This window comes from Astatotilapia calliptera, chromosome 11 (genome assembly GCF_900246225.1).
Source record: "Astatotilapia calliptera chromosome 11, fAstCal1.2, whole genome shotgun sequence".
Lineage (NCBI taxonomy): Eukaryota > Metazoa > Chordata > Actinopteri > Cichliformes > Cichlidae > Astatotilapia > Astatotilapia calliptera.
The window spans coordinates 7,379,638-7,495,185 of record NC_039312.1 but is presented as its reverse complement, the minus strand read 5'-3'; the positions used below and the strand labels follow the sequence as shown (position 1 = coordinate 7,495,185).

Sequence of the window (115,548 nt, the reverse complement as noted above, 5' to 3'; positions counted from 1 at the left end):
ATGACACGCAGTGGAATATAATCTCCAGAGCCTCAGTTGCCTCCTAACAGTTGCACGATTTTCTGGTGAAAAGGGAAGTTTTGAGCAGTGTTTTAGGGTAAAGGAAAAGGTGGATAATCCTATAAACATTTATAAGACAACTGCATATTATCCAGAGATGATTCTTTTATGACAAAGACTGAAATGGTTCAATAAAGCCCTTAAGTAAGGCATCATAAGTAGTTGAGTCCTTGTATATATGGATCTGCTGTTTCACCAGCAGATGGCACATGTGCTCGCAAATGCTTCTCCCTGATCCACAAAAGTCTGCTCCAAGTCTTTCAACCAGCCAGAGCCGAAAAAATTAAGTCAGGCGGGGAGAGGAAGCCACATTAAATCTGTGTTTCTGCACAACTGGCCCTGTGTCTGGTCTCTAGGATGGAAGATCCTCTTGTCTTTCGAAATACAACTAAAACTTCTCCCTATTGACTGCCCCTGACTTTACTGTCCTACTCCCAGTTCACTCTCCCCAGCTCAACATCCCACATTAAAAAAAAAATAAAAATCGTAACCCTGCCAACTTAAAAAGGAGCCCATAGACGCTGGTTTTAACACGGGGGGCCTCGGTGTGCCAGCGCTTTCGTGCAAAGTTGGAAGTCAGACTGAAATAAAGCGTGATCCACTTTGAGAGCTCGCGCTGGTGTGGGAAATCGCATTAACCCTGTGTGGTGTGACGTGGCTATGAAATTATATGTGTACAGTCCTTCCTTGCAAAGCTCTGTGTCTAAGTGTACGTGTGTGTGCATTAGGGGGTGTGTCAGGCAGAATGTTAAATTGTGTTTCGATGTTTGTACATGTGATCAAGTATGCCGTCTCAGTGGTACTTCCTGTGCCCCCCCCTCTCTAAGCCCCCTAGAGGTAGATGCGTGTGTGTTTGTGTGAAAGAGAGAGAGAGAGCAAGAGACAGTTTGCGTGTGTGTCGAGAGTGAGAACAGAAACCGAAAGGCAATGTCGTCCCATTTACAGCACGATTCTGAACTGTAATCAATACACAGTCCGAACTATTAAATGCCTCGTAAACCGTCTAATAAATTCGCATTTAATTATTACTACCAAAAAAAAAAACAAAAAAACAAAAAAAACCCCCAAAACCACAAAAACTCCCTCAGCCTCGCACACACTCTTTTCATTACCATCCTACCCCTGCTCAACACTGTGCGCAAACACCCTGTGTGTGCCAAAAAAAACATGTCTGCTTCATTTGACTGAGCAGAGGACGAACGTTTTTCTAACGCTCGTTTTTCTAACTGTTTGGGAGACTTTGAAACTGTCCATGCATCCTCTTTCTGATAGATAAGGTCTGCCTGATTTTTTCCCCCTTCCTCCCTCCTCTGAACGGTGTAGTTCAATGTTAGTGGGGTGAGAGAGGGAAGCTGGAGCCTGCGCGCCCATCCCCCCACACTCGGCAGAGAGTGTTTCTGCTGGAGTGAGAGACAGACAGAGAGGAGAGAGGGGGTGGTAGAAGAGAGCAGAGCAAAGCAGGCAGGGGAGGGAATAAGGGAATGTGCATTGGTAGTCTCGTTTGCTGCAAGGCTTCCTCCTTCTGCTGTGGAAAAACCTGTGCGTGCGTTGCCTTTCTCGCCTAAATACCACTCAGAAACACTGTTCGGGGGGAACACAATAACGCCAAGAGCACAAAGGCGCATTTAAACGAGCTGAATGTTACAGCTTTTTGCTTTTAAAGTCTAAAAATATAACTGGGTGTGTGGAAGGCAGGCTAAATGAATGCAGTGCAAAGTTTGCAGCATTTATGTATCCTGCTGTGCGTAATAACGACCTTTACGCGCGCAGCTGTGGCACCCACATATATGCAAATACTTTGAAAAATTATATATATATTTTTTACGCATTAATTAGTTTTCCCGGGTACTGATGAGTCCACAAAACCCTCAAACGTATTCACCAAGCCTACAGCCCGTGATCTATATACAGCCTCTTGATTGGCGGCTGGTTTAAAGTGCATTGTTTATGAGTTTGGGCGACTCTCGTCGTGTGCAGAAAATATTCCACCTATGGTGGGGAGAAGGGAAAAAAGATAGAGAGACAACGTGAGGTTTTCTGAAGACAAAAAAATCCAGTCCGCGCTGTGACAGCTCCACTCCGCGTTTTGCGGCCATCTGTGCGGCTCAGTAAAATGGCTGTATCTAGCGGAGCCTCGTGTTGGTTGGGTTCGCTCCCTGCCTCTACCCGGGCTCAGTAACACAACTCCCACAACAATTTCTGTCGCTTTTTTTACGCATTGTATGGAGCCTCCATCATTTCTCTAACCCATTTACGGAACCGGAACCGGGAGGATGGAGGCCGGATTCGGTCCGGTATGAGGGGCGGGAATGCATCGGCAAAAGGATAAATGGTTCTAAACAATTATTTATATTCAATGCTAGCTTTTGATTGTGACTGACTCGCCGAGAGAGGGAGAGAGAGGTGGGGGGTATATCATGGCCGCTCAGGTCGCCAGCGCCGCCACTCTTAACACTAGTCCGCCGTCCGAACTCAAAAAGCCGGATCGAGACGCCAAGGACGAGTCGGGTCCGGGAGAGAAGCAGCCAGACAAAAAGCAACCGGGCTTGGACGGCGGATCGCCGGGAAGGGGGGATCTGCAGGACGGGGCCGACGGTGGAAATGTAGGGGGAGGAGGAGAACCTGAGATGAAGAACGGGAATGGGAACCCGCCCAGGGCTAACAATAATACCCAGAATGACTCTGCCGGACCGGAGGGAAATAACCACCCCGGTTTGGTGCATCACCACGGCGCGGCTTTTCCTCCACCTTCGTACGGATACAGTCAGCACTACGGTCGGGCCCCTTTTCATCAACATGGCGGACAACAAAGCCCTGGCATGGCAGCTGCTGCGGGTCCGGTCGTGCAGTCGAGCAACATGATGGACCCTTATCAACATAATTCACACGACCATGGCTTTTCAAACCACCAGTTCAACAATTATAACCCATTCCCGAACAGGACTCCGTATCCCAGCCAAGCGTACGCCATGAACTCCCCTCGCAGCGCCCAGGCGCCGACAGCTGGGGGGCAACCAGCTAAGCAGCAGCCACCAGCGGGAGGACCCACGGCAATGGCTGGATCTTACAGTAATCAGAGATATAACATTGGAAACCCTCAACCTACATCCACACCGACACTCAACAAGCTCCTAACCTCCCCCAGCTCAACGCGGGGATATCCAAACTATCCGTCTAGCGACTATAGTAGCCAAGAAGGAGCTAGCAAGGGACCAGCAGACATGGGCAGTAGCGGTCAGTATGGAGGGAGCAATCCGGCTTGGCAACAAAGGAGCCATCATCCATCGCCTATGAGCCCTGGAAGTGCTGGGCAGCCGTTAGCAAGAACCCAGGTAAAAGCCATTTTAACAGGAACAAGGCACGAGCTTTAGCACGTCTCCTTCCCTTCTCCTAGCTAGTTCACAACGTAGCAGGCCAGCCATTGTCTGATACTAGTTCGCAAAGACTCTAAAATGGCTGCCTCTTGTGTGTAATTTTTTTCTTTTCACCACACCATTAAATAAGAGTTGTTTTAACGTATTTATAAAGCTGGCTAGCAACAAAGAAGCGTCGCTCGAGGCGGATATAAGTTGTTGAAACGTTGTAAAGGACGGTTCAGGGGAAGCCAAGAAGGCCCGACTTTGAAAAGGGGGCGAAAATAGTCGCTGAAGAGCAACGGTTCGTTTTTTCTCTCATAGCTTTGCTTCTCCTTTTACGTGCTGAATTTACAATGAATTTTTGCTGCGAACACATCCGTGTGATGGTGCACAGCTACAGTAACGTGTTCTTATACGTGTGAGTTTGTGGCGGTTGCTCATACCTTCGTGTTTGTGTTGTTTTCTTGTGCGATAAACTGTATTTCGGTGGCCATGACGGAAGGAATGCGTTTCGTGTCGAGCGAGTCTCGCACAGTTGGTTAAAATGGCTCATGTTGGTCTTGTTTAAATTGCGTAAATATCACAGTTTGCTCGCTGGGGAAAGGTTAAACTGTTAGTTTGGGTCATATATTGATTAAAAAAGAATTTCCCCGTGCTGAAAAGCCGCTCGGCTTCCCCGCATGCACGCCGCCTGTAAACAATCATCCCTGCTTTTTATGAGTGACTTGAATGCAGTCAGCAGATTGCAGTTTGCACTGGGATTTGAATTGTGGAGGTAAAATCCTACTGTCAAAGCCAGGAGATAGTTGGTCTTGGGTTGACATGCTAGCTGAAATCTGATTGGCTCCTCATCCGCTGCTCATGGCCATTTATAATTACATGTGATGCAAGGCAACAGTTGCTGATAAGAGCACATAGCATTAACTCATCACAGGGTCACCAGAGATTTTATTTTTTTGCTGCTTCTCTCCTCCTCTAAGCTCCACTTCTTACTTGCAAAATAAATCCACGGTTGGAGCAGCTCGCACCTGAATGATGTGTGGATTTGTAGTTTTGCTCCCATCATTTGCTAATATTGACCAAAAATGCGAAATGTGTTGCTGTGGGCTCTGGGTGCAGCTTGTTACACCAAAAAGGGGTGTAAGTAGTTTGTTTTAGTGTTTGAATATACACCAGACACTATTAACACAGTAAAGTTCACATCATGGGTAAATGGGCTCTTATTTACTGATATACCATATTTTTTAAAATTCTCGAGCTAATGCAATAAACACATGGCTGTTTTTTGGTTGTTTTTTTAATACACACACAGTAGAATAAAAGACAAATTTGAGCTTTCCCCACGAGGGTGTGTGTGTGCGCATGTGTGTATGCGCTCTTTGCTGCTGTGTCTGGCGTGCCACACAAGTTTAACTGCAGAAAATTTCCCCCCAATCCTCCCCCGAAGCCAATCAGAAGGCAGTCCAGCATCTCTCACCCGCCAAGGGAGTTTCCTCTCTGTCTTATGCAGATTAGCCATGTGCTACTCTTATTCACTTGATTATCTTAGATGTGCAAAGGGTCGAGCTTTTTATTTTTGTTTATTATTTGGACAGAGGAGTTACCATTGAGTTGAGGATGCTCTTGTCGGCAAGGTGCGCTTGTGGGGATTCACCCAAAGTAGCTCATGGGTCTACATGTATTTGTTTAAGCAGATCATCTTGGGGTGCCTAATTTTTATCATGTGACACAGTTTTGATGGAGCGTGAGTAAAGATCCAGAATGTGACCTTTATTTCCAGCTTTTTTTTAAAAACTGAATGTGCCAGGTTATAGACTATGTACAGCTATACACAGTTTTTACTCTCCACAGCTGTTGTGAAGTTACTTCCTTCATTTCTTGTGTCATTCATCCAGAGCCAAACTGCCTTCAATGAAGGGTGGAAGGGGGGGCTACTTGGAACAGACTCAAAACAGCAGCACAGCTGGGATATGTTTAAGATTGGGCAGACTGCCCTCCATTCGAAAGTGTATATATATTCTGTTGACTTCCGAAACTATGGCAAAGCGAGGTGAAAAAAAATCAGGGTAATGACCGTGGGAAATAAGGTGGGGGGAAAAACACAGCTTGCCTGTTTGCTGGAGTTTCTTTTTCTTTTCTTTTTTCTTTTCAGGTATGGAAATGTAAGACTCTGCAGTCAAGTATTTTACAGCTGTAATAGTACAATTATCTGTGTGAGGACACTTGCTTGAAACTTGTAGGATTTGATGACTTGATTTCCTGTGTTGTGCTGTTATCATCTGATTTATTTTTTTATTTTTTTTATTTTGCTCTCTGTTCTTGCCATGTCCAGCCTCCTGGTTCCATGGACCCGATGGGAAAAATGAGGGGTCAGCCATATGGAACAAGCGGCCCATACAGTCAGCAGTCACAGCAAGGGCCTTCAGCCGGTCCACAACCAGGGCCTGGTTACCCTGGACAGGGTTATGCCCCGCCAGGTCCCCAGAGATATCCAGTGGGAATGCAAGGCCGGACCTCTGGAGGCATGGGGGCCATGCCGTATGGTCCACAGGTATTATCTTTCATTCTGGATCTTCAGTTCAGATCTCTCATTACTGTTGGTGTGTTTGAGGCCTTAGTGTGTTTGTATATTCTGTTTAGATGGGATCTTATGGCCAGCAGGGAGCAGGAGGCTATGGCTCTCAGGGCCAGGCACCCTATTATGGCCAACCAAGCCAGGCTCCTCACCCAAGTCAGCAACAAACCTCATATTCACAGCCTCCACCTGGACAACCCGGCGGCCAGTCACCATACCCAGGTCAACCCCATCCTCCTCAGACTTCTACTCCACACACCCAGGGAGGGCCACCTTATCAGCAGCCCCACATGCCCCCACAGTCCCAGGGGCCACTGCCAGGCCCATCCCAAGGGCCCCCACAGTCACAGCCCCCTTATTCTCAAGCTTCAGCCCCACAGTCTGGCCAGTCTCCCTACGCCCAGCAGCAGGGTCCTCCCAGTCAGGCCCAGCAGCAGCCCAACTCCCAGTCTAACCCTGGATCGCAAGGCCAGTCCAGCTACCCAGGATCAATACAGGGGCCCCAGCAGCCACCCTCACAGCAACAGCAATCACAGTCTCATCCACAGCAGCCACCAGGACACAGCCAGCACCCACAAGGGCAGCCTGCAGGTTACCCCCAGAACCCTCAACAGCAGCAAGCACAACAGTCACCTTATCAGCGCTTTCCTCCTCCTCCTCCGCAGGTACCAATCTCAGTCTTGGCTCATATTCATCTTGGTTAATGAGTTTTCTCTATGTGGTTCTGTATCTCTGGCAGTATACTTAAGCGCACGTTCTTTTGTTTATCAGGAGGTATCCCAGGACTCATTTCAGTCCAATGCGCCTCCATCCACTCAGCCTAAATCTGGTCCAGAGGACGGTCAAGGCCGCCCCTCCAGCCTTCCGGTCAGTTATGCTTCTTATAACACCGCCGGGGCATTGCTTTTTCACAGTTTTCCATCAGATATTTTTTCCTTGCCGCTTTATTATATTTATCATGCTAGTTTTCAAAAACACGGCAGTTTATGGCACATTGCATTTAAAATTCATTTCGTATTATTGATGATAATGTAAAAATTTTCCTTTGCTCTGGCTGCTGCGCGTGCTGCTGTTCTTCAGTTGTTGAGACACAGCTCCATGGCTGATGCTTTTTGGAAAAGGGTGCTGTGCAAATGAGACGAGAAATCTGACAATCGAGCACTTGCACAGATGAAATGGCTGAACCGAGACAATTCGAAAACATGTTTTCAGTCTGCTTCCATGCGTATTCTGTTTTTGTTTGGGCTGTGAAGGCAAATGGACCAAACCCACTGGTTTTTTTTTTTTTTGTTTGTTTTTTTAGTGCGAATTCAAAAGTTATGTAAAAAAAACACCTGTGATGGTTCTTGAACTGTTAAGACCGCTTTCTAATCGATGCATTTCCATCTAAAACTGAAAACATTTCAGTACTGGACCTTTTTTTGCGTGCAGTCCTCTTCTTTGCACACGATCGATTTCCAGCCTATAGTAACAACCTCTGGATGGTATTCCCGTTATTTCTTTTGAGCTCTTTTGTGCAACCAGAGAGCATTAAAGTGCACACTGACCTGCTGCCATTCAGCAGAATTTGATTTACCTTTGCGAGCCCTGATGATGCAGGATGACGTCACCTAAACGATGCAGTGAGTGAGTTACCAGTCTGAAAGACTTGATGTTATGCAGACTTGTCCTGTGTTAAAAAACAAAAACAAAAAAACTGTGAATACGAACCTGACTGTAACTAAAATGCAGCTCTCCGGTCATCCGTCCGGATCAAACTTCCAGGTTTGTAAATGCCCTTCATCTGAACTGAATCTTGGCTGTTTGTTTGTATATTGAAATCACATGGCAGAGCTGGCGCTGCACGCTGACTCGGCTTGCATCCTACAAACCTTGGTAACCATGACAACCCCCGGCACTAATGCGCACTCACTTTTTCTTTGAAAAAGATAAATAAGGACAAAGGCCTCCGGGTGTGTGTGTGTGTATTTGTATCTCTGCCACTCATGTCTTAACAGCAGAAGGATGAAATTGCAGCGTACTGATACTACAGCTAATGTACAAAGTAAACATTACAATACTGTAAACCAGAGGCTCCGTTGACTTGGCTTAAATAAGCATAGGGACACACATTGGATAACAATTAAACATGCTTGCAGGACGCAATGAAAATATTAGCGTAAAGAGAAATCACTTCAGTTCTTTATCAGCATTTAATCTAGTCTAAGCTTGCAGAGTGTCTGATATGTGCCTATATATGTGCCATACGTCACTGACTGAAAACACATTGCGCTGGAATCGATTTAAATAGCAGCACAGACCCATTACAGTCATTCGCCTCTAGATTCCTTAGTGCTCTTATTAAATTTTTGTGGGTTGTTTTGATTCTTTTTAGGACGCTGTAGGCCGGATGTGGCGGTATTTTGCCCAAAAGTTGAGAGGAATCAAGAGAAAGGAGCATCTGTGTCAAAATGCACAAACTGTCATATTTTTTTATTTTTGCCCTGCTAAATTTTCCTGTCTCTCTGCAGTGCAGTTCTTTTACTCCTTGTTCTTTCTTTTCTCCCTGTATGTGTTCTCAGGACCTGTCGGGGTCCATCGATGACCTGCCTACCGGTACAGAGGGCGCCCTGAGTCCCGGCGTGAGCACGTCAGGGGTGTCGAGTAGCCAGGGCGAGCAGAGCAACCCTGCTCAGTCGCCCTTCTCTCCTCACACATCTCCACACCTGCCAGGCATCCGAGGGCCTTCACCTTCCCCGGCCGGTTCCCCTGCCAGCGCCAGCACATCCCGCACAGGACCGCTGTCACCTGCCAACATGCCAGGTGGGCCTTCACAGTGAAATTGGGCATATGATTATTAGCGGGCTTCTTACATGTCTGATCGTGACAGCGATGCCAGATTACTGACCAGTGCTGCTTAAATTATTAGAGAAGCTGTTGGTTTTTGCATATTTTTGGGAGATTACATTTACCTTTTTGGTGAATTTTGTTTGAAACCCTCTTTGCCATTTTTGGAAATGTTTTCCAAGCCTCGCTGAAGCTATATGTCCTATATTTGGACCCGACAGTAAATGGAAACATTATCGATGGCCCGCAATTGCACATTTCCTCAAAACTCAGCCTGCTGTGTTTAGTTTCCTCGGACACCTCAGGATCTTTGCTGCACACTAAAATATTATTTTTGTTTGGTTGTTCACGAAGCATAAATGTGTGTGTGTGTGTGTGTGTGTGTGTGTGTGTGTGTGTGTGTGTGTGTGTGTGTGTGTGTGTGTTTGGCATGGTCTGCATATTTAGAATTGTGCACCTTCTAAAGTTTAGCCTGTAAATATGCTCTCTGCTGTTCTGTGAGGGCTGATTTTTGTCTCAGAGTTTGACAAATTTTTTGCTGAAAGTGTAAAGTCCCCCCCCCCCCCCCCCCCACCCCCCCCCCGTTAAGAGGTTGAATGGATTTATAACCTCAGAACTAGATCAGAAGGCTTTTCTGGGCCCATAATGGGCAACAAGCAGTGTAGAATCTTGAAGCAGTGGGAGACGTTTTTGTATTCTGTGGTTCGACCCAAATACATCAATGTTATTTTCTCTTACGATCCAGCTCTGAATCTCTGTGGTGGAAGAGGTGTTAATGCCATTTTTAAGAATGTCTAGTAGTGCAAAAGAGTTTTATAGTTTTATGCATCTTTAAGAATGGATATCACCCTTTGTCCTCAAATTGGAATAAACTTAGCAACTACTCGTTGCTCCTTCCCTGAGCTCTCACCAATTTAACTTAATTATTACTGTTTAGGGACCCAAATGCCTCCCAGACCGTCAAGTGTGCAGTCAGATGGGAGCCTACACCCTACAATGAGCCAGTCTCCTATGGCCCAGGACAGAGGTATGTTGCCATCTGAAGTCTGCTTTGAGATTAACATGTTGAGTGTTTGCCGTGGCATCTGAGCCTTTGTCTTTGTCTCTTTTAGGGTTTATGCAGAGAAACCCTCAGATGCCCCCTTATGGCTCCCCCCAGTCAGCCTCTGCACTGTCACCACGCCAGTCCTCTGGGGGACAGATGCACCCTGGGATGGGCCCATATCAGCAGAACAACTCTATGGGAGGCTACGGGCAGCAGGGAGGACAATATGGCCCTCAAGGTTTAAACTTTTGGATTGGGTTATCTTTAAGAGAGGCTTTTTTTTTTTTTTTTATTCTTTGAAATACTGCTAAGACAACTGTCTTCTAAAAATTGATTATATTAAGCCTAAATATTGCTTAATAAAGGCTTTCCACTCCATTTACAACCTGTCTAAAAAGTTTGCTGTTTACAATGTATCAGAAAATCCTTAGGAATATATCTCCCTGCCTCATGAATACCATGCTATCGCTGGTCCCTCCCTCTGACTGTGTTGCAGCTATTTATAGCTGTGAAGCAGAGAGTCAGCTGACGTAGCAGAGCCTCCTGTCAGTAGAGCTGAAACTGTGACAAAGGCTTGTTGCTCAGGCTGCATAGTGCACTCTCTCTCTCTCTGTACTAGCAGTCTGTAAGGAAAAGTCTGCCTCACGCACTCTTTAACAAAAGACTACTTTGAATTATAAAAACCAAGAAACTTCTGGGTGCTGCAGTGAGATTTTTGTTTTTTCAGAGTTCTGTTCAGTTGCAACCATGTGATTTACTTGAGCCTTTTTTTTTCCCCATCTTATCATTCCCATCTTAGGTTATCCTCGGCAACCTAGCTATGGCAACATGCCTAATGCCAGCTACCCTGGGACTGGCATGGGCTCAATAAATCCCATGGCAAGCCAGGGTGGAGGTCCTCCATATGCTGGCATGCCTCCAGGAAGGATGCCTCCTAATCAAATGGGGGCACGGCCCTATGGCCCCAACATGGGTCCCAATATGGGGCCTAGCATGGGTCCAAACATGCCTCCCAACATGGGCAATATGCCGCCCCAGGTGAGCTCAGGAATGTGTCCTCCACCAGGAATGAACAGAAAGCCCCCGGATCCCTCAGCCATGCAACACCCTGCCACAAACTCCATGCACAACAGGTTGGTTACCAGTGGATCCTCAACTACCTGCATTTATTCACCAGGCACAAGTCTGCTGGTTATCACTCATGTCTAAATATGAAGTAGCTGCACAGTGCCTCATCCCACTTGCACATAAGATGACATATTTCTCTCTCTCCAGGATGTCTGGGTACCCCAACATGTCTCCAGGCATGATGGGCTCTGGCCCGCCTTACGGCCCTCCAATGAACAGTATGCCTGGAATGATGAACACTCCAGGTGGATCACCCTACCCTATGGGGCCAAACATGGCCAATAACACAAGTGGTAAGTTGTACTGGCATAACCTCATAACTTAATGTTGTTCTTTTTTTTTCTGTTTGTTTTCTCTTACGTGGATGCTTCATAGCGAATTCATTCCCCACCATTGTTTCTAGGCATGGCCTCTAGTCCAGAAATGAACAATAAGATGAATAACAAGGTAGATGGGAGTGTGACGCCCAAGCCAGAATCCAAATCGAAGGTAACCCCTCTATTAAATATAATTACTATTTTTACAAGTCTTTTAAAATCTGTGCACCTCACCTCATGTCCTTTGTCATTTTGAAAATTGGTTTCTTCCTCCTCTCACACTAAACAGAAGTCCAACTCTTCCACCACAACCAGTGAAAAGATAACGCATCTGTACGACTTAGGACCAGAGCCAGAGAGGAAGATGTGGGTGGACCGTTATTTGGCCTTTATTGAAGAGAAGGCTATGGGCATGACCAACCTGCCTGCTGTAGGACGCAAACCTCTCGACCTCTTTCGGCTGTACATGTCTGTTAAAGAGATCGGAGGCATGATGCAGGTTAATATGGAAGTTTTAAACAACATGAATCCCAGAGTAAATGTTTTGCTTTGTCTTTGTTGAATCCTTTCCTAATATCCCTGTATTTTGTGTATGTGTGTGTATCTCAGGTGAATAAGAATAAGAAATGGCGTGATCTGGCCACTTCCTTGAATGTGGGTACATCCAGCAGTGCTGCTAGTTCTTTAAAGAAACAGTACATCCAGTGTCTGTATGCCTTTGAGTGCAAAATTGAGCGTGGTGAAGACCCCCCACCTGAGATCTTTACAGACAACAAAAAGAACCAAGCTGCTAAGGTCCAGCCCCCCTCTCCAGGTGAGAGCTGTGCTCATGTAACCTTTTCTGATGAGCGTACCTTTTCAATAATCAACCCCTTTGAACTTTAAAACTGACAAAAATGCCCGACTTGCTCTTTTGCAGTGTTATTAAAGCCATGTACCATATCTATCTGTTCCTCTCTTATTTCAAACTGAAGCGTCCCTCTGCTCCACAGCTGGGTCAGGCTCTCTGCAGGGTCCTCAGACTCCTCAGTCTACCAGCAGCTCCATGGCTGAGGGGGGAGACTTAAAACCCCCTACTCCGGCCTCTACTCCTCATGCCCAAATGCCGCCCGGGTCCAGGTGACTCTTGTTTAAGATTTTAACTGAAGAATCTTTGCTTTCAAGAGTCATTAACATTAGTTATACTAATCCTTCTTCCTTTTGCCTCTTTCCTAGGAGCAGCGTTAACCTGCAGGACCCCTTCTCTGACGGAAGCGATCCTGCATTTCCCCGGAAGAACATGACGCCCAACTCCAACTATCAGTCTGGCATGAACACGCCTGACATGCAAGGTCGAATGGGCCCGTACGAACCAAACAAAGACCCCTTTAGTAACATGCGGAAAGGTGGGCACACTGAATAGTGTTGTTAGTCTCAGCTAATTAACCAGTTACACATTTCTAAATGCTTTGTAACTCTAAATATATTTCCAGTTGGGGAGCAGTTTCTACCTGCTAACCAGGGTCCCAACAGTGGGATGGGTGATCAATCACAGCAGCCGCCACAACAACAACAACCACCACCACAACAACCGCAACAGCAGCAGCAGCAACCTCCATTCAACAGGGGACCGCCTGGGGCCATGGGCACAATGCCAATGGGGCCCAGACAGCAGTATCCTTATGGACCAGGCTACGACAGGAGGTAAGGCAGAATTTTAATGGTCCTTCAACACAGCTGGTAAAACCAAGTACTTTCATGATTAATCAAACCACAAATGTCCCCATTCACCTCAAAGAAATTGTCTAATGACTGAGTTGAATACATTTGATATTTAAGAAACTGGCTAGCTTCTTACACACTTAATTAAGCTCTTAGGTTATTTTAATGCTGCCGTTGATTCACATGTTCATATGGTGACAAGAATGAAATGTATCCCTAAAACAAGTGTAATACGAGTAAACACGAGACGTTGTAGTCTCCACGGGCAATCCTTTCCCCCCACGATTGTATTAGATTTTGAATTTTTTATTTTAAATTAGTGATACTGCACACTTGCATGGTGGGACCAATATTTTTTATTTATGCAGTAGCTACTTTGACAGTGACGGTAGTAGTTCATCTTCTGCCTGGAGAAACATTTTAGCGCTAATGTGGGTATACAGGTGTCATAACCTATTGTAGTAACAGCAAAACACTTTCCACCAGCAGTGTCTCACTTTCCTTCCCTGGGAATTTTCCTGGTTTGTTAGTTCTTGTATGTGGAGTACTGGCATTTTTGGATTACAGTGTTCCGTCTGAGCCTTTTTTAGTTGCTGTTGTCACTTTTGTTACCATTTTCCTATCAAACTGGATGTTTAAAGTAGGCTATTCAAGATATACTTCCTCACTGTTAGCAGTCATACACTGAGAGCCACTTATAAAATGTCTTGACCTTGTGCTTTGTAACATTTCCTATGAGTTTTTTCTTTTCTTTTTTGGATGATCTAGCATAATCTCTACGTGTATTGTTCCACTTTTCCCAGGTCGGAGCAAGGAATGGGCCCAGAAGGCAACATGGGATCTGGTGTTCCTCAGCCAAACCCGATGATGCCTGCCAACGCCGACACGGGGATGTATTCGCCAAATCGCTTCCCACCACAGCAGCCACGGTCAGTTCACAAAGCACTTCGTGGCTGGCAGCCTTTTAGATTTTCAAACTACTGTCAATTGGAAGTCATTCTTCATATATAACAAATCTACGGTTTTAGTAAAACTTGAATAACCTTCAACTCTTCAGTCTCGTTACAAAGCCAGTCCACAGCGTCATGAGACACTGTATTTTGATGTAACTTCTATATTTGTCATTTTGACAGCGGTATTGCTTCATTAATGTAAATTTTTTTTTCCATCTTTGAGTAAATATTCACTTGGCATTTACTGCTCTTTAGTTTAAGCTTTATCTTGTGTGAATATGAATGTTATACAGTTGCATTGATTTAAATGTATTTTGTCTTAATCCAACACAAATTCTCTGCTGGCTGGTATTTTTCACCAAGTAGTGAGCCATGCAGTTAACAAACACATGCTTGACATAATAATACAGTAAATGTTTTATAGAAAAATGGATCACGTTGAAGCACCAAAGAGGAGTATAAAGGATATTAAGTATAATGTAATTCACTGTGACACGATTAGAGGAATCTACAGCTAAATGCCCTTTGGGTGTGCATTCATCGACGTATGCTGACACATATCAGTGGGGCTTGTTGTAACTTGGTGAGAGATGCATAAGATTTTCATGGTCAAACTGAACAGGCACTTGTTTTTTTTTATTTTTTATTTTTGCAGGCATGATTCCTATGGTAATCAGTATCCTGGACAGGGAACGCCCCCTACTGGCTCTTACCCAAATCAGCAGCCTGGAATGTACACACAGCAACCGGTAAATGATCCATCTGCACTACACCAACTCCCAGTGTTCTTAGTGTGTATAGGTCAAACAATGTGAAGGTTATAACTTTTACTTGTGTATTTTTTTTTTTTTTTGTCCTTGATGGCGCTCCTGTCATTTTTTTACATTTTTGTGAATGACTTTATTCTTTTTGCAGTTTGCTTTAAATGGTAAATGATAAATGTGTCTGTCTGCACTTTTGTATTTTCTGTAGAGTTACAAGCGTCCAGGGGAAGGCGGTTACCCACCATCAAAACGTCACGAGACTGACTACAGTGGACCCTTCCCTGGCGGACAGCAGCCACCGCAGCAACCGCAACAGCAAGGAGGCGCCTCTGCACCCTCTTCAGGACAGCAGGAGCCATACAATCAGTACAGCAGCAGCGGGCCCTACCCTGGCGCCGATCGCCGTCCACCCGGCCCCAGCAGTCAGTTCCCGTTTCCCTTTGGTCGTGAACGGATGCAGGGGACAACTGGGCCCAATTCGCAACCTAACATGCCCCCTCAGATGATGCAGTCAGGCCCTCCTGAGGGTCCTCAGGGAGGCATGTGGCAGGGACCTCGAGATATGAACTATCAGAACTACCCCAGCCGACAGGGTGGCCCTGGGGGTCCTCCCCAGGGACCTGGTTACCCCGGCATGAACCGGGCAGAGGAGATGATGCCGTCAGAACAACGCATGAATCACGATGGCCAGTGGGGGGGTCAGATGGGCCCTCGGCAGCCTCCTTACGGTCCAGCCGGGCCTGGCACACCTATGCCTCGCTCGGTACAGTCCAACTACCAGCCCCCTCAGGGGGTGCAGAACCACATTCCACAGGTGCCGAGCCCAGCATCCATGCCCCGCCCCATAGAGAGCAGGACATCGCCTAGCAAGTCTCCCTTTATGCATGGAATGAAGATGCAGAAGGCTGGTCCCCCAGTGCCTGCATCCCACATAGTGCCCCCTCCAGTGCAGTCACCTCTAATAAGGCGAGACATGCCTTTTCCGCCAGGCTCTGTAGAAGCTACCCTTCCTGTCCTGAAGCCACGTCGAAAACTCACCATGAAAGATATTGGTATGAAAAGAAATTCTAGAACTTAAAAGCAGCTTATTACCCTTTATTGTTCACAGTACTGTTTAATACTGCAGCTGTCCTCAGTTGTAAGTTATTGATCAGAGAGTAGTGGTATTCATTAATTTCTCTATTTTTTTTTTCTTCTTGATTTTTCTCTTTTAGGAACCCCAGAGGCCTGGAGAGTTATGATGTCATTAAAGTCCGGTTTATTGGCTGAAAGCACGTGGGCCTTAGATACTATCAATATACTTCTCTATGACGACAATAGTATTTCCACCTTCGATCTCAACACGGTGAGATTCAGTATTGAGCCCTAATAATGTTTGTAGCAGTTTGCATGGTGATCATTTCTAATATTTTCCTTTATATTGTTTCTTCAGTTGCCTGGTCTATTAGAGTTGGTGGTTGAGTATTTCCGACGCTGCCTCATTGAAATCTTTGGCATCCTGCGGGAGTATGAGGTCGGCGACCCTGGCCAGAGAACACTACTTGATCCTGAGACCTTGAAACGAGACTGGAATGGCACAGAGGAAGAGGAACCACGGGTGGATGATATGGAACAAGAGGATGAAGATGACGATGAAGAGGAAGAACGAGAAACGGAGGGGTCATCTCATGTCAAAGAGGAGGAAGATCAAAAGCAGTGCTCTCAAGGTCAGGACGAGAAGAGCAAGGGTTCATCATCTGAGCAGACGGGCTCGTTGCACACCCCAACTGCCCACGAGAGACCCAAGCAGGCGAGCAAGTTTGACAAGTTTCCCCTGAAGTTGGTACGAAAGAAAGACCCATTTGCTGCAGCCCAGGCAAATAATCATGGCAAAATTCAAGAGTTTGACAGTGGCTTACTTCACTGGAGCGCAGGAGGGGGAGACTCAACAGAACACATCCAGACCCACTTTGAGCCACGAAAAGACTTCTTGGAACCACGCGAACGAATACCTGTGCCACCGGTTTTACTAAGGCGGAGAGTCCTAGAAGAAGAGATACGGGAAAATGGTTTGCCTGCCGAGGAGGAGAGAAGGAAGCCTCAAGACGAAGAAGAAATGCCAAAAGAGACCTCCTCTTCAGAAAGATCAGCAGTCTCAGAGAAGTCCAGCTCCTTGCTTGGCAGCGAGGAGGAGAGGAAGACAGATTGTGACTCCAAGACGGTTGAGAAAGGCTCGAAAAGTCACCTAGAGAATAATAGACCCATTCCCTCCTCTGGCAGTTTCTTTACCCAGCAGGCACAGCAGAACGGCACCATCCTGGAGGACGAGCCTCACAGTAAGGATGAGGGGCCGCTCGTTGCACTGACTAACTGGCAGGATTCTTTAGCCCGGCGCTGCATTTGCGTCTCAAATATTGTCCGCAGCCTCTCCTTCGTTCCAGGCAATGACCACGAGATGTCCAAGCATTCGGGGCTGCTGCTTATACTGGGTCGACTAATCCTGCTCCACCACCGGCACCCGGAGCGCAAACAGGCCCCGCTCACCTACGAAAAGGACGAGGATTCGGATGAGGGCATGGGCCAAAGGGACGAATGGTGGTGGGACTGCTTGGAGCTGCTGAGGGAGAACACACTGGTCACTTTGGCAAATATTTCAGGCCAGCTGGACCTCTCCATCTACTCCGAAAGCATCTGCTTGCCTCTGTTGGACGGCCTCCTTCACTGGGCTGTGTGCCCCTCAGCAGAAGCCCAGGACCCTTTCCCCACTCTGGGACCCCACGGTTCTTTGTCACCTCAGAGACTTGTCCTGGAAACGCTCAGTAAACTAAGCATCCAAGACAACAATGTGGACCTCATCTTGGCCACTCCACCATTCAGTCGGTTGGAGAAGCTTTATGGGAACCTGGTGCGGCTAATTGGAGACAGGAAGGTTGCGGTCTGTAGGGAGATGGCCGTAGTTCTACTAGCCAACCTGGCCCAGGGTGACACTCTGGCAGCCCGAGCAATCGCTGTTCAGAAGGGCAGCGTGGGCAACCTGCTGGGCTTTCTGGAGGACAGTCTGGCTGCCACACAGCTGCAACAGAGCCAGAGCTCTCTGCTACACCTACAAGGGATGCCCTTTGAACCCACAAGCCCGGACATGATGCGGCGAGCAGCCCGGGCCCTGCACGCCTTAGCTAAGGTGGAGGAGAACCACTCAGAGTTCACACTACACGAGTCCCGACTCCTCGACCTTTCAGTGTCTCCCCTCATGAACTCGCTGGTTTCTCATGTTATCTGTGATGTACTCTTTCTGATCGGCCAGTCATGACAGCTGGAGGGAGCCGTGGCTCCACTTCTTGGGGGTTTTGTCCCCAGTCCCCCTCCTTCCTGGTAACCTTGGCTTATGTGTGTGTAACAGGGCAAAGAAAGTTCAAGTGACTGTCTGTATTTTAATTTATGAAAATCCTTCAGATTCCATTTTCCGTGCCTCCCCATCCTGGGCCAGCCTCACTCGAGGAGACGGAGGGGCAGGGCGGGGGTTAATCACGGAGCGGTGGTGGATCTACAAAGCGGAGAGATGCCGACAAAGTGACACTACTTGCAAAGCAAATGCCCACTGGATGACACAGAGCAAAGCACCACGGTTGGGAGACTGTGCTGCACTCGGGTGGGGCGGGCAGGGGGGGAAAGTACTTTTTAATAAATAATAAATAGCTGAAAAAACAAAAACTGTAACCAAAGTTGCTGTCTCGTTTACAGTGAGTTTGGGAGACACAGTGTGCCCTAGCTCTCCCCTCGAGGGCACAATGAGTCTGTGACTGGTTGATGTTCAGAGGTGAAGCAGACTGATTAAGTGGCCTACTGGTTATAGTTGCTGTAGTTGGATTCTCACCAGTCAGCCCGACAGTAGACAAAGTGCTGTCAATAGACACCTTCACCGGGGAGGCCTGTGCAGTGTGCAGTAGATTGTAGGACATTTTCTGTACCGTACTGCTCTTGAGTGTAAGCATTCTGTAACACACGTTTCCACACAGAAGCTGGCGATGCAGCTCCTCAAGAGTTTCGAGGTCAATTTAGTTTGGTGTTAAAACAGAAAATGGCTTTCTTCCCCAAAGTATCAAGAACCTACAACACCCTTACCTCCTCTTATCCCTTGATTGTATGAATACCCTTATGAAAAGAAATCACCTCTTAGGACTGGTTTTCAACTTCAGATACAGCTTTGCTGTGGTGTATATATAATGTTGTACATTATACTTCCTTTCTGTGTCTGTCTCTCTCGCTCTCTCTCTGTGTCACTATTCTCACACTTGTTTATTGGCGCGGGACGGAGGCTGACGTGAGTTTGGTCCGTGACCTTCGGTCCTCTCCGATAAGACCCACATCTCTGGTCTCTTCACAGCTCCGTAGTATGGCAGACATGGCTCAGACCTGTTATCTCCTGGTACAATGAAAATAAACTAGATGAAGAACACGTTTGACAAATTTTCTCCAGTCATGGATTCTGCATATTTGTATTTCAGACTATGTAGCTAAGACATCGTGTAAATTCCTCCCTTTCCCTTTTTTGGCTCAATGAATATCATTTATTCAGTATGAAATCTTTATACTATATGTTCCACGTGGTAAGAATAAATGTACATTAAATCTTCGTAAGCTGTTTGATGGTTTTGTTCTTTTGCAATAACGACCTTCTTTTGGGGGGGGGGGGGATGAATGAATTCACACAGCACTGTTTAGAGATGTTCTTTAAACCACATGTTCAAGATTACCTGCTCAATAAATGCTTCACTTATATTTAAAGACTCCTAAAACTCCTTAAAAAGGTGTTACACTATGAATGTCAAACTCACTTTACATACACACAGCTCACTTTTATCTGAAGTGGGGAAGATGAGTTAAACATTTTGTCAGAAAGATTTTTACTAAACATTTAGTCTCTGGGATATCTTAATATGAGATTAAGACGTCACATCTCAGTTTTTCTACATGATGAATTTATACAATTACAAAAAGTTCTGGTAGCTCACTGTCCTGTATTCAGTTTTTGTTTAATCACAGAAAACTTTTTTTGTTTTTAAACTGAAATTTCTATAGTAGAGAGTGAAAAACAAGAACTTTTTGTTATCTAGTAACTATTTTCGTATAATACAAATGGCTGTGAGGGAGGTCTTTATCAGCAGGAAAAGCTGTAAAACATGAAAATACAGCTGAAGGTCACAAGATGCATTCCTTTATATTTTTTCTATTTTATAGTCTTTTGGTGGGCCGGATTAGATTCTTTGCAGGCCACCTTTGGCTCCCAGGCCTTCTGTTTGACACCCCTGTGTTACTAGATTGTCTCATTGTACTTTATGAGGCTGCAAAACACAAAGGGCTTTCTTTTACATGAACTTAATCAAAATAGTTTCAGGCCATCAAACCCAAATATCAGTGCAGTAAAACAAAATATTCAGGAATGTGTATATCAATAAAAATCTTCTAAATCCTTATAATTCTATTTATGAAATGAAATGAAAGGGGGGGTGGGAACTGCGTTTGTGGGCATAAACCAGTCCATGGGGCAGTATCGAGCGCCGCCTGCTGGAGCGGACATGTATGGCGTGTTAGCGATATTACCGCAACGATGCGAACTTTTATTTTGAAATAACGTTTGCCCTTACGCCGGAAGAGAAAAGTGCCATTCGAAAAGAACCTGCAGGATGAGGATATGAGGACAAAGAGTTCAGCCGAGCGACAAACAAACGCCGCTCGAAGACCATAAAATATCATTTGTGTTTACTCTTTTCGTTTCCTAACTTCAACGCCAAACTTCTAAAAACTAATTCACCGACTACTTATTTTTCCGTTGTAGCTATGTTTTATAGAAAATATGCCGACTCCAGCAGTGAGAGTGTCGTATTGGCGGCAGAGCTGATGCCTGTCGTAACCGGCTTTCTCGGCTTTTGTGTGTCGCATCAGTGACTATGGATGTGAGAGCAGTTTTGGAGTTTGCCACAGTAACCAGGGGCCTCTCTCTGGTTCTGCAGGTAAGTTTGGCATCCTTAAAAGTCTCGAATGAACGAGTCATATTTTACAACAGGACGTTTCTACCTACAGGCTGTAGTGAAAGTCACTGTATACTTTAAAAGCATACAGCTGACATGTGTATCACGAATGTGTATTTTAATAATGATAAATGTTTCTTTTCAGGCTGTCTTGAACGCTGCTATCCCTGACCATGACGCCGATGCGTTCAGGCCCCCTCGGACAGAGGACTACCTGTACTTGGACTCGATGGTGGAGTGGTTGTTTGGCGGCCTCTCTCACTGGGATGCTGAGCACTTCCTCTTCATTGCCGAGAGAGGATATCTTTACGAGCACAACTTTGCGTTTTTCCCCCTCTTCCCCGTCATCCTCCGGGGCCTGGCAGAGACGCTGCTGTGGCCCCTGAGCAGCTGGCTGAGTGTGCGGGGGCGGCTGCTGATTGCTGTGGCCCTGGGAAACAGCGCCCTCTTCCTGTTGAGCGCCGTCGCCTTGCATGCCCTCAGTAGAATAGTTCTCCAGGACAGGCGTCTTGCTCTGCTCTCCAGCCTGCTCTACTGCATCACACCCGCCAATGTTTTCATGACTGCTGGGTACTCGGAGAGCCTGTTTGCTGCTCTCACTTTCGGTGGTCTTTATCTCTTGGAGAAAGGATTCATCTTCCGAGCCTGCCTTGCCCTCAGCATAGCTACCGCAGCACGATCAAATGGCCTTGTCAACATAGGGTTTCTGCTGTATCTTCCATCACTGCATGCCATCTCCCAGATTCGTTTGTATCGCGCCACAACAAAAGGCCACAGTAAAGTCTTCCACTACATCTGGGTCATCATCTGTCTGCTGCTGACCTCTGTCTTGGGAACTGCAATTATTGCCCTACCCTTCTGTGCTTTCCAATACTATGGTTATAGGACGTTTTGCACACCATCCACCTCCTTGGAGAGCATTCCTCCTGCTCTCCTGTCAATAGCTGAACGGAAGGGCTACCGGGTTCCGGATGAAAACGGTCCACCACCCCTCTGGTGTATGAGACCCCTGCCCCTGCTTTATTCTCACATCCAGGATGTATATTGGGATGTGGGCTTCCTCCGTTATTTTGAGCTGAAGCAGATACCCAACTTTCTTCTGGCTCTTCCTATGGCCACCCTTGGAATAATTGCCTGTTATGCATACTTTCAAGCTAATCCAGAGCTGTGTGTGAGACTCGGCCTTTGGGACACAAGTGCAAACAAAGGGCTTGACAAACCCACGCCTGGATTCTTCAACCCTCGAGTGTTCGTGTATGTGGTGCATTCTGCAGTGCTGCTGGTTTTCGGGACATTGTGCATGCATGTGCAGGTAAGGAAGTTGTATAATGAGTGTCTTGCAAAATGTCTTGTTTGAAGCTATTCAAAGCTTCACCCCTCCTCTCTTAATCTGCCTTTGTAGGTACTAACCCGATTCATGGCCTCCTCGTCTCCTGTACCATTCTGGATAAGTGCTCACCTGCTCCTCCTCAATGAGCCACTCCTTCATCGAAGGAAAACATCAAACCCCAACGTGCAGCTGCATTCTAGAAATAGCTGCAAGCACACACCTCAGAATCCTATTGTTGCGCTCCTGCCACACTTAAAAGCCTGTTCTTCTACCACACAGAGCATCCTGGGATACTTCCTCTCTTACTGGCTACTGGGCCTTGCACTGCATTGCAATTTCTTGCCGTGGACTTGACTTAAGACATTGTTTCAAGCTCTTAATGCTAAAGTTCTGTGCAGGACTAGGCTGTAAAGTCAGTGCTTCAGCAGGGATCCTTTGGTATTTCAATAATAACCATTAATTGCAATAAAAGGACAGTGATTTTGTCAAAGAGATAATTGTACATATAATGCTACATTTTACATAATTAAACTCACACTTGACAAAAAACACAAAGCCAGCACAAAGTCCAAAAAGTTGTGTCTTACTGGAGTGACCTTGCCCGGTCCTGCACAGAGCTTTCTGTGACAAGATTACATTTTTAATGCCAGTTCTTGATCATGATACAGTTGCCAGGTTTCATTTGCACATTTTAGTCAAATGTGTTTTTGTGTTCTTTGAGAACAAATGTAGAAAATAACTGAAATCTTAATGGACTCTAGTTGGGTGTAAATATTGGGAGACTACGGTTGTACGTGGGAGGGGAACACTTTTTATTTCATGTCCAGTTCTTCCTGAAGTCACTGCTCTTTGAATCCTCCAGCTTGTGTCTCGGGACTTGAGTGAGAATAAAAACAAAACAAAACAGGAACCTTAATTTTTTTTCTTCATCTTCTATGTATTTATTTATTGTGGTAATGGTTCTTTCACGAGGCATTGATGTAAAATGTCCATAATGTGCAATTTTATTTTAAAGAACATTGTTGCCAAAGTTGTGTTAACATGTCAGATAACACGCGATAAATCTAAAGAAGGATGACATTTGTGCTGAAGACCTTTTCTTTCATGTAAAAGTTTTAAATTCTTTACTGTCGTGCAAAGTAAACTCATGAAACGACTTGGTGCAGAACTGCTACACTTATTTTTATGGAAAAATCTTTACTAACACCACCAACTCAACTGAACCCTGACAGTTCTCTTTATATAGTTTCCAAACTAGTGTCCATTCAGTGCAGCTTGACGGCTATTATTCAGCATATGCCACAAGTGAACAATGGATTTGTTATTTTAGGCCACTGATACTGTGATACACACCTAGAATCACTGTCTAGCTGTGGTGTAAAGAGACTAATTCAAAAGTAAAGGAAATATAAGTGCACAGGTGAGAGTCTTGCCAGATTACATTACCCCACTACTGTAGTAAAGCTAAAGGACGTGGATGAGGAACATCAGTTTTCATGTAATGCTGTAGAGCTGTAGCGAGTGGAGCTACGATTTCTTGTTGTTTAAACAGAATTGAATACGAGCTATAAATGTGACTGATCATGCTGACCTCTTTCTGAGGAAAGATGACAGAATATGACATGAGAGCTAAAAGAAGACGAAAAAATGGAAACACTCTGAATGACATCACAGCTGAAATGACAGAGCAGGTGTACAACTATTTGAAGCAATATGTTTTTTAATCTGTCAACTATCACAACATCCTGTTGACAACTGCAATCAGGTGAGATACTAAAATAGGCTATAACCTATTTTCTCCAGAAAATATGAGGTCAGGCAGAAGTGTTCATGGACTATGATCACAGATGACATTGTGACCTGTAGTGAGAGTAGGGAGCAAGTGGAGGAGAGCCTGGAGAGGTAGAGGTATGCTCTGGAGAGGGGAGAAATTAAAGTCAGTAGAAGCAAGACAGAATATGTGTGTGTGAATGAGAAGGAGAGATATAAAGAGTAGAGATAACGAAAGCAGTTAGAGAAAGTTAGAGAGGCAGGGCAGAGAAAGGATAGTAGGGGTGGTGGATATACTGGACAAAGGATGTTGAAGATGGAGCTGCTAGGCAGAAGGGCATGAGGAAGACCACAGAGAAGATTTGTGGATCTAGAAGGGCATAATGAGGTGATTAGAGGGTGTTAAGGATAAGACAGGGTGAAATGGAGGCACTAAAGGAAGATGATTTGCTTTTTTTTATTAAATACAATTTTTCTTTCATTAACCTAATCACAAACACACTGAAACAAAAATGTCATATTTTAAACAAATGTTTGTTTAAACAAATTATGCAACATTTTTTAATGTTATTTTCGGCACGGGTATAAATTAGTATAGAGAAAACACAGCCTGTGTCAATAAAAACAGATTATCATCGCGCCTGCCACTGATCTTCCTGTCATCTCCGTGCAGAGTAGACGCGTTTTCCCCATTATGGATCATCAGGACGTACGTGATGACGTTACGATGACGCCATGACGTACGGTAGCTGACTGTGAAAGAAAAAGGAACTCCCGTGAAGACGTTGGAGTGGAAGCTCCTCTGTGAGGGTTGAATTTTTAATTGAGGCTAGTTAATTTGACAGCATGGGCAGTCATATTTCTGTTTGGCTTTAATTTAACTACCAAACATGGTAGTTAACCCCGCGCCAACCTGGGGGTTGATTCAGACTGTGAACTACGGAGAAGAATGCCTTTGTTGGTACGCTAGCTAGTGTTAGCTTTCATGATGGGAAAGTAAGAAGCAAAATATAAAGTTACACTGACTGACCCTTGAGAGGACTGTCGTTTTTTAAAAGAAGAAACACGACGAGAAAAGAGAGGTCTATCTGTGTGTGCCTTTAGCTACCTCCGAACCGCTTACACGATGAAGAACTGCGAGTACCAGCAGATAGATCCACAGGCACTGTCGGTGACCCCGCTGTCGGCGCAGAATCTCGGGGAGAAGAAGGCACAGTCGCCCCGGAGGAAATGGGAAGTGTTCCCCGGGAAGAACAGGTTTTTCTGCGACGGGCGACTCATTCTTTCCCGACAGAGCGGTATCCTTCCTCTGACAATGGGCCTTATTGTTGTCACCTGTGGCCTTTTCTTTGCATTTGAGTGAGTCGAAATGTACGTGTTTATTTTCGAGGGTGTCTTGTGACGTCTGAGTTTATACCCCCCTTTTTATGTGAATATACATTTATAGTTGCCCGTTCCTGGTGAAGCACCTGACCATCTTCATACCTGTGATCGGCGGGGTGCTTTTTGTGTTTGTGGCCATCTCCCTGTTGAGAACCAGCTTTACCGATCCAGGCATTTTACCCAGAGCCACTCCAGATGAAGCTGCAGACATAGAGCGGCAGATAGGTGAGGCATATGTAGTTCCAGCTTACTCACTGTGGGACAGATGGAATGAAAGAGCTTTTCCATCTGTGTGTGTGTGTGTGGGGTGTGTGTGGGGTGTCTGAGGGACATGTTGCTGAGCTGCAAACCTAAGCTGATTACTCTGGGTCATGGTTGAAGAGCACAAAGGCCTGGTATAGTCTGATTTCTACTGACTTCCCCATTTTTATGAAGTTACTTGGTTGAGCTGTTTTGCTGAAATGCAAACACCTTAAAGAAGTGTCTCCCCCTTGTACATGTCTATTTTAAGATACCTCAGGATCCTCTACATACCGCCCTCCTCCGCGGACAAAGGAGATCCTCATCAACCAGCAGGTGGTAAAGCTCAAATACTGCTTCACCTGTAAGATGTTCCGCCCTCCTCGCACCTCCCACTGCAGCCTGTGCGACAACTGTGTAGGTGAGAATAAACTTACACATGGAATCCCAAATCCATCTACCTTAAGTGCAAAGTGCAATATTGCTATTATATCCAGTGCCTACCTATGTCATTCTTAAAGCTGCTTTTATTAGGATTATTACTCATTTATTTATGATTGAATAGAACATTATTTTTTTTTATGACTGTTTCATTCTAATAGTATGACTGTTTATGTTTGCCTCTATGCTTGTGCTTACAATGATAATGAAGCTTATCTTAGTGGGGAACACTAATGTTTAAATATCAGAATGATAATACATTTCCTTGAGCATGTTCCAACATTATACTTACAATAGCCTGAAACCTCAAATTTACCAAGAGCCTACAAAAAAAAGAAGTGAAACCCATAAACACATGACCTGACATTTGTTTTTTAAAGTAGCCAAATCAGTTTAGCCATATATGCAGGATCTGTGTAGTTGAAAGTGGGTGGTTAGCATTTGGTCATTATTTTAGTAAAATAAAGAGTTTGATAGTAACAACTGTTACTTCTCCATGTATGCCATAAAGAAAAGCTCATAAATCTGCCTCATGAGCTGTAGGTTTTTGGCAGGCAGTGGTTTTAAATCAGAATTTATTCCTAACAAACTCTCAGGGAGTACATAATTAAATAATAATTTTTGTTTCTACAAAGGTTACTGTATTTTCAGTCCTAAATTTCAGTACCTTCCCCTCACATTGCTCCCTGTGAAGGGATTGTACCACTACGATGGCGCTTTATTGTGAAAGGTTGGAAAGATTATTAGTTTGATTGGGTTTTCTACAATTTTACTTAAACTTTTGAAATCACTTATGCACACATTGAGGAAGTTGGGAGTTTTGTTCCTCATTTCTTAGGATACAACCTAAATGAATGACTTTTTCTGTGTTATGCCTTCTATGTTTCCGTACAGATCTGCTGGGAAACACTGCTGACACCACTTTTCTTGGAAAACCCTTTTTTTTTTCTTTTTTTTTCTTTTAGTTTGAAAATGATAAAGCTCAGACAGCCAAGATTGCTGCCTGATTAAGTTTTATCAGTCATTAAATTAGGGTAAATGTAACACTTAGGCTCATACAGCTTTTATCACTTTACTGTTCTTTTCCATAATGCTCCTGGTTTGCTCTTATGTTGCTGTATTTGCTCTGAGATGAGTCCAGGTTTGTGTTTTCTGCTGCTGTGAATGCTTCGTGGTGACGTTTTACCTTTAGTAACAAGTCCACCCTTTTCTCTGTCCCAGCTAAGAAACCTCTGGTGTTACTTTTTGCCACTGTGTTGATCATTTTGTAGTTTTTTTTCTTTTTTGTTTTTTTTTTTTTTTAACCAGCCCTCTCGCTCTCTGCTTCCACTTTACATGAATGGGCGTGTGATGTGTCAATGCAGATAGAAATTTTGTAAAAGATCCACTAGATTGATCCACAGAGATTTGTAGTTTGTCACTGAAATTAATGACTGTAACTTTATGTTTTCTTTGCTTTCTTTTCCCCTCCAGAACGATTTGATCACCACTGTCCATGGGTGGGAAACTGTGTGGGAAAACGCAATTACCGCTTTTTCTACAGCTTCATCATCTCCCTGTCTTTTCTCACGTCTTTTATATTTGGCTGTGTCATCACACACATCACCCTGCGTAAGTACTTAAACACATTTAGTATCTGTCACGTTACCAGCAAAGACTTTAACATGCCTCTGTCTCTGATGTTGATGTTTCTCTCCAGTTTCTCAAGAAGGTAAAAGCCTCGTTCAAGCCATTGAAGAGAGCCCTGCAAGATATCCTTTGTCTGTCACTCTGCTGTGTTAGACAGTCGAAGCACTTCCCGCTGCTCCTCAGCTTATGCCCACCCTTAATAGGATAAGAGTGTTAGAGGTGCTTTTAGTGTGATTGCTGTCTATTAGTAAGTTTGCTGCCTCATGTCTCGTGAGACAATTATAGCCGTAACCATTAGTCACAGTCACAGATGACTGTGGATTGATTTCCACATGCTGTGTATTACATATAAGACATTATGTTATTGCCCGAAACATTTCTGTGTCTAAATAAGAGACATACCTAGCATGTTTTTTTTTTTTTCTGTAAAGACTGACTTATATACTTATAGTAGCTAAGGTATTTGGGATATTTAGATTATTTTGAAGGGAAAAATGCTCAACACAGATTTGAATGTAGCAGTGGGGAGATATTTTCAATTTACAGACATGCATGAATGACAGTTGTTTATCTTTAAACATCATGGATCTTTGGTTACCATTTCAACAACTGATATTATACCTTGACTTTCTTTGTGCACTGTGGTGGAGTTGGTGATTTGTTTCTTCTCCATCTGGTCTATTTTGGGCCTCTCAGGCTTTCACACCTACTTAGTAGCTTCTAATCTCACCACAAATGAAGATGTGAGTAGTGCTATTCTGACGTGGCAAAGCTGAATTCACGATTGTTTGATTTTTGTTAAAATACACATAAAATGCTGAAAACGGTGGAGCTCACAGCTTACTTGTCATGCAGATAAAGGGATCCTGGTCAAGTAAAAGGGGTGCAGAGGAGTCTGAAAACCCATACACTTATAACAGCATTATAACTAACTGCTGCGTAACGTTATGCGGCCCCATGCCTCCGAGGTGAGTAAAGACGTCCTCCTCATCACTTCACACATTTTCATCAAGTTCACGCTTGTGTCTCACTAATCACCTTAACAACTCGCAGTCTAGAAACACAAAGCGGCCTCTGAGCTTTTTGATGCTTTAGGTCATATTAAGATTTGGTACCCCGCCGTTGGCTGCATGGATAACCCTCCAAACTTGCCCTCTGATTAGCAGATGTCTTGTTGTATTCCAGGGAACATGTTCATTCACATCTCGTTTAATATCTGTATGTGCTGATTTAGAGCAGCTTCTGCTACTATAAAATGTGTTTTCATCTTGACATGACTACCTCTTGCTGTGTTTTGGTAGATGGAGAGTTCACCGGACACACTGTTTGTTTAGCCTGTTGATGCAAATGTCTAACAGTCTGTATGGTTTACAGAGAATGGTCCCAAAAAAGAGAAAATATACAGTGAGCGGCAGTCTTGTGGGTGAAAATGCCTCGGTGATGCTAGCGGAGAATAGCCAGACTGCTTAAAGCTAGGAAAGCAATAGTAACTCAAATAGTCACGGAGTTTAAGCAGAAGGGCGTCTCTGAACACATAAAACGTTGAACCTGACACAGCAGCAAAAAACCACACGGGTTGCTGCTTCTGTCAGCTAAAAACAGGAAGCTGAAGTTCACAGAAGTTCAATATTGAACAATAAAAGACTGGAAAAATGTAATCTGCTCCGATGAGTCTTGAATTCTGTTGCAACATTTAGATGGGAGGGTCAGAATTTGGTGTAAACAGCACGAATGCATGGATCCATCCTGCCAACCATTACACCAGTGGCATCGAGGCTTCATCCTGCCAATGGTGTAATGGTTTAAAGCAGATTCAGCAGTGACTCTATGACTGAGTGTTCCAAGTCACTGTAAAGATTGGGATTCACTCTTAGGTTCTGACCATAAGTCATTGTATTAGTTCAGGCCATTTTTGTATACAGTGGCAGCATGGTGTCATGTAGTTGTGCATTGTTGCAGCTGTATCATTGCAGAGACTTGAATGGTGTTAAAGTACACATGCAGTTTACACCCTGGTGGATCATAACAATCTTGTGTTCTGGTTTCCAGTCTGATCGACAGAAGAGGTTTCCTTCCTCCTGATGAGCCGATCCCTGCTGCGTCTGCCTCAGATATAGAGCTGCCCCCCTTCAGGGCCAAGAATGATGCAAACATGGTAGGGATTAAAAACCTTGTGATCCCTCCCAAATACTGACTGTCCCATAGTTCCCAATGTGTTGCTCCTCCATCTTTTAAACTTCCAGCTATGGTTCCTCAAATGCAAAGTGGCCAGAGCTGCGCTTTTTATTGTTGCCAGAGAGAAGCTGTATCTATTTAGTTTTTTTTTATTTGAACCGTTACAGGGCTTTTAACGGCAGCTTCACTAGAGCTGAGTTTTAATGGTTCAGAACTGACCCACAACACAGAGCCAGACAGTCACTGCAGAACTGATTAAGGAAACTAAGAAGAAACTAAATCGAAAACTCACCAGTGAAGTTTCTTTTAACTGTTTGGCATCATGACCAGTTAACTATGCGTTAAAATCACCACTGAGTCCTGCAGATGTACATAACGGTTAATTTGTGCTGTTTACACTAAACACCTTAATATGTGGTTATTTTTGCCAGAGAATTCAACATGTTGTTTTGTCTGCTGCAAGTCTGGTTTTATGCTGTAATGACAGTTGATGGACAGAATTGCTGCTTTCCTTTAGTGTGTTTGGTAAATCATGCCTTGAATATATTTGTGTATTATTTTATCAAATGCAGGTTATTAGCCATAATCTTAAAAGAATTTCTATTTTTTGCACTCGTACAATAACAGTTTTGTTTTTTGTGTATTTAAATAAACAGTATTTTTGTATTTTGAGATTTGTTTACTTTTTATTTTGTGCCTGTCTGAGTTTTTTTTTCTTTGGGAATGAGGGGGTTGTGTTGTCCTTCTGAATGAACACGTGTGTGTATATACGCCTGTAACTTTGCTGTCTATATAAAAGCGTTAACACTCAGTGTTGTACTGTATCCACCCTGCCAGGAGGAGAACTGTCAGGACTTTTCTTTGTCCTGCACAGCCTGAAGGTCACTGCTGCATATAGATGGTCGATGGTAAGACTAGGGTTGAACCTTAAACCACTCCCATCATCTCTTCACTTGCCTCCGCTGTGTGCCTCCGTCCTTCACATTACAGTTGCAGTTCTGTTTGCTGTAGCTGCCATCTCTGTGGTTTTGAATATAAAGCTAAACAGGAGCAGATATTGTTACTGGTTTGTGGTGATGGTGTGAATAATATTTGTGAATATGCATGCTTCACTACCATTCATTAACATTTGCTTGACTCACCCACCTCTTAACAGTTGATTTTCTTTCCTCTTTGCCATGAGATGCACGGAGACGCAGTCGAATACAAGTCTGCATAATCTTTACCCTCCTTTTTGCTCCCAATTCAAGCCAGAAGAAAAGACAGGAAGCAGCTTCTCCGTGCACATCTGTAAACCTTTTGCCATATTTGGCTGCCTTCTAATTGCATTTTCTGCATCGAACTCACGTCCTCCAAGCTTCTCCATCTTATCACAGCGCTGCCATCAGAGCTCCCATTGCTTTCACTTTTCTTATGACTTCCAAACTAATTCCTTAAATCAGATTGCAGAATTTTGTGTACACGCCTGTCCTGTTTTTACTCTCATGCCATTCGCAGCTTGGCTTCTTTTTTTAACACATTTTGCTCCTGCCTTTCCTGATTTTGCTCTTTTTTTTCTTCTTCTTCTTCACGCAGTGCACTCAGAGCACAAAGGATGTGCTGGAGAGGGTGGTCCACTCCTCAGACTTTCCTGTCCTTTGCTCCCCCGGGACCCCAAAGACTACCCCTCAGGTCCTGAATGTTTCTAGCCGCGCAGCCCCAACCTCAGAGCCTTCGCCGTCTGTTGGCTGCACACAGCAGCAAGCTCGCCAGTCAGCGGCCACTGCATGCCCCCCGTTCAGCCGAAGCAACAAGAGGGACTCACTGCACTCGATCAATCCAGCCTTCCGTCTGGCTTCTCCTTCACCCACGCTTAGCCACACCACACTGATATTAGGGGATGCACCCGACACTGGCTTTAATCCACTGCACTGAGCGGACTTGTCCGGCTGCGCTGCTCATCGCTGGTCTGGCTATAACCTCTTTCATTGTGGAGGTCATGCATGTTGCGATTTGTTTCGTCAAGACGTCATTGTGAGGAGTTGTGGATTAAGTTGCACCACCAGTGTCACACTGTATGTGTCCTTCAGAATTTAAGTAACACTTGGAAGCACAATATAGAGATATTTTTTTAAACACCTTTTTTTAAGACGCCCAGAACATGCCTCCAGAACCTCAGCAGAACCTCAGTGTTTAAGTTCCTGCTATTATCTTATGCAAACGGGTATGAAAATCTGGGTTTACATACATTTCAACTGTGGATGCAAGAAGTTTGGACTTGCCGACCTGGTATGCTCTGGATAGCGAGCCATTTCAGGATTATTTATTAACTATATCAGGATTATCAACTCAAGAGTTGGCCTTATGTCTGATTCGGTTATGTCCTGTCATTTCCTGTTTAGATGTACATGATCGCAGTGTAATCAGGCGGTTTAGCAGTTTGGAGATACATTAATAATCCGAGCGTGAAGGATGGGCAAGGTACAATTTAGTTTTTTGGTTTTTTTTTAATGTCTTTATTTCAGGGGTTTTGTTGTATTTATTATTTACTTCTGCATGTCTTGCATATCAGAAATGACATTTTTCTGGAAGTTTGTCATGTTTATATGGACAGCTAAATTCAACCTGGGCAAGGTGGGGTAGGTTTGTTTGGGTTTTACCAGGAAATAGCTTCCACATATTATTTTTTTATTCTTCAGTCTGTTACTCATACTTTAGACATCAAAGTATTTAAATCAAATTTGCTGCTTCCTACCAGGATATGGATAGTGCTATTTATCACTCTTTTTAGTGTTACTGTGATCTGCTGGGCTGCTTTAGGGACGGGTGAGCATCTGTTCAGTCTTTGCCTAAGAGCAGGAAGACTGTGTATTACTGCAGGCACTATTTTAGCAGAACGATGTATGGGTGGATGAGACCTCTTTCGTGTCTGACCTTCGTCCACATTGACAGCATGAAACCTGCTCCCCTTTCTGTGACGGTGGAGAACAATTTATTTAAAAGAAGGCGGCAGGAGCTTTGTGCCACTAGAGGGCACCACATGAGTACAACAGTTTGAGTGAAACGGTTAGGGAGGGGAAAGGCTTTTCTGTGTGTTATTTAATCATTTTGTAACTGAGTAGGTTGTGAGTTTGTGAAGAACTACATCGCCATAGTGGGTCATTCATTTATCAAATATCAGTATCAAGACTCATAGGTAGAGTAGACGACTACAAGCAGCGCTTGTATGAACAAACGTTTGTATTTTGTATGGTGTAGCAGTGAAACTGTAACATTTGATCAATAAATATCATCAGACTTAGTGATTGGGACTCTTTTCTTTCTTCTTTTTCTTTTTCTTTTTCCCGTCTTCAGTTAAAAAGAAAACCTTCTACACAATGACATTACAATAGCTTTAAACAAGCTAATGTCAAAATCTAATCTAAAAGCAGGTTCATTCTTTCATTCACTCTGTTAGTGTGATCAGACAGCCAGATATGCAGTAATAAAAAGCATGTGTGAGGTGTGTTTATCAGAAACACAGCATGTACAACAGCTGACACAGTTCTGCAGTGAAAGACGGATTGGGGTTGTTTTTTTTTTGCGTTGGTTTATTTTTTTATTGCTCGTATGATAACAGAGTTATAGAGATGTGATAACACAAAGGTTAATGTACTGGTTAAATGAGGAGAAAAATCAGACACGCATAACATACTACACTGTCTGGGGAAACAAACATGATGTCTGTACTCAGTCTATCTGAGCTAAAACTCACTCCCACCAAATCTATATCAAATATTTAAACTGCAGCCACGAAGTGGACTGTCATAAAATCCCCCAAGTGCTAAGAAGAAAGTTTTTGTTTGTTTCAGTTTTTCATGCATTTAAAGAAACTATTTTGTCTGCAATTATTAAAACCGAAATATAAAAGTTAAGAAAAATTTCTTGATGGCTATAAATGTATTCACAATGGATTGACAGTGACAGCCGAGGCCAGAGACTGACAGCACTCAGCTGCCACTGCTGTGCAGATGAGTGCAAATGTTGCTCTGTATACACATGCACATATATTTATATACATACGTATGTGTGTGTGTATAAATATATGTATATACAGTGTGTGTGACAATTAGTGTTTTCCTGTTTAACCCTTTATGTAGCAAGGAACTGCACGCGCTAAGTTGACTTAGAGACTAATGAGACTTTTTGTCACAAAGTAAAAAACAAAAGCTTGTAATATTTGCTGGTAACATCCTCAGGCAGAAAATTTGAATTTCCAATCAGCGATCGCCCTGCAAAGACTTTGGGGTGAAGTAGAAGTGACGAGTTTTAAAAAAGTAATTTCATTTAGGTTTGGGTAAAATTTCAGTGTTTAACAAAGAGAAAAGCATGAAATAATGGGGAGAAATAACAGACTCAATGCATAAAATCATGCTAAAGCACTTGCTGGATCGAGATAAAGGATTTTATACAAATTACAGACTGTTCCAAAACTGAACAACATATTTGGGGTGAAATATGATAGTTTATATGGATTTCTTGGGTTGTTTATATACAGTTGAAATATTACCTCATTTGACTTGAAGGGAATTTGGCATTGCAGTACAACAACCTGTATCTTAAGTGGACTTAAAGCAGATGGTCAGACTTGTGGCTCAGTGTCATGCGGATGGAGAAAGTTAAGGAATCACAGCCTCAGCAGCTGGGTTGCATTTTGACCACAGACCTCGTGGCGTAGAGGACTGAAAATTGTTTGCAGAAGATGAAAAAATTAAATCAGCATTTGGAAATAATGTTTAACAAATCTAATGAGGGTACCAGGTCATCAAAGTGTAGCTGGTTTATGTGAGTCCTTGCTGGCTGCAGGTGATTATTCGCTTGCTGGGGTTTATCACGCTCTTTAACCCCAGCTGGTGTGGCACAGAGGCAGGCCACCCAGTTAGCAGGGGTGAATTCCCGATTTTCAGAATAAGAGCATGTGTTTTATTATTTTGTTTTTAAAAATTGTGCTTTTTGTTTTACTTTATAGAGATATTAAACTTGTCCTTTTACAACAGTGAGCTGAGATCTGAAGGCTCGACTTTTTCTTAGTTTCCATGAGCAACACCAGGGAAAGTTCGCTCCTTCACTTAAAACTAATAAATTCCAGTTTTTTTTAAAAAGAATTTGTCCACCATGATTTATCTCTGGATGTCCTCCACTACATGATTCACTGTGCCTTGTTCCTCTTCCCCGAGCCAACTTTGGTCCTGTTGTCATGTGCACAGCTGTGTGTCACCCTCTCACAAGCCTTTTTCTCATCGCTCACCGACCTGACCGAAGCAGAAGTGAAGTACCTCTGTGAACACAACAGGTGATTCACAGTCAGGACTGCTGTCAGCATCACCGCTGAGCTAAAAGTGCATCTCCGCGCTGGGCAGTGAAGCTGGATATAATTAACCCTGCGCTGAGCAGAATAAACCAGGAACGTGCAGCTGCCAGCGAGAATAGTTTGTTGCCACTGCAAGTGAAACATGAAACAACCGTATCCAGAGAGTAACAGGCACACGGTGGTTAACATTTCTGAATGCTGGATGTATGCTGTGAAAATGTCTCAAGAAAACTAGGAGCTGTACTACATCCTAACACATGTTCCAACCATGTGAAGATTTTCCAACTCATGTGTCCTGGCTGACACTAAGTGCTTCGCACATACCTTACATGAGCAGTTTGTTCAGTACTTATTTGTTTACTGGGACTTCCTTTGGGTGTAACAGTGGTGTGTTTGATAATCTGAAGCTTTAGTCTGCTTCACTTAGAAGCTATGCTCACAGAGTGGAGATGGGTCAAATGGTCAGTACAGGGCTACAGGTATGAATGTACAGTTAGGAGGAGGCCTTTATGTCCACTTCACGCTGACCAATGCTTGTTATAGACTGGGCCACATATACAAAAAACAAAGTGTCATTGTCCCAAAACCAATGTTAATTTTTCTCAAATGAAATGATTGGGACGTGATTTTAGTGCAGACTTGGACAGACCTCATGCACATCGCCAAACGCTGTGTTTTCTCCCTTAAGTTGCTCTGCCAGGCCTTTTCTTCCACCGCTCACAGATAGTGCTTGTTTGTGGGTCTCTCTGCCTTCAGCTTTGACCTCAATAATTGGAAACCTGCTCTGCCGGCTCGAGATCAGGCATGTGACTGAAGAATATAACACTTTTTTGCCTCGAGAAACTCTGATCAGTCTGATCAGTTTTGCAGCATTTGGATGAACCTGAGCAGAGTGCATAGCTCCGCATACTTAAAAATTCACCCTGCTTCTTCTAACAGCAGTTAAATCATCAATAAACACAGGCAGCTCATGACATAACACCGCCTCCACCATGTTTGACAGATGTGATATGCATCGGATCATGAGTTGTTTCTCTCCGTCCCCAAACTTTCCTCTTTTCAACATTCTGACAAAAATTAATCTTGCATTCATCTGTAAACACTTGACCTTGTGTTTCTTTGTTCTTTGTTTTTTTTTTTCAGAGTTGTGCTGAGATATTTTCTGGCAAAGTCTAATCTGCACTTCTTGTTCTTGTGCGTAAACAGAGGTTTGCACTTGGTTGTAAAGCCTCTGTATTTCCATTCAGGAGGGTGTCTCTCGATCGACCTTGACATTTACCATTTATATTTACCTCCCTGAGAATGTTTTTAAATTGGTTATATATTGTGAGGTTGTTTCTCGTAACTATGGAAAATAATCCTGTCATTGTGCACTTTAGTTGTGTTTTATGTTATCTGAATTTGCCATTGAATAACCAGGATACAGACCTCACCTGGCCAATGATTCTCTTTGGCAGTCAATGGACTGAGCCTCTGAGAGTAGGGGGACTGTGTATATTAATGTCCAAAAAACCCTTTGAATTAAACCAGAAAGCCAGCACTACAGTCACATCTTGATTGTTTGATTTAAAATTCACTGTGATGATGTACAGAAGCTAAATTACATAAAAACACCCCAAAACTATCAGACTATAGCTCTTGATTAACCTCCTAAGACCCGAACTCTTCCACGACATGCATTTTTAATTTCTCTTTGATATTTGGGCTGATTGGGAGCTGATTAATGTAAAAACAAAGAATTAATAGATTTTTTAAAACCTAATCTTTGTTTCTAAGAAAAATAAGAGCCACATATGAGGATATTCGTTTAAAATTTAGATAGGACAGTAGCAGTATAATGTCCTCGTAAGTGGATATCAGGCCCTTGTAGAGCAAAATTGAGTATTTTGGTCTAAATAACCCAAAATGTGATGTCCACATATGCGGACGCCAGGTCCTCGGAGGTTAAATGCTTCTGTTATCATATCTCACAAAAACCCCTCATCTTTTTCTACCAGGTCTTTTCAATCTTAACATCTGATATTTTATTCTGTGTACAGATTGAAGAAGTGAATAAGTAAAAACACAGGAGACATCACTGCAGAGGAAAAACATCAGCTCTGTGTTGTGAAGTGGAAAAAGCTTCGGCATGGAAACCTGAATATGGGCCATGGAGGTGGATTAGTGTACCAGGGTACCATAGGGTCAGACCTTATCACAGCAGCTCTTATCATAAGGACTGTTTGATATGGCCTCAATCATTGTTGAGAAACGCTTCGGTTGCTTAGTCTTTTTCTTTTTTCTTCTCACAACATTAAGGCTCACCAAGCAGTTAAACTGGAGGCCAAACTGTTTCTTTAGATAATGTTTGGATGATCTCACTTCATGTCCACACGTCAATAACACAGAAAGACATATTGCAGTTTTTGCATGCCTTTATTGTTTGGAGTTACCTGCTACCTGAAGATAATTACAATATTTACTTAAACTTGTGTACTTTTCCTCAACTACTGTAATTTCCATGAGATACTTCTTGTGTGTAATATAACATGTAACCGTGCGTTGCCTTTCACAGTTTAACACTGAGAACATTTTCCTGGTTGAAGTCAAATTCTCAGTGCAGGATTTGTTATTGTATCACATAGTAAAAGAGCTGCCATGCTGTAGAAATGCACTGGGGTCACGTAGAGATGCGGGTTGCACAACAACAACAACTGGTAAAGGGGAGCTGAACTTAACACTCTTGTTCATGGCCCAGGTTTGTGGAGCAGTGACAATAAAGTGACACTGTAGAAAAGGTGGGTCAAGGTGACAGATGGATAGATAGTCACTCAGACAACATGTCCCGATGTAGTCCAGCACAGCTTAGAAACACCTTCCATGCTTCATATTCCTTATCATGTTTGCCGGTGTAACTTTGAAAGTTATGTAACAAAGGAAAGATTACAAAAGGATATATGTATGTATATATATATATATATATATATATATATATATATATATATATATATATATATATGAATCGCCCAGAAAACTTCACGCGGAGCTTTAAAACCAACAAACGAACAAGCCAGGTTTGTTTTCATTCAGACGCTTGTTTTTTTCTCGATATCCATAAACACTTCATAATCTACCAAGCGTACTTTGGCCTTTTGGTCATAAAAGTTCTCGAAACATCCAGCTTGGCCCTCTCTGACCCGAAGAGCAACTCCTTCAAAAGCTTCACTAAGTCAGATCTAGCCTGACAATCTAAGAAACTGCTGCCGACATCATTTTTTATTCCTTTGGGTAACTATATCGACCGTTCGGGTAAAGCTGTGCTGCTGTATCCATATACTGTATCTCCGCTTTGCTTAACCCCACAGATGAACAGTATGCTGACACAAATTGTCTCTGGCGTGCTGTTTTTAAAAAAACAATTAAAAAAAGTCTCCCCTCAACCAGAGTTTGAGTCTGTCAGCTACTGGATAGGGACACGAGGAGCAGGATTTCTGGGAATGAAATCAGAGCTTGCTGCTAAATAGGGGTTCCCTCTTCCTTCTGGTAAATGCAACCGGGAGCGTAGGCAGCCAGCTCTTTTCCCCTGGTGGCTTTTAATATAAAGCCAGGCACATGTGCTGAGAAAATAACAGAACATGTTTATTTTATATGCTTTTATGGTTTGGGATTTGTTGACTCAGCAGTGGATGTGCATTCTTGGCAGCTGTCGAGTTGCTTCTACGTCCTTCCAGTATAGTTGCTTGTGTTTGATCAGTGGAGAATGATACCAGCCATTCACCATCAGAGAAACTGGAAAGTGAAGTTAAGCAATGTTTTTTTTTTTCTTTTTCTTTTCTTTTGTAAGGAAAGCTGCATGTGATGAGGACATTTGTAACATTTAGGGACCCAGTCTGTGTGCTGAGGTTGGGGCAGGGTCATGGCGATTTAAGTTTCGGTGAAGCTATTTGCACGTCCAAGACACTCGTACATTCCTGCATTTCCACGTGGGCTCCTGCCCGTTCCTACAGTTAACTAGGAATCCATACAAAGCCATCCATATGCTTTTCTCAGACTTTATTACATCACGTAAAGAAGGAATTTGATTTCCTGGAAAGATTTCAAGTTAAAGGAGTTTCCTGTCTGGCTCTGTTGCTAGCCTCCATGCACCTAATGTTTCCAAACATTGGATGCTGTTTGATTTAGATTTCCCTTTTTTTTCTTTTATATAAGCGCCTGAACCTTCCAACCACTTTATCAGGCTTACCTCGCTTTATCAGAGAGTAACGTGAGACAAGGCTTACATAACACATAGTCCAAGAATATTTCTGACCTCTGATCTTCAGAGCACTTAAACTATGCAATAACCGCTCCACCAAGTTACATCCTGGACTGTGACCAGACAGGACCCATGTGTCAAAGCTGGCTTAAGAGGGTTGTGCCCTTTGCAACTTCAAAAGCAAGACATATTCTTGGCAAATGTGATTGTAGATGATTGTGAATCATTGGGAGCCCTCTTGTTTTTAAAAAGAAGGTTTTTATTTACTTTATCAACATGTGTAAAATACAGTCAGAATGTCTTTAAATAGTTAAAATGCTGTAAAAATGTAAATAAACTTGAAAGCAAAGATTTTTAAAACTCACAAACCCAAATATTTATTCACAATAGAAAAAGAAAACATATCAAAAAAATGTACAATTTCAAGAAAAAAATTGACATTTTGATTGATGGCAACAATGTGTCTCAGAAAAGTTGGTATAGGGCCATGTTTGCTACTGCGTAGCATCCTGTAAACATCTGGAAACTGAGGAATGTTGTCCCATCCTTGTCTTTTATGTGATTTTAGCTGCTCAACAGTCCTGGGTCTGCTTCATTTCACTCCAAATGTTTTTGCTTGGTCAAAGGTCTGGACTCCAGGCAGGTCAATTCAGCACCAGGACTCTTCTACCATGAAGCCATGCTGTATGCAGTTTAGCCTTGTTTTTCTGAAATATAAAAGGCCTTCACTAAGAAAGATGTCATCTGGATCGAAGCATATGTCGATCTAAATCCTGATTGGTCCGACCACAGAACAGTTTTTCTACTTCCAGCCCATTTTTCTTAAAAAAATAGTAAATCATAACTCAATGAACCTAATTAGTTGAAAAATATTCCTCCAGCTGTTTCTTTTTAGAACCACTTGCTTTTTTAACCCTGGTAACACCTTTTCATCAAATTTAAAATGAGATAATATTTTTCCTGAAATAGTAAAATTACTTAGTTTAAACTTTTTATATGTTTTCTGTCTTTTATAGGGAATTAAATATTGTTTTTTTTTTAGGTTTCATGCCAAAATATTTACCCTAATTCACGAGTCCTCACTGTAAACACAGACGTAGCCCAAATGTAAATCTTATCTCCAAAAAGGAAAAAAACAGCCTGATCTTTGCTTCATTTTAACATTTCCTGCTGTAATTATCATTCACAAGTGAAATACTTTGACGGTTTAAATAGTGTATGCAATAAATAGAGTAATTTACATTTTTGTTTTAGCAAATAGTGGAAGTTTCTCTGGTCACTTTGCACTATAGGTAAACATTCGCACATTCTGACACATGAAAAATCTAAAATATTTATTGATTACTTATCGAGCAGCTATTCAGTGTATGGTGGATAAAGACTTTCAGATAAGGAGACAACATTAGCCACAAAAATAACTGATTATCACATGGTTGAGAAAAGTGTGGCTTTTTGTTAGCATTACTGCTGGTAGAGGCCATGAGTGCTCCACAGAGCTGCCACGTTAAGCTTGTAAACTGAAGCTTGATAAGTAAAAGTAACAAAAATTGGACTGTACTCTCCCTGCAGTGATTGGAGCCCTGCTACTCCATGGTCATTCGTCACAAGTAGTGTTAGGAGTGGGATCCACGCAGCAGAGAAAGAATATGATGACGAGATGGTGAAAGAAGCAGAGTCAAGAGGAAGAACCTGATGATGGAGTAGAGATACCAGCTAACCAGGGTGCCATGGCAGCAGGTAGTCCTCAAGACACGCTGGTGGAGCCTTGCTGCTCGATGGCCTATAAAATTTACGTCTGAGAACTGGTTTCACTCCTGTGTTGATCTCACAGGATCGGTGTGTTGTTCACCATACAGTGTTTGTAGTCCTGACTTATTAAGTACACCAGTGGGAAGACAAGCCTGGTTACAACGAGGCAGTGTAGGTCTGCCACAACAGAAGGTGTAGAGTAAAAGGATGTGTTTACTTTTTCAAAGTTTCGCTTTTTCCCTATCTGACAGGTGCGTGTGTGCACAGAGCAGAGAGTGCATGTGCGGCACAAAGCTCCTTGAATGTGTTTTGGCGTGTCTTTATTTTTTCCAGGTGCACTAGAGTTCACTTTAGTACTACTGTAATCAATCAAGCAGGCAACAGAGGGAGCCTGACGTCAGCCGCACAGCCGCTTGCGTAACCTCACTCCGCAGTGCCATAGATTTTTTCATATGGAGCAATCTGGAAAAGTAAACTTGCTCTTATCACACATTCCCTCTATCTCAGGTAGGTCCCGGTGTCCGGCTTGACTGGTCAGCTCAACCAGGTTGTATAGGCAGGTTATCTGCCACTGTGGCAGATTGATCTTAGAGGAAAACCTAAACGGAAACTGGGTGAATTCATTTGCAACAATCCAAGCAGATTTTGATTCAAAATCACACTTGCAGTGTCATGTCACACACGCAACAGCTGCATGGCTGTTTTTAGCCACACTGTCCAAAGTTACATGTGACGCCCTCTCTAATAATAGCAGACACTTGGTGATCTTGTATAACACGTCTGAATGTGCTCAGTGTTAAATGAGAAAAAGAAATCTCCTATGGGGGAAATAATTCACTTGGACTTTGGGGGCCCTGACAGACACAATTCATCCACTGTGACAGGCACGCTGTTATCTGTGCTCACACACAACTGATCACTGTGGCAACATCAGTTTCCAGCCGCTTCTTACGACATCCTGTGACGTCCAAACGTGTCCCATTCACTTGAGACGAGCTCACTCCACTGCACTGTTCATCTTCTACTCGCTGAGGCGTCTGACAACAACAGCGGCCGCTATCTGATGCCTCTTAGGATGGAAGTAATTAAAGATTAAAAAAATCACAAATATCTTGAATAGAGTTTCATTTAAATTCTAATAATGTGCACTCATGGCTGCCAGATTTCCTAGTAATGTTTGATTGTGGTTTAAAGTGGGAAATACAGCTGTCTTATGTGTCATTTGTTTAAGGTGTGTTTAAATACAGGCTATCTCACCACGCCTACAAGACTCACAGTCTCAGTTGCTGTAGTTCCACCAGGATGTCAAACTTGTGTGTAAATGGAGGCTACAATAACAAAGACATGAATTAACAAAAGGTGAGGTAGGAAATAAAAGCTGCTGTACAGATACAGGCGGTTTGTGTAAGATGTCCTTTTGTTCCACTGCATTAAAGTCTTTTCTTCTCATCCAGAAAAGGCTCCCCCCGCTGACACAGGGCTGTGAGGGAACCTGAGAATGTCAGGTGAACTGACATTTATCTGCCTTCATTGTTCACTCGTCGCCAAGTGTTTCACATTCAGGGGGGATGCTGGCTCCGCTCCCAGGATGCACAGCTGCCACACGGTGGGCTATTTATAGATGCATGACGCAGTTTTCTCACCTCAGTACCCGGCAAACACCCTCAGCTGGGGACGCTTCTGCCCAGATGTCGACATCACGATGTCTTAAATGAATGAGCCCGACTCCCGCTTTGACCTCTGGGAGCTTTTGTGAGGCAGGGTTATGCATCTACTTCCGGCTGTGCATCTGCTGGCAACACCCGAGTAGTGGTCGAACCCGAACACAGGTACACATACGTCTTGGGAAGACGTTTTAATGTGCGTGCCTGCCTGCGCGTGTTCCCAGCCATCCTGTTTTTACTGCTTCATTACTAAAAACACATTCAGGTCGATCCTGAAATGAACTTTACTCTCTTGTAAACATTTTACAGGTGCACAAACAACCCGAGTTGACAGACAATGTGACGTGTGGGATTTTATAAATGATGATATATCTTAAAAAGAGGAAATTGCAAAACTTATTGCCTGTATTGTTCACTGACAAATTATATACCCAGAAAATCTGAGGGCCTTCACTGAGAGAGTAACGTCTGCTATTGTGCGTAATGTCTACATTTGCGTGAGGACTCTCATTAAGGGCTATTTAGTGCATTTAAACACATAATAGGCTGCATGCAAAACAGGATATACAGTTAAAGGCAACAATAATGTGGCAGTTGTCCACACCAGTAAAAAGCGGAAGAGTTTGTGGATGGTCTTGACTAGCGCAGAGAGTATTAGGCATGAAAGACTGCAAATGTTCTGCTGAGATCAGTGGAATGACTCTGTATCTGCACCAAATCACATAAAAACCCAATCAGCTCAGCATGGAAGGAGACTATAGTAGAAAGCAATGGAACTGAAAAGTCTAATCTAAAAAGATCATTATCTGAGTCTTTTCATAAACACCAGCACAGCCATGAGCAAATTAAATCGGTGAATGAATAAATGACTCTCATATCAAGTTTCCACTTTAAACTTTCTCTAACAGCGATAACAGCAATAAATAAATCAACAAATTCTTGGATGGAAAAAAGTATTTTTGTTGGCTATAACAGAGGCCTGGGTGAGGAAGACTCACAACTATTTGAGAAGACTGTAATATGTCAGAAACAAAATCTATAAAATGGGTTACAGTCTTTTGTCTTGTCTTCCTCGCCTCAATAACAAGCCGGTTGCGCACATAGCTGGCCTTCCCTGAGCCTGGCTCTGCTGGAGGTTCCTTCCTTTTAAAAGGGAGTTTTTCCTTGCCACTGTTACCAAGTGCGTGCTCATATGGGGCTTGGCTGATTGGTGAGGTTTTCTCTGTATTACTGTATAATGCCTGGAGTTGTTGGGATTTGACCCTATATAAATAAACTTGAATTGAATTGAACTGAATTGAACTCTTAGGAATTAGGAGGGTAAGCAGCAACCAGGTGGTGCAGATTAAATGAACTCTGTTAACGGATCATCAGCAAGTGTGTTCACAGTTTTCTGGTCTGGAACATTCATGTTTGCGTTAACACAGTCTTCCCAGTTGTGGATGACTCAGAATAGGTCAGAGAAACCTCAAAAAAATCCATAAGCTCATCTCAGACTCTACGGGCCTCAACTAGCAAGTTAAATGTCAACGTTCATGACAGCACAATGACAAAAAAACTAAAAAAATTATGGTTGTTTGGAAGGGTTGCTAGGGGTGGTGGAGGGGCGATAATTTGGGCTTGTTTTGTGTCCACAGGATCTGGGCACCTTGCAGTCACTAAGTTGACCAGCTCCTCTATAAACCAAAGTACTCTGGAGTCAAATGTGAGGCTGATGCTGTGTCACACAGCATGACAATGAACTTAAGCACAGCAGCAATTCCACAACAGAATGGCTGAAAAGGGAAAATATTCAAGGTGTGATTATGACCCAGTCAGATTTCAGATCTTAACCTGAATGAAATGATGTGGCAGACCTTAAGAGAAAGCAAATGTCTGCTAACCTCAATGAACTGAAGCTATGTTGTGAAGAACAGTTTGCAAAGATGATGCAAGAAACTGATAAAGTCACACAGAAAATGACTATTTTTAAGTTGTTGCTGATAAATGCGCCTCTACAAGCTGCTGAATAATGGATGTAGTTTGTCACGTATTTCCCAAATTGGGAACTGAAAGTAAGAATTTGCAACATAAAAATTAATTTTGCGCTCCTTCTATTGTTTGTAAATTACTACTTTTTTTTTGTTTAGACAAAGCAAAAAAACAGAGCTCGAGTAAGAACTACTAGAAGATATACAACTGCTGACAGCTAGACTGTTTTAAAGAGCCACAAGCCAAGAAGGAATGGGTATGAGAGTGCTTTTATCACTGCAAAGATACAAAGCTGAGTCCGCAGAGCTTCCAGGAAAATCTCAGACTTCGTTCGGTTTTTTTTATGATTGCTCTTAAGGCTTGCATGATCATTAATTGCATGATCAATTGGACAATATAGACGCAAGCATACAGCAAAAACATCCTGTATGCTCTGCAAATATTTCCCCATGAAGAAATTTGAAAAGGTTGCAAGGTGAAATGCGTGTGTCGTGTTTGCACAACTGTAATCTAATCTATGACATATCACTAATAGCTAATATTTCTAGCAGCACCGGAGCTGAAGCGATGCAGATCCCAGGAGTGCTGGTTTGAAGGAAAACCCTGATGGTATGCGGGGTTGCACCGCAGATGGAGCAGAACTCACCGAGCTGTCAAGTACGTCACATGAAGGGTGTTCCCTGCGGGCAGGGCAGGGCATCCATAATCAATGACCAAACACAGCAGCCAATCACAGGGCTCATGCTAATGAGGAGCCTTTAAACCCTCTGGACCTTCGCAGACTGACCAGATTTCAGCAGCACGCACAGAGAAAGGAGCAAACTGCGGCTCCCACTGAAACATCCACATCTGAGAAGAAACTTTTTTTCCCCCTTCTTTCTTCCTCTCCGGTCTTTTGCCTCCAGTAATAATATCCGGATCTGCTCACACAGGAATTATCGCACTTTGAAGACACCGAGCTGAGCTGGGAGGAAGCGCTGATTCACACTCTGCTGATTTCTTTCTCGGGGTGGGGGGGACTTAAAAGTTCACAACGCCATGTCTGGTGAGTCGGATCACAGTCGGCGGTTCTGCGTGCTGTCTTGGGATCAGGTGCAGCGCTTGGACTCGATCCTGGGCGAGGCTATCCCCATCCACGGCCGAGGAAACTTCCCCACGCTCTCCGTACAGCCCCGCCAGATTGTCCAGGTACCAAGAGAGAATTAAGAAAAAATAAAATGATAAAATGTTTCACTTTTATATTGACAGCTCAATTTGAGCCAAATTCATGATATTTAAATTATTAATATCAATCAGGACCTCTCAGTCAAGCAACGTCTTTTTTTAAATTAAAAAATCGTATTTTCTTCTTTCTAGTTTCATGTGAAATACTAATGGCACAATAAACTACCACAAAACAAACAGTGCTGTACTCTGTTGAACACTGGAAACCCCTCACCGTCCTCTGGTGGCCTACTGATCCATTCAGGATGTAACCCTCTCGGTTCCTTGGCTCCCTCCTTGCTTAATTGTATTTCCATAACATAATTTTGTTTGCTTTGTTTCCTCATTCTGGGGCTAACTTTGCGTTGCTATTTGGAGCAGTGCTGTTTATTCCTTAGCAGATTACTGTGTCAAACGTTCTAAAAGTTTCCTGCATGTCTGCTTACTTCATCCTTTTGCTTTGTAGCATTTAATGTTGATTTACTGGCACATAAAAAGTCAAAATGAAGCGTTGGTTTCCGTCATATTCAAACAGCAGACAGAGGGAAACCTGTTATATGCTGGCTTTAGCGTGGCCCTGAACGGCTTCCACATTTCCAGCCTCTAATGCATTGTGGCTGGATCACGTTTCACTTCCCCTGTGGTGTATCTGAGTTCGTTGGCAATGCATTAAAGTGCTGAGAAAATCCCATGCTAGAGTTTCAAAATGTGCATACAGCTGTTAAAGAATCCCCCCCCCCTTCTGTAATTTACTCACTGACATATTCAAGATGAGCTCAGCAAACATGCGAGCCCAGGAGCTTGATGCTTGTGGTTGTGGAAAAGATGAATGCTCCATTTAACATGCAGAAAGGCCTAAATGCAGGTTTGAGACCCAGATGAGGGGCCTCTCAGGCTTGCTCTGGACTCATGGAAACCCCGTAGAATGCATCTATGATTCATGTAGGGAAAGCTAATGAACCTCCTGGCAAGATGTATAAAGTAAGGCTATTTATCCTTGTCTTTTGAATTGATCTAGGTGAGTACCTTTTATGCTATGCATCACACAAGGCATGAGTGAGTGTGGGGCTTTGTCTAGCTGCGGGGTTGGAGGTATAAACATGCTGTGTCCGATACAGCATCATGAAGCCCTGCAGGAGTAAGAGTCCCGCATCAATTAGGATAACAGCATATGCTCTGCTCAGGGTTTATGAATGAACAACACACATTTTCACATGCCCTTTCTTCATTATTATTTAAAGAAAGACCGACTAGTTCAGATGGAGCTGGAGTCTTTCTGGAAGGATTTGATCCTAAGCCAGCAGAATAATACCTGGGCTTCCAGGGGAAGCGAGGGGATCTTAACTACTCACCTGCATCCAAGCATGTAGGAGCAAAGGAAGGAGTTCAGTGTGGGGCTGAGTGAATTTTACTGTGATTGGCAGATCAGGTTGGTCACAGAAGAAACTAGAAACATTATCATTGCTTCTAAATGGAATTTGAACCCAATTGGAGCTTCTTTATGGCCAAACAACTGCAACGCTTCTAGGTTTCAGTTATAATTTTGTTCCTCCGCCGTGTGATGGGATGACTTGTCTTCAAGTGTCTGTCAGTCTGTAGCCTGACCCAGTATGTATAAATAGCACTGTCATGTTATCTGATCACCATGGGAGGGATTGTCAACAGACACTAATCTGACAGGTTAGTGCCGGTAGGAAGATTTAGGATTGCATGCGAGGCGTAACAACTAATTTGTGTAGCAGGTTCGGCTGTTTCAGTTCCCAAAATGCTGTGACGTCAAAGTGCCGCTAACACATTTAGTCAGCTAAGCACATATTTACACTCTTATCCTAATCATCTCTAGCGTCTGCTGTGCATATGCCTAATTAAAGTGACAAACTTCCCAAATAGACTGACGGATAGAACAAGGAAGCTGCAGCTCTTACCACTCGACTCTTTAAATATTTCCAAATGTTTGAGAACAGAATGTTTTATGGCGCATGTGGGGTATCATTTCCCTTTGGGCATGTAAGCGCAATCAATCTTTGATGACTTATTTGAGGACTCCGACCCTTCCCTTCGCACCTAATAGCGATGATGTAGATGATCCTTTTCAGATGTGGCTACACAAAGAGAAGACTCCTGTGTTTAAATATGTGCTGATCACTGGAGCAAAGGAAAGGCTATTGACCCTTAATGCCAGCTATTGATTTGACTTGAGTCTTTTTAAATGCCATTTTTGATCCTATGAAGCAATTACCTTCGCCTCCTGTTCAAGGAAACTGTATGTTATTAATAAGATTGTATTTGTCTCGTCCCTGTCCAGGTTGTGCGAGCGAGGCTGGAGGAAAGAGGTGTGCATGTTAAGGATGTGAGGTTGAACGGCTCGGCTGCCAGCCACGTGCTCCATCAGGACACGGGACTAGGCTACAAGGATCTCGACCTGATCTTTGGCGTGTCGCTGAAAGATGACCAGGCCTTCCGTCTGGTGAAAGACGTCGTGCTGGACTGCCTGTTGGACTTCTTGCCAGCCGGGGTCTCTAAGGAGCGCATCACAGCACTGACCCTTAAAGAGGCCTATGTGCAGAAACTTGTGAAAGTCTGCAATGACACGGACCGTTGGAGCCTCATCTCGCTGTCCAACAACACAGGCAAGAACGTGGAGCTTAAGTTTGTGGACTCTTTACGGCGGCAGTTTGAATTCAGTGTAGACTCCTTCCAGATTTGCCTTGATTCTCTGCTCTTGTTTGACCGCTGCTCTGAGACGCCCATGTCTGAGAGCTTTCACCCCACCGTAATTGGCGAAAGCGTGTACGGGGACTTCAAAGAAGCTATGGAACATCTGTGTCAGAGGACCATAGCTACTCGCACCCCTGAAGAAATCAGAGGGGGTGGCTTGTTGAAGTACTGCCACTTGCTCGTGCGAGGCTTCAGACCCTCGTCAGAGGCGGACATGAAACAGATGCAGCGCTACATGTGCTCGCGCTTCTTCATTGACTTCCCCGACATAGGTGAGCAGCAGAGAAAGCTCGAGGCTTATCTGCAGAACCACTTCGCCGGGATGGAGCACAAGCGGTACGAGTGCCTCACGACTCTGCACCAAGTAGTGAACGAGAGCACAGTGTGTCTGATGGGCCACGAGCGGCGCCAGACGCTCAGCCTCATCTCCATGCTGGCGCTGAAGGTGCTGGCTGAGCAGAATGCTATCCCCACGGTAACCAATGTGACCTGTTACTACCAGCCAGCGCCGTATGTGCAGGACATAAACTTCAGCAACTATTATATTGCACACGTGCAGCCGCCACAGGTCGCCGCGTGCAGTGCTTCATATCAGACGTGGCTGCCCTGCAGTTGAGCTGGTGTCAGGGCGCGGAGGTCACTGTGTCTCCACTGCATCGCTCTGTCCAGGATGTGGACTGAAAACAAACAATAATGAAACCCATTTGCCAAATGTGACTTTATAAAAACAATCCTGTACTGCTGTACATCTGATTGAGCCGACAAGTTTTTTTGTTTTTTTTCTTTTTTTTTTTCTTCATTTTTTAATTTTTTTTTTTTTCCACTTGTTTTCTCTTGCAAGAGAAGAATCTGTAAGATTGCTGGTCATTTCTGAGATGTAGCGATAATATCTTTAAGTATTAAAAAAAACAACTTTGTCAGGTGTGCATTTTTGAGGAAGCAGACAATGAAGCTGGTGGTGTTTTCATACCCTGGCTTTTATTTTGTTTTATTTTTTTAAATTTCATACGGACCAAAGATATGTAGTTTTTCTTTTTTGTTCTTTGTTCTGAAAGGGAATGTAATCACACTCCCAAGTGCCTTAAAAAAAAAACGACAAACAAAAATCCCACAATGTTCTGAAAACATCTGTAAAGTGAGAATTGTGCATCCAGTGTTTTCTAGATTACTCGGTTTCTCTGCATTCATTTTTGAGGGTGTGGTTTGTTTTTTTTTTTTTTTCTCCCCCCCCCTCCTTTGGTATTGTGGTTATTTTCTGCTGGCCTGTAATGATTGTTGATATTTTAATCTTTGGTTTTTAGGACTGGTCATTGTCTGAGCTGCTTCAAAATTCACACAGTTGAGTTTTTATATTGTTACGTGTCCACAATAAACAATGTGCTTTGGCCAAGACGTGACACACAGTGACTCAAAAGTCTGTCCTCTTTTCCTCTCGGTGTTTGGTCCCACGCTTGATCAACTGATGAGTTGGTTCGTTTGCAGTAACCAGGACCATTGAAATGCATACACTGTTGGCCGGAGTCACTTGCATTTGTTAAACTGGGGCTGAGGATCCATTACAATCTGAGGACATGAACCATAAGGAGGCTTTTCTAAAGCACAATGGCTGCTCTCTGTGATACTAAAGCTTTATAACAAAGGCTGGCTTGTTCTCCCAACCCATGTTACTGCTGGAAACGCAGCCCAGTTTGCTTGACTGATACTATATCCATGTCATTTTGTCTGAGTCAAAATCAAAAATCCTTAAACACATAGGTCTTTCTCTTTTTAAACACTGAGTGACTGAGCCCGTATGGATTCATAGCAGACCACAGATCTTCTTATTTGGGCCAATAATTACATCTACTCAGAAAACTGAGAACAAAAACATCATTTTTGCCATACCGGGTATGTGACTCTCACGCATGTGTTCTTGTTTTTTAAACAGAGCTACTCACGCTGATGCTGAAAGGCAGAATTAGACATGTGGTATTATTAAAGCGATGCACAGCCCTGTCTTTGCATAAATCTGTTAAATGCAGGGTATTGGTCTTGGTCACAGAGTCAGGTCGCTGTGGAGTAACAGTGCTGGAGCCAAGATAAAGTACAGTTAGCCTGATCATTTTTGCAATATGAAATTATTTTACTTGTGTCTTATCTTTCACACATGGCCAGAATAGCCTGTTTAGAGACTGTGGACTCCCAGTGCCTTCAAATCCTTAGAAAGTCTTGACGTTCTGTTCCACTCTGCATTTAATCATTAGTTATTTATCTCTAAATCTTTTTTTTTTTTTTTTTTTTTTTGGTACAGTCTTCCTTCCATCATCCCAAACTGGTTGCGGTAGAGGTCATCATCACACACTGGTTTGTGGTCTCGCAACTATGGTGGTCCTGAGAGGTCAAACACTCCATTGAAAGCAAGAAATGACAAATGAGAAGTTAGAAACAGACTTTCGGTCACAATGCAGAAAAATCTGTTTAATGGTACATTTGACTCTAAAATATTATTTTCCACAAGATTTATTTATTTATTTTTTAGCTCTGAGTGACTTGAGCGTAAAATCACTTACAAAATGTTTCCTGGTGTAATAAAGTTTGACATTTAGGGGTTAAAAAAGTCTCCTTATTTAAAATTATGATGCTATTTAAAGGACAAAATATAACATTAAAGGTTCTCACAGATCTGATCTGTTTATAGTTAAACACCGCCAACCAGATTTCTTCCTGTTAAACGGGAGTTTTTCCTTCTCACTGTTGACAAGTGCTCGCTCAGAGGTGGTCGTCTGATTGTTGGGGTTTCTCTCTATTATTGTAGGGTCTTTACCTTACAATGTCACACACCTTGACTGTTGTTGTGACTATATAAATAAAATGGAATTTAATTGAGTTCAGTCATTTTACAATAAGGGCAGGGGTAATGCAGTCATGTTTCCTTGATTTTCATTGGTAGATGAAGCATTTAAGAGTTGAGTAAGAGATGAAGGTTACAGGGGAAACATGATGTTATGGTTCGCACTATGCCTCAATGCAAAAAGACCCTGGGTTTGAATGCACCAGTCTGCTGAAAGCTTTGTGTGTGGAATTTGCATATAGGTACTCTAGCTTCATCCCACACTCTGAAGACATGCATGTCAGGTTGCTTGTGGTCCTTGTTAGCCCTGCAACAGACTGACTCCAGTGCAGCCGCCACCCTGAATAGAATAAGTGTTTACCATCGCAGGTTGCGAGAGGGTTGCGTCCTCTTAAAGGTGCACATAAATAAAGTGTTTTTAAAAACCTACACTCTTCATTCATTGTCTTTTCTGCATTCAACCCTGAACATGATCATCTTTTCTTACGCTCTATAAAATGAGAGCTTCAGGAACATTGAAATTTAAGAGCCACAGAGTTACGTTTGGTGTAAATAGCAACAAGCTGACTGGAAATGATTTCTTGCTGGTTTGAACTCCTCTCCAATGACAATCCCCATTAATCTGTCATGATCACTGGCCCTGCTTGCTCTGGAACACTGTGTGCTCTCTTTTCTTTTTTTTCATTTTTTTTTTACCCGCGATATATTCACCACACGTCCCAAAGTGTGCGTTCATTTCCCATTCCTATAATGTTTGCACACTAGTCAAGCGGCAACACAATGGTTTCAGTGGTTCTAAGGTCAACATTAATCCTTGTGTGAAGATATTGTCAATGGCTTCTAGCTAAAATTCTGACCTGTTATGGTATTATCATATGAAACATTAGATTATATGAAAGAAAGGAAAAGTGAGCTATGTTGCTGATAGATTTATAATAATAGTGGCAGTGGTTGAAATGAAACATTTTATCATAGAGATAACAAAGCAATTTCTGTGAGAGATTTAATTCAGGCTTTAATTAGGAGTTTGTGTGCGGGCTGAGGTTCTGCACACGCCTGTGCAAAACCAGGGTGAGGACAGGACAGAGACGCAGTAATGACAGAGATTTCGCAAATTTCTTGCCACAACACAAATCAAACTCACCCTGTCCTGGTATGTGTGCTATTATCTCGCCCAAGAAAGGGTTTATTCGCCCAAGGGAGCGATTATGAAGTCCCACTAATCCATTATCCGCAGGAAGTTTCTCACTCTGTACCTCTTTCTGTTGTTGTTGTGTACTTTTGCCTTCATGTTAGCTCTGTGATGTAAAACAAAAATTTAAAAGCGGGTCACACTGATCTGACTCAGGGATGTGGATATGTTTTAAATTAGGCTGTACTTGGGGAGCACATGACTCTGTGGATGTGACATCATCCTCAGGGTGCAAAAGGGAAACACATGTCTCAGTTGAACTGGATGATTGGAGCACACTGACAGTGCAGCTTCAGCTGGTGGAGATATGTGTTGCGGTCTGTGTGTTGCTGGTTGCTGGGGTACAGTGCTGAGAAATCCATGAGCTCAACAAAAGTTCTGCACGAGGTGAATTTGTCCGAGCGGCTCTGATCTCTGCATCCCGTTTAATGCACTTTAAAGTGTCACCCGGTTAGGACTTTAAGCATGTTGCTACCAAAATGACAAGTTTCAGAGGGGTGGTTTACTCTCTGCTTAGAAAGTGTTTTATGAGCATATTTCAGAAAAGCCGGGATGCTGTGTAAAGTGTAAATAAAAACAGAATGCACTTTCAAATCTCATGAAGACCCCGTATTATGTTCACAGCAGAACATAGAAAGCACATCAAAGGTTTAAGCTGAGAAAATGTATCACATTAAGAAAAATACTAGCTCATTTTCTATTTGATGGCAGCCACATGTAACAAAAAGTTACGACATTATCATGGTACATCTGTGCACCCTGTCAGTAAACATCTGGGAACTGAGGAGAACAGCTGCTGGACGTCTGGAGAGAAATGCCGTTCCATTCTGGTCCTATGAAGGATTCTTAGCTGCTCAACAGTGCTGGGTCTGCTTTCTCACGTTTTTCATCTCCATTGTTTTTATTGGGTAAAAGTTGTCAACTGCAGGCCAGTTCAGCGCCCTGACTCCTCTAACATGAAGCCATGCTGTTGCAATAAATGCATAAAGCATTATCTTGCTGAAATATGCAAGGCCATACCTGAAAAAGACATAGCCTGGATAGGAAACCTGTATTTGCCTTTCAGCATTGATGGTGCCTCTTCAGATGTGCAAGCTGCCAGTTCCATCGGCACTGACGCACCCCAATACCTTCAGAGATTGAGTCGTTTGAAGTGCTCATAAAAAGCTGGATGGTTCTTCTGCTCTGTAGTCCAGATGACACGGCATCTGTGCTTTCCAAAAATACCGACAAATTTTGATTCGTCCGACCACAGAACAGTTTCCTGCTTTGCCTCAGTCCATTTTAAAGCTAATGAGCGACGTAGCAGAAACGGCAGCATTGCTGGATCATGTTCACATACAGCTTCTTTGCAATGGCAGAGCTTTAATCTGCATTTGTGGATGGCACGGTGTTCACAGGAAGTTATCTTCCATGCAGTGATTTACATCACAGAATCATTGCTGTTTATAACGCTGTGCTGCCAGGCGGCCTCAAGGCTGATTTTTGACATTATCCCTATGGCGCAGCAATTTCTCCAGATTCTCTGAGTCTTTTGATGATATTTGAATGCAGATGATTATATATTCATTCTTGACAATTTTTTGTTGTTGAATGTTATTTTGAAATTGTTCCACATTTTAAAGATGCAGCCTTTTTTTTTTTTTTACAGATCTGCCTATCTTTACTTCTGAGAAACTCTCTCTAAGATGCTCTCGAGCCAATCATGTTACTGACCTGCTGCCAATTAACCTAATCAGCTGCATAATGTTCCTCCAGCTGTTTCTTTTATTTGTTGCCCTCATCCTTTGGGGTCTTTTTTTTTTGACATGTTGCTGGCATCAAAATCAAAATGAGCTAATATTTATCATGAAATAGTTTAAACATTTCAAATGTTTTTATGGTCTAATGTGACTAAAATATGGGGTTATTAGCAAATATCTTCTTTTTATTTTCATTTTACACAGCGTTCCAACTTTTTTGTTTGTGGATTTAGTTTCTTTTTTAGATTTTACGCCAGAATGAATGAATAAATAAATAAATGAATAAATAGCAAGCCTGCAATTATTAAGTTGCCAGATCTGGAAACACAAGGTTTTCACAATAAGAAGATGAAGAAATGACAGTCTGCCCTGACTTTTTAGCCCAGACTAAAGTTTTTCACAGCTGACTAGGTATCTTTAATAACTTCAACTTGCTCTTAAACTCCCCAACACATTTCGAAGGAGAGAAGCAAGATGTGGATTCAGGACACTACTTCGACCAAAGCTGTGAATCATCAGAGTGGCCTGAATGATCGTGTACATCTGTATGTGCATTTGTTTAGAGAGTGATGTCATTATGGGCTGGTGGAACAAACTAGAAAAGCCAACGCAGAGTTTAAAGTGAACAGTCTGGGTTAGCCGGCTAAAGGACGGGGTAATCTGAAGGAGCGTGTCGAGGTACAAAGATAGCTCACAGGAGAGGAATAGACTCTATGATTTCACCTCAGGGTTCAGGGAGCATGAGTTGTCACCACAGCTGCTGGAGAGGCAGAAGTGTGAGAGACACTCACACACACAGGGGGAGGCAGCCCTGAGCATTCCTGGCATTACAGCCCACTGACAAACAATCCTAACTTTATCCAGTGAGCCGGTCCAACTGAATGGCTACAGTGTGTAGAGTTTACCCACTGAGAGGGCCACTCTGTCCCCATCCAAACATTATGATGTCTCAGGTGGGACTGTCAACTCATTTTATTATCAGCAATTGATAAGCATTTAGTCAGCTAAATTACTACAATCACTGCTAAAATCCTCTTTCAAAATTGCATTTAATTTTTGCAAATAAATCTCCCGTGTCCTGAGATTTAGTGCATAAATCTCTTTAAAGATTTGTGCACTAAAGCACATTCATAAATCCTAAGAGAAACAAATAAGTGTCTATAAAAATAATATTATAATAAAAAAAGTTCTGTCAGCAGGAATTTAAAAGATTTGAAAGCAAACGTTACCACTTGTTTCAGTCAGCTATAAAAATGATTTTATGAGAACACAACGACACAACACCCTTCAGTATGAGGCAAACTATCGCCTGCTATTTTGCAACCACACGCCCAGTCACGCACACGAAAAAATCCACACTACAAGGATGCCGCATAATTTATACTGTTGTTGGGATAAAATGTTACATGTTACTAGTAAAATAAGCAAATACTGTAAGATTATCTGCATTTTTTTACTAATATTTGGAATATTATATTTGGAACAAAGGGTCTGAAGGCCAAAGACTACACACAAAAAAACAAAGTGATCTCACAGGACCTCGCACTGAGGAGTGGTGATTTGAATCAGCCTGCAACAGGCTACAAAGTAATAGTGTAGAAATAGTTCAGATGAAATCAGTGTTTCACAACAAACTGTGATGTGCCAAAAGACAAAACTTTTGCTGGGTTTTGGTAATGTTTACCTGCTTCAGTAGCTCATCTTTGAACCATCATCAATGTCCCATTTCCTCTACCTTTTATAAGTATGCACCACCTACTGCTCTTACTGGACTAAAAAGGATGACACATTTGTTGTAATTCGAGTTATGGCTGATACTTAATGGCACAGGATCATTGATGTGTTTGTCACAGCCAACTTTCAAACCTGACAGTTTTTTAAGCAGAGGTAAAAATGTTAATTTTGTGATTTTCTCCAGTGTCTGTTAAATAACGGACCAAAGATGACTAACACGGGGCGTGTTAGTCATCTTTGGTCTGTTCAGTCTTACTGGATGAATTTGGAGGCTTTTTAAGATGGAAATGTTCAGCCTGGGAAATGGTCTATAATCTCAGAAATAATATTAATTTTGACAACTACTATTTAAAAGCAACTGGGCGAACTTCCATCTTCTGTGGAAGTTCACATGATGAGATCAACAGCTCTAGACGAGCCACCAAATGGAGCTTGTGGTGGCAGTTTTTCTAAAATTTATATTTCCAAGATTTTTCATGTGAGAGCCCATCAAGAAAGCTCCTTTCACTGGTGTCCTCCTTCCCGTCGCACTCTTCATCAACGCTAGCCGAACATCCTCGCAGGAGGGGGTTTCCAGGAGGAGAGGCGGGTGACGCATGCGTACCTGGTTCCAAACTGTTGTGGATTTGTTTACCCACAGCCCAATAAAAGTCATTGTTCCACATTTCAAGTTTTCCACGTCTCAAAGCAGATCTGTATTCCCAACCACCGCCGCTGTCTGGCTGCTCAACCCCCACAATCTGCCTCCTGCTGCGAGTGGCTGGAGTTTTTTGGCTACCAGTTTGCTGAGCACATCAGGCTGATCTGGTTATAATAATTCCATGGCTTTGTGTTGATATTAATGCGAGCAAAATCATTAAACGCTCCACGTCTTGGTGTTGCTCCAAGGTCATTGGAGAACGTCTGAGGATGGCAGTTTCCTCACTCAAAACCAACATTTCTATCAAACTGCGTTTCTTCTCCATCTAAAGCTGAGATCAGATGGAAAACGAGGCCTCGTCAAAACACATGAATCAGACATTTGCTTTGGCAATGCGCATTTTACTTTTACTTTTTTTTGTTCCAACCATGTCCATCTGTAACACGGATCAACATCAGTATCGGGACTCTCAAAGAAATCATTTGAGTTTAAAAAAAACTTTTTTTAAATTGTAAGTTTTCTTTGAGTTGACATGTGAATGACAATGTTTTGAAATCTAGTGGAACATTGGTTTTCACTGATTTAGATCAGATTTGGAAACGTTGCTTGACAAACCGTATTTCTTTCAATTAAAAAATAAAACTCAATCCATCTTCACTTATCCGAGTATAAATTTCATAAATGGCAGAGGCTGTCAGAGGAAGAAATGATTCCAGATGCATGTAAGAAATCACACAATTCACTTGAATTAATTTTAAGAAAACAATATGAAATGAGTTTGAATGAGACATTTAATGCTGAGAAATCTGTTCCTGGTGACACAGAGTGATGACTCCCAAGATAAAACTTTTCTGGTCCCTGGGATGAACACGACAGATTTTCCATTTTATTACTTGAACGCTTTTCGAAACATCCAGCCACACTTGTTAAACAGTCAAAGGGGAGTGAGTTATGAGCATGTAATAGCCATTGTGTGTTCCAGCTATTTTGTTGATAATTTTAATTCTTGTACTGTCGAGCAGTTTTTACAGTGAGACATAAAACTGAGCAGTTCTCTTTCTCATGAAATCATTTTGTCTCGCCACCAAAAAGGTTTAAAGTTCATTGTTAAAAGCTGTGACATGAGCAGGAGAACCCCAAGAAAAATAACTATTCGAAAACACAATTTTCCTTTATGCCACAGAGTCTGTAACTCATCATTAGCTGCTTTTTCAAATACCCAGCTGACACAGTGTTTCCTTATTCATAAGAGGATTTAATATTTGAGTTATCCAGTATGCTCTGTTGACTTTGGTCAGTCTGTTGAGTGCTTTGGACGCTGTGTTTTCCAGTGCTTAGATATTTATCTCCCTGGCAGGAAGTGAGGACCAGAACACATAGATATGAAAACAACTTTCTTCATTCATTGGTATCAGGCTCATTGGACACAAGACTGTAGAGACTAATACCATCAGATCTGGACAAAGTAAGGACAGGGGGCACATGAGGATTCAGTCGTGCTTTCGCTGGATAGTATTAGCATGGCTTTATTTTAAAGGCTCTCCTCCACAGTATGTTGTTTGTTCTATCTCTCTCCCATCACCCCCAGCAGGTTGCAGCACAGGGGTAGGCAACCTTTCTGATGATGAGTGCCATCTAAAATTTCCTCAGAAGTCAATGTGCCATATGATTGCATTAGCAATAAATCATAACGCTCTATATGAACAGTTACACACTATATAGAACAACTTTATAGAATTATTTGTTCGCAGATGTTGGCAGCTATCAGCGAATAGCTATCAGCTATTTTGAAACCAAAAAAAAGACACTTTTTATCCATAACAGCAAATTAACTGTACAACAGAAAATGCAAATGTCATTTATGGTCTCTTTGCTAGATCCGCCCCTGCACAGTTACCAGCTGTCAGCTACATAGAAAAGGATCCTGGTGTTACTTGTCTCTCAGAAACAGTTCATAACTTCCCTTCAACTCATTCATGTGACCTAAAAGGTAAACCTGTTTCTCCATCACCTGTTCAGCTCTGATGATCCAGTAAGGACATCTCCTGGTTTCATCTTCATGTTTCCCTCTCATCAGACATCCAAACCGATATCATGACCAGCAGCTTTTACAGCTGTGGCTCCAGCAAACATCAGCTGATACTGTCACGGATTGCCGGGGCAAGCCGTGTGGAATGTAGGAAGGACCCAAAAGGCAGCAGCTCTGGTGCAGGTGAGTGTTTATTAACAGGGGTGGGTAAGTACAAACAGCGGTGGCGACAAAACATGAAACTGGAAATCTAAACTGGGTAAACTAATAAGACAAACCAGAACGAGGATGCAGGGAGGTCCGGAGAAATACATATGGGAAGACGCAGGGAGACCAAGGGGAAACAACACAGACGAACCAGCAATTACTAAGACAGAAAATACAACTTAAATACACTCAGAGAACACAGGGAGATTACACACAGGTGGGAAACACAGCTGGGAGTGATTAACATAACGAGACTAGGGAGGCAAACTGAAAACACTCACATCAGACGCAGACCTTCACAATAAAACAGGAACACACGGGCAGAACAGAGTAAACACTAAACAAAGGAAGAACAGAACCAAAATCGAAGAGAAAACACAAAATGCTGGGTCAAAAGGACCCAGGATCATGACAGATACTAGAAATTAATATTAAATAAATTCTAACAACAGCTGATCAAGCTTAAATGTGCTGCTGTTGTTTAGCACGACATCCGCTGGTTTCCTGTTTCTGGCGCAAAGTGGGCGATAAACAAGCAGGAGAGAAAAGCCGATCAGCTGATCATTGATCAGTTTCATGACTGAAGTAGAAACAGGAGAGGGAGGGAGAGAATGAGAGAAGAAGAGGCAGCTGACAGCGTAACGACAGAATAACTCCAGCTTTGTGTCTTTTTCCATTCTAGCTGAAGTCCCTGACAAACTGTTCCTTTGCGGCTCAAAACGAAACGCGTAATATTTTCTCTGAATGAGGGACGATTCCGTTTTTTACGGGACAGTTGGCAACTCTACTAACTAACCTTATGAATAAAATAAAGTTCACTATCAGTAACATCATAGCACCCACCCAGCTTTAATATAAACTCCGTCATGCTAGCTAGTACGCAGTACAAGTTATTGTAACTGACGGTAAAAAGTCAGCACAACGAAAATAAACTACATCTAAACTTGGTTTATATACTTATATACTTATACTTCTTACCTGAAGTTCAGTTCACCTGACACTCGGACCGGCGGCCACCTCGGGTCTCTGCTCCTCCTGCCTCCCCTTCCCTCATCCACCTGCTGACCTCTGTGGAAGCTCCCCCATAGCCACCACCAAACAACTGAACAAGTTATTTTTACACATGTGCCAGCATCTGGCCAATGCACCACCTTTCGTTGTTTATACCGTTACACACACACACAAAAAAAACATCGGCCCATAAAAATGAAAAATCACCATCGGCCCACCGGGAAAATACCTGGTTTCCTAAGGAAGGGGACACATAAATGTTAGAGATTTTCTGTCAGTCACTTGTGGTGAGCTGTGGTCCACTCAGGGAGCAGCATCAGATATGGTGACACCAGGAAACCAGTGAAAGTGATTAGGAAGGTTAGCTCTGTGATTGGCTGTGATTAGTATTATAAATATTTCATAATAATTCAAAATATCATCAGAAGTATTTCCCAAATATGGGCTAAATGAAATATTTCACATCTCATTATCATCATGTACCATAGTTAACAAGCTTCTATCTTTTCTTAGATAGTGTAGACATTACATTACATGGATTTGTTTAAAACTTTAAAGCAACTTAAATGTTTGTTGCAGTTCAGACATTGAATCCTTACTGGTACAATTAACTGACCTGAAATGAGGTTTGTCCACCAGTTAGTGGTGAAACTGATGTGATTCTCCTACAATTTATTTTTGTTTTCATTGTATTTAACAGTCTTCTCTTAAACAGATAAGTAACAAATAACTACATTTTCAACGTCATTTAAAGTTTCAGGGCGAGTAACACAGCCCTGCTAAAGCATGCTGTGGCAGACTTATGGTATCCTCTGGCCTTCAGCCAAGTGATGTAACCCAATAACCTGGTTTCCCCAGCTCTGCAGACACAGATTGGATAACATTGCTTTTCCTTGTCTTAATAATCTTTTTGTTTTCCTGTTGCTTCACTGTGTCCTCCTGAGGACAAACAGATATCCTGTATCTGTCTTCATGCATTCTTAATAATCCAAGATAGATAGATAGACCCCAGGTTAACCTTGGGGTGACCTCTAAATAATAATAATAATAATAATGGATTGCATTTATATAGCACTTTTCGGGACCCCTCAAAGCGCTTTACAATACCACTATTCATTCACTCTCACATTCATACACAGCTACAGTTGTAGCCACAGCTGCCCTGGGGCAGACTGACAGAAGCGAGGCTGCCATATAGCGCCATTGGCCCCTCTGGCCATCACCAGTAGGCGGTAGGTTAAGGCCATTAAGAGGATATTTATTTCCTCAATAGAAGTTCATTGGACAAAATTCCTTTTCCTCTGGGCAGCTGAGTCTCATGTGGAAACATTAAATCCACCACAGACTTGAAATAAGCTAAGCCAAAAGATGTTTGGATAACTAAGCTCATTTTCTTCATCTTTTTCTTTTCCATATCATATCCTGATTTTCTTGCTTTTGGATGTTAGTTTTTGTCCTGTTAGTTTTTTCTCTCCACAAAGCAGTGGAGAGAAGAAGTTCACGTTAAATAGTCAGTTTAGAAAATATACTGTGACATGTCAGTATGCTGCATTTACTAAGCTACCGTGTAATGTTTCAATTAAGAAGACAGAGAAAAAAGTTTTAAAACAGTTTTCATTTTAAGACAAAGCAACCTGGCAGATGAAGCAATGAAGCTAAAAGAACAAATAACGTAATAAGAGACCAGATAAACCCCCAAAGAGAGAAAAAAAACCTCTCATACCCTGAGATCAAATATAAAATACAAAGTTTAAGGGGTAATTGGTTTAAATAATGTTGTCACAACTGTTAATGATGTCATTAATCAGTGTTTTGTTTCAGCCAGTCTCAGAGTGAAGCTGTTCATTATCTTTTGATCAAATGTTTTTTTTCATCATTTTCACACATCTTTTCCCCCAGTTAAGCACAAAAGGCCTACTGACGAAACCACTGTCTTTTTTTTGGTTGCTTTTAGTCATTTTTGCATTTCTTTCCTTAACGCTTGGAGAATCTTATATGTTTCACAAACATGCAGGAGCACAAAGTTCTTGCTGTAGCAGCTTCTTTCCATGTAGCAGATCCTGAAGATCCATTAGGGTTAAGTAATTGGAGACAACTCTTCTGGACATTATGTATGATTTTCCAAAGGTTTACCTGTACTCACTCTGACCTGCTAACTGACATAAGAATAAACGTGGATTTCTGTAAATGGGCATATTCAGTAAGAGAGCACATGTATGCTAACTGTGTCAGAAAATTGATTCTTCTTGTTCTTCTGGCTATTATTCAATTTCAATTCAGTTTTAAATATATAGTAACAAATCACAACAGCAGTTGTCTCTAGGCGCTTTATATTGTAAGACAAAGACTATACAATATTACAGAGAAGACAGAACCAACCCCAACAATCAGATGACACCCTTATGAGCAAGTGCTTTGGCGACAGTGGGAAGGAAAAACTCCCTTTCAACAGGAAGAAACCTCCAACAGAACCCAGCTCAGGAAAGACAGCCATCTGCTGTGACTGGTTGTGGGTGAGGCGAAGAAGACAAGACAAATGCTCTGGAAGATGAAGAGGTAATGATGATGAGGGACATCACAGCAGATGACCTGCTCCCTCTCATCTTAACCCTTGCACCCTCTTCACTCATACCAACATCCATGAACTTTCTCTGTGGTCCTGTTTTCCCTCCTACCTGGCAGCTTCAGCTATGGCAGCGATGAAGCCACAGACCTCCCCCCCCCACCCACCACTCGTGGCTTCATAAACCAGTGTGCTCTTATTGCCTGTCCTAAGCCTGGATAAATGGGGAAGGTTGTGTCAGGAAGGGCATCCGGAGTAAAATCATTGCCAAATAAAAACATCAGCTGCTTGATTAGGCTGCTGGAAAAAACGACATCCTCTCTCAGATCTGTTAACTGTCAGTCACAAATGAGGAAGTCCAGTCCAGACATCAGCAACTGCACTTATGTTATGGGAAACTTTTTAAAAATTTGTATCTAGTTGCATTAATCAGCTGATAAAGGTCTGCCTTACAGCTCTGCTGATAACTTACGCTACGATGTTTAAACAAAGCCAGATGTGCTATTGTGTATGGCAGGAAGAGATACTACACAAAGTTTCCATTCCAGCTTCTCTTAAAACACAGTAGAAGGAGAGTTCAACAGAAAGCTCGGCAATAGCTGCAAATGCAGAGGAAAGGTGTAATAGATTTTGTAGCTTTTGAAATATGGTGCAGTAACTGGATTAGTGAGCATTTGAAAAGGAAATGAGACTAAGAAGGGATTTACACACTAACACAATTCAGCCTGCTAGCATGGGAACTCAGCTTTGTCAGTTTCACAGGTTCATCTAAAGGGCTCATGCACTGGGATGTTTGCAAACAGCCAGGTTCTCCAGCACAGACAGCGGGGATTGAATCCCACCCTCCCATCCAAAAACTGCAGCATCCGTCTAAGCTGCGCTTCCATTCACGACTAACTGATTTGTTTCTGTGTTTTGAAGGACTTTCCCCATCCCTCTTTCAGTCTGCAGTGAGAGGCTTTATGAACTTGTTTGTCAGCATAAAGCAGAAGCTCAAACACAAACGAAAAAGAGCTCAGAGATCAAATCGCAGCCTTTGGAAGAACCACAGGATCTTTTTGCAGACACACTATACAAATGACTCAGTGTCTGTCCAGAGTGCCAGTGTGTAATTGATGGTTCTGGATAAGTTATAGTACATATTTTACATATCCCTTTCCAGTTTTTTTCTGTCTTTGAAGGCATATTTGGAGTATTGACCCTACTTCAATTGCAGACTGAAAGATTTCTTTATAATCTGCACATAAAATAATGCTACATTTTGTTCTCAGAAATTGGGTCAGTCATCTCCTTCTCCTTCTAGTTTATTCACTCATTTGGTTATTTTGGCTGGATTGTGTCTAGCAGTGGCACCACCAGTTATTTTGGTCAAAGGTAGCCTGAAACTGCGGCACCTGCCAAAATAGTGTTGGATATGGCAGATTTGGTGTGTGTGTGTGTGGCGGTAAATAGAGACTTACACACAGCTGAAGGTACAAGGATGTTCTTAAAGTCTTTGGGTGGTCCAACCTCTCAGGGAGCTCGAGCCTACTCTTTGCGAGTGCCGCCACTGAACACTGGTCATTATTAACAGACAAACCAGCCCCACCAGCCTGGGATTACCTTCCAGCCAACTACAGATGTGAACGCCTAAACATTTCTGCCACTTTGTTTTGACATGCTCTATTATAGGTTCTGCATCCTACAGCAGATCCAGAAAAAAAATTGACAGCTAAATGAAATCATTCATTTTCTGGTCTGATGTCATCCAAAAATTGCCATAATTGCCCAGGCCTGGCGTCTCTGGTCTGTGACTGGCAAAGACACCAGTGCTGGGCGAGGTGCACGGAGAGGAAAGCAGACTGTTGGATGTTCCCTGTTGGATCTGTGGTGACTCTTTGTCTATTTAAACTCAAGTGCAGTTATACACTGCACTTTCTTCCATCTGCTCGAAAACTGACATCTCACTTGTCTCCACCAGCTCCTTTGGGTGGGTGGGGGTTCCAACGTGTACCTAAGCCTAAGGGATGTAATCTCTCCAGTGTGTCCTGCATCTGCTCCAGGGCAACCCCCCCATCCCTAAACGCAGTCAGTAACAACTCCACAACTGGAAGACTAAGCTGAACAACACAGGGCCCTATGGATAAGAATAACTCTCCTCACCTGGCCACAGTTTTCATTTTTGCTTCCACCACATTGAAAACTGTACATTAGAAGCTTGATTAAAGGCTCACAACAACAAACCAGAAACCACTTTTGGTAAATATTGTCAGATTTAACCCAGAACAAAATTTCCCTCATATCAAATTTTGAAATACAGATCTATTTAGAATATATAAGTAGGTATACAGTGATGAGAAGAAAGGGTATATTTACTGGGTTTTGGAGAAAAATGTCTTCTTTTGAACAACACAATGTTCTTTTTTACGTAAGACATGAAAATATGCAGGCATAATGATTTCATTATATTTTATTAAGAGGGGAAATGAAAAGCACATTCTGGAACTGCTGGGATTTATTATATGACCACATATAACCACTAAAACCATTTAACACTATCCTCATTCATGTATCATAATTGTTAATTTAATATTCATCAACACTTAGAGAACAAACAATACCTATTCCAGGCTAGTCTGTGCATTCAAAGCACTGATAGGAAATGTCTGTGAAGGTTCTCAGTCATCCAGGTCATCGTAGTCAAAGGAGCTTGCAAAGAAAAGTGTCTGGACTTCTTTAAGTTGCTTGAAGACGTTTCACCTCTCATCCGAGAAGCTTCTTCAGTTCTAAGGTCAAATGGTGGAGAGTCCCAGATATAAACCTAGTGGGAGTGACCCCCCACAGAGGGACAAAAGGACCCCCTGATGATCCTCTAATCGCCTGAGCCAAGGTGGGAAACTGGGTGTGGGTCCCAATCAGCCAGAGTTTCGGGTGTGTTCATTGTGAAACCTGGCCCCACCTTATCATGCGAATTCCTGAGGTCAGATGGCCCAGGATGTGAGTGGGCGTTAAGGCGTCTGTGAAGGGATCTCAAAACTGGATTATAGATGGCAGAGAGTTGGTGTCGTAAACCCCCGCCTCTGTTCAAAGATGGTCGCTCACAGTGGACATAGATGGCTTCTTTCACTCCTCTTTCAAACCATCTGTCCTCTCTGTCCAAAATGTGAACATTGGCATCCTCGAAAGAGTGTCCTTTATCCTTAAGATGCAGATGGACTGCTGAGTCTTGTCCTGTGGAGGTGGCTCTTCTATGTTGTGCCATGCGCTTGTGAAGTGGCTGTTTGGTCTCTCCAATGTAGAGGTCTGGGCATTCCTCGCTGCACTGTACAGCATACACCACATTGCTAAGTTTGTGTTTTGGCGTTTTGTCTTTCGGGTGAACCAGTTTCTGTCTGAGCGTGTTGCTGGGTCTGAAATACACTGGGATGTCATGCTTGGAGAAAACTCTCCTGAGTTTCTCTGATACACCGGCTACATAGGGGATGACAATGTTGTTGCGTCTGTCCTTCTTATCCTCCCTCACTGGTGTCTGGTCTTCTTTTCTGTGCCTCTTTGCTGACTTTAAGAACGCCCATTTAGGATAGCCGCACGTTTTGAGTGCTTCCTTTACATGTGTTTGTTCCTTCTTTTTCCCTTCAGGCATAGAGGGAACATGTTCTGCCCGGTGGTGTAGGGTCCTAATTACTCCAAGTTTATGTTCCAAAGGGTGATGGGAGTCAAACAGGAGGTACTGGTCCGTGTGTGTGGGCTTCCGGTAAACGTCGATGTTGAGTTTGCCGTTCTCTTCAATGTGCACAGCGCAGTCCAGGAAAGGCAAACAGTTGTCCTTTGTGTCTTCCCTGGTGAACTTGATGTTTTTATCCACAGCGTTGATGTGCGCAGTGAAGGATTCCACTTCTTGTGTCTTGATTTTGACCCAGGTGTCGTCCACACATCTGTACCAGTGGCTGGGTACTCTTCCTTTGAAAGAGCCAAGAGCCTTCCTTTCCACTTCCTCCATGTAAAGGTTGGCTACAATAGGTGACACGGGGGAGCCCATGGCACAGCCATGTTTTTGTCTGTAAAAGCCTTCATTGTACTTGAAATATGTAGTGGTGAGGCAGAGGTCTAACAGTGTGCAGATCTGATCGGGTGTGAAGTTGGTCCTGTCCTCTGTTTTCTGACAGTCTCCACGGCCTCCGTGGTGGGTATGCAAGTGAAGAGAGAGACTACATCAAAGGACACCATGGTTTCCTCTGGATCCAGGGTAAGTTTCTGGACCTTGTCGGTGAAGTCAGTGGAGTTCTTGATGCTTTCTTTGCTTTCTTTTTGCTTTCTTTGCAAGCTCCTTTGACTGATAGGAAATGTTGCTTGTGTGGGATTTGCATGTTTCCCGCAATCACTGAAATGGCAGCACAGGTGCCGTTATAATATTAGGACTTCTCTAACCATTCCTTTGATCTAATTTTTTATTCTCAGTTGGATCAGAATAAATAAACAATTAAATTGCAAATAATTTGTTCATTGTTAGAATATTTTCTTGCACAGTGGATTCTTGTACTTGTAATGTATTTGCATTTATAGAGCATCATTTTAGTCCTACCGACTACTCAAAACACTTTTAACTGCAAGTTACTTTTTAATCATACATTCATGCAGCAGCACCTCACAAGTGTGGCAGTTAACCTGACACATTGCTCCAGACTGTGGGGGAACCCCAAATACCTGTAGGAGACCCACTCCAGGCACTCTAGCATGCGTTAAACTTGCAAATTCCACACAGAAAGGTCCCACTCATGATTTGTTAGTGCCACCATGCCACCCTTTTTCAGATGTCATGTTTCTTATGTGTGCCATAAACCATCGCTCCTGTGCTGTTTTACTGTTAAGCTGTTTGGATATTCCCCCATGATCCTTTAAAGAGCAGCAGGTGCCTGTGCCTGTGGGAACCTGGGCTAATGTGGTGGGAACACAAACATTTACCTTGACAGTAACAAGGTTCTCCTTGAACTCTATCACTATTGTCCCATAAAAAAGCACACACACACACACACACACACACACACACACACACACACACACACACACACACACGTACAGTTTTACAGTTTCAAATTCTCTGAAATCATCATTTTTTCCTTGACCCACACTGGTGGATTTAAAATACATCTGAATAGATACGGGATAAAATTTGACCTAGAACGGCTTAAGTGTATAAACATCTGTAACAGCTGCACATCAAGGGTCTTAATTAAAAAAAAAAAAAAGTTTTCATGTTTATAAATTTTGGGTATATTTAAGAAAAAACATCAAATTTCCAGGTAAAAAGAAATAAATTTAGGGTATTTTTTACAGATTTGAACTGAACAGTATGTAAGGGTTAAAATAGATGAGTTTAAAGTTTATTGGTTGAAGTTTAAAATTTGCCTGTTTTATAAAGATTTAAATCCAAAACTGCAACACCTCGATGTTATTTGCTACAGATGAAGAGAAAATGCATGCAGCATGCTGCAATACTTCTAATGCATGTTTGTGGAGGCAGAAGGGCTGTCCACGGTTAAAATGATTATAACTTATTATACTTCTTATAACGGTTTCAGCCTATTTTCAACCTGTCTGGTATTCATTAATTTCCCATCAACACCTCCTCATTACTGCCCTCACTTGTTTTTGGTCCTGCTTGTGTCAATTCACTTTGCATTTTCACAAATTTATCATAGGTGCACAGAAAAGCAAACAACAGAAGATCTGAAACACGGCTTAACCTTAACTCTAGCGCTCAATTTGCTGCTGGAGACCAGGCGGATGTTAAGAAGGTAATATTTAGCACATTTGCCTAATTTAAGGTTTAAGAAAAAGGCTAAAGAAACAAGGAGAACGTTGGACTTTTCCTAAGAATGAAGAGATCAGAAAGTTCATTTAAGTCAACCATCTGAGAAAGGGGTCAGCACATCACCTTTCCTTTCCACCACCCCAAAAGTGAACTGTTTAGTGCTTGGATTTAAAGGATGTTGCTTGATCACTGCTTCTTCCTCTTGGCCTGCTTCCTCTGTTACCTCACAGTGAGCTGTCCCACTTCTCGACTTGGCCGCCTCAGTCGTTACCTGCCAGACAGATTGCTGTCTTGAGGCACGGAGGCAGGGGTGGGTTGTACTCTCAGCCTGTTGTGTAAGAGCTCTGTAAGGAGATAATGAGCTCTTAGTCTGCACTTTCACCTGCGGTCATTAACACAGTTATCTTAAAATCCCTGCTCTACAAACAAGACCGTCACACTTTGCTTCTGGATTAATGGGCCCTTCATATTTTATACTTCATATACTTGATATTTGAAAACATAAAAACCCCCAACAACCCCCGACTGGTTAGACTTTATCTTTAGGCAGGCATTTCAGTTTTCCAACCATTGCTGTTCTGTAATGATATACAATTAAGTCGGCACTGGTGTCTACATAAACTGCGTCCCTATAAACTGCTGGCTATGAATATATTTTGGATGAGAGGCAGAGAGATCTAAACTATCTGGCTTTCTTCATCCCTCTGACATTTAATCTAACTTCTAAAACTAACTGATGCATGCATATTGTGTGTCATGCCTTTGTTTCCCACAGTGGAGGGGGGGGGGGGGGGGGGGGACACATCTCTAGGATCTTAATTGTATCTGGTCTCAGTGTCTGTTGGACTGTGGGAGTATCTGGCTATTCTATTTCCCTCTGAAAGAAATGTTGATTGCTATCACAAGCTGTCACAGCAGGAGATACAAACACAAGGATATAAAGAAATCCCTCGATCAAGTAATTTCTTCGACTTCAACAATATAAATTTAGATGAATATTGTGCTAATATAATTTCACTAATTGTGTCTGTGGAGTTCTTGGAAAATGTATTCGGCATTCACCCTTTAAATCAGGGGTGTCAAACATAAGGCCAGGGTCCCAGAATCGGCCGGGCATAGACATAAAATATCCCTCCGGACAGCTTTGGAAAATGTGAAGGAGGGCATAAACTTTGGAAACATTTTTTTCACTGCTATCAAATCTAACATAATGAAATGTAATTTTACACATTTAGATTTTTGTGATGACAGATTTCTTACAGTTACCGCAGCAGCATTTCTTCATCGTGCAGAAAAACTGAGATGCACTGTTGAAAGTTTTTAAAAATTGTTCTTCATTTTTTGTTCTACTATGTGTTTTATTCTATTGTTAGTGTCCCTGGGTGTCTTGAAAGGTGCTTTTAAAAAATTTATTTTTCTGCTTCTTCTTCTTATTATTATAAATTTGCACTTATCTTTCTTATATTACTGTAAATGGCCTTAAATTTGTAGTTAAACACCTTCAGACTGACAGAAAGTTTCTCTGGTTCTACGCAATAAGATCAAAGTAAAGGTCAAAGGAGTAAAATGAGACATCCCTGCTAACGTCCACAAATGTTTTCTCATAAGAAAAAAAAAAGGATGAAAACCTTCATTTTTCTCATAAGATTGATTTGCCTTATTCACTATTTTTTTAAACACAATATAACTATAGAAAGTCAGTACTTATCGAATAAGCATTATTTCTTTAAAGGAGAGCACGCAGTGTGAGACATCGGCTGTTACTTTTATAAAACATGTATGAATGTAAAGGCTGACTATTCGGTTCAATTGGAACCGAACTGGAAGCTTTTCTGTTTCTTTCTCGTTTCCTCGAGAAGACGAAGAAGAAAACTATCAGATCTTAATGTTAGGTCCACTGCAAGACAAACAGAAGCAAACACGAAGGTTCGTGGCTTTCAGTGCAAAACGAAAGTTAATTCTCATGTCGACTTATATCACACCACCCCCTGGTGGCCGTGACATAGACACACTTTTCAGGACGTGTTTTTTCCCCATTTTGTGAGAGAAAGTGAAATTGTTGTCTGATTTAGTGTTCGAGGTGCCTTTGTTCCGTGTTACAAAAAATGAAGTAACTAACAAAGAAAGAAACAGGCTGTAAACGGTGACTTAGTGTCGGGCTGCTCTTTGGCACAGCAGCAGCTGCCCGCGTTCTGCCTTCAGTGTAGGAAAGATTAATCATTACACAGTGACCTCGTTTTTGCTGGAAAATCTTAAAGAGAGATCATTTTGTGATATAATCCGTCCAGGGTGTAGAGAAGTCTAAGGAGCCACAGGAGAGCAAAGCATGATAAGACAAAATAAAGTTGATTTAAAAAAAAAAAAAGTATTTAAAAAAAGTCAAATCTCTCACACTAAACTTCAGTCATCCCTGTTGTCCACGGGTCTACAACTGTGTCTATATTTAGTTTGTCATTTGTGGAGCAGGTCAGCTGGGACCCCTCCGCAGGACACGCCTCTCGGCTGAATGGAGTGCGTCGCGCGTAAAGTCCGACCTGTAGCAGATACAAACTTTTCTGTTTCTCGGGAGTTTTTTTCTTTTTTAAAATAAGTATCCATTTGGCGCAACCGATCGGTGTTTAGACGACTAAATGCAGCGATGACTCGAGAGGAAGATCTCATCCGGATTGCAAAAAAACTGGACAAGATGGTGTCTAGAAATAACACGGTGAGACTATATTTTGACACCCACAGGTGGCGCGTTGTCCCGCCACCTCGCGCTGCGCAGAAGGCCTGCAGTAGACTTTTCCATAAATTAAAATGGGGTCCTCTTCTTTTCTGTTAAACACGAGTTTGGTTCCTGCTGACTCGGTGTGTTTGGAAAGTGTGCAGAAGTGAAGCGCGAGCTTGACCGTAACAAACGATCAACAGGTGTTCGTGGGTTTGCGTGTATTTCTCTTGCAGGACCGTTTCAGTGCCAGTGTGCAGCTCTGCTGTGTAGCCCAGCTCTTTTGTGTTTGTCAAAAGCTTTTTTTCTCTCTCTTTCTGAAAATGCTTAGCGAGTTTAACTGACATAGAAGTGCGCAGAACAGAAAGTAAACACCGCGGCCTGTGGGCGTAAGGCCGTGCTCGTGTTGTGACTGAATCTGCAAACACGACATTGTTCGCGTCGCTCCTGCACAGTTAGGGGGCTGCACAAGATAATGCCACCAGCTGTAATCGGAGTAAACAGCCGTGCAAAACAGTGGATCTAATGTTGTAAAAATGCCATCGAGTGCAAATGAAAAAATAATAATAAAGAAGTGAAACTGTTCTTGTTTGCTAACCACATTGCGCTTTCTTTTTTGAAAGGTTAACGCATTCTTGTTGCCAGATCTGTGCGTTACACTGTTATTACGCATTTCTAAATGAACCGTTTCAAGAGTTAAGGGGTTGCAAGTAACGATGTCACTGTTTGGTGAATACAGGAGGGCGCCATTGACCTGCTGAAGGAGCTGAAAGGCGTCAATATGACTCTCAAACTTCTACAGGTGGGTTAAATTTTAATTTTGCTGATCATCCTGGGGAAATGTGGAAAAAAGAAAACAATTAACCCGTGTGTCTATGTTGGCTTCAGGAAACGAGAATTGGAATGTCTGTTAATGGTATCAGGAAGCACTGCACAGATGAAGAAGTGATTGCTTTGGCAAAAGTCCTCATTAAAGACTGGAAAAGACTTCTGGGTACACACACTGATTTACATGCATACTACAGTGTTTCCACAGCGGTGAAATGGTTGCTTGTGCAGTCAATACATCAGCACGGAGTCTGATTTGCTGATATGATTTCTCCTCCAAAACACGCACTCATGCAGACTCTGGCCGCTCTCATCCCGAGAAATCGTCTGAGACCAAGAATGGTTTGAACTCCAGCAAAATGGCAGCTTCTCCAAACAGCTCTCCCTCGGAGACGCAGAGCAGGTCAGTGGTTTCACAGCGGTTACACAGATACTACACAGGTACACTTAACGTGACTTTTAATACAAAGAGCACACACATTATGAAGTGAAGTTCTGGTTAATGTCCGCATACCTGCTGTGCCTGCCTGCTGTCAGGTCCGTAATGATGTGTGTGTGGGGCTTTGCAGTGCACTGGAACAAAAGTATTTTCTTCGCATTCATAAAAACACCTTAAAAAATAACTCTCTGCTAAAAGTGACAACAGCTTTGTAAAAAAAAGGCATTGAAATGTTTAAAGTTCAAATAAAATTTCAAGGTAATCTACTGCCTGGCTGATCTACATTCAGACGATTTAATTCAGTTCAGTTGTATTTGCATAGTGCTGAATCACAACTGGAGCTGCCTCAAAACCCTACAATAAGACAACAGTCAAATGACCCCTTTGACAAGCACTTGGCAATTGTGGGAAAGAAAAACTCCCTTTTAACAGGAAGAAACCTCCAGCAGAACCAGGCTCAGTGAGGGGCAGCTATTTGCTGCAAACAGTTTGGGGTGTTTAATGACATTAAGGACAGAACAGACTTGTGAGCCACTGTAATGTTACATTTTATCCTTTAGGTAGCATCATAACTTTAAATAGGGAGACTTCTTTTAATGATAAACTGCACATAAAAGTGTTAAACCTTCTGATAGAACAGTTCTCGTAAGAAGTGAAACACACAGAGTAGTGAGCTCCAACGTGTTCATTTTACTTGCAAGGAAGCAAAAGCAGGGCAGAGTTTCATTTATACACTTTTTCCAATGTTATCCACTTTTTTTATTGTTAACAGTTACTTGGCATCCTTGTACTGAACATGATTCTGTCTGCTTTGGATAACAGATAGCAGAGTAGCCACAACAAAGCCTGAGAAGAGCACAGATGGAGAGAGACATTGAGAGATACACTCTTCAGCTTACTGCAAAGCGTGTTACATAACTTTAATAATTTTTCTATCACCGTCATTCTTCCTAACAGCCAGCAGGGCGCGACTCCAGAAGTCTGTGGGACGATTTATTACCCCAGGATATATTTTCCAAATTATTTTATGTTCTCAGTAACAAGTTAAAATCTCATGAATTGGACTCGGCCTTTCTCTTTTTTTGGACTGTCTCTCTCCCCCATCACCCCCAGCAGGTCCCTCTTACTTTTTCCTTCCCACTGTTGGCAAGTGCTTACTCATAGGAGATGATTTGATTGTTGGGATTTTCCATGCATTATTGTAGGTTCTTTACCTTACCATATAAAGTGCACTGGGGTGTCAGTTGTTGTGAATAGACACGACTGAATCAGGTTATTCTGCATTGTGACTGACAGATTGATAGCATATTAGCGTGCAGACTCACCAACAAGAAAGAAAGATGGGTATGGTGCTCCTGAGAGTTCCAACGAACAAATTAAGAAAACAACAGCTAATAAAAAAATGTTTCGAAAGCACACAAAACACAACAGCAAATATGTATCTAAAGTATTACATGAATAATGTGATTAAAACACACATTACCTGCATCTTTTTCTCCCTCACAACAGCGATGAATCCTCTACTTCTTTAAGCGTGTCTCACTGCGATCCTTCACACGTTTTGGTTTCTACTTCTGCAGCTGGTCCGTGATGTTATTGTGCCCCCAGAAACACTTCAATTGTGGATTTTTTTCCCAATTCTGCTGTGTTTTGTCTGCTTTTCCAACATTTTTCTGTTAGCTGGTGTTTTCTTAAGTTTCGGTGGGTTTGACCTCTCGGAGCCACCGTAGATGGGAGACCACAAATCAGTGGATGATGATGATGTCTTAAGGGCTACATGTCAGACTCGTTGTTTTTTTTTTCTATTTCGTAATTCAGTTTAGTGTCAGGTAGGTTCTTGTTTGGTTTTGCTTGTTTCACTTTCACTGAAGATGTTTTAATCCTGGGTTATCGTCAGTGTATTTAAATATCACAATATGGTGGGTCCATGGTGTAGTGGTTACGTGTGAAGGATCCCTGTTTTGAGACCCAGTCTCAGGCAAACACAGGCTAGCGTGCTCGTTGTACCAGTCTAAAAGCCTGGATAGATGGCAGGGTTGTGTCAGGAAGGATATCTGGTGTAAAAACGTTGTGCTAAATTAAACAAGGGAAATCAGCCAAAAGCACCTGCTGCCAGTGGATATTTGTTAGAGTCCAAATTTAGGAAGTTCTGAACAGGTATATAATACAAACCTTGCTCTTTGTGAGGGCAGGTGACTCACAGTTATGCAGACATCCTGTGTCTAAGTAAACGTGTCCCTGAAAGCCTCTCTTGATGTTAATAATGATCAGTAATGTCTGTGTCTGACGTCTGTGTTAGGTAAAGCTTCAGCGTTGCTCAGACGTCCTTATTAGACTGAAGAATCTCAGTTCAGGAGTGACTAAGACTCAAGATTTTACCCTTAATGTTTCTGTTGAGCTAATTGACTTCATGCTTAACAAGTCCCGGGCTCCTGATGCTGCTTAGGGCCTAACATTGAACCAAGTTCACCATGTAAAAAGCATCAAATTTTCTTTAAAAACAGGTTTTGGTAATATTGTCTGTGTGGACAAGACGTCACAATCACGTACTAACCAAATGAGTTGTTGTTAAAGAGAAAACAAAGACAGATGTATTAATCGGATCTATATATGTTTTACTTTGTAAGAGATGGTCGGACCCGTATTGTACTTGTGAACAACATCAACATCCACCTGCTTGCTGTTCAGTTTTTGGTGTCATGATTAATTTTGAGAAGGGAGATGACGCTGGGGTGTCAATCATGTTTGCTGGGATGTGACCCGACTGAATAAAACTAAAAATATTTCCTTCTTTGTTTCTCTTTAGTTAGTTTTTTTTTTTTTTGACATCGGGCAGGATGATGGTCCGGTGGTTAGCACTATTGCCACACAGCAAGAAGGTCCTGGGTTCGACTCCACTGTGTGGTCCGACCTAACTGTGTGGAGTTTGCATGTTCTCACTGTGTTTGGGTGGGTTCTCTCTTATTTCCTCCCACAGTGATTTCCCCAATTTTAGTGATTTACTCATAGGTGTGAATGGTTGTTTGTCTCTTTGTGTTAGTCCTGTGGTCGGCTAGTGACCTGTCCCTTTGCCTTTCACCGTGTGACGGCTGGAATAGGCACAAGCCTGACCGTGAGACCCCACCTGCTCACCCTGGTGACCCCGAATTGAATAAGAAGATGGATAGTTTCCCAAGTACACTATAGCAAATCAGCTAGTTTGTTTTTCTTTTTCAAGAGTCTACTTTTAATTAATTTAATTAAATTTTATAGTTTTTAGTTTACCTCTATAATAACCTTGCTACATATATCTTTTAAAGTCTATGCTTAAAGCTATTTTTCCATGTTAGATGGGATAGATTATAGAATATAGAAGTCAGCACAGTGATGTTGTTTTGTTCTGCAAGGCAGCACTGTTTACAAGTGCATATGTAGGGTAAAAGCTGAGACGCTATGAAGTGTCCTTCACTGTTTAACTGCATGAAAGCACTGACTTCTTCAGTGCTTGTCAGTGATTTAAATCATGTTCGTGTTAATATATTTGCCATTTTTTTCAACCCACTTCCACCTCTAACACTCACTGTGGTAATTCTTGCATAGAGGTAAAAACAGTGCTTCTCTTTTTTCTCTCTTAGTCACAGCGAGCAGGAAGTCAAACTAAAACAAGACTCCGATCATGACAAAAAACACGCTAATACAATCAGGAAAGACAAACACAATGATGGCCATGAAATCAAAAAGAGACATGCTGACGACCTCGTGGAAGAAAAGCACCTGGAGGACCTTGGAAATGCAAAACATCTGCAGGAAATCAGGAAAGAGAAACAAGCACCCCCAGAAAATCCCAACGTGGAGGTCGATAACAAGAAGCCGAAGCCTGCGCAAGACCCACGGGGTGAGAAGCACAAGTCGGAGCCGAGAAGAGGGAGACCATTAGAGGAACCAAAAAAGACGAGGCACGTGGAAGAGCTCAAAAAGGAGAAACCCCCCACGGAGCTCAAGAAGTGCAGCTCTGCAGATGAGATGAGGAAGGACAAACAGAGAGAAGAAAACAACCACGAGAGGCTCACCAGCACACCTCAGAGGGAGAGACCTCTGAGCGAGCCTCAGAGAGAGAGACCCACTGACCCCCACAAGCCCTTGTTTGAAAGGTGAGAACGTAGAGGCTCAGAAAAACGCACGACACTTCCCAGTAAGATCCAGCAGAGCTTCAGACTCTGTTGTATATTTCAGGAGAGGTGTGCTGGACAGCAGTGTGCTCTATCCCACCCGTTTCCCCTCTCCTCCTCGACCCGCTCGGCCTCCTCCCATCAAACGCCCCGCCATGGATTTTCTGAAAGACAGGTTTGGACTCTCGTGCTGCCTGAGCTGCAGAGCGCGCGGTTGCTGCTAATGACTTAACATGCATCAGTGTGTTCCACGTGGCCTAACAGGATTCCTGCTGTGCATGGTGCATGCTGACAAGAGTCACTCAGGTGTGTTTTGTGAACAGCATGCCGCATCGTCAGGTGGCCTTTTGACCTCTGCTGTTGTGACATATGTCCAGGAAGGATGGCAAAGACTCTTCCTCCCGACCTCCTCGCCCTCACGCTCCCCGACCTCCTTCTCCACCGACTAAACGACCTCCCGTGGAAGTAAAGAAGGAGAGGTCAGATGTGGTTTGGTGCATGTTTCTGAAGTTCTTGAGTGACGTTAGACAGAAAACAACGAGAGAGTTTTAAAAAATCTCAAACAAGTGCTGATTTTCAGGAAAGTTCCTTTGGATCCAAACGCTCCGATTGCTCCTCTTCCTCTTCACCTACATCCTCCTCCTCCCTTAAGGTCAGGCTCTGCATGCCTACTTTCTTTGCAGTGCCGTAACGATTTTCTGTCATTATTCACTCTGTTTATGAAGTGATTCATCTGAGCTCAGAGGTGTCTTTTCATTTAGAAAAGAGCCTCCTGACCCCAACGCTCCTCTTCCTCCGCTTCCTCTTCACCTTCACCCTCCTCCTCCTACGAAGCGGCCCTCTCTAGATGGAATGAAGGAGAAAGACAGGTCTGAATCAGACGAGTTACAGACGGGAAAATATTTTTTGGAAAAAAAACAAACAATTTTATTCGGACTCAGAATTTGAATCTGTTTTTTATTTGCTAAAGCAGGAAGGAGTCAGACTCTAAGCTGCTTCCTCCACAGAAAAAGACGTCAGATCATGTGAAGAAAGACAGGTCTGGGATCTGGGAATGGTTCTGTTTCTCATTCATGTAAAAAAAAAACAAGTTGGCTGCAGTCTCTGGATGATCAGTGGCCTTAAGAAATCTGTTTCTTTGGTTTTACATAAAACACTGGTGTTCAGTGTTGGTACCAAAGCTGTGTTCTTTTTGCAGGAAAGACTCAGTGGATACCAAATTGTCTAGAAAACATTCAGATGAAACCAAAAGAGAAAGGTTTGCAAGTCATCTGCATGAAAATATCTGTTCATTCCCTGTGTGAAGACTGTTGGATTTTAGAGCAAAGGGAGATGGATGCATTCTCGTTTTATTGTTCACAGACGGGTTTGGTTAAAAAAAAATCACACACAAACTCTTCCTCTTGTCAGGAAAGATTCATCAGACTCTAAATCCCCCCCTCCCAAAAAGCCCACCCTGGAGGCCAAAAAAGACAAACACAGGTGTGCAGGAGCCAGGAAATAAGTTTGAGAATACAACATAAGCGTGTGTGTGTGTGTGTGTGTGTGCACTTATCTTATATGAAATGTGATGCTAGTGATGCTAATCCTTTGTTGCAGAAAGGACTCCTGTGAGTCAAAGCCTGGCCAACCTGTGAAACGTCATTCAGCTGACAGGTATCAGTTCTGTGCACCAGTTTAAATCTCACCAGTACTTAAATGTGAAATCCAAATGATTAAACCCAGACTGACTGAAAGTGTTTCACTGCTTAGACGGGAATCGACTGACTCAAAGACGAGCAGCTCGCCAGCAGCAAAGAAGCTAACAGGAGAAAGGTAAATAACAGCGACCGGTGCTGATTAAATACAAGCTCACCAAACTGTCAACCCTCAGGTGTTAAAGTTTTGTGTACTTCTGCACGTGAAAAACATAAATGACCTTGAGTTTGAATTACAGGAGAGAGTCTCAGGGCTCGAAGGCTCCTCAGCTTGGACCTCTACAGAGGAAGCCCTCTACTGACAGCATCGAAAGGTATTTAATTATGTTTCTCAGGTTCTTAGGATGATTTTATCTTGCAGGGTACAAAATAAGGTAAGGATGGCTATTCACTGTAGATTTACAGTACTGTGCAAAAGTCTTGTGCCACCCCTCAATTATTTATATTGGTAGGAAAATGGAAAATTCAAACATTCATAGAACTACAGCATATAAAGAATATAGGATTCTATATGATTCTAGCTGGCTTGAAAGTAAATATTTGGTCTGATCACCTTTATTCTTGAACACAGCAGGAACTCTCTGAGGCAGCATTCTTCTCACTTCTTTAACTAGTCTTCAGAGTTGTTCTTCAGGCTTCTTGAAGGACATTGAAAGCTCTTTTTTGGATGTTAAGTGCCTTTTGTTCTGTTTTCTGCTAAGATGATCCCACACTGCTTTAGTAATGTTGAGGCTCGTGCTCTGGGGAGGCCTTGTGTGTTTTTCTGTCTACATATGTTTCAACATTGTGCTTGGGGTCATTGTCATGCTGGAAAATGAAGCCGTAGGTATGGTATCGCACAGTGGATCAAAATGTGATATAGTCTAAAATTGGTCCACAACAACGGTTCATCTCTTGAGTTAGGTGCATTTTTAAATGCTTGAATGATTCATTGGTCAGTGTTGAGTAGCTTAACAAACAAAAAAAGTTGAGTAGAGTAGTGGCTCAAGACTTTTGCACAGCACTGTATGCTTATTATTTTGCACTCCTATTTCACAAGCTGCCAGTTCGTGGGAGGACTCAGTGGGTGGCAACAAGCGACTCCAAATAGCCTCTTTATCAGTGTTGACATTCATCATTCTTTAATATTTTTTCAAGGACTGATGAGTCAGAGCGTTTCAGGATGGGTTCTTTACATGATGGATGTTAGTAAATGAATTATTGCTAAAGGTTAAAGCTGCACTTGTGTGGCTGGTGTGCAGCACCAACAACGTTTTGATCCGTATTTAATGAATTTGACACTAAAAATCTTTGTTTTGTTTTTTTGTTTTTTTACAGAAAGAGTAAATCCGAGGCTCCCAAAACTCCCACTACCCCGACCAGCCCCATGTCACCCAGCTTCAGTTCTCCTGGGGGTCCGCTGTCCCCTCACCTGGCCACTGGAGACTCCATCAGAGACAAGTGCATTGAGATGCTGGCAGCTGCCCTGCGCACAGATAGTGAGGCTTAGGCTGCACGTTATCATTGCTGCAGTTTTAATATTCACATTAAGACGCGCTGCAGACTGCCTGCTGACTTACATGAAATGTAATTTCTGAACTTCACAGATGATTACAGGGAATTTGGAGCTAACTGTGAGGGCATGGCAGCAGAGATTGAAGATCATATCCTTCAGAGTTGATAATTCTCCACTATGCACTATGATTAATTAAACTGTAGTTCTTTCAGTGTTGAACCAAAGGGAAAGCATCTTGTTTCAACATTATAGCTGTTATCAAGCATGCTACTCGGAGGAATTAGTTTGCCCTTGACAGTGTGATCGCACATATCTACCAGGAGATAAAAGCCACTGATATGAAGTATAAGAACCGAGTGAGGAGCCGCATCAGCAACTTGAAGGACCCGAAGAACCCAGGCCTTCGCAAAAATGTGCTCGCAGGAAGCATCGAGTTACGCCGCATCGCCACCATGTCTGCTGAGGTACAACAGCCCTGCAAGTTCACCTCTCCTCAGCAATGAGCAACACTTTGCACATTCCTGCCTTTTCTTTAATCTTTCGTTATCACACATCATGTCGTCTTTATTAAGGAAATGGCCAGCGACGAGCTGAAACAGCTGAGGAACGTGCTCACCCAGGAGGCCATCAGGGAACACCAGATGGCTAAAACTGGTGGCACCACCACCGACCTGCTGCAGTGCGGCAAGTGCAAGAAGAAAAACTGCACCTATAACCAGGTACACACATGTGTCAGAGCAAAGCAGATAACAGGACTAATAGGGCTCTAATGGTGGCATTAAGGCGAGTGAGCGTGTGAAAGCGATGTGTTTCCAGAGTGAAGCAGGCTGTGATGTTTGTGCCTTTTTCACAGAGAGAGGTGGTGTTGTAATAGGGCAGTTATTTCTCCAGCTGTTTGCTTTTAGTTATCACATAATAATGAGAAATTTTTTGCTGTTTCACACGATGTGACCGCACTGAGTCGGCTATTTACTGCTGTTGTTTGTGATGTTCTGAAAAGCCTGTAGAGTAACTGTTTCTCTTTTGAATGCCACAGAAAAACAAGAAAGCTGTGGGGCTGTATTAGAGCTGGGGCTTAAATCAGCTTCAGCGATGCTATTTGATAATTTGAGGAGTTGTATGTGGCTCAAATAAATATAATGAGATTGATGTATTTCAGTCACAGAGTGGGGGATATACACTGTACTAGTGAGGAAGGAGTGTTTCAGCTTCACTGTAGGTCGTACAAACCGCTTCCTTTCAGTTTGGTGTTTTGTTTACAGTTAAACCTGCTGTGTGTGTGTGTGTGTGTGTGTGTGTGTGTGTGTGTGTGTGTTTTAGGTGCAGACACGCAGTGCTGATGAGCCAATGACCACATTTGTTCTGTGCAATGAGTGTGGCAACCGCTGGAAGGTAAGACTTTGCCTGAACCTGAACAGCTCTGCTCTGACACTATTTCATGCTCTGTTAAATAACTTTAAAGAGATTTTTAATGCTTTTTATTGTTCTTCTCTAAATTTCAGTTCTGCTGATGCCATCAAAGGTCACCCCTCATTTTTTTTCCTGAGCAAACTGAGAAGCTTATTTTCTATAATGGGATGGGAATGGAGTTTATAAACTGTTGCAGCTAGTGATTTAAAGTGATGATGTTGTTCTTAAGATTTCCATTTTATCTTTTTTTTTTTTTTTTTTTTTTAGATTTATAAGCATGTGCTAATAATCAGAGTTTGCTTTATGCAGCTTTGAGAACTAAGAGTGTACGGTATGACAGTTTGATGACTGAGTCATTAAATAAATCTAGCTGTAACTTAACAATAATCATGGTGCTGTCATGATGGAGAGAATCATAATCCATTTAATAAGCTGTGACATATTACGACTGCTCACTTTGTACATATCTAAAGCCAATAAAACTGCATCAATCAACGTTATGGTTGCTTTAAAAACTGTTAAGATGTTCTATAGTCTTCCTCTTCTGGTCCGCCCTGCCGCCCTATTCATAGCATCTACTTGTGTCGCACCCACTGCATGTCCTCCTTCACTACATCAGCATCATTCAACATCCTTTGTCCAACATATCCACATGCCCAAACTCTCTCAGCTTCCATATCTGTCTCCATACATTGTATAAGATTATTATGTATGTGACCATCATTCATCCACCCGTCCGTCCGTCCATCCATCCAGCACCAAATATCGTGTAAGGGAAAGACCCCACATAAATACAGAGAAAACCTCGACAATCAGATGATCCCCTTTGAGCGAGCACTTGGCGATAATGGGAAGGAAAAACTCCCCTTTAACAGGAAGAGACCTTCATCAGATCCAGGTTTAGGGAGGGGCAACCATCTGCACTGACTGATTGGGGGGTGAGGGGAGAGAAACAGGACAAAAGACTTGCTGTGGAAGAGAGCAAGGGATTCATCCACCTCTTGATTCATCTTCTGCCACTTATTCCTTTCAGGGTTGTGGGCGGGGGCCGGAGCCTGCCCCAGGGCTTGTGATTTATACATTAAATTATATTCATACGTATTACAAATGTATTAAGACTCATAATGTTGGGCAAAAAGTTGCAGTGCATGTGCAATTTGCTAATATTCAAGAAGGTTAAGATGTAACAGACAAATGATTCGCCTTCGTTCATGAGTACATCCAACATTTGAATGGTAATGGTGCAATGGTAGTTTTCCTGTTGCACATCTAAAAGCAAACAGTAGAGGGCAACAATTCACCAAAACACATTCAGCAGCAGTTCCCAGATTTCCATCGTTCTATTCAGAGGTTACTGACATTAGGTTAGAGGCTTGCAGGTTAGTGTCAGTTTGACAGGCTGCTAAAGCTGGAGGAAGTTGCTGCTGAGTTCTTAATGGGATCATATTTAAAGCCAGTCAGCACCATTTCTGATCAGGAAACAAGCCTATGATGAATAATAAATAACAGGCTGCATTTGTGCCTGGAGCGATGACATCCCATCATTCCCCCCTGAAGGTGTGTGTTGTTATTGTTGGAGATGCAGTCTGTTTTCAGCAGAAAAGAACCACAGGAACAGCTTTCTGGCTACCCTCGGCTGAGTATGGACCATCTGATTTTCCTGTGAGTTTAAACCTAATTCATTTACTTCTTCTGCATCAGTTGCACCATTAAAGTCTCCTCTAATGTGCAGGCAGAGATGGGAAAGCATAACCACTCACCTTTTTATTCTGTCACACTACACTTGTGTTGACGTTGCTTTGTGAGCTTAGAATCTACACCTGGCCATGAAATGTTACTTGGACATAATCCTGAAATAAGCCTAAATTAAAAACACTCATGAGGCATTATATTGTGTTCTGGAAATACTCTCACTGGCAAATACAACTAATAATCAGTGCAAAGCCCCCAATTTTTCTCTGTAATAATTTGTTAATGGATTCTGCGACATCATTCCCATCTTTTCATTTAATGACAGCTGCTCAGCTCTGTGACCTCTGTGTCTCTGACAGCTGGTGTGGAAAAACCCCAAACAGAAAACAGTTGAAATCATCTCTAAACTCTGTTCCAAACACCTAAATGCTTTGCAAGGAAGGGCTAATTGTTATCATGCAAATAGAAAAGCAAAAAAACAGCCTTTTGACTTAAGTGGACGCTTTTATCATTAGCAGTTCTAGACTTTTCTAAAGCCTTATAAGCTTTTCCTGCAGTAATAATACACAGCAGTTGTTTTATGTCAGTTTTGGTCACTACATTCATTGACCTTTAATTTACATCCACATAGAAAAGTCTTCACACTGATTTAAAAGTGTTCAGTTTTTAATCTAGATATTGAGTCCTTTGTGCTTTAGATGTGATACACTGAGCAGCAAACAGATGCTCTGAGCCATTTCTCAAAATAAAGGCAATTTTTACATTTTAAATTCACCTGATATAGATCATAAAATCCTGCAAAATCATAAATTCCTTCAGATCATCTGCGTGTTTAATTTTCTTGCAGGCTTAATTTAAACGAATAACTGTTGGTATCCATCAGTCTTCCTATCGTTTTTCAACTGTTTATCGGGGTCCAAGCCATGGGGCTCTACAGCAGCTGTGACTGGAGCTCCTACCACATCTCTGAGGGTGAGCCCCAGAGGAAACTCAGTCCTGCTGCTAGAACCTCTGATCGTATTCTTTCGGTCACTGCCCACAGCTCAATACCATAGCTGAGTGTAGCAAACGTAGATCGACCAGTAAATCGACAGCTTCACCTTTACGCTGAGCTTTCTATTTACCACAACGGAGCAGTGCAGTGTCCGCCAGTTTGCCTTTCAGTCTCCCGCTCTGCTCTTACCCCGCTCACGAACAAGACCCTGAGATACTTGAACTCCTCCACTTGAGGCAGCAGCTCATCTCGGAGTGGGCACTTCACCGTTTTGTCTCTGGGAAACAATGGCCTTGCTTCTGTAAACACTCAATAGCCAAAACCCCATAATGAAAAACTGAATGTTTATGCAAATTCACAACTTGACAAGAGATTTAATCTGCTGTGATGCTGTTTGCTTTAATTATTCTTGAGATAAATCTAGAGCTTGATTGTGATACGTGCATGCAATGCACCTGTTCACATAAAGTCCCACAAATCACACTGAATGCCAGGCAGAACTCAAGAAATTAGGTTTCAGTAACTCTCTGCAGACCTCACAGAGCAAAGGTGGTGGCACAGTGGCTTTCACAAAGAAGACTGATCAGGACTTGAAGGGTTGAACAAAGCTCCCTGACCAAGAATCAGTTTAGAAATTGTTTGCAGAGGTGGGGGAAGCTGTTAAAAGCATCACTTCATCAGTCAGTACTTTAAGGTCGAGAAGCTATGTGGGAGGCACGTTAAAGATAAGACATGAGACAGTCCACTTTGAGTTTTTCAGATAGCATTTAACTCTGAGACCGTGACCATAAAGATTCTTTCATATAATGAGATGGAAAATGGAGCTTTTTGGGTCAGAACTCCAAGCTGTGCTCATATGTCACTAAGGCTACGTTCACACTGCAGGTCTTAATGCTCAATTCCGATTTTTTGACCAAATCCGATTTTTTTGTCTGCTCGTTCACACTACAAATAAAATGCGACAGCAAACGCGCTCTAGTGTGAACGCTCAAAGCGGCCCGCATGCGCAAAAGAAGATGTCACACACAACGCGCTCTGTTTAGACCCAGAGCAAACAGTATTGTTTGACAGATGGCCCTTAATATCAAGACTTTGGACTTTACGTTTCCCAATTTTTGCTTTAAGTTATTTTGTTATTTACATAATAATGTAAATAACCTAATAATGATCCTTATTGCTGTTTTAGAGGAGCGCTGCTTCAAAGGATAGCTGCAGATTCCTGTCAGAATCTGCAGATTATACAGTATAAATAAAATGTTCATGTTTCTCCAACGATGTCTTCCCAACAGTTTCACTGACATCTACACTGGAAGGCCAGGAAGTGTTTGCGATGTCTTATCGGGCGCTTCTCCGGAGCTGATAATTGGCGTCTGTCTTGTGTCAGTGACGTAAAAGACGGATATAATGCGACATGACCGTTCAAACAGCAGTCGCTTTCTAAAACATCGGATATGTATCGGATTCAGTACCACATACGAAAGTGACCCAGATCGGGTTTGTGCCGTTCACACTGTCATAGCATGATCGGATATGGGTCGCATAGGGTCAAAAAAATCGGATTTGATGCGCTTTCGCCTGCAGTGTGAACGTAGCCTGCTGACTGATATGACAACAGACAAATCTGTCCTTCAGTTGTTAGATCAGTATTTTCATTCTTTTCATTATGGCTTATCAAGTGCAGATTTGACGACCCCAATGGGAACACTGGGCTCACTTTGACAGGTTTATGCAGTGACCTGCTCATTTATTGTTCACGTGGTTTGTGGTGTGATTTTTAGTTGACTTCAATTATGCTGCACACAGCTACTTTGTGTCTTTCCTTCTGACGTGACCCATAATGCAAGTCTTTGCACATGTGACATGAAACGCATGTCAGGTAAATTAAAGACCCACTGTGATGTACACGCAGTATTAATGTCAAAGTTGCTCCTGGGAGCATTTCTGCCAATTCCACTCCTGTCCAATCAGATGAGTCCCTGTGCATCGTAAGAGCCAGACCTCAGGGGGTCAAGTGGCTGTCATTTGGAATGAGTTTATTTCACCACTCGGTGGAACATTTTTGTCATAATTGCATCTCTGTCAGAGGAAAACAAGCATTACAGGAATGTCTGGGACCTTCTTCTTCTTCTTCTTTTTTTTTTACCAGCCTTGTTAATAGCCGATAAAAAGCTGCATAATTCAGTCTGCTTTGTCTTGAGGAGCTCAAAATTGAACTCTTATGAGAGTCACTGATCCTGTTAATATATTCACACCTCCTGTTATCATGTTGCATACATGGTTCATAGTGGCTGTGGCCCATTTTTGAAAGCTTTTTCTTCTGACTCTGTCTGAAATTTTTCTCTGGAGTGAAGTGATGAATTTGTAACACTGCCCTTTGTTGTTGCTGCATGCAGCCTCTCTATAAATGGAATCAGATGAGACTTGGTAGGCACGCAGTTTCCCCCACATAACATAATCATGCAGGCAATTAAAGATTGTACTGAACACTGAACCTATGGTGGTATGAATGTGTTGAACAGTATCTTTACGATTCAGCAACTGATAATTCTGACATGATATTATAGTCATTAGTGTGTTTATGTGAGTTTAGTGAGTTTAGTGTGTTTTAGTTACGTTCACCGAGTGCAGATGTGTCTCAGCCGACAGACAGCATTGTCATCAGAGTTATTATGCCGCTGGTGGGGCTAAAAAAAGTGAAAAAACTGGTGCAAACATTATATAACAGCAGAATAACAGCTCAGTATATCTGCCTTCATGTGTACCTGCAGCTACTACCGGTTTAACTTTTAACTTTTAGCCTATCCCCGGTCTCAGAGGGCAAGAGTCACACTCTCAAATCAAAACGCTCTGGTCAACTTAGAAGCAGAACCTTCATTTCGTTTTTTTTCTTAAACAAATCCATTCAAAAGTGGACTTGCTTGTGTGTTTCAGATTATGGTCATGCTGCATAACCCAAGATTTTCTGGTATAGAGCTGAATTCATGGTTTCATCAATTACAGCAAATCCTCCATGTCATGACCCACTGGCCAGCTGCAGACACACTGCTGGCCCTGTGCTGGCCCAGAACAGTTTCAGCTCTGGCCCCAGATGTCAGCCTAATGTGTACCGTAATCAAACCATGTAATAACAACATGTGCTGGAACACATAGTGCAAAAGAAACATGATGAAACTGTTCAGACTGATTCTTATACAGCGCTTTTCTACTCTCCCAGATTACTCAAAGTACTCAACATGCCACATTCACACACTTTCTCTAAACTGAGTGCTTCCTAACTACACTCACACTCTCGACATGTAGACTGGAGGAGTCAGGGATCAAACCACTAACCTTCCGATCAGTAAGTGACCTGCTCTACCTTCTGAGCTACAGCCACCCGGTGGTACACATGAGTAAACCCTCACTAGGTTTTGGATCAAGTGTACACTCACAAACCTGTCAAACCTGCATTTAAAACGCTGGCTACCATAGCAGTATAGTATTGCAACATGACATTTGGGTCTTCTAACAAAAATAGGAAAATAGGAACATAAATAGTGCCATCATTGCTGGTTGACATACACCAGTCAGTCAGAAGTGCCAGGTTGATGCTGGATCCGGGCCAGACCTATGAACCTGGGCCACATAAACCAAACCACAATCGGGCCAGATGTGGAGTGCTATCACATAAACAGTGCCATCTACTCCAGGCCTGGCCCATATCTGGATGACATACCACTTACCATGCCAGAAGTCAGCCAGCAGTGCTTGACACGAGATCCAGGCCAGACCTGTCTGCTATGTAGGGAGGTGGAAAAGCAGCTCCAGACCATCACACTACCACCACCATGTTTGACTGTTGCTATGATATCCCTTTTCTGAAATGCTTTTAGTTTTACTTTAGATGTAATGGGACTTAAACCTTCCAAAAACTTCAGCTTCTGTCTTGTCAGTCCACAGAATATTTTCCCAAAACATCTTGAAGATCATCAAGATGTTTTTTGTTTGTTTTTTTTCCACAAATGTGAGATTTGTGTTCTTTTTAGTAGTGGTTCTCACCTTGGCACTGTACCTAACAAACTGACAGGAACAAATTAAATCCAGATGCAGATGAAAGAAAAGACAGGATTACAGCTGTTACACACAGATGTTGGAAGTATTTTAGGGCTGGGTATCGATTTCAATTTCTATAACTGATTCGATTCAATTCAATTTTTAGTCAGTCAGAAATATTATAAATCTGATCATTTATCAGTGCATATCTATATTTTTATATCTATAAATAAAAACAAAACTGACACTTGTGAGACTTCATCAGAGGTGGGAGCATCCCAGCAGATGCCTTTGTGTCAAAGTAACTGAGGATAAAACAGAAAAATATGAAGGAGATTTTCTTGGCCTCGCTTTTTATAGCAATTAACCTTAAAAATATTCTGCAGTAAAACAATAACAGAAGAAAAGCATGAATCAACATATGAACATTACCTGATGCTGCTGAAGTGACGCAGAGCAAAGTTACAGAGGTTTTATTAGAGTCCCAGCTAAGAGTTTTGCAATTTGGCATAATTTTGAAACGTTTACATATCTTTGGTATTGAACAGCAGACATGAGGCTTTCTTGTTGGAGGTCAAAAGGTGAGAGATGAAAACCAAACAAACAAACAAACAAACAAAAACAACCGCTGACATCACTGCACACAACGGTAGACTGGTGTGTAATAAGCAAGCAAATAATAAAGAAAACAGAGATTTTTCTTGGGAAACTGTTCTCTCACTGAGAGAGAGAAAGAGCTGTACAGGAAGTGTGATTTCATTGTGGTGGAAGCAAAATTGCCAAAGTAAGTTTATCAAATGTGAAGCGTAGTTTTCATCTTCTTTTGGTCAGAGTGACAAAACTTGCTGCTTCAGAATCTGTGATATGTCGGCTTCCAGCACGCGGTGGCATGTCTGTGTACGAATCCATTTACCTCCTCTCATTTGCTGTTTTAGCTGGAAAGGGGGAATCCCAAGGTATCTGAAGGAAACCCACAAGTTCAATGTTAGAAAGGGAAGTTAAATAAAAGGCAAAAGGTGAAACCGAGACTTGACTAAACTGGGCAAACTAAAGCAAACCTAAGACATCAAAACACAGGGAAACCGGAACATGAGACCTGGACGAGGGAACTGGAACATGATGCGAGGAACACAGACAACCCGACAAAGGACAAAAGAAAACCGACACACTGGCTGTATCCCAATTCAGGGTCTGCAGCCTTAAAGGCCGCATTTTAAGGCCGATTACGTCACAGCGACACGACGAAGGCTGTCCCAATTCAAAGGCTGCTCGAAATGCGGCCCTGAAATGCGTCCTTCATTTCCCTTAATTTTAAGGACGTGGCGGTGTAGACTTCATGGCCCAACATATCCCAGAATGCATAGCGCGGCGGTGGGTGTGGATAATTTTGCCGAAAAAAATGGCGGATGAGGGGCGCCCGAAGAGTAAACTTTAAGTAAGTACTGAATATTATGTCACTTATTTATGTGCAAATGTTTACTAACGAAGAACATTAAAACATTACTGTTGCCACATGTCGGCAAAGTTATGTGACATTAGTGACGTTTGTACTAACTTGGTTTTAAAGCCTTTACTTTAAAATATATGCCGTTCAATAGCTGAGCTTAATCTTACAGAGAATGATCAAAGCTCATGTAGAAACAAACAAACAAATGAACAAAAGATTTTCTCCTTCATTTCTGTCACACAATGCTTTATGAAACGTTTCTAGCTGTTAGTATCATGGTTGCTAGGCAACCTGGGCAGCGCAACGGAGGCTAGGCCGTCCCATTTCACAAGCCTCGCACTTCCGGCCTTAGCGGTCTTTAAGTACGCGGCCCTTGAGGATCCTTGAGACTGCGTACTTAAAGGCTGCAGACCCTGAATTGGGATACAGCCAATATAAGCACATGAGGGTCATTAGGGAGAGAGGAAACACATGGGAACACTGCTGGGATGAATAGACCTAAAGACACAGAGGAAGCAAAATTAAACACACTGAACACAGGACCGACACTGTCAAAGTAAAACAGGAAACACTAAGATGCAGACTAATACACTCAACTTGACGCAGGAGCCAGGAGGAAAGAACGCTCAGGGAAACTAGACTAGACTAGTCACAAAGAGTGGAAACGCAGAAACAGTTAGGGGAGATGATACACAGTGAGAGGGGGAGCGAGGGACACGGAGAAAGAGAGAGAGACATGACGTGCTGGGGACAACATACGTGCAAGCACGGACAGAAGACATGGAGTGATAACACGAGGGGAATATGTAAATGGGAAAGGGAGGTGAGACATGAAGGAGACATTGTATAACTTAAGAGACATACACAGAGGACAGACTAACACAGGAAATCGACAAGAAAACACAGATCATAAAATTAACTAAACTTAACACTTAAACATTTCCCCAAAACACCAAAAGGAAATCTAAATGACAGAAGACAGTCCAAATGATTGGTCAACAACCCAGCACCCTGACAAAAATCATCCTTTGGAAGCAATATTGACTTATAAAATGTTACAAACACAGTTAAACGCGCAAAAATAATGTAATAATCGATCCGCCATCTTTTGTCCTTTTGTTTAGTAAGGCCTGAAGTTTATTACGCAAAATATCTTTTATTTTAAAACACCCAGTGGGAACTTCTGTTATTCTCCTATTTTATTGTACATTTCACGTGTTGTTAGTGCACATGTTCAGGAACTGAAAATGAATTCCCATGTTCAGAAGAATTACATATCAAATGCTGTAAACTCACAAGAGGCACCATCTGTATTGTGAAGTGCTATTTTCTGTAGCATAGTTTTGAAAAGAGTAAGTGACTCAATTTTTGCCTAGAAGAGACAAGTGTTCAGGAAAGCAACGGCCTTGAGTTTGAGTCCCTGCAATATCTGTTTTCCTCCTGCCTCTAATGCATCTTGAAAGTGATGTTATACCAACCTGCTGCCAGGAAACATTATCTCTCTTTGAAACTTTTCAATTTGGAACATCTGCAGTTTCTAAAGCATCCAAACTGTCTTCACACTTTGAAACGGTGCCATTAATGCACTCCAGCACCCTGCTGATCTCTCACAAGCTCTGCAACTGTTTCATCTGCTGAGAAGCCTGTGATGCTCTAAAATTACACTTCCAAACCTACTGAGATTTTTTCATGTTGCTGCCTCAGGTATTGTGTATTTGGATTTTGGACTAGTCAAACAGCAGGCCGGCACAAGCTGTCACTGCGTCACCTGAGTCACTGCTAACTAAAATTAAAGGAAAATGCACTTGCAGAAGTAGAAGCAGGGATGTTTCAGCAAGCTTTATGCCTCGTGTTTTGAATCTTCCTTGTTAAACCTGAGCATAAAGTTTTCAGTGTTCACCTTTATGACTGTTGTGTCTGAGAGAAGACTCTTTGAACTGCACAGACTCAATGATCTATAACTCTGTACTCCGACTGCCTCGTCTTCCAGCTCTTGAGTGCCGTTTTGCTACCTTTGCTCATGAGTTGTTAAATGAAATGCATTTGATGTTGAGAGCTGTCAGACCCTGGTGTGATATTCATGTCTTGGATATACACCTGCCTCTTTGATATAGAATCCATTTAATTAGGAATTGCAAAGCAAACTTCACCTCGACCAACTGCCTTCTGATGGGTAAATAATCACGTAGCTCATACAGTTCAGAGGAAGGGAAGCCTGGAGCCGTGGCTGTTCTTAAATCTGGTGAAAACTCGTCACCTGTGTCCTTCCATTGCCGCTACCATAATAAATACCACTGCTTTCATTTTAAGGTTACTTGCTCAAACAGATGCTTACACAAAAGACCTATGAGGCTGCTTTCCACTCTCACTTGATTACATACAACTTAGCAGATGTTTGGAAAAAGTCGTGTTTGTCAGAAAAGGGAGCCAGGGGAACGGCATTCAGACAGTACCAGATATTACATGCATGGTTGCTTATGTCTATGTGAAATGACCCAGACCAAAAAGAGACACAGTAGTGTGCTTGAGAGCACTGGAGGACAGAATACAGGATTCTGTTTGGATCTTAAAAAGCTATTTCAGAGCTGCTCCTAAAAGACAGTTTGATAAACTACTGCAAACAAATGTAGTAACAAAAGTACCCACTGTATAAACTTTATAATGGTCGCTTAAACCAATATATCTTTTCAGCTTTGCTATTTCTCTCAAGCTATTAAGGTGGGATGTTGGGAAAAATGAATTTGTCTTTATGCAAGCTGTCTGCAGTGGTCTATAAACAGAAATGTGCAAACTGCAGACCTCATAGTTCATACAAAGATGTCCGATCAAAGGAGATTTAAAACAAAAACGCAATAATGACACAGCAGGAAGATTTGTTACAAATCAAAACCAGCAGGATGACTTTGCTGGAGTCAGGAGTGCTGAATAATAGCTCCAAAAGCTTTTTAATAATAATGATAATAATAATAATGATACTATTACTACTACTACTACTACTACTACTAATAATAATAATAATAATAATAATAATAATAATAATAATGAATATTCACATGTTCCTCTTTAAATGGTGGCCAAAGTGTCTCCTCCATTTCAGACAGTCCTCACAAACAAAATTATCAAGTGTAATGAGGCTGAAGCCATTCTCATGGAAATTTAGCTCTCCTTGCCTCTTCTATTCAATGAGCCTTGTGGGAACTTAGTGGAAAAACTCAGACTTTTCACCAAAGCAGGAGGAGGGAACTTAAAAAACACCAGCTTTTATTAAAAATATGTAAAAAGAGAAAAAAATGCACAAATGTTTAACAAAAGCACTTCTACGGAATAATGCATGTCTTTTATCCTGTCTTCCTTCTCTCACCCTAACTGGTTGCGGCAGATGGCCTTACCGAGCCTGGTTCTGTCGGAGGTTTCTTCCTGTTAAAAGGGAGTTTTTCCTTCCCGCTGTTGCCAAAGTGCTTGCTCACAGGGGGTCACATGATAGTTGAGGTTTTCTCTGTATGTATTATTGTAGGGTCTACCTAACCATCTGAGGACCTTGAGGTGACTGTTGTTGTGATTTGGCGTTATATAAATGAAATTGAATTGAATTAATGAAGCTCTCGCTCACTATTTCTCCTTGTTTGTATATCTATAATTTCTCAGTGGCCTTGTAGGACATGATATACAGTCAGACATAAAATATACCTGCAGGTATATGTGGTAAACATTATATATAATATATAATACATAACGTGATATAATGTTTTTTTAAATGCTTTAAAAACACAATTTCAGGTCTCTTCAAAAGCTCACACCTTTAGTCACTCCACCCTCACAAGTAAAAAAGGCCTTGCCTTCTTTACCTTTCAGAATAAAATGAACCAGATGTTCTTTCTAATGACACAAGAACTATTACTGTGTACCCTCTCAAACATCGCTGATAGGATCTTGTTTATGGCTCTATTTCCACAATCAGATAACACATCTCAGTTGCACTGAGCCAACAAAACCGTGATCCATTTGGAGGTCGATGAGAGCCGGCTGCTATTAGGAAGGCACTGTTCCTCACTGTCTTCTGATGGGTGAGAGGAGGGAGCTACAGTATTCACCGTCACATCTGTTTTCTTGGATGACTAATCTCGCTACAGGGTTTCTGAGTAACTCTGTCCAGCACGCCGTTTCTCAATAAGGACCTAATGAGGACTTTGGTTTGCAGTCGGCCTTTTCCTATCGAGCTCCTTTGAAGGAAAACAGGAAGCTCGCAATTAGCTGTTCAATTGCCTGCTTTTTAAATCTTCATTCATTCAGCAACTCATTCCATTTTGTGGTTACAATACGGTTATTTTCTAGGTAGAATTAAAAATGTAAAATGTTTGAAGGAGCCTCTGCAACCCTGTCTTCATTGTAAGTTCATTTATTCATTTCTTCTATTTGCTGCTAATGCAGAATTTATGTTTTGGTATATTTTCAAGCCAGAAATGATTAATGTCTTCTTGCCCACATTGTGCTGCTGACATTTCTGAGATAAAACTTTAATTCAAACAAGTTTCTGTTTATAATTTAACAAATCCATAATAAGAGTTTGTTATTATCATCATTGTATAACATTCTGTCAGTCCTACACTTACAGAACCTTGACCACATAATCCTCCTCATTAATACAGTCCTGGGAAAGGGTTCCCACATTGGGTCCCATCCTGCTTTAAGCCGTTGGTCATAATCCTACAGACCACATGTTTGAGCCACAGAGGACTCTTAACCTATTCCTTTTAGTTCAAATAATCTTTGGAAGAAACCCTGGGCTGCTGAGGGGCCAGTGATGCAACGATGTCAAACACTTTAGATGAACAGAAACGATACAGCACAGGATCACTCAGTGTACAGGAATTAGCCATGCTGTGTTTCAGGGAGACAAGGTTAAGGTGGAATGATGCCATTGCCTTTAGCCAGCTGTAAATGTCAGTGGCGATCAGGAGCTACTAACACAAATGCAACCATGCAGCGAGAACCATAAACAAGTCCTCCGCTTCCAGAGGGTGAAGGTCTGAATGGCAACAAGTTGTTGAGTTGATGTAATGTCTTCAACCCCTGTTCAGAAAACCAAACACATCATCTGTCTTGTATGTATGGTATTTATAATATTTATATTTCTGTTTTTTCTCCCACTGTTGATGATTATGCTTGTCTGGGTTTATAGACTGTGTTATGGAAAGATATGAAAAATAATATTGCTTTTCTGTTTATCTTTTGCTATTGACATTCCTCACTGGTTATGGTCACCTTCTGCTCAGCTACTTTATCACAGCTGTGAGCAGTGACAGCTCTTTTCTTCCTTTAATAACATTCGAAAACATTGTTTAAACATTGTTTAGATGGGCTGCAGACGCCTCCTTCTGCCCTGCCAGCGCCACAGTGGCTCTCTCTCTCTCTCTCACTGACAAATTATAACTTATAGCTGCACCATATTCACAATGATGAGTGAATTGGAGAAGCCAAACCATTTTTGTCCTATAATAACATCTTCCTTCAGTCAGCTGAGTGATTTGGTTCCCGTGGGTTCTGTTTTCATCTGTTGAAGGAATAATTTCACATTTTTGAGGTAAATTTACTTTCTTTCATACCAACAGTTACCAAAGATGACTTTTACCTATATTGTTATTAAGGAAGGCTAAATATGAAACTACTGCAATGCTGAAATCATACCCAGTGTGTCCTTGAGCTTAATAGAAACTCCCACTCGTCAAATGGACGTCCTATCTTTTTACACTTTGGCTGATTTTTACTGATTATACAAATATAAACAGGCAGAGAGAACAAGTTTAGCTACCTTGACATTCCTTCTTTCTACTTAGCTAAGGCTTGAGTCACACAGGCCAACTCGTGAGGCCGTTCGGTGACTCCCTGGTTGGTGAGTGGCTGAAGGTTGTTGGCAGTTGCTGGATGAATACCAGTTCCAATACTGGCATATGGTACTGGCATTCAATGGGCCGGACTGGAGTCATCACTGATTCTGGCCCCCGGGCCTTATGTTTGTCACCCCTGCTCTAGTGTGGCTGAGCCAGATGACCATCATTAGCATAAAGCCGTGAGAGTAGTCGAATGTTTACAATTGAAAACTTGGATTTCAAACAACTTTCAATAGTTACAATTACAGACATTTAAGTTGCCCATTACAAGCTTACAGACCTCTGACCCCATATTAATGACCTCATTACTCAAAAGCAGTTCTTAATAATGACAATGGACAGACCTTTGACTGAGTGATTTGTTAACATTTCATAACAAGAACAACATTAGCTATAACTTGTAAACACTTTATAAAGGGTCATTGTAATTGGAGCAACTCTGAAGTGCAGGTTCAACCCCAGCTCTAAGCCGCCGACTGCACAATCAAAGGGAACTATAAAGGAGAACCATAGACTACATAAAGATGCCTGTTTATCATGTTTATATATGTATGGGTTTTTATACATACATAGATTTTGGAGAACATACAGTTCTCCACAACTAGGAGCTAATCCGACCCTCCCCCTTCTCTTGGGATTGCACTGCCATCTGCAAACACTGTTGAGCCATATGAGTAGGGATGGGTACCGGTGTCCGGTGCCATGATGGCACCGGTTCTGACATAAACGGTAGTAACCAGACCGAAAAGCCGCGCACATTTCGGTGCTTTATTTCGGTGCTTTTTTTTCCTGAGCTGTGATACACTTTAGATTCTAGCCAATCATTTTACGTTTCCGAGGATAGTAGGCGGGGCCAGGTACGTACGTTCTGTTAGAGCAGAGCTACAGATTAAAAATGTCCAAGGCGAAGCGGTTAAAAGTCTGGCTGTACTTCATAGCAAAATATGCAAACTCAGCAGCCTGCAACAAGTGCTTTAAGCTGATACTGTGATACTGTCAAAGGAGGTAACACCAAGAATCCGATGAAACACCTGGCGACGCATAGCGTTTTTTTTAAAAGCCCAGAAATGCGCCGTATTTGATAGCTTGCTGCGAGACCTCACACCGAGCACATCTACTGCGGGTGGGTTGCCTGTTATGCGACATCCCCCAAAAACACGAAGAGGAGAGTCCTGGCCCCTAGCCCTGCCAGTGTAGCAGAAATGATGACGGATGATGATGCAGCAGCCGTTCTTCTCTGCGTGAGTAGCTAATTTACGTTGAGTAGGCTAACCACGTTATTACATTAATGCAGGTAAGGTGAACTAGCAAACATCATCATAGCTACATGCTGCTGTCTTCTTGTTTGATGGCAGATACTCCCTTCACCCTGGCTAAAAAGGCTAAAATGACCAAAGAAAAAGTGGAAAACAGTTAAACATGAGAGGTTTAGGACAAAGTTTGTGTTTTTTCCATTGTTTAAGCACTGCTTCCAGCCAAGAGTGATACCATATATGCCCCATAGCTGCAGAAAAGGCTAACATTGTTATATTTTTACAAAAAACAGCTGAACATGAGAGGTTTTTGGACCAATTTTGTGTTCTCCATTCTTTAAGCACCGGTTTGAGCACCATTTGAGCACCGGCACCGTTTCAAAAGTACCGATTTGGCACCGGTATCGGATAAAACCTAAACGATACCCATCCCTACATATGAGCGTCTGAAGGGAACGAACGCAGTCTGGTGGTGCTTCCACAGCTGTCGAAAACACAAGTCTCAACCACTGCAGCAGAACTGAAAAGCTCCAAGTCATCAAAAAAAAGATAAAAATACACCATAAATGCCTTTGAACGATAAGTCTTAACAAACACAGGAGTGTGGTTTCTCAGACTCACTGGTCTCAGGGGTTTTCAGCCAGTGCTCATGTTTATAAATTTGGACCAAAAACTAAATATCACCAGCATTGCTGTGTGTCATCACGGTGCCGTAATATCACTTAGTAAACAGCTTTTTAAAAATGCCCAGAAGTGTGGAGAACCTCTGTAACCGTCACCCTCTAATAGCTACAGCTGCCAGTGGGAAAACTGGCAGGTTATATTTGCAAAGCTGCTTCTGTAAAACAACCAAAATGTGCTATTGATTTGCAGATAGAAACTAAGCACTGAAAAGCAATTTTCAGCAAGTAAACCTTATGCATTTCACCTAAAAAAAATCAGTGAGAAATTTCATAGAGACCAGGTAATTACATGAAATTGCAGGAAATGTGCAAAATAAGCTTCCTCAATGAATGCTTTTGTAATCTAATTTATGGGAGAGAGCAGAAATCGGAGTAAGGATGATTTAAGCTGTCAATAGTTACATTTAAAATGGATTTGGCTTTATAGTCTGGATCTTATCTCTTTCCACTTACAGGACAAAGTAACCTTTCACTCACTTGTCAGCTAAAATTAACGTCTAACACCGTGGATCCACTCGACAGCTTTTTTTTACTACTCCACAGAAATTATCCTTGTTTGCTATTTTCTAATTACTTTCCTTTAAAAGCTTTCATTTTTTTCATTGTTTTCCTTTATGCAGCTCTCAGTTGGTTTTCAGCTAAACCTCAGTTTCCATTTCCGCATATTCATCACTCAGCGTCCTTTCTGGCCTAATGCAGATATAAACTTCTCAGTATGTGTCACTGCCCTCGAATGTCGCAGGGAGGTTAGCGGGGCTTCCAGAGGACAGCAAAAGGCAGAATTGTAGAAGCGCTCTCTCGTTCTCTTTCAGGGAGAATACATATGGAGATAGTGCCACTGTTTCCCTGACAACTGCATTTTACCGTCGAGGGGGGGGGGGGCAGTGCTCACTAAAGTCCTCCAAATCAGACTTTCTCTTCTCTCATTTCACCCAATATAAATGCATACTTTTCTGTCACTCTTCTTTTTTTTTCTTTGCTCCTAAATTCGCCTCTCAGGGCTGTTTTTTTGTAAAATCTCTTCACTTCATCTCATTCTGTAATTTCCCCCCCTCTCATCCTGAGCCAGTTTGGTATATTTTTCTGTTTCTGTCACCCTTGGATTATCTATGGTGGCCCTGAGAGCTCAATGAACTGCAGATGAAGAAAAACAAGCAAAAAAAAAAGGAAAGCAGTAGCTGCGAGTCACACTGACTGTCTTTGCTTCCAGGGAACACAATAAAGTGATGGACTCAGCTGGGACATGCTTGTTGTTTATTGCTTTTGTAACCTTGGAAGTCATTTAATGTCTGTGATGCTTTATTTTGACATTACATTGGTTACATGATTCATGCATCCATGATTCATACAGCCTTTTCCTTATTCGCCAGCTTACGTATTTCAAATACTCTGAAAGAACAAACACTGTTAAGTGTAAACTGCTGTATTCATTTTTATAATATCTTGCAGATGAACTAAGACCAGTCCTAGAGATTTGTTTTAAGTTTAATTAAATTCAACTCCTGAGATCTAGTGGCACCACTTCACTCATACATCATAAACACTTTAAAATTATTGTTTACATATTTGGAGCTGTGCCTTTGTTTTGCATGACAAAAGCCAAAAAACATTGCTGTAGAACTTGACCTCAGCTTCTACAGATGGATGTACTCTGTGGTATCAAGGGACATAACAGTCAAATGCTTTTCTCAACCTTTTAGCAGGTTTCCTTTTAACAGAGAAAGCTGACGATCCCCTGCCACAGAAACAGTCATGTGTATAATAAAATTCTGTCTCATCCAGCTGTTAGATAAGCCTTTTCCTCTCTCCCCTCATGTAATTTTTGATTTTTCTAATAACAGTTTTTGTACAGTTTTGCAAGCTCTGTGTCTGTGCCTTACACTCCTGCGATTGCTAGAGAAGTACCTCCTGCTTTCTTCCATCTCATTTCCCAACTGACACCTATTTTCATACTGCACCGTCACTGCAAATTAGCGCAGATATCCAGCGACCCTCAAGGAAATTGTCCAGTGAGAGCAGGAGTAAGGATAGTCAATGAAAGAAAATAACGTGTGTGTGTGCGTATAAACATAATTAGTGTAAAAACCTTCAGGTAAAGAGGCATTAAAGATTTATTGCTGAAATATTGCAGGCCATTTGGCGTGTGTGTTACAGACATGCTCCATTAAACAAACACTTGTCAATTAACAAAAGAGCAGTTCAATTACAAAACCATTTATTATTCCTTTTTTCAAACCATTACTCAGGCATATGTTAACAGCCCAGAACCACCATCTCTGCTGCAGAAGTCAGAAGTGCCTTAATGTGCTGGTAAAGGACCTAAATGCATGATTTAAAAGGATTTTATTCAGATTGTGGAGGAGTCGAATGAGAAACACAAAGCAGCGATTCTAATTCCATAATTCTTCAAAAGTGGCCCAAAAGTGTCAAATAAACCACAGGGAGGAAAGCAAAGGGAAACAAACAGGTATATAAGGAGCTTCCAAAGCAAAAGACAAAAGGGAAACTAAAAGAAACAAACAGGATTTATTGAAGTACAGAGTTTGAGTAATAAACCATTTGTTGTTTAGACTGTGAGGAAGCTACATAGCAGAGCAGAGTCCAGGAGCAGAGCAGGATGGGAAGTAGGACAGAGCAATTCTGCCAAGAGGAGTGCTCAAATATGCAGCCAGAGGTGTAACAGGTGAGGCAGGACTTACTCAGACGGTTCAGTGACTTATTCACAGTGCCAAAACTGTTCAAACAGAAGATAAACTCTAGGGAAGATCCAGGGCTTCCATACAACAGGGATAATCCACAAATCCACACAGATCCAAAGCTTCAGTCACAAGAACACAAAACAGCTCACTGCTCTTTAGTCAGGGTGTCTCCAGAATCTGCTGACAAGGAAACAGGTAAGCACCAACACAGAGATAAAAGCACCAGATCACACCAGCTGCTCTCTTTACACCAAAGACTGAAGGTCTTCCACCGCATTAACTAGTGGCCACGGACGAGGACAGCAGGAACAGGTGTGTGACTGCATCGTGTTTGTGGAAGCAAAAGGTGGGAAGTTTAGGAAGGCCCCGTTTCAGCATCAAAACCAAAACACACACACACGAGCGAGAGGAAATGGACAAAAGGTGGTGAGCCAGCATGGCGAGGACAGAGGGATCGTGACAAGAAGATTGTTGGTGGCTACTAAGTCATTAAAGGTGTATCCTGTACAATTATTCAATCTGTGAACAAAAACAGTTCAAAGGAATCATTAAAAGTCCAAAAAACACCACGACGTTCATGCCCGTGACGAATTTATGCAAACTTTTGCAACGACTTGATACGACAGATGCCCAAGGCCAGTGGGGAGGAGTCAACACAACAGGGGTGAATACAGAGAGCAACAGGAGCTGAAACTATTTTAAACCAACATCGTATTGTCAACATAAATTTCACTGAATCAATATTATTTTACTAATACACTTACCACTTCAAAATCAAATCTGTCATTGATTATTGATTGATTAATACTGAAGCAGATACATCACAAAAGAAGATTAACAGAGCCTCAGTGGTATTTCAGCAAAGTACCAAAGTAACATTAGGCCTGATGTAACATGTAAATGACAACAGACAACTTCAAGTCAGTTCAAAACACAAGTCTATTTCATCTTTTTAACGTCACATTTGGTGAATTCGCTCCTACATCTTGTCCTGCCTCCACCCGGTCTGGATCGAAGCTGTGAACTGCCAGGGGAAACGGCCAGTTTGCTGAGTCAGAAGACATAAAGGAAAAAAACTGAATAAGCACGTGAAAAAAATATGATAGGACCAGACTTTGCTTAGATTTTCCAATTTGTATATATCTTTTTCCCTAATTCATCCTAGCAAACATAGTCATTCTAGGTTCTATCAGTTTCGTTACCAAGGAAACTTCACTAAATGACATTTTAGAAGTATCTGATAGTGAGCACTCTGACAGCCATAAATATAATGAGTGTTTTAAATACACATACAAAATAAGATAAGATAAGCTTTGCTGTCATTAAACACAAGCATACAATTAAATTACTGCTATAGTTGGTGCATATAAACAAATATCAACAGTCAGACCATTAGAATAAAAGGGCAATAAAAAACAATATGTCCTGTTCTATTATAGATAAAAACAAGAGATATGTGGGTAATAATCCTGACGATAGCAGCTTTAATGGCATAAGCAGGCAGTGATGTATATTACTGATTAAATAAATACATTATTAACTCTGATGTATTCACAGAGGAGATTTATGGAGTATGGTAATATTGTCTACCACGAGATCATCTCCCGGGCAACTATAAATCAGTGACTTGTCAATCTCATCATTGTCACCTGATCCGCTGTCACTTATGAGCAGTACTATGAATCAATGTCATTCCTGTCACACTGCCAGGTTTCATCAGTATTTTAATGTTGAGCCGACATTAATTTAGCAGTGAGATTTCAATCTCAGCCATGATAACGATTCAGATGAGAACAATTTTTCGTGCTGTCTTCCTATCTGTGAGTGTTTAACAGGCGAGGTCAATAGGATCAAGAAGACTAATGGAAGTGAACAGGTAACTGGATAAACACAGAAAAGAAAACACAAATTAAAAGACACGGAGCAGACAAATCCAGGATAAAAGCCCAAAAGCACTCAAGGAACTAAGTAAACAACATATAACAGGAAATAGCTAAATAAACACTTGTCACATAACCCTGAGTGAATAATGTTTTTCCAGAAGGAGAGCTGCTCCAGAATTTGAACCTTTAAAAAAAGATATATTAAAAAAAATGCCTGACTTCCCAATTGAAGGCTGTTTCTGCCTCCTCTTTGGTTTGCTGTGTTGCCTCTGGTCACGCAGCATTACAACAAATCATGTCCCCCTAAATAAAAACTGTGATTTTAGGCTCTCATCGCTCTCACCATAAAAGCTTGACTACAAAGCTCACGTTAACGGCTGACACAACGAGTGCTGAAAGCATTTTAAATTAGCACATGCTGCCTGGGTCTTGTCAAATCCACATTGTGCGGGCTGTCTCTTCCCGGTGGAAATCAGAAAAGCTCATCAAGTCCTAGACCCAAACAAATCACTGTTGCATAATTATCAACAGAAACTGCTGAAACTCATTATCCATTATTACTAAATATGGCTGTGAATGGAAAAACACACACACACACACTCAGAAGAAAAAAGCATCTTGTGGATTTTCATTTAGCTCGTCCATAATCAGACAGAAGATTGTCAGTCACAGCTATCATGTCAGGGGAGACGTTCTCTTTACATAAGAAAATATTATTACCTCAATATTGTTAAGAAAGGGGGAAAACACTGAATGGATTTGGCACCAATGCTTTCATTATTGTTTGAAGTGATAGCTTGAATTAGTCCGAATAATTAATTTTGTGCACACCAGTCGACCAAGTAAAACTCTGTATTCATAAGACACGAGGTTGGAATTTAATAATGGAGGGAAATATATTTGACTGTGTGTTCTCTGAGTGTATTTATGCCCACTATTTATCAAGTTATGAAGGAAAAGACCACAGACATAAAACGAAGGAGAAGACTAAACCTCTCCAAGGACGCTATAGCACAAATAATATTCTTCAATATCCTGAAAATGACTACCAGGCTGAGCTGACAGCTCAGTAGTTTACAGGCTCATGAAAATCGTGAGCAGCTAACTTCTGCGGTAGTTCACTTCAAATTTGACTGTCAAATTATAATCATAAAATCGTTGTGGAAGAAGGCGAAAGAACATTCAAATTAATATAGCAGTAAGTGAGGCTGAATTTTACATACTGTATTTGGAAAACTGACAATTGACAGCATTATTAATATTTTCACTCATTGTCATTGTTGAAAACAAATAGTTTGAGATTATTTGAGTTTAGAGAAATGTTATACTGCAGAAAGCAGCCATCCATAGATGACTGTGGTCATAAGGGATGGATATCATCAGCAACAACACTCAACCAGGCTGTGGTGCTTAAACGATGCTTAGTTGGTATTAAACAGTCCAGAGTGTGCCAAGAAAACATCCCTCTCAACAGAGTTGACAAAAGTACAGACAAAAGTCCAACAGCTAGCAACACACTGTGTGACAGGCTGCCCACAAACACTTTGTGTGTTTGCTGATATTTGTTGAGCTGATAGAAACGCTGAAATTACCTGAAACTCAAAAAATGTTACTCCCTTTATGCACCTGCAGTCCTTCTGGTGTTGTGACAAAAACAAAGCAAACAAAAAAAATTAATCTTTTAAATCCTGACTCATCCTGTTTTATGCAACATCCTCTGGTGATTAATAAACGAACAGGTCTGCCTTTCCTGTGGTTCTGTTTAGGCTCAAGTCTGTTTGATGTTTGGAGGTGAAATAATAACTCCCCTCAAATACATTAAACCAAAACTAAGTTTTTGAAAACGTACTGAAGAAAAGTACCCAAAAATTGTACTTTATTACAGTAACAAACTATTGGTACTTCTTTGCTTCCCAACTCTGCCCCCCACCCATTACACCACCATCACTATCCTGAACTCATACAGTGAGGTCCATATAAATCTGTTTACTGAAACGTGTTCTAATTGTAGTTTATAATGAACATGGACATAATGTGTGGACTGTCAGCTTTTATTTGAGGGTGTCCACTTTTAAATTGGATGAAGAGTTTAGGAATTTCTGCTCCTTAACATGTGCCACCCTCTCTTTAAAGGGGCCAGAAGTAATTGACTCAAAGTGTCTTTCATGGCAAGTGTGGGCAGTTCCTTCGTTATGTCATCAATTAAGCAGATAAAAGGCCTGGAGTTGGTTTGAGGTGTGGTGCTTCCATTTGGAAGACTTTGCAGTGAACAGACAACATGTGGTCAAAGGATCGCTCTGTGTAGGTGAAACAAGCCGTCCTTAAACTGCGAAAACAGAAAAGAAACTGCTACATATGGCAGAGCATTAAAAAGAAGGAAAGCAGCGTCTGCTGATGTCCATGAGTTCAAGACTTCAGGCTGTCAGTGCCAGCAAAGGGTTTTCAACCAAGTATTAGCATTTTTCCTCCCCACTGCATTCAATTAAATATATTGAAACACTTTCTGTTTAAATGCAAAAAACTGAGCAAATACACCCCTTTCTAAGCTCCTCGCCTTCATCAATTATTTCTCACACCCCAAATCATAAATATTAAAACTACAAACCTCCGACTTGCCCTACCTTCATTAGCACCATCAACTATTATTAATCTGTGTTCAGTATAATATGATATAAATATGTTGCGCTTATCCAAATCTTTCTCAAACGTGATTTAAAGATGTTCTGTTTAGTTTTAAACTCTGGTGCTAAAGCAGAATAAACAGGTGTGAGATGATTTGTAGACCAGAGCAGCTTTGTTGTGCACCATGACTGAATGAAAGCACAGCAGGGTGTCTGTGTACTTCCCTGCAAATTAAAAACGTTGGCCATAAGCACTGTCACTGCAACGAGGGAAATGCATTTTTAGCTGGCACATGTAAAAGATAAAAAGTGTGTATTCCTGTTCAATTCTGCACAGCAGTTAATGATGCTGTTCTGGTTGCATTTAAGACACGCTCACACACAGTTTTCATTTGCCACACTATATCAGGCTTAAAGTTTTGACTTTATTACAAAGTCGTAAATTTACCAGGCTGCTGACTGCTGTGAATGAAATCTGCTCCTATCTTTTTCTTGAAATGATTGAGTTGTTTTTGTCACTGCTCATCCATTAAAAAGCATACTAAGAGGACATGTTGATCATGCAATAACTTTCTGACAGAACATGAAGTGCAGATAGTACAAGAAATAAAGTCTAATAGATGTGCATCAATAACACTACAAGCATGGATTCATATCGGAACTTGCCATAATTTAGGTGAAGTATTATTTTATATAGACAATGTTTTACCTTCAGTCTGTTTACACAGTTTTGTTATGTGCACTTGTTCGGTTGCCCATTTATGCAAATGTCTCCTCTGGCAGCAACTCATTGCATTTCGGTATGTAGACATGATAAAGATAACCTGCTGAAGTTTGAACTGTGCTTGAGAATGGGGGTGCCGCCGGTGCGTCGAGCCACCTGGGGGGCTCTTCAACTGGTGAGGGAGGTTGTCACATCTTGCAGGAGCTTTCCTCTCTTCAGGAACTCTCTCTGCAGGAGGGGGAGATACAGGAGAGGTGGAGGAAGATCTCAGCCTGGGCGTCTATTGTCTTATGTAGTCTGGAAGATGAGTGGATGGTGGGGTGGGTGCAGTTTTCTCTGTGGTGGGGTTGGGTGGACTGTCCCGGGCTCTGTGGGGCCGGGCGGCGCTGGGAGTGTGATCGTGTGTACAGCGTCTCTTTATGTCTGTCTCCACGTTGGTTGAGTGTGGAGTAAGTGCATATGAGAGCATGAGGGTGGGAATGGATGTTTGTGTCTGTGTGTGCCTGTATGTCTGTGTCTATATGTCAGGTTGGGTGTCAGGCGCCACCTCTCTGGGGACATCTCAGGCCCTCCAAGGTTTGGAGGCCTATCTCCCCCCACCACCACTTCCCCTGCCAGTGGCGGACTCCCTCAGACATCGGTGCGTTGGTGGTTCTTTGTGTCTGGGGATGGGCGTCCAGGTACACACCGGCTCACTCCTTGGCGGCCGCTTATCGGGGCCTGGAGCCTGGGGCTCGCTCGGGCCATTCCGGAGGTGGGGTGCCCCCGGCCTCTCGGCCTGGGGCTCGGTCACTCAGGCGCGGCTGGCTGCCGGCGGAGCTCACGGGCACGTCACTGCAACCCCCCCTGGCTTCTGCTCCGCGGCTGCTGAGTGAACCCTCATCTGGGACTCTCCTCAGCTCTTTCTGGGACAGTGGCGCGGCTGCCCCTCTGTTGGTCTTCCTTGGTCTCTTGTGTTCTGGGGGCCTCTGGATGTCTGGAGTTTTGATCTCCTCCATACCTGCTTCATGCCCTGGAGGACGGGGCTGTGGCCCCCCCACACCCTCTAGCAGATCATTACATGAAGGAACCTTTTAAAAAAAACAAGCGCGTCCATGCTCACAGGTGTACACACGGGTGATCACACCCACAAACTACACCCTTTTTGGCTCCTACCTCAAAGCACACTGTGTTCTGTTGATCTTATGTGCTGCACAATAATGTTTAATATTTAGTATTTACTGTCATATTCCCATATATCATTGTGATGTTGTTTATTCTATTACTCTTGTTCTCTTCTGCTTGTTTTCTTTTTTCTTTCTCAACAGGTGACCCAGGTGATCGATATATGCATTTTTTTTCCTGCTCATTCTGTTGGTTTTTGTCTTTTGCCCTTCTCCCCCGTCCCTCTTCTCAGCTGTTTCTCTTTCACTCTTTCTTTCTCCCCTTTCTTTCCCCCAGTCAAGTCTGTCCCGTATTCAGCAAGTGAAAATAAAATAAACAATAAAAGGTGAATCAAATGGACCATTATGGCAAGGCTGGGATGGTCAATTTGGTAAAGTAAATCCGTTGGGCATCTTTCTTTGCCTTTAGACAATAATTCTGATGGCAAAAGAGCCAAACGGGACAGGCAAAAAAAAAGAAAAAAAAAAAAAGAGAATGGGGAAGAAAAGCGATTTCAGTCACTTTGAACACGGCTTCTTGGATATGAAAATGAGTTCACTATGCACAAATTACCTCCACAGTCACCAGAAATCAATCCAACAGACTACCTTTGGGATGATTTGAGAGATTCCAAGATAACAACTCTGCAGCAGGTGTCGGATGCTATCCCGGCAATATGGACCAATGTTGTTGCTGAGCAATGTTTCCAGAACCCTGTAATTAAAACAGGTCTAAAGGCAAAAGGAGGTTTAATCAGGTAGTAACACAAGGTGTAACTAACAAAATGTCCTTTAATCTTACAGCTAAGACAGAGCACGAGTAATTGCTTCCACTGTCCTTCAGCTCTGACAGATTCAGAACGTACAGCTAAATGATAATATTATTTAAAAAAGCCTCCATATATTTTCATTTTAGTTTCTCATCCATGTAATAACAGAAGAGAGACTCACAACGTGAGGAAATAAAATGTCAAGCCATGTACTTTATTCTCTGACCTTTAAGAAGTTAAAGTATTCTGGCTCACATCAGAACTGCTGTTGCGTGCACGAAACAGGGGACTAATTCCACACAATACAATGTGAAAATGCAATGTATAGACACTGAAAAGTTAATCTATTTAAAATTATTCATTAAAACTAAACAATCTGTTGGGAGCTGGCAGGAGTCTGCCTGTCTTATGCAATCATTATGAAATCAAATATGCAACATCATCGTTGTATGTTTATGCAAAAACCCAACAACGAGTTCACTTTCATTTGCCCGTACTCTGTATTCCCTGCTATGAATGGGTTCAGGAAAGCAGCATAATGTTTCCCAAGGTTTCCATTGGGCTGATGAGTGATGCGGGTAATCACACTGCCTGTACACACTAATCATGAGTGATTCTCCCCGAGGAGCGAGGAGAATATAAACAAGAGCAACAGCAGCATTTTGTTCCTGCTGGTGACTCTATGTCCAGACCCAATTCTGTCTCCTTTGCAGCATATTTCCACCAGTTATAACAACTGTCTACAGAGAAACATGCATCTCAACGTGCACACTCTTTGATTATAGGAAGCACCTGCACAGAACTAACACACTACAGTATTTTTAGTCCTATTCATTAACAGAGTAGATAGTCCTCCAACGTAAGCTCTGTGGCATACATTGTTCTCCCACCCAGAAATTAAATGGAGTGAGTTTTGTTTCTGAACTGCTGAGTAAGTCATTTAATGCTGGTGGGATGTGCTGTCCCACTTGAACTATTGTTTTGAGATTGATTGCTGTGATCATGGCCGCCAGAAGTGTGTAAGTATATAAGCTAGATATACACAGAGCCCTCAGCAGAGTTTGTGGGCTGAATTTAATGAAATGTTTGAAGGAAAATGTCTGTGTGACAGTAACTGTGACCTCTCCACCTACGCGCCTCCTTCCTATCAGCTTACGCTCACTTTTGAGGCACTTTTATATCAGCACATGACACTTTAGCACGGTACTCTGTTGAGAATGACAAAGCTGTAGTGCTTTCAAACTTGTTTATACGAGCCATTTAGTCATAAAGGTTGGGCATGAAAATAAAGATTGTGCAGAATTACTCATTTTTAATATACAGCACAAAAATACCACAAGATAACTATCCCACAATGCAATTCTCTTCATTGACGTTAAAATAGTCATTACAGCCACCAAGAAAAGGAGGAGGCCTAGTTATGGTGCAGGTGCCACTGGCAGTGCAGAACCAAGCCAACGAGATGGTTGACCCTCCCTGAGCCTGGAACTGCCAGAGGTGTCTTCCTGTTAAAAGGGAGTTTTTCCTTCCCACTGTTGCCAAGTGGTTGCTCATAGGGGTTTGTCTGATTGTTGGTGTTTTCTCTGCATGATTGTGGGGTCTTTACCTTATAATAATAAGCACCTTGAGGCAACTGTTGTTGTGAATTGGTTCCATGTAAATTGAACTGAATTGGAATGCAGTAGTGTGAGTCTTAGCATATATCAGCATATATCTGTGACAGCATTTTGTGTTAATATTTCCCAGTTAGCATCTTTCTGCTTCTGCTCAATTATACTTTGGATGCAAATATTTTACTTTCTGTTTGTTTAAAACCTTAAGTTACTTTTCATATTTTAATATATTAGTCTAATAATCATTTTTCCACATTATTATAGATAAAGTTGCACCACATAATAAAGATTATTCAAATGATCTGTAACAGCAACATATATTTTAAAAATCCCAGAAAAGCACCTGTTCGATACTCTCAGCTTACATTTTCCAGGGTTTGAGAACTGAATGTTTTTTAGCCTTATGTTGCAGGAATTGGTTCAAGTTTCATGGGAAGGAATGAAAATAGTGAGGAAGCCTTAGTGTGACTCTTGTGTCAGAAGCCTAACTTTGGTCCCAGCAGTTTTTGTTTTTGCCACCTGCACCACTAAATTGAATTGTGCAGCTGTGTTAGACAGAGCATGTCAGTTTTAAAGAGTACAAAAAAGACAATGGGAAATCTCACAGAGATTTTAAAGGAAAAGAACAGCAAGTTAGAAAATGATGGAAAAGTAAAGGATCACTAAAAGTCAGAATCAACAGACATTTGACTGAACATCAGAAATGTTAACCTGGCTGCTCTCAAGGAACAGTCCTCCTCACCAGACTTCATAGCACTCAAACACTGAACAACTGGCAGATCAGTCCAGTACAAAACACAAGCTTGTGAAATCTAAAAATGCTCTTTTCTTAGGGAGACACAAATAGTCTATTTCAAAGACACTGCAAAGGTGTTACCTGCTATGGCTTACCAGAGATTATGGCTCTTCCATTAACTGGAGGTGATGGTTTGATCATTGCCTGTCTGTATGGCAGAGTTTCCATGGGCAAGATACTGAAAACCTAACATGTTCTCCAGCATGTCCATTAGTAGGACAAATGCTGTATGTATAGCACAAACACACTGTGTGAATGTTCCTAGTAAGTAAGCACTAAATAAATGCAGTCCATTTACCATTTAAATGCTGCCCGTTCACTGCTTTGTGCTGCGCTGATGGCCGTTCCTTAAAGGTCAGTCTGCAGAGTGCATCGATTATTGCAATTTTAATACAGCCACAGGAGAATCTGTATCTGTGCATGTTCAAAAAAAACCCCACATGTTAGAGAAAGACTCAAATGCATGACACACTCAATTTCAGGAGCCATAAAGCATTACATGCTGCAGCCTGTTTGTAATGGTTTTTGATGTCCAGGTTAATGGAAAGGCAGCTACAGATAAATGAATGCTTTCATTAAAATTGGAAAAAGATGTCTGCTTGGCACTCTCAGAAAAAGAGTAATGAAGGACCTATGATCTGCTGCCAGCTGTACATGTTAGGCTGTAAAGCTTCAGTAAATCTAATGTTAGTAAACAAATTAAATGTTCTAATAAGTAAAAACACAACAGTGATACAGTGATATCCAGGGACAAGAAAAGCTTCATCACATTTATATTACTAAAAAATGGCCCCCACTTATTAAATATTCACCCAGAGTAAATACACAGTTCTCAAATGGAGGCGCATATGTATTTGTAGGCTTGTGTCAGTGTGTTTGCTCATATAGCTGTGATCAGTACTGTGAGGGTCATAAGCCGGTAATTTGGGACATTAGGGTTTTACAACTTAGACTCTTTAAACATTTGCAACCCATCGCTAAACAGTTATTGACTGATCTGCCATAACTAGGATGGATGACAGGAACAGCAGGAAAACCACAGGTTTACAGAGCGTGTTTGGCGAGATCTATTTAGGCAAAATTACTAAATTAGGGTGCAAAGGTCACTGATAGGATTCATGAGTGAAATGATAAACTGGTTTAACCATTAAAAAACAGTTAACATAATTGAGTTGTTAATAAAGCTGGTGATCTGGTGTCGTTTTTAACATCGGCTGACTTCCTCGTTTTACCCTAATACATCATTAATGTGTAAAGTTCTTAAAGTGTTTCACTTGGCAGCGTGTTTTTTCTTTCAAAAATATCAAAATCAATAAAAAGTTATCAAAGTATCACTTAAGATCTGCAGACTTCCATGGGGTTTTCACAACGACCTCCCAAAGGCGGTTCCAAATCACATGACTTCATTTGTAATTCCCTAACATCCACGCACTTGCTGCTATGCAGTAATGCTATCAAAAGCAAGCTAAATGTTTCCCTGGTGCTGTCAGGTGGTAACGTGATGGTGACCGCCCGGTGAGAAGAGTCAGGCTGTAGAACATGTTATGGCATCTTGGTTATGACTGGCAATCGTCTGATGATGAAGCATTTTTAATTCACGCGTTCTGAAAAAAAGTCTCTTTAGGCAAGGTAAGAACTTGTCAGGGAAACGGTCTGCTTGTTCTTTGTGCGCCAGTGCGCAGAGACGCACGCGCCACTCACACGCGGGCGGGCGAGACGCAGAGGCACAGCTCTCACATCCTCCGAGCGCCCGATGACTTAATTTGTCGCACAGTTTTCGTGCGCTCGTACTTCTCGAATTATTGCGCTCTGTTCGCACCTGGATCCCCGCAATGGAGTTTTCCACTCTTCTCCCGGACTATTTCTACTCGGTCTCAGTAACTCCTTTCAATGTTACGCGCTCTGAGGATCTGCTTTCCATTCCTGGCAACGAGACCAACAAGGACAGAAGACTTGTCATCCACGTTTGCATCACGGCTCTCTACTCTCTCGTCTGCGTGGTGGGACTGGTGGGAAACGTGCTTGTAATGTACGGGGTGGTCAGGTAAGAAGGACACGCTATTCAGATAACGATAACCCAAAGGGAATGTGTTGAAAGGAAGACAAAATAATTTACTTGCTCGACACGTTTTAAAAGGTGAAAAGCGACACACTCATGCACATATGACAGAAACCCCAATATGGATAGGATAAATATGTTTTCATGTGATCAGGGTTTATTTTAAATGACCATAAAGTACTCTGTATGTTACGTATTAAAATATAGCAGAACAATTTCACATATTTCTATTCGAGGGAAATCCATTTTCACTCTCGTACTTTATTTGTGATGGTCCCCTTTGTAACTGCCCACAGTGCCAGTTGCGCCTGAGAGCCGCTCTCCATCACATCCACCCACCCACCCACCCACCCACACACACACACACACACACACACACACACACACACACACACACACACACACACACACACACACCTCCCACATGTAAGAAGAGGATGGAGCGTAATCTACAGTTTAGCCCTGAAATTATTTAATTGCACCAATTATTCCTGTAAGAGAGTGGGGTTGTAAATTGAGATGATAAACCAAAGCTCAACCTTAAAAAGCGATACTGTGTCGATATGATGTATTCTCGATTTTGGGGATTTCTTTTTTAATTTTTGAAAAAGAAATGAAGAAAACTTTAAATATATCACTCACACTCCCAGGCAAAGCAGTTACGCACATGATGAGATCAGTGCTGTAATACATAGATGTCTTAATACCTGGGAATAAGATGTGTCTCCCACAATCCTTTCAGAGTCTGATATTTTACAGCAAAACACTTCAGAAACATAATTTAGTCAAATGTGACCCACAGAGTGTCATGTTGTGGGCTGATGTGGAGCAATCCATATTAAAAGAGCCAGGCAAATGTTAAGCTGGCACTCAGAAAAAAAACACACACACACACAAAATAATTTTAATCTAAAATCAAGTAGGAGTTTGGAGGGCTTTGAGCTATAATCAATTCATTACATGGAAATGTGTTTTAATGGAGGCTCCAGAGAAGCTGACGAGCTGCTGTGCATTTAGTGTAGCGCTCTAATGACATTATGCACCTAAAAAAATCTTATTTATTTAGAGGAAATAGCAGATTATTGGTTTTATGGTTAAATGAATTAAATAAAACTTTGTAACTTTTAAAATTTTAATGGAAGTCGTGAGTCAGCCACACGAGACATCCTCTTTGTGTTATAGCAACAGCCAGACCTTGGGAAGAAATCCAGTCTCCTCCAGCTGACAATTGTTCCCATCCGCTGTGTGTCACAATCTGTTTAAAGTGTGCTCTGCACTTTTCTTCCCACCAAACAGGTACACGAAGATGAAGACAGCCACAAACATTTACATCTTCAACTTGGCTCTGGCCGACGCTCTCGCCACCAGCACCCTTCCTTTCCAGAGCGCCAAGTACCTGATGAGCACGTGGCCGTTTGGGGAGCTCCTGTGTAAAGTGGTGATAGCCATTGACTACTACAATATGTTCACCAGCATCTTCACGCTCACCATGATGAGCGTGGATCGCTACATCGCTGTGTGTCATCCGGTCAAGGCCCTGGACTTCCGCACGCCCGCCAAAGCCAAGCTTATCAACGTCGCCATCTGGATCCTCTCCTCTGCTATCGGAGTCCCCGTGATGATCATGGCTGTTACCAAGGTGACAGAAGAAGGTGAGGGAATTTTCATTGCTGCTGTTAAAAAAAAAAAGAGGCGCTGGAAAATACTATTGCTCTGTGAAAACATACTGGCTGTTTAAAAGGAAAAATAAAACAGACTTTTGAGTTGTGTTATTAATTTCAGTTAGCCTCTCCTTCTTTTATTAAACTTGCAATTGTTTTACCTCCTCAGGAGTCACTTTGTGCTCTCTTGGATTTCCTGAACCGGAAAGGTACTGGGACACGGTGACAAAAATCTGTGTATTCATTTTTGCCTTCGTGGTGCCCGTCCTGGTCATCACCGTTTGCTATGGGCTGATGATCCTGCGTCTTAAGAGTGTCCGTCTGCTTTCTGGCTCCAAAGAGAAGGACAAGAACCTGCGGCGGATCACCCGGATGGTCCTGGTTGTCGTGGCGGTTTTCATAATCTGCTGGACTCCCATTCACATCTTCGTCATTGTCAAGACCGCTGTGAAAATTGACCGCAAGAATCTCCTGACCATGGCCTGCTGGCATATTTGCATAGCTCTGGGCTACACCAACAGCAGTCTGAACCCTGTGCTGTATGCCTTGATGGATGAGAACTTCAAAAGGTGCTTCAGGGATTTCTGCCTGCCCTATCGCTCCCGCCCGGAGCAGAGCAGCTTCTCCAGAGTCCGCAACAGCACGCGGGAGCCCGCGTCCGTTTGTGCCCCTGCGCCGACAGCGAAGCCGCCCGCCTGACTAGGTATGGATCAGCTGGGTGGGAGAGCAGTGCATGATGACCTCCAGACTGAAGTCACGCAGTTCTCCACCACAGGAGTCTGAATTTAAACATGCAGGCTTCTGAGCTGCTGTTTAAATGAATGATTGATTGTTTTTGAAACTTTTATGTGTCACAAGGTTTTGGGGTGGGGGGTTCTTTCAGGACAATCACAAACATCCCCGTGTGTCCCTGTGTATGATAATATGTATTTAAAAATGCATATAAATTACTGCAGTGTGTAAAAAAAATACACACCAATAATGCACCTATCTCAACAGTACATGCGCACTGGGAAGCCGACAAGCTGACTTTTAGCTTTAACTGTGTTTGTGGGATTTCACATATTAGGTAAACAATGGGAGTCATTGCACCATATGTGCTCAGTCCATAAATTAGCAGGATATCAAGAAGGACGTTGATCCTAAGCATACAGACATTGCCAGCAAGGTGTATTTTTATGGCCAAGCGGTGGCGATTGTGTGATTGGCTGAGTCAGTCAGCTGACCACAATCAAAAAGATCATATGTTTTCCTTACTGAAAACCAGACTGACTGATGATGCCAGTCGTTGCTGGCAGAGCAAACACTGCTGTCTCCTCACATGTGTGGAGCACAGACTTTCACTGATTTACAGACAAATATCAGACCCGGGGACTTTATTGATTGCCGCTTGTTATTCATCTAACACTAAAATTGTGGGATCGTTTCATAAAAGGGCTACCAATCTGTTAATCTTACACACAAAGGTTGATTTGATAAAGCTCTTTCAAAGCTGGTGACCGTTTTAGCCAATGTGCACTCTGCCACTTTAGCTGGCCATGTCATCAGAGTGAGGTAGAGGTTCCTTTTTGTTTGGCATTTTTGTTGGAAGTCTAAAAAGTGTCTCAACAACTGTTCAGAATGTGCACTAGTTTTCTAACATCTTATTTTTTCATTTACAAATGTTTATTCTTGCAATTTAACAATTAGAAATTGCATGTTTATTCTCTTTCGTTAGCTCTGTTAGCTAGTAAAACCTCCACTATCTTATTGCTGTTGAGCTGAGTGATAATTCTCCGTGGGCTGGTCACTAAAAGCAGATTCTTTCATGTCAACACGTTTAAAAACTCACTAATATCATGCATGTAAGGTTGAGGCTTTATTTGCTTTCTGTCGGTGATATTTGAACTAGCAGATGTTTCACATAAGGAAAGATGCCGGTTAAAGAGATATCAAAAAACATGAAAATACTGCCTTCGTGAATAAGCAGCGATGACTGTTTGGCTGACTCTATGTTTCCGCTCCTGTAGTAGTTAGGCAATAACCAAAAAGCTGTTCAGCTGGCAGATGGGTGACAAGCTGAAGGGGACAATGGAAATGCAGTGGAAATGCTGTTTCAAGTCAGCGATAGATCACTAAATAGCCTCAAATTGACCTGGAGGAAAATCTGAATTAGATCAAATGCATTAGTGGGCAGGAAGAATCTTCTTAAACATATTAAACCTAATGGACAATTTTCCAGTGATGATTGCTGGACATTTACACAAGAGAGAGAATTCAAATTGATGCCTCTCGTTTTGATAGTGCAGCAATGTAGTGTTGCTTTGGCAGTATTGTGTATATACACGAGTACGAACTATGTCAGATCTGTACATAATATCACGGTGTAATGATATTTTTCAGTATTTTGATTGTGATTTATTTTATTTCAGTGTGCTGTTTAGCTGTCGTACCATCGAGTCAAATCTGATATAACTATATACACATAGTTAAAATGTGAGGAGAAGTATTCCAGATCTTGAAAGGAAATAGGTCTCTGTCTCCTGTCTGGACAATCTCTAACTGGGTTTTTTTATAGGC

At 42.2% G+C, this 115,548-nt stretch overlaps 6 protein-coding genes across 13 annotated transcripts in view; all 6 read left to right on the top strand.

Moving 5' to 3' along the window:
- Window positions 1–2,124: 2,124 nt before the first annotated feature.
- On the top strand, window positions 2,125–19,342 carry arid1aa (AT-rich interaction domain 1Aa). Of its 3 annotated transcripts, none has more exons than XM_026183746.1 (20): window positions 2,125–3,392; window positions 5,749–5,967; window positions 6,057–6,656; window positions 6,763–6,858; window positions 8,553–8,793; window positions 9,755–9,844; window positions 9,930–10,100; window positions 10,662–10,995; window positions 11,138–11,283; window positions 11,394–11,479; window positions 11,597–11,806; window positions 11,917–12,121; window positions 12,300–12,426; window positions 12,523–12,692; window positions 12,780–12,990; window positions 13,812–13,937; window positions 14,617–14,710; window positions 14,934–15,777; window positions 15,940–16,070; window positions 16,158–19,342. In XM_026183746.1, the coding sequence occupies exons 1-20, from the start codon at window positions 2,478–2,480 to the stop codon at window positions 18,012–18,014; spliced, it is 6,873 nt and encodes a 2,290-aa protein (XP_026039531.1). In that variant the 5' UTR covers window positions 2,125–2,477; the 3' UTR covers window positions 18,015–19,342. The 3 variants fall into 3 exon arrangements, with proteins under 3 accessions (XP_026039531.1, XP_026039530.1, XP_026039533.1); XM_026183745.1 differs by having other exon boundaries at window positions 2,126–3,392; window positions 12,282–12,426; XM_026183748.1 differs by lacking the exon at window positions 2,125–3,392 and adding an exon at window positions 3,407–3,717 and having other exon boundaries at window positions 12,282–12,426.
- A 993-nt stretch (window positions 19,343–20,335) lies between these two features.
- On the top strand, window positions 20,336–23,491 carry pigv (phosphatidylinositol glycan anchor biosynthesis, class V). The gene is made up of 3 exons (XM_026184443.1): window positions 20,336–20,715; window positions 20,879–22,045; window positions 22,136–23,491. Exons 1-3 carry the CDS (start codon window positions 20,653–20,655, stop codon window positions 22,415–22,417), a joined length of 1,512 nt encoding a protein of 503 aa, XP_026040228.1. The 5' UTR covers window positions 20,336–20,652; the 3' UTR covers window positions 22,418–23,491.
- Window positions 23,492–24,477: 986 nt separating this feature from the next.
- On the top strand, window positions 24,478–32,985 carry zdhhc18a (zDHHC palmitoyltransferase 18a). Of its 3 annotated transcripts, XM_026185294.1 has the most exons (10): window positions 24,478–25,192; window positions 25,281–25,441; window positions 25,728–25,877; window positions 27,371–27,508; window positions 27,597–27,648; window positions 28,167–28,269; window positions 28,382–28,494; window positions 29,576–29,681; window positions 30,539–30,609; window positions 31,277–31,339. In XM_026185294.1, the coding sequence occupies exons 1-9, from the start codon at window positions 24,960–24,962 to the stop codon at window positions 30,578–30,580; spliced, it is 1,098 nt and encodes a 365-aa protein (XP_026041079.1). In that variant the 5' UTR covers window positions 24,478–24,959; the 3' UTR covers window positions 30,581–30,609; window positions 31,277–31,339. The 3 variants fall into 3 exon arrangements, with proteins under 3 accessions (XP_026041079.1, XP_026041078.1, XP_026041080.1); XM_026185293.1 differs by lacking the exon at window positions 30,539–30,609 and having other exon boundaries at window positions 31,277–32,985; XM_026185295.1 differs by lacking the exons at window positions 30,539–30,609; window positions 31,277–31,339 and adding an exon at window positions 29,869–30,347.
- Window positions 32,986–45,105: 12,120 nt separating this feature from the next.
- Window positions 45,106–49,976, top strand: tent5ba (terminal nucleotidyltransferase 5ba). Its single transcript, XM_026185287.1, has 2 exons — window positions 45,106–45,836; window positions 48,157–49,976. The coding sequence occupies exons 1-2, from the start codon at window positions 45,687–45,689 to the stop codon at window positions 49,183–49,185; spliced, it is 1,179 nt and encodes a 392-aa protein (XP_026041072.1). The 5' UTR covers window positions 45,106–45,686; the 3' UTR covers window positions 49,186–49,976.
- Window positions 49,977–70,745: 20,769 nt separating this feature from the next.
- On the top strand, window positions 70,746–81,532 carry tcea3 (transcription elongation factor A (SII), 3). Of its 4 annotated transcripts, none has more exons than XM_026184905.1 (21): window positions 70,746–71,015; window positions 71,755–71,817; window positions 71,904–72,009; window positions 72,141–72,246; window positions 75,897–76,412; window positions 76,495–76,605; window positions 76,808–76,909; window positions 77,011–77,082; window positions 77,192–77,299; window positions 77,404–77,469; window positions 77,629–77,688; window positions 77,841–77,912; window positions 78,030–78,086; window positions 78,183–78,245; window positions 78,367–78,441; window positions 79,445–79,605; window positions 79,714–79,770; window positions 79,932–80,086; window positions 80,195–80,341; window positions 80,943–81,014; window positions 81,125–81,532. In XM_026184905.1, the coding sequence occupies exons 1-21, from the start codon at window positions 70,947–70,949 to the stop codon at window positions 81,131–81,133; spliced, it is 2,247 nt and encodes a 748-aa protein (XP_026040690.1). In that variant the 5' UTR covers window positions 70,746–70,946; the 3' UTR covers window positions 81,134–81,532. The 4 variants fall into 4 exon arrangements, with proteins under 4 accessions (XP_026040690.1, XP_026040689.1, XP_026040691.1 ...); XM_026184904.1 differs by having other exon boundaries at window positions 77,401–77,469; XM_026184906.1 differs by lacking the exons at window positions 75,897–76,412; window positions 76,495–76,605; window positions 76,808–76,909; ... (2 more) ...; window positions 77,404–77,469; window positions 77,629–77,688 and having other exon boundaries at window positions 70,760–71,015.
- A 29,187-nt stretch (window positions 81,533–110,719) lies between these two features.
- Window positions 110,720–115,548, top strand: part of oprd1b (opioid receptor, delta 1b) — a 5,123-nt gene continuing 294 nt past the window's right edge. Inside the window, exons 1-3 of the mRNA XM_026185893.1 lie at window positions 110,720–111,313; window positions 112,625–112,980; window positions 113,159–115,548. The exon at window positions 113,159–115,548 is cut by the window's right edge and continues 294 nt beyond it. Of these exons, the coding sequence (XP_026041678.1) occupies window positions 111,102–111,313; window positions 112,625–112,980; window positions 113,159–113,688 (1,098 nt within the window). The 5' untranslated portion in view covers window positions 110,720–111,101 and the 3' untranslated portion in view covers window positions 113,689–115,548. The remainder of the gene's footprint in view (window positions 111,314–112,624; window positions 112,981–113,158) is intronic.

Coding starts and splice junctions, on each gene's coding strand:
- tcea3 (XM_026184904.1), top strand. CDS start 70,947: ATGACTCGAGAGGAAGATCTCATCCGGATTGCAAAAAAACTGGACAAG. Junction 72,247..75,896: donor CCCTCGGAGACGCAGAGCAG/GTCAGTGGTTTC, acceptor TTTCTCTCTTAG/TCACAGCGAGCAGGAAGTCA. Junction 76,413..76,494: donor CACAAGCCCTTGTTTGAAAG/GTGAGAACGTAG, acceptor TGTATATTTCAG/GAGAGGTGTGCTGGACAGCA.
- zdhhc18a (XM_026185293.1), top strand. CDS start 24,960: ATGAAGAACTGCGAGTACCAGCAGATAGATCCACAGGCACTGTCGGTG. Junction 27,509..27,596: donor CATCACACACATCACCCTGC/GTAAGTACTTAA, acceptor GTTTCTCTCCAG/TTTCTCAAGAAGGTAAAAGC. Junction 28,495..29,575: donor TGCGGCCCCATGCCTCCGAG/GTGAGTAAAGAC, acceptor TCTGGTTTCCAG/TCTGATCGACAGAAGAGGTT.
- pigv (XM_026184443.1), top strand. CDS start 20,653: ATGGATGTGAGAGCAGTTTTGGAGTTTGCCACAGTAACCAGGGGCCTC. Junction 20,716..20,878: donor GCCTCTCTCTGGTTCTGCAG/GTAAGTTTGGCA, acceptor GTTTCTTTTCAG/GCTGTCTTGAACGCTGCTAT. Junction 22,046..22,135: donor CATTGTGCATGCATGTGCAG/GTAAGGAAGTTG, acceptor CTGCCTTTGTAG/GTACTAACCCGATTCATGGC.
- tent5ba (XM_026185287.1), top strand. CDS start 45,687: ATGTCTGGTGAGTCGGATCACAGTCGGCGGTTCTGCGTGCTGTCTTGG. Junction 45,837..48,156: donor AGCCCCGCCAGATTGTCCAG/GTACCAAGAGAG, acceptor GTCCCTGTCCAG/GTTGTGCGAGCGAGGCTGGA.
- arid1aa (XM_026183745.1), top strand. CDS start 2,478: ATGGCCGCTCAGGTCGCCAGCGCCGCCACTCTTAACACTAGTCCGCCG. Junction 10,996..11,137: donor ACAAACTCCATGCACAACAG/GTTGGTTACCAG, acceptor CTCTCTCTCCAG/GATGTCTGGGTACCCCAACA. Junction 11,807..11,916: donor AGATCGGAGGCATGATGCAG/GTTAATATGGAA, acceptor TGTGTATCTCAG/GTGAATAAGAATAAGAAATG.